Source organism: Alligator mississippiensis, chromosome 2 (genome assembly GCF_030867095.1).
Source record: "Alligator mississippiensis isolate rAllMis1 chromosome 2, rAllMis1, whole genome shotgun sequence".
Lineage (NCBI taxonomy): Eukaryota > Metazoa > Chordata > Crocodylia > Alligatoridae > Alligator > Alligator mississippiensis.
Genome location: NC_081825.1, coordinates 285,309,279 through 285,453,457, shown reverse-complemented (window position 1 = coordinate 285,453,457; position 144,179 = coordinate 285,309,279). Strand labels below are relative to the sequence as shown.

General features: G+C 45.7%; 1 protein-coding gene across 2 annotated transcripts; it reads right to left on the bottom strand.

Annotated features, from left to right (window-relative positions):
- Positions 1–31,347: 31,347 nt before the first annotated feature.
- RCOR1 (REST corepressor 1) lies at positions 31,348–141,464 on the bottom strand. Of its 2 annotated transcripts, XM_059723248.1 has the most exons (12): positions 141,147–141,463; positions 140,981–141,040; positions 85,493–85,576; positions 64,702–64,754; positions 58,499–58,660; positions 55,769–55,887; positions 52,390–52,468; positions 45,872–46,066; positions 41,655–41,732; positions 40,684–40,741; positions 39,900–40,129; positions 31,348–37,278 (listed from the first exon to the last, which is right to left on the bottom strand). In XM_059723248.1, the coding sequence occupies exons 1-12, from the start codon at positions 141,355–141,357 to the stop codon at positions 37,237–37,239; spliced, it is 1,371 nt and encodes a 456-aa protein (XP_059579231.1). In that variant the 5' UTR covers positions 141,358–141,463; the 3' UTR covers positions 31,348–37,236. The 2 variants fall into 2 exon arrangements, with proteins under 2 accessions (XP_059579231.1, XP_059579232.1); XM_059723249.1 differs by lacking the exon at positions 85,493–85,576 and having other exon boundaries at positions 141,147–141,464.
- Between the last annotated feature and the right edge of the window lie 2,715 nt (positions 141,465–144,179).

Sequence of the window (144,179 nt, the reverse complement as noted above, 5' to 3'; positions counted from 1 at the left end):
CAAGAGATTCAGGTGTTTGGCTACTTCATGGCCTAAAACTGTCTGGCATTGTTTGTTTCCAAGTTACTGGGGGCACCTGGGATTTCCCATTCCCTGATCACCATTTAAAAACAAATTTAGGTCATATGATCCCGTCATCTTCTTGTGCAAAGTGTGGCAGCCAGGAGAAAGACTAATAGCATCATGCCAAAGACTCTCTTGCTCTCCACCATCTGACTAATGCTCCAAATACCAACAAAGGATTATCTGCCCCAGCTGGAATTTGAACTTGGGATGTTTAAATTCCAAGTAATAGCTCTATTTATTGAGCTAAAGGAGCAACTCCATATTCATAGTCATCCTCATATCCTTTCAAGTGTCAAGCTATTACAGTGAGTTTCATATTTGCCCCGAGTGCTGACCCTCAGTCATTCCTTGTTATGGCAACAAATTGACTCAGAAAAAGCCCTCTTCCCAGCACCACCTGCCTGGGCTTTGATCATCTCTCATAATTCTACATTTGCTGCATTCAACAGCAGTCACCAATCAAAAGCATAGCAGGAAAGAAGTACTAAAATAATTTGAACAAAACTACTGATACAAGCCCCAAATGAATGTGAATGCAATGGTAAGAAGAATAAATTGATTTAAAAAGCCAATTTTGGACTAAGAACAGGCAGATTGCATGCAGATACTCTTCTCTCTGCTGAGTGTATGGGGTTCGGTGCTTCTCTCCCTTCAATTCTATCTCATAATTTGCCTTTTCTCCTTTCCTCACTTCATCCTCCTTTCCTCTTTGCCACTGCATTTCCTTCTCTCTCCTTCCAATTTTTCTCTTCTTTTCACCCAGATCTGTTCCTCTTCCATCTTCAGTCTCTCTCTCTTTTTCTCGCATACATGGAGATCCAGTATCAAAACGATCAAAATGAATTTTTGGTAGGGATGGTGGAGAAACCTACTGTGGGGGGAGGCTCTCCTCAGTTTGATAACAAATAGGGAGGCATCCACTTAGAATCTGAAAAGGAAGGCAACTTGGGTAACAGGATGATGATCTATCATCTCATGATCATGTAGGAAATAAAGGAAGGAGAATATTAGGTTTCAGATAAGCAAACTAAAACTTGGAGGACTGGTAGACAAAATCCCCTAAGAAGCAGGTCTGAGGGGAAAAAGAAGTGCAGAAGATTGCTCCTAAAGAGAGAATATTAAGGGTAGAAGACCATGTTATCTCTGTGTGAAAGAGGATTGGAAGCACAGGGCAGAGACCAGAAGCTCATTAATGAAACTTGAAAAGGAATCTTATAAAAATGAAAACTTGGACATTTTACTATGAATGAGCATAAGAGTATAGTGGGAGCATGTAGGGACACAAATCAAAGGCAAAGGCACAAATTGAAGTACAGCTTGAAGGAGACATAAAAGGCAACAAAAAACATTCTATAAATATATCTGAAGCAAGGAAGATCAAGGAAAGTGTAGGTCTAATACTGAATGGGGAGGGGAAGCTCATAATGAACAATGCAGAGAAGCTGAAGTGTGCAGAGCCTTCTTTTACTTCACTCTTCATGAAAAAGGTCAACTGTCAGATTACTAGCAAAAACAGCTTAATGGCTTTAAGGGCAAGGGGGATAGATACTCAGTCTACAGTAGGGAGAGAAACTAAGAAGTGGTGAAAGGTTACTTAGATAAGCTAGATATTTCCAAATCAGCAGAGCTTGATGAGATTCATCCTAGATTCAAGCACTTGCTTGAAATAACTGCAGAGCCACTGAGTCTCCTCTTTTAGAACTCAAGGAGACCAGGTGAGGTCCCAGAAGACTGGAAAGGACAGACATAGTACCCATCATTAAAAAGAGAGCCAGGAGATCTCAGTAGTCTAAGGTTGGTACCTGGGAAAGATACTAGACCATATCAAACAACCAGGTCATAAGCACCTAGAGAATAGCAGTGTGATTAGCAGCCAAAATGAGCAAATCATCTCTTTCTGACCCAAGTTACTTCCATGAGAAGGTAACATGCCTTCAGAATAGCGGGAGAAGCAGATATAGATTCATAGATTGTAAGGGGCTGGAAGGGACCTCGGAAGATCATCGGGTCCAGCCCCCTGCACCAAACAGGAAAGACAACCGGGGCCAGGTGACCCCAACAAGGTGACTGTCTAGTCTCCTCTTGAAGATTTCCAGGGTAGGTGATTGTACCACCTCTGGAGGGAGCTTATTTCACAGTCTGGACACCCATGTTGTGAAGTAGTTTTTCTTAATGTTGAGCCTGAAATGGTCTTCCAGGATTTTGTAACCATTACTCCTAGTTTTCCCCAAGGGTGCCCTGATGAACAGTTGTTCACCGGGCCCTTGATGTCCTCCCCTAGTGTAGCAGTAAGCTGCTACCAAGTCCCCTCTCAACCTTCTTTTTTTCAGGCTGAAGAGTCCCAGATCCCTCAGCTTTACCTCATCTGGCTTGCCACACAAGTCTCTGATCATACAGGTGGCCCTTCTCTGGACTCTCTCAAGCTTTACCAGGTCCTTGGCAAAGTGCAGTGCCCAGAACTGGATGCAGTACTCAGTGCATACGATATGCTTCATATGACGTATATATGATATACTTCAACTTCAGCTTTTAACATGGTCTTCCCCAAGGTTCACATAACTAAGCCAAGCAGATATCTAGATGAAACTACTATAAAGTGGATGAATAACTGGTTGGTTAATCATGCTCAAAGAGTAGTGAACAATGGCCCAATGTCTAACTGGGAGTATGTATCTGTAGGCCTTGATGGAGTATGAATTGATCAGTGCATATATGAATCATACAGATGGCTCTAGTTACAGGATGAATCAAAGTAGGTCTGCAACCAGAACTAGCATACCATAGATGGTTTAAGTGGAAAAAGTTGGAAATGTTAATTTTCATAGATGTCTTGAAGACCAACAGAGGGAAAACAATGGATTAGATTGGTACAAGACACCAATACAGGATCAGAGTGAGCCAGTAAACAGCTCTGTCTAGTAGGAATGCTACACTCTCTGGTGAGAATTGGGTGTGAATGCCACCTAAAGATATTTTAGTGACTGGAGAGAACTAGGATGCAGATGCTGTAATATGAAGTTGCTTGCATTGGAGAATATTTTGCCCTGAGCTAGGGGCTATGTTTTGAGCTAGTACTATGTATGAAAATAACCCAACTAGCACTATGTACTGAATGGATGTTAACATCTAGGCTTGTGTGTAGACATTTAAACTTGGCTGAGCTTTTCTTAGAAAGAACCAAAGTTTCTTTATTATAATGAACAAGGTTTTGAGGAACAGGAATACAGTATCACAGGTGGCATCCAAATATCACAGGTGGCATCCAAACACTGACCATCCAAACTGAGGGAGCCTGATGTGACTGTTAACACCTAATCCCTGGACAACACTAACAGCCTGCTTATGTCCTTAGACCAACACAGCTACAACCTACACCCTTGAAACAGTAAGATTACAGCACTTGATGCAGTTCAACAACTGTTGACATCTGGCCACCATAACCACAGAGCAGGAGAAGTCTGGAGGGTAAACAGTGTGGCCTGGTTGGAGAGAGGTCACAAAGCAGTGTGAGATGGTAGTTAGCAGACAAACTGGCTGACTTAAAGGAAAGGACCCATACAAATGATATTTGAAAGCTTAGTAAAAAATGCCTCAATTCATCCAGAGGTCAATCTACCTCAACTGAAGGAGTTGTGTGCTATCCAGAAGTTGTGTCAGAAATTCACAGATTTTTTTTTGATCAGTGCAGCTTTAATTCCCACTGATTAACCCAATCACACACCCATGACCTCTGTCCACTAGTGTCCAAGATTGCCTCATTCTCCTGGCTCTAGGCAGCAGGTCTTGACATCTCAGTTCTTTGTTTTCCAGCTCTTGTGAGGCTGGTTTCATGTGCTCTGCCTTCCTTGGTTGCCCAATTCATGTGCAGACACTGGTCTTCCTTTGTATGGCTGAAGTAAGTCCACGAGCAGAGAAAGGAAGTTAGGCGTGTGAGTCTGAAGTCAGTCAGAAGGCAGGGTAGACATGCAGCTCGACAGAGAGCACAAACTTTCATGAACCCAAATTCACTTTATCAGATGCTGTAAAAAGAAGTAAGTCCAGTCATATGTCAAAAGTTCTTAACAGCTCCTTAGTAGTAACTCACACATGTCTACCTGACCAATACCTCTCTCAGTCCCATCCCAGGAAAGAAGTTAACCCTTGTACTTCCCAATACAAAAGTGACTGGCTAAACTGAGCCGGATATAATTTTCTGACTCATAATAGACTTCCTCCACATTCCCTGTATCATACCAGCACAATGCTGGATCAGATGTTCTTTTATACAGATAATATGTAATCCTAGTCACTAACAATATTAATAACTGCCATTATTAATATATATGATAAACAGGCTTTGGAATTTATGAATTGATGACCTTGTCCCAGGCATAATAATGAATTACTGTTTTCCCCTTACCTGCCTTCTTTTTTATATGATCCAGGACGTGAAACAATTAATCATAGAAGATGTGAAAGGGAAAAACTAAAGCTACTTCTGCCAAGTTAAAGGGTAAGTGAAGAAATGAGTTAGAGAAAATCTTCAGTCTGAATAAAAGCTGATTGGTGGTACCAAATGATTTTAAAGGAAAATACATTTGATTTCCACTCAAACCACTAATTGGAATTAGGTGAATAATAGTTGTCAGATCATTTGTCTTCCAACTTTGCAACATTTTTCAAAGCAAGTTCTACACCTTTAAAAAAATGCTCAGCTCAGATAATGACAACACGTGGTCTATGTTAAGTTAGTCCAGAACATCTGTTAAAAAGACTCATTCAATACTCTAATGCAGCAATCTGATTTTAGAAACTGGACACCTCACTTCAAATCATCTGTGCTAGTTTTTGAGCACATAATTTATTTAATGGCTGCATTTTCCTACTTTAATTTCATGGGGGGTGGTGTATGTGTTCACTATCTTTTCAGAAACCAAGAGTAAGACCATTTTTCATTGTACAGAAGACAGGGAGGGGAAGAAAAGAAAAAGGCACACATAAAACATGTTGGGTGATCAACCAGAGGAACACTGTGTACACAGAAATGCTGTGGAATTGGACTGGAATTACATTGTGCCCATTTTTGAAAGCTTAATTTGTCATTGCAGGATTTTATAAACCACAGAGTATAGCTACAGACTTGAATCATTGTGTTCCCACCACAGCAGCATGTAGGAAAGGAAATAATATCGGAAGTAAATTGTACTCCTGTATTGCAAGTTATATTGTTTTAAGTAGGTCAGATAAGAATTGCTTTGCCAAACAGAGGAGACTTTGAGACGACAAAGTCAAAGTTTAAACAGGCAGTTTACAAAGGCGAAATACATGACGCTCTGGAAACACAAGTTTTCATATTTCAAGGTCTTGGGTTAATACTTCCAATGTGATAACATTGAAACAATACTACTATGTACTTCCAAAGTATCCAAGTATCTTAATGCACTTTGCATAGTGGCAATATTAGAAACCATCCTTATTTCTTTCTCAGCTGCAATAAATGTTTGCATCAAACACGGTAGCCTGTTCCTGGAAGTTATGGAAGCTGTGTTGTGGATAAATTATGACTATGTCTTTTGATAGCATAAGCCAGAGCCATGGGATAGAAAGTACTGGGAATACTTCCTCCTCAAAATTCTCACTCTCTCTCTCTCTCTCGCTTTCTGAAGGCGAGCGACTGGCACAAGGCTTTTGAGAATAGTGGGTGTAAGGCAGGAAAAAAGAAGGTGGAGGAGAACCAGGGTACACAGAAGTCAATTTGATTAGAGTTTCTCCATTCTCCTGCTGACTGGTTAGAATCTAACCTAGGCCAGGAATGATAAAAAACCTACCATAATTTGATAGTTTTTCAGTATTTCAGGCCAGTTTTCTCTAAGCAAATCCATGTCACATTACTAGTTACAGGTAGGGTTCACAGAAGTTCACAGAAGTTTTGGGCTGGAAGGGACCTCGTGAGATCATCGGTCCAGTCCCCCCTGCTCTAGGAAGGAAAGACTGTGGGGGTCAAATCACCCCAGCAAGATGTGCATCCAGCCTCCTTTTGAAGATCTCCAGGGTAGGTGCCTGCACCACCCCGCTGGGAGTCTATTCCAGAGTCTGGTCACACGAACTGTGAAATTTTTCCTTATATCCAGTCTGAAACCTCCTTCTAGGAGTTTATGACTGTTGCTCCTGGTTTTCGCCCAGGGTGCTTTGGTGAAATTTTTTGCCTAGCCCCTGATGCTCTCCCCTGATATCTTTGTAATCTGCCACCAAATCCCCCTGAAGTCTTCTCTTTTCTAGGCTGAACAGTCCCGTATGTGTCAGTCTTTTCTCATATGGCTTGCTCTTCAGGCCTCTAATCATACAAGTGGCTCTTCTCTGGACTCTCTCAAGCTTCTCTACATCCTTCTTAAAGTGCGGCACCCAGAACAGGATGCAGTAACTCCAGCTGCGGCCTCACCAATCCCCTGTGCTCCCTGCACTTGTGGGGTACAGGAGGGAAGCCCCAGGTGCTGGAGCTGGATGATTCCCTGCCCCAGCCCACTCCAGTACCTGGGGCTTCCCTCCTGTGCCCCATGAGTGATCAGATGTCCAGATTCATTGAGCAGTGGTCCCACATTTCCACTGGTTTTCTTCCTGTCACCTACATGCCTATAGAAGGACTTTTTATTGTCCTTGATTTCAGTTGCTAACCTCAATCCAGTCACCATCTTTTATAATCTGCCCCCTACACGTGTGGGCCAATCTTATGTAGGTCTCCTTGGAGCCTATTCCTAGCTTCCATCTTTGGTAAACCTGCCTTTTCGTTTTCAGAAGATCTGTTACTTCCCCACTGAGCCCAGATGGCCTCCTGGCCCTTGTGCCACCTTTTTTGTGCACTGGTATGGACAACTTCTGTGCACAGAGGATTGGATCCTTGAGGAACAACCACTCTTTGTCCACACTCTTTCCCTGCAGCCCATGATCCTGTAAGGCATTACTCACTAAAGCCCTTAGCTTATTGAAGTCAGCTTTTAGCTTTTTTAAAGTTAAGCATTTGTACCTTTACTGACAGATTCCCAGCCCTACAATGGACGGTGAAAGTGACAGTGTTGTGGTCACTATTGCCTAGGTTACCGTCTATCTTCAGATCACTCGCTGGGTCGGCCCCCTTGGCCAAGACTAAATCTAGGAGGGCGTTTCCTCTAGTCAGCCCGTATACTTCCTGAGACAGGTACAGCTTGTCAATACAAGTCAGGAATCTATGCAACTGGCCAGATCTGGCCAAGTGGTCTTCCAAGGAGATGTCTGGGTAGTTAAAGTCGCCCATGATGACTATACCCCGTGCTCTCACAGCCTCTTCCACTTCTCTAGAGAATTCCAGATCTAGCTCCTCATCTTGATTTGGAGATCTGTAATATATTCCTACAGTTAGGTCCCTTTCACCACATCCCCCCCATATCTTGACCCAGAGGGTCTCACGTTGCCCTTCCTTAGTACCAATCTCAGCTTCCAAGGAGGTGTACTGCTCTTTTACCTATAGAGCTACACCTCTACCCTTTTTCCCTATGTGATCCCTCCTATGCAGGGTGTAGCCCTCTATAGTTACGGTCCAATCATGGGTAGAGTCCTACCAGGTCTCTGTTATTCCTACGATATTGTAGTCCCTGCTGGGAAGCAGGAGGGCTGGGATGTCAGTGAATAATCTGAGAGAGAGGCTACCACTGAGTGAGCTTGAGAAGATTTATCTTCACAATCTGACAGGTCCAGGCAGAGGCAGATCCAGAGAGCATTCAGTGGCATAACTGTATCCTCCCTTCTGCCCACATGGCACAAGCAGCAGCCAGGGAAGGGCAAGGGAACACTGAGGGGACCAGACAGGGAAGGGAACCCACCTGTCTGCTGCTGCCACTGTTGCAATCTCGAGATGTACAGCCTGGTTGGAGTGGGACAGGATGGGAGGGAAAAAATTCTTACAGTCTTTGGGACTTAAATTTTAAGTCTGCAGCTGCTGCTTCCATGGCACAGTCTTCCACCCTGGTGGGAAGAGGGAAGGAGGCTGGGAGCAGGGGGTGAGGTCACTCCTACAACGCTGGTCACTCTCCCTCTGGCCCCGCTTGATAAAATCCTGGATCTGCCCGTGGCTCCAGGCCATAACTGAAGTCCTACAGGCCCCTGTTGTTCACTTTCTGTGACTTTCTATAAGCATTAACTTCACTTTCTGAAGCAGGGAGTAAAGCTGTGCAAAATTTCGACCGCTGTTTTGTTTCGGTGGTGTTTCAAGGGGCTATTATCTTTTCCAACAAGACACGGTGGCAGGTGAGAAGAGAAGGTGCCCGCAGGGCGGAACTGGCACAGTCACAGGGCCCTAGGGGTACCACAGCCATCTCTTGGGACCCTACTCTATGACAAAGTGCAGTTTCCCAGAAGTTCCTACACCTATCTTTTTGAAACTTGGCAGGCTTCATGGCCTCATCAGGGGCTACCATGCCTGCTGTTTTCACCCCACTCTGCCTTAACACACACACAAAGTCACGTCACAAGTTTTGCTTGTCAGCAGCTTGAGGTGTGGTTTCCCAGAAACCCCTGCACCTATCTCCTTGAAACCTGGCAGGCTTCATGGGCGCAGCAGGGGCTACCAGCCCTGCTTTTTTCACCCCACTCTGCTTTAATACACACATGTGACACAAGTTTTGCTCTCAGCATCTTGAGGTGCAGTTTCCCAGACACCCCTGTACCTATCCTCCTTGAAACATGGCAGGCTTCATGCCCCTAGAAGGGGCTACCATTCCTGCAATTTTCATCAGAATCAGGCAAGAAATGACAAAGTTATAGACATTTTAGTAATTCCAAAACACTGAAACAGCGTCGAAACTCGAAACAGTTTTGGCGGAAACAAAACAGTGATTGGAAACACCAAAACAAATCACTGTCCTGTTGAAACATTAAATCCAGAACTGACAAAACACAAGCATTTCGCACAGCCCTAGCAGGGAGCTGCTTTGGACTCCAGAGACATGCAGGAAGTGGAAAGACGTGATGTTGCTGCAGTTGAGAGAACATATGTGAGCAGGCGCATTTGCGCACACAAAAACACTCACACCACAGTTAGTTTACAATACATTTCAATAGCTAGTTTACAAGAGTAACTCTGTTACTAGATGTAATAGTTACAAGTCTTCTTATGTTGATTGTATGTGGACTCCTAAGTACATTTGCACTGGCTGGTGATAGGGTGATGGCTCCAAGTCACTGTGGTGGAAACTTAATATTATATGATTTTGTATCATTTGTCTTTCATCTAAAGCAACTAGAAGCAAATGCCCTTTTTCCTTGATATTTACTGTCACAATCCAAGGTGCAGGGAGGCTGGTGCTTTTGTCAGACTCATCCAATGCAATCAGCCTGATTTAGGATATTTGTGCGAACAGGAAATTTTAAAAAAGCAGTCCCATGGGCTCATACACATGGGAGCACTTGTGTTGAATTGAGTGAAGTTGTTTTTAGTGAGTGGATGTATGAATGGTTCAGGTCCTGGCAGAAGGATGCATGTTGGAGCATGTTGATTATCCTTTCATTTTCATCTTGGAGCTGCAATACATTTCCCTTTGGATGCCTGAAATTTCCTATTGATGCTTTGTTGCTTTTATTTTATTAGATGTTTATACACACTGCTGCCCGCTGAGTTATGGGGTTTTACAGAACAACATTTGACAGGGTTGTTTTCCTTCCATCCTTTAAACCTGGACTAGCAGAGAGTAATATTGATGGCCAGGGATTTCTAACATCACCACAAACACAGCGTTTCTCATGAAAAAACCCAAGCATACAGAAATCCTATTGTTTTCTATAACTTGCGTCTCACAGGAGAGTTGGATAAAAAAAAGGCTTCTTTAGGGAGTTCATAAGCAATAAACATCTACAGATCATAAACTTATTAGAGCAGGGACCAGGCCTTCACATAAATTAATATAGCACCTAGTAGGGTGGAACCTGATCCTGACTCAAAGGATGTTTTCAGAACCAGTAGTATTTAACAGCAATAGGTGAATCTAATAAATGCTCTATCCTACCTTTACCTCAGGTTATCACAGAGTATGTCAAGATAAAAAGGACATGATTACAGTCTTCTATGGACAAAAGCAGGAGTTTGTTTAGTTCATCTTGCAGTTCCAAGATGTAGAAAATAGGGGGAATTTTTGTCCCATTCCTACAAAAAATATGCACAACTGCTTACCTGCTCACCATTGCATTGTGAAACCCAAGGTCTGAAAGAGTTTGTTCCTCTTCTGTGAGTGGCAAAGAAAGGAAGAGTGCTGGTCACACGGGCGCACCTGGGTCAATGAACCTCAGAGGTAAAGTGGAAAACCAACGAACAAAGTATTAATATTTATATCCCACCCGATCCAGACATGCTGAGGGTAGCTTACAATAACAAACACCCAACAACATAAGAAACAATGAAAGACCTTAGGACTGTATGTGGCAAGAGCAGGCTGCTGATGGAGAGGGCTATGAATTATTCAAGACACTGGCACAGGGTTACAGCACCCTTCATCTTCAGGTCACAGACTTCAATCAAGAGATGAATGGAAGTGAGGACAAGTCCTCATTATTTGACAGCAGTTTACTACCCCATGTGCAAAGAATTAGAGGTATCCACTGATTCCATGGCAGTTCATTGTGTAAGACATTGACTGTCAATATGCCTCTCCTTTGCCCCACACATTTCCCTCCCCAGCACACAGTTCTGAGTTTGCAGTGGTATGTGTGTAAAAGCATGCACTTATCTGGGGAGGATGGAGTACTCCACTATCCAGATACTGGCAGAACACAGCAGCCTATGCAGACAGACCACAGGTCCATCTAGCCCAGCCTCTCAGTGGCAGAGTGTGGATGCTAAAGGGAAAAACACTTAAGCAAGGTATATCCATAATGATCCTTCCCCTGCCCCTTTTCCTACAGTTTCCAGTATTCAGAGTCTTATGATGTCCTCATTCTGCACTTGCCCCCTCTCGTGTTTCACATGCACTAGGAGGCCTAACCTCCATGAATCTGTTCAGTTCCCTATGGTCTGCACCCTGGCAGGCAGGGACAGCGATAGGGGCTGGGGTGGTTGTTGCTGCTGCTTGCCCAACTGCTGTGGTTGTCATTCTTGTGCTTCTTCTGAGTGGGTGCCTGGGACTTGTCGCCAACCACCTGTCATGCTGCTGCGGTGAACATCCGCTGGCCACATAGCTCACAAGATGGAACCTCTCAGAGGAGAGCTCAGGTTCTTCTGGACTCACTGTGAGGGAGATGTCTGTGGCAAGAAACAGAAGTGCTAAAGCCAGATACCTGCTCTTGGAACAGAAGTGCTCCAGGCTCCCTCTTACTGACAGTAGAGAACTTGGGGCCTAGTGTCAGGAAGGGTGGCACCACCAGAGGGGCTGTAGAAATGTCAGAGTTTCAGTGAGCCCTATGGAAGGGGCTATAAAGTCTAAGAGCTCTGATAGCCATGTGGGTGAAAAGCTCTGGGGAAATGGTTGTGAGCCACCTGAGCCAAGTAACACCACAAGTAACACATTTTGCACTCAAGTAATACAAAAAAGTTGCGGTATCAGACATTTAATGAGTTTTAATGACTACCTATACCTTGGAGAATATGAAGGGAGTCCCATAGAAGGAAGAGCATTGGAACATGTCATATGTAAATTGGAACTGTCTGATAATATTGTAGTAGCACCAAAAAGATTACATGAGCCAACAGAGTCAGCTTCTATAAATACAGGCATTTACTGGTATCTCTTATGCATGAAATGTAGGCAGCAGCATCTTATTTCAGGGCCAGCAATCTAACTAAATGCTGCACTTGTATATGCTGCTGTTCCAAGAATATGCACAGCCCATCTCAAATTGATTTACCCATATTACTCACTTTGTACCAGGGTTTGCAAATTTCTCTCCCAATGCAGAACATAATTTTTGTCTATTGCTTCTGGAGAACAGTGGCCGACTTCAATAAATCCCACTTGGTCAGAATCAAGTATCTACATCATCATCTTTTCTAATCCACCAGCTAAAATGTTGCCAGTACGTTCAGGCCTTTATCAATAAGAAGTAACTACAATAGTCCCATTTATCCTTCTTTGGGCTTGCCTCACTGATCCAGTAGCCTCCCAGTTATTACAGCACCCTTGCAATGCTTTCATTAATTTAGGTACTAAATAATCTTCTGTGTGCATGTCTGATTTGAGTGATGGGTCAACCCTGGAGAGAAATGCACCTTTAAGAAGATTCAATACAAAATCATCATCTACTTCTGAGGGATCTGAGCATTCTGCTGTGCTCTCTTCATCTTATCCGATTTTGCTCCATTAGAATCAGAGCAAAATCAATCATATTATTTAGGTTAGATTTATGAACCATTTAGCTGTACATTTGGAACATGCTTATTTTTATTCAGTCAGTTACTCTCTACTGACTAGTGTCCTTAATGTTGTATTATAGCGCAGAGTTTCCTCTGCTGTTGGTGTTCACTACCTAATAAGTCTGCACTGGACCTTATGTTAATAATTGTTTGCATTGTTTTTGCTCAGAGAATCTCTAACTGTGCCTCAGGATCTTGGTTTGCTAGGCACTGTATACACATAAACATGTGCACATGCACGTGCACACACAATCCTGCCCCTGCCTTAAACATTCCCTACCCTTATGTGCTTACAATCATTATATACGGGACCACAGCCAGTGGGAAAGAGCGATAGCAAGGGCAGAAAGAAGCAGACTAGGTAAACAGTGAGGCAACCCTGACTGGCATACCAATGAGCTGCATCAGCATACTAACTTCCTAGCCATCATCAAACGGTTTCTGCATTTCTCCCTAAAGCCGAGAAATATCCAGCACAGAAGAGCAGCACAGGATGCACAAATCTTGCAGTGTCACCTCCTACTTAGGTGGTTATACCTAAAAATCTCCTTCAGCTTCACAGGCTGAAGGGAAGCATCTTCCCTGATACAGCAAACCAAGGGGAAGACAAATAATGGTCAGTTATTCAGTGGTGACCAGTTACCAAGAGTCAATAATTGGCAAGGGAAGCAACACTGACAGGCAACCGGAACAGCAGCAAATTAAACCATAGCAGCAAATTATCCCACAGGCAAGTTTACACCATTGGTTTTATACTCTTCATATCTCGGCCCAGGAACACTGGATGATGGCCCCACCCCCTTCTTCACCTGAGGATTTTGATTCCAGTTCACTGCCCTGTTCTGTAATAGCAATCTGAGACTTTTACTCCCACAAGGCTGCCATGTCACCAGAATAATTGATTATCATACAGACTTTGCTGAACTCAATGGTTCTCAATTTTGTTAGACTCAAAGCACCCCTCGGAAATGCCAGCTCTTCACTTTCACTCCCTTTTTGACTACAGAAAAATAATGGAATAATTCTTCCGTTGCAAAGAATTAAGAAAGATCACAACAGGGTAGAATGGTTTTAACGCTGTGGATTCCCATTTACAATGCCTGGGTTTGTCTTATGAAACACGGCTGCATGCTTAGCAGCACTAACATTGTGAAGCACCCTGCAGCACCCTTGAAAGGATCTCAGAGCACCCCAGGGTGCTGCAGCCCTATGGTTGAGTGACAGGCCGAACTTCTGAAGATTCTTTCACTTTGACTTCATTTAGTAGAGCTTAGGTAATAGCAAAGCATTGCAGAATCACACTGATATTTCAGCTTGATTTGCTCAAGGATCAGAAAGGGAACAAGTTCAGCTGGAGTCCCACAAAGCAGCCTTCCCTCCATGCTTCTCTTCCAGACTGCTCTACTTGCTAGGCATACATTTAATCACTTGCTGTATTCACAGTGCTCTGGTATATCAGCTTTTATCAAATTCTGCAAAGGGTCAGAGCATCGACACATGTATGTTTCAGCCTTATTCAATCAGTTGGTGCCCAGCACGCAAAACAATAGGTGTAAAGTTAGTTAGAAGAGAGAGGTATCAAGAGTCAAATCCCATTAGGCTGGAAGTCAGAAGATAACTGTTATCTTTAAAGAGATTATTGTATGGGAAGTCCCTCAGAACAGATATTCCAGGGAATGTCTCTGGGAGATACCAGCACCAAAAAGTGATAGAATACCCCCGTGTACACCATTTGGGCTTTGGCTGAAGAGCTGCAAGAATGGCTCAAAATCTGGAAAAAATGCCTGAGAGTGAGAGGCATTAGAAGTTCAGACTCCCAAGTTTATCCAAGAAAAGTTAAAAAGTAACACGATCAGGGTCTAGAAGTCGTTGGAAGCTGAAGATGGGCAAATTGGGTAGAAAGGGTGAAACAGTTAATATAATTAGCTCCTGTAGTCACTTCCTCAGGGGTATTGTGGATTCTTTGTCCTGTAATGTCTAAAGAGACATATGATAGCTGAGACCAATGGTGCTCAACTTTCTGGCGCTATGGACTGGATGAGGGATGCATGGCTGGCCTGAGGGCCAGATCCAGCATGGGTGTCAGTCTGTGGGTGCAAGCTGACACACTGGCCCAGCCTCACATGCCAGATCTAGCCACAAACCAACTCTGAAAGCCGAGTCAATTAATGCTGCCACTCCCCCTCCACTACATTTCTGGATCTGGGAGAAACTCTGCAGCCCAGAGGTTAAGCACCACTGACTCAAACAGAAGTGCGAGTGAAGTGAGGTTATCCTTTAGAAGAATGGAGATTTCGTACACCCTCTTCCTGAGATGTGACTGAGAAGATGAGGACAGTCCTCTCTAGGGGAAAGGAGTTTGTGGTCTTAGGAGGTGATATCTTGTGGAGAGAGAACTAGTGCAAGTCCCCAGTGCTAGTAATGTGGATATCAAGTCATTTGAAGGAATAGTATGGACTGGTCTTACCTGATCCAGGAGACTTGACAAACAAAGGCCCTTTCACTCTGTAGAGACAGCTGGATTTGGCAATGGGGTCAGACTCCCGCTGGAACAATGAATGTGATACCAGCCAGGAGGGCAATTCCACGGCCCCACAAGCATGTAGGTCAGCTGTTGTTCTAGGAGACACTTTTGCCGCAAGGCTTTTACCCTAAATACAATGTCTTGGGCTTTGCACTGTGATGGCTGAGCAGTGGCTAACTCTGTCACCATGTGGAGAACTTTGGGCGCTGAACCAAAGTCACACCTGCCAGAACAATTGCAAGAACTGCAGCTCTCCAGCACTGGTCTGAGGAAAGCCATCCGGAGACAGGGGACCTATGGGAATGGCTGTGAAGAGGCTCCCAAAGGGACAAGAGATGCAAGTAGCCCCTGAACTCTGCCCACAGGCCTGCTGCAAGAGGTCACTGGGTGAAGCTCTCTGGCCTATGCTGTGCAGGAAATAAGCCGTGCTGACCACAGTGGTGCTTTTGGATCTTAAAAATCTAGGAAGTCTAGCACTTGGCTAAACAATAGCCTCTTATTCCTGGGTCCTCCACATCTATCAGCTTGGATTATACCTCCCTTGATTCAGCTAAAATCTCCCCTATAAATAAAATCAATCAAGCCCTGGTTTAGGTTCTACCTGCAGTCTTCAACCTGCCCACGGATACATAAAGTCCATGCTCCCATTAGAAATGCCCATCTTTGAGAGACCACTGAGATCCGCTATCCCCACCTCCTGCAAAATGTAGGCAGAAGAATTTCCCCCCAGCAATCCCTGCATCAAACACAAATGATACAGAACAGCTTGATACAAGAGCAGCTCTTTTAGAAGACAGCCAACCTCAATCTGAAGACTTCCAGTGATGGAGGATCAACATGCTGCTCAGCAAATAATTCCAGTGGTGAGTTCCCCTCCCTATTCAAAACACACACAATTTTTTCAGCTTCAGTTTGTCAAGCATCATCTTCCAGCCACTGGATCTTGTTATACATCAGTCTGCTAGATGGAAGAGCCCTTCCCCTTGCCTCTCAGCAGTCTCCTTGTGGGCTACTCCTAGATCATAGATCAAGTCGTCTCTTCACTTTTATTTTAATAAACTATGAAGATTGAGCTTGCTGAGAGGCTACTTTCCAGTCCACAAATCATTCTTATTGCTCTTCTCTGACCCTCTGTATTATTTCACCACCATCCTCTTTTGACATGCTGACCTGGAATGGAACAAAATATAGATTTTGCTTAGAATCAGCCATTTCAAAATCATCTCAGAAGTTGATTTGGGGAAACTTCCGAAAGCAGAAGTTTTTGATGAGACAGCTTTGGGGAGCTAACCAACTGTCACATACAAAAGACCTTTCTTCTCTGAGAAGCAGACTGATGGTTTTAAAAGGGGGAAAAATTCCATCTCTGCACTTTCCTAGCAGTTTCCACAAATGCCTCCTAAATCTTCTCCAGAATGGAAGCCCAAGACAGCTGGCGCACACAGTTTGCTGGCCTGCAGCCACAAGCATGTGCCTTCAAGAGACGGCTGCAGGCATTAATCAAACACTTAAGGGCACACAGCTTTCACATACTAATTTTCTTAAATGACACGTTACTTTGTCATCAAAACCGAGACACCTTAAAAGCTGAGCAGAAATTGCCAACTGCATCTCTTAGGAATAATTAGGATATCAAAAAACAAAACAAACCACGCCAGAGCCATGCAGGCGATGGGCCCTGGGGCATTGTGTACAAAAACAGCTCGTTTAGAATCAAAATAGTCACGCATTAAAGAAATTAGGACACTGCTCGCCAAAGCCCTGGCTATTGCAGGAAAATGACCTCCTGCTTAAGACTGTTGGGAAGAACGAAGCTCCCAAAGTGTTTTCTGTCAGTGCCTGCAGACAACAAGGCACTTCAGCACAGATTCAGAAATGGTCACCAAGATGGTTGGGTCAAAGCAGTGCTGGGTGGAGACTGATTCAGCCCCACTCCCTTCCCTGTCAACACCAGCTCGTCAGCTGTTTTCAAAGCTGATTCAGCTCCGCTGTTGCTGACAGGTGGACTCCCCTCCTCAGCTGTTACTGCAGAGAGGTCTTGGGGGACTTGGTGGAATCCTTGCCAACACAGTGAATGCTCCTGCTTTGCCTAAAGCTGTTTGCTACCTGAAGGCCACACACTTTTACATTTGTCTCTCCACAACAAAGCCAAGAGGATCATTGTTAGCCAGTACCACTAATAACACTGCACACCACGTACACAGGAGGCTTTCAGGTCTCATGTGGCAGAGTCCAGTGGACCTGATCTGTCCCTATAGGTACACTGAAGAATTTGTTTCCAGAAGTCAACCTACAACAACCACCTATAATTCAGCCTATATCAGGGCATACATCAGAGCCTCGGGGAGCTACTATTCACCAAGGCCCCCCAGGGCAAGACTAGAAATAATGGACACAAGCCGATTGAAGATCGCTTCAGACTAGACATAAGGAAAAACTTCTTTACAAGTAGAGTAGCAAGGGTTTGGAACAGGTTCCCCCCAGAGGTGGTACAGTCACCTGCCCTGGCAATCTTCAAAAAGTATCTTGATGCCCATCTTGCTGGGGTCATCTAATCGCAGGGATCTTTCCTGCCCAAGTGCAGGGGGTTAGACCCGACAATCTGTAAGGTCCCTTCCAGCCTCTAACATCTATTAGACTATGAAGCCTCCACTCCTGCCATAGTTGGAGAAAGGATGCTGGGTTACTGTTCATCTGACCCAGCATGACACTTTGTCTGTCTTTTCTCAAAAGTTTTCCCCAGTCAGCCAGTGTCCTACTCCATTGCTCTATTAACTATCAGCCTAACACCTCTAGCAAGAGTCAAGCAGGTAACCAGTCTTCACACCATTTAACACAGCAATAGCCAACTTAGTCAGCCACACCACAAAGCACTTGCAGTCTCATGGCATGGGGATCTGGCCCATAGAAGTCAATAGCAGAAATCCTATTAACTTAATAGAGCAAAACCTACGTCCCTTCCCCTGATTCCTGTGAAAGGCTACATTTTTATACATGGGAAAAGATTCCTACTAAACTAGCCAGTTAGCCTCATTTTTCCTCCAAAATTCTCTTGGGCAGGGCTTGTACTGAAACAGCATCCTGATAGTGTGGGAGCATTTGTGTGCTTCTACAATACAGAAAACATGCATTGTCACTGCTAGGAAATGCTTTTCACTCCATATGCATGCATTGTTTGCTGGCAGCAGTACATTTGCTCAACAGCTCTGCTACAAGAAAATACAACTGTTTTGTCAATCCAATTTTAGCTTTCCTTTAGCATTCCTCCACCCATATTTTCTCCCCATCCCCTCCCTTCTTTACCCAGTGTTTCCCTAATTTCCACCTATCTACATTCTCACTGACCTGTCACACTTTTAGCTTCTTTCATTCCTTGGAGATCTCAGAACAACAACAAGTCTCCCTATGCCTGAAGAAGGGTACTTGTGTCAAAAACTTGCAAAGAACTTTGTTCCAGCTACTCAGTTGGTTTAATAAAAGATATCACATCTACCCAAACAACCTTGCCAGTCTTAGCTTTGCATCCTACAAGGAACTGCTTATTCACTGAAAGGACATCTGCTAGCCCTAGAACTGTGTATGCAAATATCCACTCAGACAGACAGACAGACAGACAGACAGACATCAGAATGGATGTTTGCATACACAGTTCTAGGACTAGCAGATGTCCTTTCAGTGAATAAGCAGTTCCTTGTAGGATTCAAAGCTAAGATTCAATTGATAAAACTGTTGTACTTTCTTGTAGCAAACCACTGAGCAAATATGGCAAATGAAATTTGATTTAACTGAGAAAGTAAATGGCTTTAAATGTTTAAGTACAGCTTCATGTTTATTTATTTCAAGTACCCTTGAGAAAAAAGTTTTGCTCAAGTTTCAGAACCCATATCTTTTTTTTTTTTTTTTTTTTAAACTAAAGGCTGCAGATGTGAAGCATCATGGGGATTCATGGTGTTAACGAGCCATTAATGTACTTATACCACAGGAGGAAGCTATACCACCTGTCTGTTCAGTCCAGAACTGATATAAAAAAGTATATCTATCTATAGATCTATATAGACATATAGATAGATATACTTTTTCCCCCCCACTAATAATTTTTTGTCCCCCCCACTGAGTAATGCTAGCATTCTTGTCATTCAGTTTACATGCAAGCTAGCTTTGTCTTCAGTTCTAGACTGACCAGGCAGGTGGTATAGCTTCCTCCTGCGGTATAGGTACATTAATGACTCTTGGTAGCACCATGAATCCCCATGATGCTTCACATCTGCAGCCTTTAGTTAAAAAAAGGACAGAGGTTCTGAATCTTGAACAAAACCCTTTTTTCTCTAAAGGGCACTTGAACTAAATAAACATGAAGCTGTATTTAAACATTAAAGCCATTTACTTCCTTTCTCAGTTAAATCATATTTTCTTGCAGACAAACATACACTTTTCCCCTCAATATCAGCACCCCCCTTCCCAAAATTGGGGTACATATATTAAGCAGAGAAACTGATTTTCTGACTTGGATAGAAGCACCCTGCTTTGATTTCTGCAGAATGGCTGACCTGTTTGACAGGGCTTTAAACTAAGATTGTCCTCCCATCCCCCTAGCAATCACTAGTATAAGCCCTGGAAGTGACAACCACAAAATCAGCAGGTCAGGTAACACAAGGGAACTCACTCCTACTCCAGCCCAAGGATGGGACTCCAAGAAGACAGGGAAGCCAAGGGCTTCCGATGGCAGACTTAACTGCCTGTACACAAATGCCAGGAGCATGGGGAACAAACAGGAGGAACTGGCCCTTCTGCTAAGCAAAAATGAATACCATCTCATAGGGATAACGGAGACCCGGTGGGACTCAGCCTATGACTGGACCACCGGTATTAATTGCTATACCTTGTTCCGAAGGGATCGTGTTGCACGGAAGGGCGGGGATGTAGCTCTCTATGTGAAGGAACAGTACACTTCCCTACAAGCAGAGATTGGCACCCAAGGAGGGCAACTTGAGACCCTCTAGATTAGAATACAGGGAGAATGTGGTGGAGGGGATAACTGTAGGAGTCCATTACACACCTCCTAACCAGGAGGAAGTGCTTGACCACAAATTTGCTAGGGAATTGGCAGAGGCTCTCGGTGCATGGTCGTCATGGGCAACTTCAACCACCCTGACATCTCATGGGAAGAGCATTCAATCAAATCCAATCAGCTGTGAAGCTTCCTCACTTGCACTGACGAGCTCTATTTGACTCAAGAAGTCTACGGGCCGACAAGAGGTAAGGCGCTGTTGGATCTGGTACTGGCCAAAGGGGATGATCTAGTCAGTAACCTGAGGATCGAAGGAAAGCTTGGTGGCAGTGATCATCAGTTGATCACTTTCTCTACCCATCGCAAAGCTGGCAAGTCAGTCAGCAATGCAGAAATCCTCAACTTTAGGAAAGCTGGCTTTCACAAGCTCAGGATGTTGGTTGTTGAGGCCCTGAGAGACCATGACCTGACAGGGAGGGGAGTCCACAATGAGTGGTCGTTCCTTAGGGACATGATGCTAAAAGCGCAAGGGAAGTCCATTCCAGCCCATAGGAAAGGTAGCAAAAGGGCTAGGAGACCCCCTGGCTCAATAGGAAACTCATGGACCTCCTGAATCTGAAGAGACTATTATAAGCAGGGATCCTGGTTTTCTCCAATTTAAATGAGTCCCCATTTTTCAGTTAAAAAAAAGTAACCCCAAATCTACAATTTTTGGTGATTAAAATGAAACACCACTATACATATATCTATATATTAGTGGTTTCATTTAAATCACAGAAAACTGTGGATTTGGGGTTACTTTTTTTTTTTTTTTTTAACTGAAAATTGTTGGGGGTTTTTAAATCAGAGAAAACAAGGATCCCTGCTTATAAGGGATGGAGGTCAGGAACTACCGCTAATGAGGATTATGCAGCACTGGCCCGCACCTGTAGGGAGTGGACCGGAAAAGCCAAGGCTGAAACCAAACTCAAACTGGCTATGGGAATCAAGGACAAAAAGGCCTTCTTCAAATATGTGGGGAGTCGGAAAAACAACAAGGGCAACACTGGATCTTTGCTGAACCAAATGGGGTAGCTGACAACCGACACACAGGAAAAAGATGATCTGATCTCCTCAACGATTACTTTGCAGTGGTTTTACACCAGCCCAAGGGGATCACCCTGCCTGACAGGATGCAGGACTACCAGGGTAAGGGCGATCATTGGCCTATAATTGGCAAAGATCTTGCAAGGGAACTTGAGAGGCTGGTCATCCACAAGTCAGCTGGCCCAGACAGAACTCACCCAACAGTGCTAAAAGAGTCGGCTGACATCATGCAGCCTGGAGAAGCAAAGGCTCAGGGGTGACTTGTTGGCAACCTATATCAGGGGTGTGCATCAGGAACTGGGAGAACATCTGTTCAGGAGGGCACCCCAGGGGAAGGCGAGGTCTAACAGTCATAAACTGCTGGAAGACTGCTTTAGGCTGGACATAAAGAAAAACTTCTTTACCATCCAAGTCTCCAGAGTCTGGAATGGACTCCCCCCAGAAGTGGTGCAAGCACCTATTATGGATATCTTTAAGAAATACCTGGATGTGTATCTTGCTGGGGTGATCTGACCCCAGCTGACTTCCTGCCCCTTGGGCAGGGGGCTGGACCCAATGATCTCGCAAGGTCCTTACTAGCCATAATGTCTATGAAACCTATACTATTCAGGCAGCTGAGGGAGTCCATTGACTTAATGGATCATTGTTCTTTACTCCAGGCATTACTGATAGTCTCTCTTTTAAATGGCCTTGATATTCCACTAATCAAGCCAATCTTTTAAGGGCAATTTTGCTGTCTGCTAGCTGCTCCTGGTTTCTCTCCTATTTCACAGCCTTGGGGGCTCTTTAGCTCTTTTCAAAATCATCTATGGAAACCAGTCTTCAGAAGTTAGGGTTTGAGCTGTACTTAAGAAGGAAAGGGAACACGAGTATCTGAAGATCAGGCTCTGCCTCTGCTCTGAGAGACCATAACTCTGGAAAAATAATTTTCTCTTCATTCTGCCTTTCAAAATAAGATTCATATTATATTTCATGGGCATATCTTATGTGAGAAAATATAGTGCTTTGTTGTACAATGTCATAATTTTGTTTCCAGTGCCTATCAAGGTACAGACAACTTAATTTCTAAACGTAATTTCTAAACACAAAATGCATAAAAAGGAATGGCTTTTCAGGAGCCTTCATACACGAAAGATCAGCAATAAAAAGGACATAGAGGCTATTTAATTTTCCAGGTTACCTTTAAGGGTCCTTCAATACCACAGCAAAAGAAAAATATTGCAGAGGTGGAAACCTGTACTACATCCAGCACAGAAGGGGCTCACCTTCTGTTTAGATATGTCACTACTGAAACGCTAGAGAATAAAACAATTTGATCTAGGAAAGGCTATCACAGAAGACAAAATACAATGCAAAAGGTGCATTCTGAATGTAAGCATATTTCTCTACTCATGAGTCTTCAGCACAATTTTGCTTTTTGGAGAGCATGTACCATCAAACGAAGCCAGCTTTATACACAATATGCTAATGTGTTCCCTCTTTAGACAGTAGAGGAGCAGAGAGGAGAACAGAACATTACCAATCACAAATTCCTTTATCTTTTGCTGTCAGGTATCTGCTTGGACCTTGACACTAATGAGAGGGGCCGATTGGTAATCGTTAGAGATTGTGTTGGCTATAACATTATTTATTATCAGCCTAATCCAACTTTCACTGCAGTCAGTAGAAAGACGATTAATTCAACAAGGCTTGGATTAGAACCTGTATTGGATTAGAACCTCTAATCTCTCCATTTAATGCCTACAACATACATGTCCCTGTGTAACGCACAAAATAAAATCTGTTTTGGCTAAGGATGGCATACAACTTGATGGACAGAGATGTTTTGAGAAATTCAGGAGAGAGTTATAGTATTCCTCTCCCTTTTATTACAATCAGTTTACTACTTCTGAGCATTGTAAGAGATTTAAATGAGAAGCTATGAAAAAAGAATGAGGGCACTCCATGTTATAGGATCACAGGGTGACATACAAGTATGAACAGAGAAACTTATGTTGTTATTGTGATGTGTTGTTTTTTTTAATTGGGAATCTCAATTTCATAGTTTCATAGTAGGTAGGGTTGGAAGGGACCTGAGCAGATCATCAAGTCTGACCCCCTGCCACGGGCAGGAAAGAATTTAAACAACCACAACAGATTGTCATAGACATTAAACATTAGGGCTGGAAGGGACCTCAGAAGATCATTGAGTCCAGCCCCCAAAGACCCAAGCAGGACTCCAGGAATAACTAGCAACATATGAAATAAGAAATGGACTAGAATTCATCTTGATACTGCTGAGAATGGAAGGAATAGTTCTTAATTAATAGTTCTACTAGTTTCCCCTCCCTCATTTGTGAATGAGTTGTGAGTGGGTCACTCTCCTCTCCAAATACTTCATTATTTTTTCCTCTACTCCCTAAACAACTGAAATTCTGGCTTGCTATTCGAAAGGCAAATGGTGTTGTTTAGTTCCAACCACTTGTGGGTCACAAGTGATGTGATACTATTTATTTTCCAAATAAAGAAAACAACTGTCAGTGCAGTGCCTAGCACAAATAATTGCAGAAACTTTTTTTTTTTTTTTTAAATCAAGAAGTTCTCTCCTATGAATATTTGATAAGCTTCAAATCCAATACCTGGGAACACATGCACTCATAATAGGACTGAGAACCCCTCTGAAGGAAGAATATGCAAAGACACCCAAAAACATTAGGGCACACATTAGCCTAGGAAGGGTTTGTCAGTAAAAACACTTGCGTGTTCTCTCAGTTCCATTAGAGAGAAGGATCAGAGGGCAGAAGGGTGACATGGGTATATTTTTCTGTAGTTTCAATAGACCAGTCCAAGCAGTGCTGAACACAATGATGAGAGAATGTTTTGGCTCAGAAGACCATCTTAGCTGGTTAATGGTGGCTGAGAAAACCTAAGCATGATCTAGGATGGACTAGAATAGAAGTCTCTCTTTTAAAGGAAGAACTTACATTTACTGGCATCAGCTCTCATTCCTGGGAAACTAAAACATAGGACTAAGGAAAAAGGGAAAAAGACTGAACCTAATTTCCACATTCACCTTGTACCCCTCTCAACCCCAGAAGCTAAGTGGTATTAATGGCACAGGGGCATCCTGCAACACTGATCCTAAACATGCCACAAAATAAGATCTTGAGTGCACTGCGGGGGGGAGGGGACAGCACGACGACGGACGACATGGGACGGGGACACCCTCGCTGCCTCATTTCCGAGGTGGACAGGCATGACGAAGGCGAAGGGGGGGCCCTGCTGCTATGGGGCAGACATACCTTGAGACATATCCGCACAAATTCTGGCATGCTGACCGGTGGCTGACTTGGACAGTTAAATAGGATGGCTTTGTTCAGAAACTCAAAAAACTCCCAAATATCCACCAAATGCATACATCTGAGAGTGGAATTTGAGTCCATCTTTAGCTTCTTGTTTCTACAACAGAATTAAAGACTCTTTTTAATGAAAAGTAGAATGAACAGTGCTGCTAAGAGACTAAAAGAGAGCGCATGCACCAGAAATTAATGATATAGAAGCAAATCAAGCCCATGGGACACAATGTTTTGTGAAATTAAGAAGTCTCAGTATCGCATATTCACTGCAGTTAAAAGGTAACAGAATCCTCTTGAAACAAATCACTTGCACATTAGGCGTAAGTCTTTTTATGTGAAAAGGGTGACATTTCTCACCCATTGCTAAGGTACCTACATGAATAGCACTCTTCCAAGTTCAATAGTGGTATATAACTCGATTATTTTTATAACTGAGACTGGATTCCACTTAGATCCCCAAGAAAAATCAGGGAGTTACTGCTCAAGAATCAGTCTGGCCCTAGCAGCCTTTGGCTACTTATCAGTGTTTTTATAGGTGAAGATAAGGGGAAGGGGAAAACGTTATATATCAATGAAAGCCTCCAAGTATTAATTTTTAGACCTTGAAACCCGGGACTATAAAGGACCTCCCAAGGTACTGTATCCAGTATCCTGCTAGGTCTCATACCACATTCACCTTTTCCCCAAGAATGAATCTTTCAAAACTGTCTTAAAATGGAGAAGCTGATTTTCTGCCCAGAATAGAAGCATGGAGATGCTGTAGAATTTTTTTGCGTTTTTTCCTCCTTCTCTGTCTTCCAGCAGCCACAGGGAGAGAGGGGTAGAGTTCAGCAGGGACATATTCAGTATGGGTGCAATGGCAGAGATTCCTGCTCCACCCAAAGTTTAAAACAAATTACCCCAGCAGCAGCAATAGCATTTCTATTCATGCAGCCTTGAGGGAGTCAACTGACATCCTGGCTCATTATCGTCTACCCAATTCCTGCTAATTGCTCTTCACTCCACAGGTGTTAATGAACCTCACACCTTTTAACTATCTTGATATTATACTATCCAAGCCATCCTTTATTTGGTAATTTTGCTGTCTATTAGCTACTCCTAGTCTTTTTCTTCCTATTTTACAGGCCTGCAGACTGTTTTTAGCTCTTTTCAAAATCCTAGCTCCTCTCATGGAATCCAGTTTTCAGTAGCAGCTACAGTTTCAGCTTCTGGCTTAGTCAAGAGCTGCTGACATTTCAGCTCTGAAAACGTTAAATCAGGAGAGGATGTATAAGTGAGTTGAAGATTAGGCTCCATCCCTGCTCTGTTGGCCATACTTCTGGAAAAATCTTTTTTTTTTCCCTTTCACTCTGCCTTCTCAAAAACAAGGTGCATTTCTTAATTTGTGGGTGTGTGGTATGCAAGAATATATGGTAATTCTTTTCATAAACTAATCAAGCTGCATCTGAAAATTCAGTAGTAGTCAGGTTAAATAACTTATTAGACAGCTGTTCTAGTTCTCCATTCCTCCGATGACTAGAAATCTTCCAATTTCCTGCCAAGTTATACCCATATGCTCCAATGTCAACTGTCCTTCAGCTTTTTTAACCTAACACTTACCTCAGTCTATACAGAGCAGTCACAAACCCTTCTCCACAACTCAGCCTTTGACTTGCCGTAATTTTTTTTTGCAATTTGTTAGTTGGTCTAATAAAAGGCATCATCTCTGAACCAAGAGTTTGAGTTTTGCATTCCTTACTTGAGTCCAGATATAGAAGAACTCTTTTCTGTCTTTGAAAAAAATGTCAGAGTGAACTGGTTATTCCAACACGATCTTCCTTTGGTAAAACCAGTGATGCATTTTATCCTTTTTTTTGTTCACTTCTATATCTATTTAACCCTTCCTTCAAAATTTCTTTGGAGGCTTGAATACTAACAAAGTCTGCTAAAAGCTTTGTAGTTGTCTGGGTCACTTTTCCCCTTTTCTTAAATTTTGGTATCAGACAGTATCAGCTTGATTTGATTTAAAAAAAAAACAAAAACAAACAAAACAACTCATTAACACTCCATATCAGATTTGCAGTTTTCGGTTTCTGTTCTGTCATCATTTTGGGAGGGAGGTTATCTGCTTCCTTTGACTTCTGCTCATTAAATCATGTCTTACTTCCACAGCAGATTCAACTTGTATTTTTATATGTATACCCTTTCACCAGCCAACGTCTACCCTGTCCCCAATCTAAATTGTTTCTATTGAAGATGCAGTATTTGGAACATGCCCAGATTATCTTTAATCTCTACCCCACTGTAACTTCCCATCAGGCCCACTTTTTTCCTTATTCCATCATCTCTCTAGTCTAACAAACCATTTGCAATCAACACATTTCAAACCCCCCCACTCTTTGATATCAGTGCATTTGACCCTGTGACTGCAGCTTGAATATGCCAGCCTTGCAGAAATTCTTGCTCCAAATGTCCAGAAATTCCTCAAATTTTAGCATCGTCTCATTTATTGCCACTGCAACCTGTGAGATATGTGAATGTTTGAATCTGTGCATGTGAATCTAAAGTTATTTTCTGTTGAACCTGCTAATACCAATGCAACTACAGGTCTACTTTGTTTCCAAAATGTTCTATACCTACTACTCTGGGGGACAGGGAAAGTATTTGAAAAAATTATCAAGGCTCACATTTGTGAGAGCCCAGCAGGACAAATTATGCTGAGGGGAAACCAGCATGGGTTTGTGGCGGGCAGATCGTGCCTGACCAACCTAGTCTCTTTCTATGACCAGGTTACGAAACGCCTGGACACAGGAGGAGGGGTGGATGTCGTATACTTGGACTTCAGGAAGGCCTTCGATACGGTATCCCACCCCATACTGGTGAACAAATTAAGAGGCTGTGATGTGGATGACTGCACAGTCCGGTGGGTGGCGAATTGGCTAGAGGGTCGCACCCAAAGAGTCGTGGTAGATGGGTCGGTCTCGACCTGGAAGGGTGTGGGCAGTGGGGTCCCGCAGGGTTCGGTCCTTGGACCGATACTCTTTAATGTCTTCATCAGCGACTTGGACGTGGGAGTGAAATGTACTCTGTCCAAGTTTGCAGATGACACAAAGCTCTGGGGAGAAGTGGACATGCCGGAGGGCAGGGAACAGCTGCAGGCAGACCTGGATAGGCTGGACAAGTGGGCAGAAAACAACAGGATACAGTTCAACAAGGAGAAATGCAAAGTGCTGCACCTAGGGAGGAAAAACGTCCAGCACACCTACAGCCTAGGGAATGACCTGCTGGGTGGCACGGAGGTGGAAAGGGATCTTGGAGTCCTAGTCGACTCCAAGATGAACATGAGCCGGCAGTGTGACGAAGCCATCAGAAAAGCCAATGGCACTTTATCGTGCATCAGCAGATGCATGACAAATAGGTCCAGGGAGGTGATACTTCCCCTCTATAGGGAGTTGGTCAGACCGCAGTTGGAGTACTGCGTGCAATTCTGGGCGCCACACTTCAAGAAGGATGCGGATAACCTGGAGAGGGTACAGCGAAGGGCAACTCGTATGGTCAAGGGCCTGCAGACCAAGCCCTACGAGGAGAGACTAGAGAAACTGGACCTTTTCAGCCTCCGCAAGAGAAGGTTGAGAGGCGACCTTGTGGCTGCCTATAAGTTCATCACGGGGGCACAGAAGGGAATTGGTGAGGATTTATTCACCAAGGCGCCCCCGAGGGTTACAAGAAACAATGGCCAGAAGCTAGTAGAGAGCAGATTTAGACTGGACATAAGGAAGAACTTCTTCACAGTTCGAGTGGCCAAGGTCTGGAACGGGCTCCCAAGGGAGGTGGTGCTCTCCCCTACCCTGGGGGTCTTCAAGAGAAGGTTAGACGAGTATCTAGCTGGGGTCATCTAGACCCAGCACTCTTTCCTGCTTATGCAGGGGGTCGGACTTGATGATCTATTGAGGTCCCTTCCGACCCTATCATCTACGAATCTATGAATCTATGAAAGGGGCATGTACTGATGCCCAGTCTCTCAGTTGTGTTCCCAACTGTTGATCTTCCACATAATTCCACATTTTGCCCATGTCCTCATGGATATTTTCTTTTATTTTTGGAGGGAAGAAGAAGGGAAGTGGAAAGGGGAGGACAAGCCCTTCTTACTGAATTACACTTTCACTGCTCCAATACCACTCATTTCCATTTTCCAAATGTTGACTGATATATGAGAACCTATCAAAGTAAATTCCGCAGATTTTACCTGCCCTCTATCCAGTTCCTGACCTTTACACTTACTCTGTCAATCAGTCACCGTTTCCACTCCTTGTAGATTCTCTGTCCGCATTTACCCTCTTTGATGTTTGGCCTGGAACCCTCCCCTACAATTTACTCCCCACCTCCTTACTTGGGATATAAGGTTCTTCTAGTTTTTGCACCTTAGGCAAACTCCCATCCAGAAGCCTTCCATCCTGTTGGCTTTACACACCATTTGCCTTAAATTGCTCAACATTTATCCTTTGAAATGAAAAACACTTCAGATGCTATTTTAATTATTTTTTTAATTTCATTTAGACTGAATCAACTTATGATAATTTTTAACCAAGGATCATAATTTCCATGATCATCTCTTCTGTAGCATTTGTTCTCTAGTCTGTACCTGGAAAGTTAAGTTTCCATAATTACAGATCTTGGGAGTATCTGACTCTAAGATTTCTACCCATATCTAAGTCTGGCCATGGGAGTCTATGGTAGATGTTTCTTCAGTAGTACCTCTGTGGCAATACTTTCCCAAAGTATTTTGACTTAAGTGACTGAAATTGTGACCTTAAACTTATGAGGACATGGTTTAGAGGAAAATTAAATTGGTTCTATAAATTCTCCATCCACCTTCAAAGAGCTCTGTAGAAGTCCAGCAATAATGCATTAATGTTCTTTACTACCCTGACAAAAATTTTTGTTTTTTTTTTCCACCAAGTGGTTATTGAAGCAACAAGACAAACATTATTTTAGACCTTTTGTTTTGTTAAGTGGTAAGGATATTTTATTACCGAGAGTTAAAAAAAAGTCTGTAGGCCGACTATTGATACAACAGCAGTACTGCTGAATTCTGCAATTTCAGTCTTACAAATCCAGTTCATATGTGAAACCAGGCAGAGTTATTCCAACACTGAACAATGATCATAAAAAACTCACTCTCCATGCTCCAATGTTATCTACTTCTGTTTCATACCTCCAGTGCTTTCCACTTGTGAAAGAGGCTTTGCATACCTACTAATTTATACCAGCTGCACTTATTTTGTTGAGCCAGCACTAGCTGCATGTCTGAAGTCTTAAAATACAACCCCCCAACCTTTTTCTATTAACACGTTAAATATTCCAATCCACCTGCCTCCTGCGTAAAAACTGTGTTTTCCAAACTCATTTGACAAGAGGAAAGGCCAGTGCATCTCTGTACAAGACATCAGGCATACCTTTGATTATTAATGCAGAATCACCCAACACCCATCCAGCACTTATCTATCAATCTCAATTCTTTTAATTACCTGCTGAGTTACCATCACTATTTTGCCTATACTGAAACCAAAAAGCAACTCTTCTGTGGAGACTCATCTAGTCAGTGGCAGAACAACAAAGCAAACGTCCGCCTTCCTTATCCCTATTTTGGCACCCTGCCCCTGGACAATACTACTTCTTTCATTACATGTGAAGTGCTGTGCTAACTGACATTATTCACCAAGTTGCGAATGCCCCATTTCCGTTACCTGAAGTCACCGGCATTTCTTCAGCAAGCATGCAAACCAAATAGGCTGTTTGAGAGAAAATATTAAGCACTTATTTAAATGTTTTGTCCAACTCCAGACCTGAAAGCCATCAGCCTGTTTGTAGTTTGTAAAGTAGAGGGAAGAGGGAAAAAAAAAGTTCTTCCCCTGCAGATGCTCCAGCACTGGTAGATATGGCCGTGGTTCCCTATTAGTTCTGCTGGATTTAACACATGCAACTGAAACTAGTTCCCTACTGTTTATCCAACACTGATACCTAGCACAGTACAGACTGCCTGTAACCTACTTGTTAAATGTAACACAGCTGATAGAGAAAATAGGTTATCTTAATTGCCCTGTAATGCATGCTTATGCTTTTTGCACTCAGCATTTTGCTGTTTCTATTGTGAATCCTTCTTGCACTATCCCCCTTTGAGGTTATATCATTTCTTAGCTTCGCAATTTTCAAGATACAAATTAAAATCTTATTGAAGTGCCATTCATAGCACCTCAGATAGAAGTAACTCCCTAGTAATTGCTATATTGTTGGCTTTCAGTGGCAGGCAGAAAAATTATATGCATTTTTACACTGAAAGGTTCACTTTATTCACAGAGTAAGAAAATTTGATCTCGCTAAAATGCATGGCCAAACTACCAGCCTTTGTTTAAAAGGCACAAGTCTGAAACGGTTTTTATCCTCCAAGGATTCAGTGTGAAAGAACATACAGCCACATGCCAACAGCCAGATCTTGCCCGCGCCACACAAGTACTTGAGATTCCCCAAAGAACAGCTTGAATCCTGACTTGTCATTCATTGCATTCAGGAAGTTGGAAGTAATCGCACTGCCAGGTCACCAATGGAAATGCACATAGAGAGAACTGTGTAGGCCGAGTCGTAGGGGCACAGCGAAGGGGTAACAGAGAAGAAATATGCTATACCTATCTTCAGAAAGTGGGTGAAAGTCTCCTTAGTTTCTCCTCGCCCTTGTATGAAACCTGATAGGCTTCTACAAGCCAAAAACCTCTGGCCACTGGCACAAAGCATCTTATTTCTCATCTTTTTAGGGATGATTCAGTTCCCATTACAGTCCACAGAAAGGCTCCCATCAACTCTAATGGGCACTTGATTATACTCTGATGTCCCAAAATGCATGTGCGCTCACAAGATTTCACAGCACAATACCAGATGCATAACCACCGCACCAGGTGGTTAGCAATCACCTAGGTCTCCAACACTTCAGAAGAATGTTTACAGCAACAACATTTTTACTATATCTTTTATTACATCAATGGCTTGAAAAAATTTTATTTGATGTCAGCAAACATTGGAAATCATAGAAAAATGAATTATGTAGAATTTCACAAATGAATTTAACCCTCACTATAATTCTTCTTACAGTAAAATGATAATTCAAAAACAAAATGTTACTTTTCAGTGGCTAAGCAATTTCATAATGCTATGAACATTCATCACAGTAAGTGTGCTGAATAATAGAAAACAGGCAAAAAAGACATTAAAATATTACTTACAACAGCATTATTACAACATACTTTCTTTAAAATCCCAACGAGTATTTTATCACTTCAAAAGCTATACAGCATTTCCATTATATTTGCAAACTTAACCTTATACATCTTTTAAAATCTTGAAAAACCTCTTTTAAGCAATCTATAAGCAGTTAACAAAATTGATAAAATCTACATAATGGAATACTATACACTCCAGTATAAATTTAATTTTAGGAGAATATGAATGTAAACACTCATTATTATACAACATGCATAGACTATACTGACCTTCCATCTTCTGAACTGTAACTTTCACTGCAATTGTGCTTTACTATCAACAGAAAAAGCTGCATTAATCCAGGGAGTGGCAGAAAAAAGTTATTTGCTTTAGAGCATTGCACAAGATCACTAGATGTCGACTTGCTAAAGACAAGCTGGAGCTAAGAAAATGCAATTTTTCTTTAAAAAAAGTGTGATAAACTGCTCATTTTTAACTTGGACTGTTTTATCCCATACTGGTGTGTTTTTTTTAAACATGTATCACAAAAGCAACCTCTCTCAAAACAGTTCTGCAGTACACTGATTTTAAAGATTTTTCAAAGTCCTTACATTGAACAAATCCAGTGATCAAGTTAGTGTAATGCACTGTTTGGCTCATATTTGGTGTGCAAGAATACCAGAGATTTAGGAAAATAAGACGAAACAAAAAAGGGCACAGTTTAAATTTAAAGTGACAATGAGCATATTTTAATAAGAAATGTTTCAGAATGGTTTGTACAAGAATAATATTTGTCAGGAAATCACTTTAAGAGAAAGAGTTTCACTCTTTTTAGCTATAAAAAATGCTTTTTAGCCAACAATTAAGGGGTCTTCCTGGTTGCAAACTTGTAAAAATACATTAAGAATCAGTTATCTCCATTGGTATTATATTAAATATAACAAGACACAGCCACTTTGGCTGCATAACAGCTATGGCTACTGTGGTCTTAAGCATCTGATTGTACGTTGTTGCTATAATATTAAGCACAACTGAGGCATGTATTTTTCCCTTGGTTATAAGATTATATTACAAAAATCACTGTGTTTCAGACCAGTTAAAACACGAATATTCAAGTAACAAGGTGTTTTAATGGATAAGCAAAAGACTTACCTAGCACTTTACACAACTACATAAAAATTAAATAGAACAAAGGTAATTTGTTTATGCATATGCAATACACTTTTATATCTTTAAGATTTCTACAACTAAAAGTTAAACTATCATTTGTTTTACTGATACCATATTTTGCACAATAACTTATACTTAGGAGAAATAATTTCCCATTTTCCACAAAATATATATAATTATGACATTCACATTGATAGTTTAAGAAAACAAAATTTAAGTGACTCGTATGTTATGCATTAAATCTTTGTGGACCCGTCCAATCAGAATGCAACCAGTAGATGTATCTAAAGCTTGATCCATTAAGAGAGAAAAAGGGTCTTCACATAAACAAGACCCAACTATTTACTTTCCAAAGCCAAAAGGATTTCTTGCATTTAAAAACATAATCATTAAGAGAATGTAAAGGAACCAACAAAGTTAAAATACAGTGCTATTATATTGTACGGATAAGACTACAATAAGACAGCAGTCAACTTAAAAGGAATTAAGACAACTTTTTTCTTCCCAGCATCATACAAATTGTACAGACTGTTTTCCCTTGGGGATGAAGCCAAAACAGAACTTTTCTGACCATAGGATTACCACACTTGAGTAAAGGGACATGGGAGGTTGAAAGGGTCAGACCACTCAAACAGAAGATATTAAGGCAGGTCTGCAATACATACTCTGGTTAGGGTTGTGATTTTTTAAATGGCATTTCTATGCTGGCAAAAGTCCTAGTGTCAGTGCAGTCCTGCCAGCATGAAGGTGCTGTTGCTGGCTGAGCTGCTCTTGTTAGAGGAACTGATTTAAGCCACCTCTGCAGAGAGGATGTTTCTACTGAAACAAGCCACATCTCCACTGAGGCAATGCCTGTAAAGGCCCTGCTGATACATCTGTGTTGGTCAGGCCTAATCTAGACTCTCCACACCCCCTCACGGCAAGGCTGCTAGCTGCATTTATGCAGTGGCAGATCTGATTGAGCTTTTTTTCCCCAACCTGGGCAGGACAGGGACCTCCCCCCACTTGCAGCCTATGCATTCAGAGCAAAGCCTGCAGCTCCTCCAAAAGCATAGAGGGTTTGCATAGGCCCCAGAGGTTGTGCTGCCACAAAGATGATGTTGCTCAATGGATTCAGAGGAAGGGGAGCAAAGCAAGGAAGGGGAGATACTCTTCCCTACTGACCTCAGCCTTCAAGAGCTGCCTCTTGTAGCATTCCTCAGAGAAGACTGCAGAGATACTCCAACATGCATGCTTTCTGGGCTCACCTTCACACTGCTTGACTAGGCTCACATGCTTCTTCAGCTCTGCCTCCCTCCCTCTGCCAAGAGCATAAGCAGTCTTGTTCTTCCAAGCAGCCTCCATGGGAGGCACTGACACAAAATGCTGGTGACAGCAAGTGTTGCAAGCTTCTCTCCCATTTCCAGAGTTACGACTGCAGCTCATGCAGACACCCTCTGGCCAGCTTGAAATTAGCTGCCTGGGTACTGCCACACACAGGTGCTGCTGTCAGCACAATGCACAGCATGGACAAGTTGCTGGTGCATTTATACAGGATCCCGGAGCAGATCTGTAGCCTGGGCCAAGCTCTGTACTGCCCTGCCAACACTTATTGGTATGGAGACGAGGCAAATTAGCTAGCCCCTGGGTGTTTTCCATGAGCTGCAGTCACCCCTTTGCCCTGTAGTCCAGATATGTCCTTAGGCCTTTATTACATGAGAAATGTGCCTTGGTTTAAATTAAACGGGTTTCTAAGATCAAATTAAGTCAGTACTAAAAGGCTGTGGAGCTGCTGTTGTGGTGGTTTACTTCAAGCTTGCTCCTGACTGACAGAAGCAAAAACAAAATACTTCTCTCTCAAGGCAAATATAGTGCCCATGCAGCTCTTTGCACCAGTTTGACTATGGGTATGGGCACGTGAGCAGGTTCTCAGCAGGTTGGCAAGGATGTGAGCTTAAAAGTGCACTAGCTGGTCTGCATTAGCAGCCCATGTACATGCTCCCCCACATCCCCTAGTGAATACAAGGTAGTTTGCTCCTCAGTTCCTGGGACAGGAACAAACCCACATGGCAAGTCCACAAACCTACCCTGTGGAAACTTGGTCATGTGCCCATATCCTGGATCACCTTAAAAATCAATCTTGTGAACTGGTGCCACTTTCTTGTTCAGACAAAGTCTCACATAAGAGGGAGGAATAGACCGTGACACCCTCTGGACCAAGACAGATCAAACTTCTCCAGTTCATTGATCCAGCTTCTCTATAGTCACCCATGACATCTTGCTAAGCTGGAGGGAGGAGGATGAGCAGGTGATCTAGTCAGAATCAACACCCATCAAAACAAGGATTTCCCTGAAGCACAGGTTGTGGGACAACTCAAGAAGCAGCTGAACACGCCTGTGAAAAAGCTGAGGCCCAGGAGGCAGTGGGCATGCCCATCAGAGCTGTGCAACAGGACAAGCACAGCTTAAAGCCCAGTGATGAAGGTTCAGCTATATGTCCTGAGTGTCTGTACTGAGAAAAGCCATTTTTGTACACAGGAAGAGTGGTATGAGTCAAGCCTAAGATGGGCAGCAAGAAGGCACAAGCACAGCCCTACCAGGTGCTGCTATTAAAAAGGAACTGATGACACATATACTGGGTGAGTGAGTCCCAACCATGAAATCTTGGGGGACAACTACTTAAAAAACCAAAAAGCTGGGATTTTATTTATTTATTTATTTTTAAGATAAACCAGGAAAGCAGCCTCAAAGATTCTGGCCTAGCGCACCACTATGTCCTGGCTCAATGCAAATCATAGCTAACAGAAGACTCATGTCCGCTTTTGAAGCTGTGAAGGAAGAGGTTACATGCCATCTCCTTCCACTTCTCCCATCAGTATTAAACTAACCATTCTACAATGCTTTGTGACTAGTGTTATTGTCCCACCTTGCCCTGGGCAAAAAGGTATTGCTACATCTTCTTTTGTTGCCCCCGTGCAAGGGGCTGAGCAGTAAAACACTTTGCTCAGGGCATGAGGCTGTTTCTTTCTCTTCTCCCCAGTACTGGTTTATTCCCTGAGACAGAGCTTCAGAGAACAGCTCCCATTCAACCCATGTGCAGGCTCCCCAGCAGGCCCACAAGCATGGCTCTTAGGAGCAGATTACTGGCAGATTCTGAATCTGTGTGCCCTGAAGATTTGCATATTTTGGTTCAGAAAGTGAAAGTGAGGTGTGCTTTAGAAGGACTGAAATTAGCTTCCAATGAGAGTCATTGCAAAGGTACAGAAAAGTCAACTGTATTTTCTGCACTGGTTTTTCTTGTTTTGGATTAACCGCATTGTCACTTTAGTTGGAAAGGAGGCAAGACTGAAAGAAAGGAGAACAGAAGCTAGTAAGATGGTCCTGCTTCTCCCCTTCATTGCAGCACTCCACAACTGAAATCTAGAGCTCAGGACTCCATATTGTACTCCAATCCCCGTACACCCTCCTGCCAAGACAAGTGACTTGGTGTCTTTGCCTAGTACAGTGCCTCAAAGAAGAACAAGACATTGGAACAGAAAGTGATCTTATGGTAGCCAGATGTAAAAAGGCACATATTCCTGAGAGGAGCAGCACCAGAGAAAGTTGTTTTGACTTAATCCCATGGAAAAAAAATCAGGAAAAATAAAAGTTGTATAGCAGTCTTGTAAATTTACAATGCAAATGCTGAATGCCATGGGTTATACATTGTATCAAACTGTTTCAGGTTATGTATTCCCTTTTACACTAAATAAAAGCCATTAAAATATACAGGAATAAATGCTTAACCCCTTAGTGAGCCTTCTATGAAGGAAGAGCACACTTACACAGCAGAAAGTACTGTACAAACCAGCAGCATGAGTTACTATTTCCAACCTCAGACAGGCCCAACCTCTGAAATAACCTTCCCCGACCACTTTGCACTGCTCAAATCACTTGCTAACATGCCCTGTAATTTCAGGGTGAATAGGATGCCACTGGCAGGTGCACATGACTCTTCTCTATAGAAGGCTCACTAATAATAGTGTCATCATAAGAATAATGATTACATTACACAGAAAGCGGAGATCACAAGGCCATGCAGCAATATGTACTTATACCCTATGGAGAAGACCAAGTATTATAAAGAACTCCTGCAGCGTAGAGCTACTGTGGGGTACTAAGAGAGGAGCTTCTTGCTCTGTGGGCTGGTCAAAATTTACAGACAGGTGGTACTGATTCTAGGAGTCCCCGTGCATAAGCAGGACGTCGATGAAATGGAAGGGCTACCTGGGAGCTTTGAAAGAAAGTGGAGGCAGTATGGAAAAATGCAGGAAAAATTAAGGCAAATGTAGCACAGGACTGGAAGCGTTTGCCTTTTTTTTTCTTTTTTCTTTTTTTGGTAATAGCTGCTTGTCCACAGATATGATGCAGATGGCTGTCTGAGGTTTGCTAATACCTGATATCCTGGATAACACAGTAGTCAACACAAATTGTTCTAGGCCACCACAGCTTCTCATGAAGCAGATGCATATCTGACATCAAGCACCGAAGTAGCCTGGAGAAAGAGAGAAAGGAATTTCAACTTAAAGGTCCATGCGCACACATGCACACGGTGCATATCTAGAACACTGACAGCAAAACAAAGCAAGTGGCCAGGCAACCCTGGCACACAGTAAGGAGTCAGCAGCTTCCCAGTTCTGAGACTTAATGGGATTTGTCAGCAGACTGTAAACAAATAAAGCACTAAGCTCGACATCACGATGGCCTCAGCATCAGTGACTAACCCAAAAACACAAGGGCAGCTGTTCTCCATGAAAACATGATCCCAGGGAAAGCCCTGGAAGTCAGAGCACCGACAGACCTATAAGGAAGGGAGAACAGGTGGGAAACAGGAATCTACTAGGCAGGTACACAGAACAGGCAGACAGGCAGGAGTGTGGACAAAGGTAGATGGGGTCTGAACAAGGCCAACTGAACCTTCTTTTGGGCACTACAGCCTGGGCCTAGAGGCCAGGGCCATGGGGCATAACTATGAACTACTGTACAGGAGGGACAAAGCCCATGCGTGAAAGCGTGATAATTGACTCCTCTGAGGCTAGCCCACAAAGCTGTACAAGAAAGACAGTAAAATGCTCCAGGTCTTTTTCAGACTGAACTCGGGCACTGGATTCAATTGCCTCCGAAGGCAGGAAACACCACTGACTAGATGTTCTGTGAAGCAACATTTCTGGTTAATGTTTGGGGACTTTATGGGCCATAAGTTTCATTGTGAGACACCCTTGGGTCCCTTCCCCTTCTACTGAGGCATGTTGTAAAAAGCAGTTTTCTAAACCCTCTCCAGAAGGTCAGCACTTCCTCCCCTCCAGTCTGACACAGGAAGGCTAGCTTGGCAAGCAAGTAGCAAGGTCAGGCACCAAAGAGCAAGAAGAAAATGGAGTCCGAAGCCAGTGTGTGGTTTCCTGCTGCCCCTATCACTTCCCTTTTACTTCAGAAAATACAATAAGTATCCCAAACTAATTTGCATTGGGTTTGCGGCCAGTTATGAGTGCCCACACAGGAGTGTGCTTTCCATGTTGAACCAAGCAGAGGGGTCTCATTTTTTTAAATAAGCCCTTTGGGGCCTGATGTGCCACTTGAGCAGTATGTCAACACCTGTTCCCCAGAAACGGCTTCATTAAGCACTACAACCCACCAGCCCTTATGAAAGCAGCCAGCAAGACATGTATCTACTGTTCGGTTGTTTCGGTTTTCCCCCTCCTCTCATGGACTTGTCCCACCATGTCATCCCCACTGCTGAGAGGGTTGGCTACATGGCAAGTCCTTTTGGTCAACGAGCTACACAGAACCTAGCACAAGCTGAGCTGCTCCTGGTCTTACTGTACCTCATAATCAGAAACCAATCCTTTCTTGGGAGTCATTCTCCTCAGTGGCTGCCTCCCACCTTCCTCTCCTGGCTTCAAGTGGGCTCTGTGACAACTCCCTTAGTCCCCCCTTCCTGCCTGTCACACCTCCCATCTCCCATGACACGTTCAATCCTTCCTCTCTCAGTTCCAACCTCTCTCCACAAATCCCCTTCCAATTCCTCCTCACTAGCTGGGGAGTGGAAAGTGGCAGGTAACACCATCCTGATCCACTCAACCCTCTTAAAAGTAAGCAGGAAGCCACCGCTTAACACAGCCATTCTCCCTGCCCCCTCACACCACCCCGCTTTTGGGTTTCAAACGGTCATCACCATAACTAGCTCTGGGCTACCATTTCATGCTCCCCACCCCTTAGCAAGCGACAGCCAAGGAGCGCCAGGTCAGCTTGTGTTCCATTTCCTGCTGCATCTAACTCATTTCCAGTCTCCAGTGAGACAATGGGATTCTGTCTTTTAAAGTTAGCTAAGAAAGGGTGAGAGGAGGAAAGGTGCTTGAAGCCAGGATGATTCCCTGAGGGCTCAGGAAAAAAAGGGGCTCAAGTCAGCACCTCAGCCTCTATCCAGTACAGAAATGCCACCGCCATTGAAAAGGTAAATTGTAGACACACCGCATCTGACGCATTAGAGCTGGAGCAAAGGAACAACAGCTGTACATGGGAAGTGAGTTAAGTTACCCAGAAGAACGGTCTTCAAACTCTGGACATTTGCATTTTTGGACACCAATTAATTCATTCAAAAGGCATCTCTAACAATGTCTTGAAGAGTAACTAAGATTGAAATAACAGTGAAGCAGTATTTGCTAGAAGGCTGAAGTGAGCATTTGGTACTGCAAAGAAAAGTCATTCAAGCACAGTAAGAGCAGCAGCAACAAATAGGATATGCAAAGACAACAGGCAGAGAGATCTGCATACAGGGAGGGCTTGAGTTCACCAGGAACCATCATGGCCATTAGTTACATGCACATCCTAGGACAGGATTCAATTATTTATGCCAAGTTCTCTGGTAAGACCTAGCCAAGGGACACCCTAGAGTCCAGAAAGTTGTGTGGCAACTCTAGCTTTGATTTTCCTAGTTCAGAACTGAGTGTATATATAATCATCCAAATGACTTGTTTTATTGTATTCATGTATAACATAATAGAACAGGTTGGTTGAATGCTGTGAAAAATAGCCACCGCAATTTAGGAATTAGTTTATACATCTGAATTTTGCCTTCAAGCTGGAAAATGCGAGCTGCGCTTAAAGTCAGAGATTTACCTCATCTTCCTCTTCTGACATTTTAGTGGAGTTGTCAGGGGATTTTACAGGCTTCTGGTTATTGGTTCCATTTGTCTCGTCTTTGCCATGCTCTGCTTCCCACTCCTGTAGAACTTCATCTATGTTGAAACGACGCCGGTAATTTACAAAAAAGTTTTTCACTTGCACCACAGATTTGTTTCCAATCACATCAGAGATTGCCTGAAAGTCTCGGCCATATTTTCTAATTGCTGAAAACAATAAGAGGAGGATTGCATAAGGCACACAATGACAACAATATGGACCCGAGCCCAAGGCAAGAACCCAAACGTGAACTTCCAAGCAAGCTAAGGGTCTATTCTCTGATAATACCACCAGGAACAAAGGCACAAAGTCGGGAGTGGGAAGGACTGTTGAGAGCAGGTTAACAGAAAGAGCAGGGAGTGAAGGCAGAAACAGGACAGAGTTGTACACAGATGAGTTGTATAGGCTCAGAAGCTAGGAAGCATCAAACCCCTGCAATGCTCTGTAAGTTACATATACAAGGAGTTTGGCAGCGACAGCTGCAGAGCATCATCATGTAAACGCTGGTGAATGACTTCTGTTTGCCCAAATGTACATTGCAAGCTTTATGTCACAGGAATAGATTTTTTCAGTCATTCTGCCTTTGGCAACAAGATAAAATCAACACCACCAGTCTTCAATAGCCACTGAAGGAAAATCCCCTCCCACTTCCCCCCCCAAAATACCGTAAGGGGTTTAACTGTTCACCCGCTGATGTACAAACGGACATCTAGTTTCATACCTTGCACAGCAAGAAGCTGCTCGTCGGTGGTCCAACGTGCATTAAATTTCTGAACGACCTAGATGTCATAAAAAATTAAGTGATTCATTTACCTAAGCAATGGACTTTCACTCGCATCTGAGCTGGCAGTCTTGTACAAATGCAATAAGGAACTAATTGCGAGGCCCAAACAATACCTTCCTTTCAGTCAAAAACACTGTACTACAGTGAGCAATATGTCAGTGCATTGGTGCTATGTTGCTCCTAGGTAACTGTTGTGCTATGGAGTGCCATGTTGACTACATGGTACAGAAAGCATTCCTGCAGGAAGTGCTGTGGATAAGCAGCTGTTGCTGCAAACAAGTATCAGCTGTACTCCTTTTAGCAGTATGGGAAATCCATTCGGTTAACTGTAAAAAGGAACCAATGCTACTGTTAAACAAGAATGAGGCTTGGTCCAGTGGCCTGTACACACAATGGACAGCCAGAAACTCTTCTGTCCTACTCAGTGGTTCTGACCATCAGCTCTCTTCACTGGCCCTGTCAAGTTACTTATGACTGAAATACCACAGGTGACAAGAACCAAAAATTCTATGGTCCTATGAATTTGAGGGAGACCAACAGAAGCTCTGAGCTCCCAGACAGTCAGGCCATTAACATCTCTGCTCAGTCTCCCACAGTGGGCTATCTGCCCTTTCAGAAGAGCGTTATGACAGCACCACCAAAGGAATACATGACAGGTGCAAAGCACCAGCAGCAGTTTAACTACTGACATTGGGAACAAATTCACTACCCACCCAATAAAATAAAGGGTACAATCATCTCTTATATCCACCCTTCTTTCAAAAGCCAAGCCAATATCTTATGGGTTCCTAGGTTAACTAACAGCAGGGAGAGCTCTGACATTCAAACGTGGAGTAAAACTGGTTATTAGGAAATAGACACACAAATGTACACACGCGGCCGTATGTGGAACCGACATCCAAGCCTACCTCTGGAAGCCTGTATTGGTCTATTCCGCCTTCAAGTTTCTCTTTGAGGGCACTATTTGTCTGCTTGATATTCTGAATCTGGGGGAGAAAAATAAATTACTCTCCTTAATGAAGATAAAAATGGTTTCAACCCACCCTGTTCCAGCAGCTGCTGCAAATACCGTATAGGCTCAGAACTGCATCTCTCCCTGCATTCTCTATCTTCCTGAAGATTTATCACTTGTATCATTAACAAAGACAAATGTTGGGGGAAGTTCCTATATCTAAAGAGACTATTTTATTTTGACCCTATGCATTCTGGAAAAGCAACAAAACAAATCCCAGGTCTCTCCAATGCCAAACAAAACACGCCCCTGTTCTCAGTAAGTGATGACTCAAACCTGAAAACTACAGTTCTCATGAAAGTCCGTGAGAAGCTGACAGAGGTTCAGCCCAAAGCAGAACTTCTATCTAGTTTAGAGAAGAGGACCACACACTCAGATTGCCAATGCAGGCAAAAAAGGACTCAACCTGGGAAGTGACTCACTTGGTTCTGACAGGGAAAGAAGAACGTCAAGAGACATTTGCAGTTGGGTAGTTTAAGGCCAATCCTAGGCATGCAAGGGAAGCTTAAACAATATATGCCTGTCATAGCACAGCAGAATATCAACTTAAAAAAAAAAAGAGCTTAAAACAAAACAAAAGATTGAGAGAATTATCCTGGTGCATGTCCGCGAGGGACAGCAGGGGAGATTATGCTCAGGGGCAACCAACATGGGTTCATTAGAGGCAGGTCCTGTCAGACCAACCTGGTGGCCTTCTATGACCAGGTCACAAAATCCTCAGATGCAGGTGTCATGGTGGACATAGTCTTTCTGGACTTTAGGAAGGCCTTTGACACTGTCTCTCACCCCATTCTCATTAAAAAAATTAGGCGACCGTGGTGTTGATGCCTACACAGTCAGATGGATCACTAACTGGCTGGAGGGCCGCACCCAGAGAGTGGTGGTGGACGGGTCATTTTCGACCTGGAGGGATGTGGGCAGTGGGGTCCCGCAGGGCTCGGTCCTCAGGCCCGCGCTGTTCAACATCTTCATCAACGACTTGGACAAGGGGGTAAAAAGCACCCTGGTCAAATTTGCAGATGATACTAAGATGTGGGGAGAAGTGGACATGCTAGAAGGGAGGAATAGGCTGCAATCAGACCTGGACAGGTTACAGGGGTGGGCGGATGAGAACAGGATGGGTTTTAACAATGACAAGTGCAGGGTACTGCACATGGGGAGGAAGAACCAGCAGCATACCTACAGGCCAGGGAACTCCCCTCTTGTCAGTGCAGAGGCAGAAAAGGATCTTGGAGTCAATAGCGATGCCAAAATGAACATGGGCCGGCAGTGTGGGGACACGGTTAGGAAGGCCAACCATACCTTGTCATGCATCCACAGATGCATCTCAGGCAGGTCCAAGGAGGTGATCCTCCCCCTCTATGCGACACGGGTCAGGCCGCAGTTGGAGTACTGCGTCCAGTTCTGGGGCTGCACTTCAGGAGGGATGTGGACAACATGGAGAGGGTCCAAAGGAGGGCCACCCGCATGATCAGGGGGCAGCAGGGCAGGCCCTACGAGGAGAGGCTAAGGGACCTGAACCTGTCCAGCCTCCACAAGAGAAGGCTGAGAGGGGATCTAGTGGTCATTTATAAGCTAGTCAGAGAGGACCAGCAGGCACTGGGAGTCTCCTGTTCCCCAGAGCACTACCAGGAGTGACAAGAAATAATGGTCACAAGCTGGCAGACACTAGATTCAGGCTAGATATCAGGAGGCACTACCTCACGGCTAGAATCTGGAACCAACTTCCAAGCGAAGTGGTGCTGGCTCCTACCCTGGGGGTCTTTAAGAGGAGATTAGATGAACACCTCACCGGGGTCATTTGACCCGAGTACTCTTTCCTGCCATGGCAGGGGGTCAGACTTGATCTGCTCAGGTCCCTTCCAAACCTACCTACTATGAAACTATGAAAAAAAAACCCCACCCAATCTCCCTGTCCCAAGAAGCTAAGCCAGGAAGTGGGCAAAATACAGCCCATGGGGCTGAGCCCTACCTGTGCCCACCTGGGGCAACCTGTGCTGCATTCCCACCTGCACCTGCCAGCCCCAGCCAGTGTGCACAGCTTCCTAGCCACGTTACTCCTGCTGCAGCTGCCTTGATACTGCTCAGCTCCTCCTCCTCCTGCAATACTGTCCCAGGGTGCAGGGCTCCAGGTCCAGGCCATCTTCCACCCACTCTGCCCACCCAACCCAATGAGCAGTCACCTGTGGGTGGCCAAGTGGGTGGAAGAAGACCAAGAGCTGGAGCTCTGTCCTTTGGGGCAGGAGCCACTGGGCTGCAGTTTTCCCTGGGCCTGAAGCAATGCAGCAGGAAGAGGAGGAGGAGCCACTGGAGGTGGCAGGAGCTGAGCAGTTCCCAGGTGGCTGCACTGGGAGCAGCCCTGCCAGAAAAGCTGTGCGTGCTGGCTAGGGCTGGGGCCGGGGCCGGGGCCAGGGCCAGTGGGCACAGGCTGCCCCAGGCAGACCTTACCCCCATCTAGTGTGCTGTGGGGTACAGCTGTAGGCTGGATGGGGGAAGGGCAGAATGCATCTACAACTGCACTGCCAGGGCTAGTTCTGGTGCATTTGTCCCCTGCCCCCACCCCTTCCCTCACCCTGGGCCAGCTCCCAGGACCTGGCCCCCCCTACATGCACTCCCCCTGCCCCCAACACATACAATATAAAAAAGTAAGACTTTGTTGATCCATTATGCAATTGCCTTTATATACACTATTTAAAAAACAAAATCGGGACAAAAAAAATAGTTGTTGAAATAAAATTAAAATGTTACAGTAGATGCCTGATTTTTAGTATATGATTTGTTTTTTACCCATAATTTGTTAAAATTATATCTTCTAAAAGATTGTGTCCCCGGCCCTTGACAGCTCACCAAAACTCATTAAGTGGCCCTCCAGCCAAAATAATTGCCAACCTCTAAGCTAAGCTCTGTACTGACAGGACAGAGCTTTAGGAAGAGACACAAAAGCCGATTAATGGCTACAGCGTGTCAGTGGTGGTGATGGTGGGAGAAGGGAAGCATGCTGCTATTCTTTTGTGGTCTGACTGGCTAGCGCAAAGGTAGCATGGGAAAATAAGAAGAAAGTCTGTAAACCAGGAACTGTAGGGGAAAGGGGTGGGAAGGAGAAGAATGCTATTCAAAGCAAAAGAGGAGTTTTCTGTTCTGTTTTGCTTTAAAAAAAAAAGATCACAAGACAGAGTAGGAGCTAATGAATGTTGTCATGAGAGTCAGCAGCTACTTGCTATAACCTCTCTTGCTGCTCTGTAACCATAAGAGCAGACAATGCTGTGTAGTTATTCACACACCAAGGGTGGCAGCAGATTACTGCATTTACCTGAATCAAAGACGACTTCAAATTTAAGATGACCCCTTAATAACAAGACTCCCTAATTATACATTTGTTGTAATTTTCCATGCGTTGAATCCAATTATTAGAGGGTTATCTTAAATTTGCCCCAATTGCAGATGTGGGGAGAGGGGAGAAGCACTCTGACCCCCACTGCTTAATCCCCCTGCCTTCCACAGTCTGCTCCCCCATCCTATGCTGCCACTTACTGTAATATGGCAGTTCTGGCTTTGGCTCCGGCACCAACTCCAGCCCTTGGGCATGAAGCACACAGTGATTCTGATCCTAGCCCTGGGCTTGGCCAGACAGCAGCAGCAGCTCTGGCCCTGAAGCAGTTCCCCTGCCACTGTAGTCTCCCCCATGCTCAGCACAGCCCAAAGGATCTTCCTCATGCTCCTACCCCTCTTCCACAACACAATCTCCTTCATGACCCCCATCCATGCTGCCCATCCCCTCACCTACCACATTAAAGCCACTGAGCCCCAGCCATACAGTGATACCAGTAGTGACAGCTTCAGCCCCAACTGGTGCCAAAGCATGACCCAGACCAATACTGAAATCCAAAACAAGACTTCCTTCCCCACCACACCTCCTTAGGAGGGGGGCAAGACTGCACAAAATTATGTTATCTTGGATTTGAGTAAATGTGGTAATGAAAGTCACACCATGATGTAGACTATCACTGCCAAGCATCAAATCCCCAAGAACAAATGCAGGTAGTGACTGACAGCAGCCCCTTTTAGGTTATAATTTTAAACACAGCCCTGAATTGTAACCAGATTAACCTGTACCTGTCGCTTTATAGAGACTAATTCCATATCCAGTTGTCTAAGTACAGTAGTAGCCGCAGTTGCATTGGCAGAGACTGCCTCCACGTCCTCTTGAGAAAGAAACATTCCTTTCGGAGGTTTCCTCTTGGCTCTGTTTTTAGCCTGTGTACTGTGCTTCTCCTTCTTCACCTGAGGGAGGGTCTCAGCTGGTGGCACCTGGGAGGTAGGAGACATTTTGTGCATAAATGGTATACAGACAGGAGACACAACAGGCTTTTGGTGAAGTTGCCAAAAGGTGCCTTAGTCAAAGATTCTAAGTCAGTAGGATTTAAGACCCTGTTTCAAAAGAGACTTAAGCCCAGTCATTTAGGTGCTTTCAAATTTTTCCTCTGCTCTTAATTTTTCTGGGGTGAGCGCAGAGAGAGCTGCAGAACAATAGATATTGAGTTCATGCATTCTGATGAGGGCAGCAAGTACACAGGGTGACACTGCATACATATCCTTCTTTCCAGGCACACAGGAATACAGGTTTCTTTCATAATCTCCTCCCACTTCTGGCACAGATGCCTCACTTACAATCAGTTAAATGTTTTTGGCCATTTGTAGAAAAATAGAACAAAACACTCCCCCCCACCTCTCCCCTTCAGAACCAAGGCCCAGTATGTCAATTTAACTCAGTACCAGAAAAAGAAGGAAATTCAACTTATTGGGGGTGGACAAGCACAACAGAAGGGCTTATGGAGGCTTTGATTCTCTCTGTAACTGGGGATGGAGAGAAGAGAGCCAGCCAGCCAGCTTTAAGGCTAAAAGATGACTGAAGTAGCTGCAAAATAATTCTTAAGTCGTTTTAAGGCCTTTTGAACTAGTTTCATTTTCATGTAGAAAGCTGATGAATAGATGTTCCATTAGAACAACACGGTTTTGCCCATGTAGGCAATTCAGACTAGAAAGAATCTGTGGGGAAGGAGTAAACTACACACCACCTCATTTTTCTACAAAGAATTACCTATGCTGTTTATTACATGCAAAGCTACTGTACACTTCCCCCCCCACCCAACAGAGTGCAACCAAATCCCTTTAAACTTGCCACCACTGTGGCCAAAAAGAGGTTAAATCTTGACTTTCAACAAGAACCCTGTATGCAGGATCAATTTATTGTATAGCGATATGTAAACTGCTAAGAACATAAACCAAAAGAATGAGAAGACAGATAAGAGAGGCTCCAACACTGGAAATTCCTGAATTTCCTCATTTCCAAGTTAAAAGTGAAAGTTGCAAGTCTAGTTAGTGCCACATCTTTTTCCCGCCTTGCAATGACTTGTACTTTCCCTGTCATTTTCAGTGTCTTGCTAGCAAACAATTATCTTTAAACCTAAGATTCACATGTGCACTCAGCTATGCCTTAAACCAACAAGGGGCTGAGAACCAGCCCAAACAATTGCCCCCTTGGTAGGGGGAGTGCAAGACCAGCAAAAACATACTGTGAGCAAAGTTTTACCAATGGAAGGAGGAGTGAAAATTTCAGATTCTGTTCCCACAGCTGGAGCTTTAATGACCGAATCAGGTAAATTATTCAGAGTGGATTAGAGGTTTCAGGTTTGTGAGCATTTCATCTACATACAGAAATTCATAGGCCTAGGACATAATCCAGTGAAACCGAGTCAAGCTGCAGGATGACAACACCAAGCACCTGCAGCATGAATATCCCAGCCACCTAAATAGTAAGTGTGTATTGCTTTGTAAATGAAAACAACTTCAAATGGTTATTTTACCAAGTTCAAAGAGCATCTGTTCTATGGTACAGATGGGGAGTCAGGTTTCTAGCAGAATAGCTTTTGACTGGGCCTTGAGGCACTTGGAGTTAAGATATTATGCAGGCTTCGAGAACTTAAAAAAAAACATCTAACCTGTCTGGAAAGCTGCTGCCTTGTGGCTGCAGGTATCTCTTAGTGGAATTAAAATCAACTCAAGAAAACCAGAGAGAATTTGAATATAGATAAATAGAGGAGTGTTGCCAATCTCTGTGTTTACATGTTGCCATTGGTGTACATGGCACTTCAGGCACATAACAAGGTCCCTACCCTAGATCTGAGGATTTAAATACAACTATTTCACCTTTTTGCTGCACCTCAGACAGCAAAAAGCAAAGAAAAACAATAAAAGGGGCATTTCCAAGAACAAGTGACTCAGGGGGGAGGGAAGCTGCCCTGTACTGTACTATGAAGTCATGATTGGAGGAAATCGTGTGCACTACACATTTGCACTAAAACTGAAAATATAAAAAAGGAAGATACCCCTCAAGTGATCCCCAAAAGAGGAAACTCCAAGATCAAGAGCTGACTGAGGATGGAGAAATCCCAGTATTATCTAACAGGTCACAGTGATCCCTTGAGTCTCAGAGATCACAAAGATCATCAGGGAAGGGGTGGGGGCAGGAGAGAGGGTTTGAGGTTTAATTAAAGGGACAAACTTAGGGTAGCCAAGCACCACTGCAATTAGAAAAACCAGACCAATTCATTAAAGAGGATTGTAATGCTGCAGCGAGAATGTGCCCCCCTGCTGCATTCTTCTCCTCTCGTGAGAAATTTGGGATTCAATCAGCCTCAGGCTCAAGTACTGCAATATCAAACCTAATTAACTCTGCACAGGCTATGCAGATTGCCAGCTTCATTTTATTCTCCTGTATGATCACTGTCCAGTAGAGCCCTCAGAAAGCATCCTGCCATTACAAACATTGAGTGACTGAAGGTGGTCAGTGACTTGGGGTGGCTTTTAAGTTTGGAGGGGGAAGGCAGAGGGAAAGAACAATGGCATAGATCAGCAAATTTAAGGGAGCAGAAAATAGTTGATATATGTAATCCTATATACAGAACTTTAGTACTAAGGGCCTTGAAGTAAAAAATTGCAACCATCTGTTCCCTCTTATAGTGCCTGCAGATACAAATTAACTCCGACTTTCACCAGGCACTCCTAAATCTACAGATCACTACCATTCTCTCTTGTACCGCACAGCCATAACGAGTCGGCACTTTGGGGTGGGAGAGTGGAAACAGAGTGACTGGATACATGGTCGCAAATGCATAGCATCTCAATGCAATGTCAGTTTGAAATCTTAAGTCACTGTATTGTCTTGAACAAAGCTTGAATTTCTTGTTATTTATTATTTATGACACAGACAATATAGAAGAGACTCAGAGACCAATACAACTGCAAATGGTATGAAATAAAATGAAATGTCATTGGGTGTCTATTTATCTCGAAGTACCATAACAAACTACCAGTCTTCTGCATTGCGCTAACTGTACTTAAAAGGTTTCAAGAGGTTTATTACAGGGATGAGGGGATTTCTGTCCACTTAAGCAATTTATTTCTTTTTTAAAAATGTAATGCTGTGCCCAGCATTCATAGGAACCATTAGAAGAGTAAGAGTGTTTCATTACTAGTGTTCACCCTTTATGGGAGATGGCATTTAAAAGGAGGAATTGCATTCAACACCAAGGTAGCTTTTAATTGTTCTCAGCCCCAATTAGTTGGCTCTGCCATGTCACAAGTCCTAAAACCAAAACTGCAAGGACTCTGTCAAGGCATTCACAAATGCTTTTCAATGTTATGCTGGCAGGTCTCTTTTGCTAAGGAAAGATATCCCTTCTACCATTCAAATCTCTCTCTTTGTTCACACTAATCTCTAGCATTATGCTTGCCCTGGAGTGCCAGGCCTGTGACAGTTTACTGGGGTACAGCACTGGCACATTTGTTTGCGAGGCATGGGTGGAAACAAGCCACCAAAGGATCAGACTTTGCAGGTATGATACCATTCAAATGTTGGGCCTACTGACTAGCACCTCATTAACAGCTAAAGGACTAAACCCTTGACTAGTGTTTCACTGTAGTCAATATGGTATTTCTTAGATCTCAGCCATGCCTTTTCATCTGAAAGTTCAGATCATGCAAATGCAGCTGCACAGGCTTCAGAGTTCTAGGTAGGGGCTAGGGGTTTGCCCACCTCGGCACACTTGCAACTGAAAGTCCAAAACAATTAGGTTGTTTCATATACTGCAGTGCCTGCTTTACTGACAACTGGCTTAACACATCTCACTGACTTGTCTCCTCTGGTAACGGCAATGTAGAATGCAAAATTTAGCAGGTACTCTTCTACTAATCCTAACGGAGTTAAGCCCATCACATACCAAGAGTAAACTGGGCCTTAGTTTCTGCTCAAGTAAGAACCCTCCACTGTGGGAGTTCGGAAGCTTATTGGAACGTGGTTTTCTATGAAGGTAAATGCTGACTTGCTGTTTCAGACCCAGCCTGTGCCTACTGAAGTCAGCATGAACCACATTTGTTTCTTCAGTGGGAAGAGCAGGAGGGCTCCTTCTGCAAAGACCATCCAAAAACCCACCTAAGTAGTCTGACAAGGTTCTTTGAGTAAATCTATCTTTTATTACACCAACTCAAATAGTTGGAAAAATTATTTGCAAGCCTTTGGGTACAAATACCCTGTTAGGCTGAGGAAGCATGCAGTGTGAGAACTCTTCCAATTTCAACCCGATTAGTCTTAACTGTAAAAAGGTGCAACAGCAGAAGAACAGGAATTCAAGATTAAAAAAAAAAGAAAAACATCTTGGAGGAATTAAACTATTTAGCAATGAACAGTGAATTTAACAGATAACTTCAAAAAGATGGGCTTGCAGCCGCTAGTGTATGTTCCAACATCAATTACAGGCTCATAGTTTAAATCATCCTAACTGTTCCCTCCTTGCAATTGTCTGTTAAACACCACAGGGTAAGTTTTCAAAAGTGACACCTACATTTGCGCACAGCCACTCTCGAATGCTCCTCCCCTGCCCATTTTCAAGCATAAACTGAGGGAGAAGGGACTGAAGAACTCTATTTCACATACACACCAAATACTCTATGCGCAAAACTTTGAAAGGCCAGTAAGGCCCTGTGATACAGAAGCAGGGGGAAGGACCCCGAAACAGGTTCTCTCATTTGTAGTTCACGGCTTTGCGTGAAATCCAAGCTTCTTGGGGCCCTATCCAGATGACTAGTCAAAACACTCATATTTAGACTTTAAGCACTCCTAAAGCAAGGTGCTTCCTGGCAGCAACCCAAAACCACAAAGCTAAGCACCTAGAATCCCAACATGGTCAGTGAGGAAGAGCGTCAGGAGCTTTGAAATAGAAATCCAAAGGCCAGCCCAGGAACTGAGGAGGAAGGCACATAAGCCGGCAGGAAATGGCTGGCTGAATCCAACTTCTTCTCAGAGCCCAATTCATAGCTGCACTTGAGGCGCCCGAAGCCCAATGCACACTAGTACCACCAAATCCAGTGCAAAGCACTGCACCCAAGCCACCCTCACTCAAAAATACATGCACAGAGGTCGTATCCCATTCTGCCTAATAGCTTACCAGCTAGTCACCCAGGAAGTGAAAGACTGGGATTATTCTAGGCCAGGGGTGGGCAAAATGCAGCCTGCAAGCCAGATGCAGCCCACCAGGCCATTTTATCCAGCCCACGGTGTCCCTAAAAAATTTAGAAAATTAATATACATCTGCCCCTGGCTGCCTGTCATGCGGCCCTCAATGGCTTGCTGAAACTCAGTAAGCAGCCCTCCTTCTGAAATAATTGCCCGCCCCTGTTCTAGGCCCTCATCAACCCAAAGGGATTGAAAACCATACCTCCCACCTTCCAGAAAGGTGCCTTAAACTACTAGGCTATCAAACTGGCTGGATGGGACACACTCCATCCCTTTTTTTGAAGCTTAGTTATTGTGCAGAGAAGGTGGCAGACTCATGTGACCAAGAAGAGTGAACAAGAAACCCAGTGATGCAAGCATTACTGTGGTGAGCAGGGTGTGTACACACGAGGTTTGGGTTCCAGTCCCTCTACTCAGACTATTTATACCTTTATTAGGCATTTATTAGATAAAAGACAGAAGTAACCCTGGCAGCAGGTAGCACCACACATGGTCACCACTATTCCTCCCCTTCTAGCTTTGGAGCAAGAATGATCACAGGTACAGCACTCTGTAGTGAACTGAATGCTCTCTAAGCAAGTGAATGAGCTCTGTAGGCAAGTAACAGATTGGGGACATCAGTAGGTTTGAGCATCTCCCCACCTCTGTTCTGAAGCAGAACGTGGAGGAGGAACAGGAGGAAATTAATTAGACTGGGTTATCCAGAAGCCAAATCAGGGTGTGGAAAAACTCCACACAAGCAGAGGTACCTAATGAACCTACATGCATGCATGATTTTGCAGCTAAGGCAAGGCTAACCTAGGCTGCTTTTTGTGACTTGTATGCCTAGATTCCAGCCAAATGCCATTTAGGTGCCTAGCAGAAAGATTTGGATCTGGCTCTTGGCTTTTCTAATCAGAATTGTGTGTCAGCATTGCTCCTGTGCAATGACAACTACACGAAGCACAAATAAAAAACTGGACATGGACGGCTTATGAGAAACAGTAAAATTGTTCCCAGTAAACGGTGAACACTTTCATTCGCCTTCTATATAGCATTAGGAAAAAAGAAATATATATACCTCCTTTTTGCTCTCCTTGTTTTGTTCAACTTCAATATCAATAGGGTTATTTCCATTCGTTTCCTCCATTTCATCCTCACTGGAAGACAAAAAATAAGACAATACCATATTACCTGGCAAATTTTTGTTTCTCTATAACAATATGCTGGCAATCATGCATGGATACAACAATCAGGCTCTTTTTCGGATGAATTTTAAAGTCAATTACCCCTTAAATCTAAGCATAATAAACCCACTACACTCATAAGCTTTTACAAAAATGGCTGGTATATTTGAGTAGTATTTAAAAAAAAAAGGCAAAAAAGGCCACAAGCATTTTCTGTCTGGGAAAGAAAACTAGTCCTTGAATGTTTAACTTCAAGCAACCCACACCAACACAGATACAGAATTAAAACAAATAGCTTGAACACAAATTTCACATATTTTATTTAAAAAATAACCTAAGTTTTACCACCAGCTGGGCACAGCTTAGTTCTCAGAGCAACCAGCTCATGTATGTTTGGCACATGCATTAAAATCACCATTAGGATTTTTTCAGGGAGGAAAAAAGTGCAGAATGGTAATGGGGATGAAAACTGACACCATACTGGATGTGACCTTGGAACATCTGGCCAGTTTGATTTAAGATTCCAGTAAAAGTAACACATTTGGCAACAATTCCCATTAAGGTACATTTCCATGCATTGTTCCATGTTTTTTCTATGCTGCTGCAAGTAGCTGCTTTGTTCAGTGTGGTACCCAGAAAGTACAGAAGTAAACCAATCTGTAGTAATCAACTAATCTTAATATTATTTTTTAAGGGGACCCAGGAAAAAATCATCATCTTAATATTATTTTTTTCCCCTCAGAGGACCCAGGAAATTCTGCAACCCAGGAAGTTAATTATTTTGTAGCAGTTATGATTAGGTCACTGCTATTTTCTACAGATCCTCTTAAAATCTCTAGAGTGCACAGTCTGTATGAACCAGAGCCAGTCACTCATCTTTTTCATTTAGTTTATATTTTATTACTGACCATGGTGAGAAATCTGAATCCCTCCCCCTCAACCCCCTTGCCTGCTCTTTGTCAGAAAAAGACACATTTCAAGATAGTCTTAACTAAGTTCCATTTTGAATATGTATGTACAAGTCTCTCTAAAACCCGCAAACAAAGCCAAATGACAGTCTCTTCTGTGGCTGCAGTTATGGTTTAACCACACAAACCATATCACTTAGGTGGGCACACACAAAAAATCTAGGGTTAGAGCCTGATGGATACCAACTGGAGAATAAATTTTGAAAACCAAATGGCAAAGGATATTGGAGGTTTCATATAAAGTCATCTCATTGTTGATCAAGAACTTGGGAATTCCTGTTTTGTCACAGAACAGCTTATCAGCACCCAAGGGTCCCCCCATAGCACTAAAGGACAAGGAGTGTGGTTGTACCTCTACATGGATTGAGTCCTCAGCTTTGCTGCCGAGACAACTGCCAAGAGGGGCCAGTAGTGCTAATAATTTGTGCCTGGGGAGTCACAGAGCAGACAAATGGTGGTCTCTCAGCAGTATATTACAGTCATGACTTAAGTAAGTGCAGTTCAGATCATAAAGGAACAATAAAGAAATACAAACTAGCTTTAGCTTTCAGGCATCCCAGCCTCATGCTCAAGCCACTCATGCAGCACTACCCCTCTTCACGGAGCATATTGAGACAAATCCCTTAATTACACTACCTTATTAAAAGCTGAATGGCCAAGTTAAAAATCTGCCAACCTTACATGCTCTTTAACTTTCTAAATATGGAAAGCCAACATCTGTGATCCAACTGCTTCTCTCAAAGGCTGTGAAATTATCATGTGTAGGAGCCCAAGTAAGACCTTTCTCTGGGTGTGTCTAAGATGCTGTAAATTCCCACTGCAGAGGCACAGACTAGAAAAGGTCCATTTTCTGGACTTCCAGGTCCAGTTATTTGGTTTGCATAAACAGGCTGTTTCAGAGGCCAAGTGAAACCTAAACTCCACTGCATTCTCAAACAATGCTTCTTCTAGATAATTTTTTCCCAGCCTCCACTGATTAAAAAAAAATCTCTATTCATTCCACCACATTTCTAGGGATAAAAGAGAACACTAAAATGAAAGAAAGGTTCAAGCCTAAGAAAAGCAAATCAAGTAAGGGAAGAGCTGTTTGGAAACCATATTTTTCCCTGCCTGTTCAACAGCTGTCATAGATGCACCTGCAAGATGAAATGTCCTGCTGACTGATGTGTAGCATGACTGAACTCCACCAGGAAAATGGGCCCCTCCCAGAGGGATCTCCAAGGCACACAAGACAAGGCTGGGGCTCAGCAGTCCTGAAGCAGCAGCCCTTTGAGGGAAGGCTTGTGCAAAACATTATTTAAATTGGGACTGGTATCTCCAAAAGTCATATACCAAAAAGAAAGGGAAGGAAAGGAGGCAAGGTGATCCTTCAGGGTATGTGGACAGTATTTTGGAGTAGACTAGGAAAGGCACCAGCTCACAAGGACAAGAAATATCTTGAACACAGCAGAATAGCCACTGCTGTGGTGAGACCCATGGACAAAGCTGCAAAACAGAAATTCCCAAGTTCTTGATCAACACTGAGATGACTTTATATGTAACCTCCAATGTCCTTCACTATTTGGTTTTCAAGTCCACATGCTGAGAAGCCATGCTCCATAGATCTCCCAAACCTGGGCAAGGCTCTCCCAGGGACACCACACCTCAAACTGCACTGTTGGTAATAATAACCAAGATTTGGGGCCAAACCAGGCAGGAGGGTGTGGGGGAGATTACCTGTCAGGTTTCAGCCACAAGGGAGGGAGGCAACCATAATGAGTACCAAGCCAAATCTGCTGAAGTTCACCGGCCTGAGGAATCAATAGAGTGCCAAGCATATCCACATAATGAAAGAATTTTATCAGTGACCACACAATCCTCATCCTCCACCCTCCTTGTCACAAAGCTGACCTACTTGACATTTACAAGTAACAGAAAATTTAGCCCTAAAACCCATCATGCCAGTAGCAGCCTTCTGCCAGGGCAAACGTGCAAAAGAAGGGACTGCAGGACTTTACCGTCATTCTATCACATTACATTCAGAGCTCAAATCTGCCCTGGTTGCCTCTGTGACCTCCCACGGGAGAGGAATCAAGATACAAGGATATTGAAGGAAAAAATATAGCTGTTACACTTTGTGACCACAAATTCCTGTTGGTTATATTGGTTAAAAATAAATAAATAAATAAATAAATAAATAAGAAGGCTTAGCACCAGGAAGCATCTGGGGGAAATCCTAGCTTTCTTTGGGCTATCAAGCATCTGAACAGTATCATAAAGATGCCATAGGCGTGGGAGACCTGGTCTTTCCTGCTGAAAAACATACCTTTCTTCACGTTCCCTTTTTTGTTTACGAGCATGGCGGTCCATTACACTGGTTTTAGTCCTTGTCTTTTTCCAGGAGTAGTAAAATTTCACCAAGCTGGCTATTGATTTGTCAGGAAGCTGGAAAACAAAGGTGTGTATTTTTTGAAGGTCAACATCACTTGGGTTTCACCTACCTTAGATTTATTTTTGGCGGATGCTTTAATAGGTAGCTGGGAAGTCAGTCAGCATCAAAAGGCAGGAAATGGCCATCCCTACTCTGGATTCTCTCAAGAGGGACCACATGCTGAACATCCTCCAGAAAGAAGCCTCAGAGAGAAGCAGGAGAGGATGTAGCATTTGATCACCAACAACAGTATGTTTGTGCCTGATCTAACAAGGCCCACACCTAGGACTCCAGGCAGATACCCCCTATGCAGAAGGGTATTAAGTACAGCTCCAGCAACAGGCTCTTGGAACAATGTCAAACTGCAAACAGAGGCACAGATAGCAAATGCAGCATCCCTGAAATGCAAGCTACTTTTTACATACATCTTTGATGTCTGGTTAAACAGGCTTATCCAAGGAATTCACAGGATGATGTCTATTCAAATCTCATAACAAAAGAGGTTAAGATATATATCACTTCCTTCAACAATCTAAGATAAGTATGTAGCAAGTTGTAATATATTCAGTTCTCTTATCCTAATTTCATTGTCCCATGTCTACAAAATGACAACCACACCTTAGAGAGAAGTAAAATTGTATTAATGGTGATTCTGTTTTGTTTGATGTGGTTACTTGCATCCTGTGACATATCAGTTCTGTAGGCTCCTCCAAAAGCTGCATCATGCCTATCACTTCACACCAGGTAAGGCTATATGCAACAGTAATGGTAAATAAAGGGCCTAATCCAATTCTCAGTGGTGGGAGAGGGCAGGAGAACAGCAGGTGAACACTGAGCCTATTTTATTCAGGCATCACAATTTCAAAGTTTGGCTTTTATTAGCTGTGTTCATCAGCGGCAGATTTTGTGCAAATTTTAAGTAGTTAACAGCTCCAGTATTGTAGGCCTGGCCCACACACTGTCAATGTAATCTCTCCATCTCTGTGGAACAAGTTTCAAACCTTTAAGGAGTGCAAACACTGTCAGCTTCCAGACGGGTATCTCCTAGTACCTACAGGCAGCCCAGCACAACTACAGGGATGAGGCTATTAATGATGCAGCTAATGTAACTACAAGACAGGACTGAGGCATCGAGAACACTTGCACTTGCTCTCTGTTAGCACCACAATTTGAATGTTATATTTCAATACAAGTGACTGTCAGAGACAGTTTGCCCATCTTAAGTCCTACAGGGCACCACATGCAAAGTAACATAGATCTGGGCAGGACTTCCTGGCTCACCAAGTCATGTCCCCTGCTGATGCAAACAGCAGAATAATCCCTTTTGTATATAGGGATTCTCAAAAAATATTAGCATTAATGTTAATGTCTTGTAATGTGCTTTCACAAAGGGACAGATGGATGGTATTGCATGTTGCCAGAAAAGCTAATTGCTTTATCATATTCAATCAACACAAAGAGCCTTTTCCTATAACTGCGTATATTAAATACCTAGGGACTTGGGGGGAGGGGAAGGAACTTCACACACTTGCACTTCAGTACTCTGATGATAGTCAATAAAAATTGCCAACTGCACATCCAAATCCTATAATCTGGAACAGTGTGGCTGGATGTCATGTTACAGGCCTGCATAAGGAGTTCCTGAGACAGATGAAAACAAGGTTTATGAAAGTAAACCCTAGAAAGATGATAAGCAGCCCACCTTACAGCACAGAAGCCATGGTTTGCACTGCTGAGCAAAGTCAGCAATGCACAAGCACTGCACTATGGTTCTTCGCTGCACGTTTTACAAGCCAAGCAGAGACCCAGTGCCAAGCACACTGCATAGGTATGAGCTAATTCTCTCAGGGTTAGGCGTGTCTAACCAAACCCAGGAAGTTTTACCTACTGACTTTTGATCAAGGAAGACAAGTTTCCAAACCAAGTTTCAGCTTTGTGTGCCCAACTCAAGGGCTGTTCAGAGAAAGGTACAAGTAGTTTTGGTAATGGAATTTCAACTTGCTCTCTTCCCACAGTAAATAAAAAGATTTTTATTCCCCTCTCCCCCCCACCCCAAAGGAAACACACATACTTTCAGATTGAGACCTGGCCTACAAAGTTGTCAGCCCAAAAGATTATGAACAACTAATATTAACAAACCTCCTCCACTGTGTCACTCACCAATGTTCACGTTATATGACTTTGAATATCAAGACTTACGAAATAATAATAATAATACTCTAAGAAATGTGATTCTAAAAAGGAAAAAAAATGGAAATAAAATCCCAGAAGAAAAATTCCTGGGGCCACAGACTGTCTTCATTATGCATGTTTGAGCACGTGTATGTTGAGCACAGGGTCTGAACCTGTGTTAAAGCCTCTAATGCTACTACAGTACAATAAGCAGCATGAGTGGCAAGTCAAAGGCACTTGCATTTTCATAAACAGAACCATTTCTTGAACCTATAAGAGTCAGGCTCTATAAACAGACTCAACATCAAATTAAGTGTTTTCTAGGACTACTTTCAGAGAAACAGAGTAATGAAAGGAAGCAGAAATAATGGTTCCTTTCTACCTCAAAATACCAGATAGCATTTCAAAGACCTAACAGTCGTTTCCAGCTTTAATTGTTATGATCATACTTACCATCTGTTGAATTCTGTGAAAAGTTTTCCCATGGAAACTAAAAGCCTGTTCAAACAAGACCTTATCTTCCACTGTCCACTCATCAGGGAATGGAGTGAAGTTGGGCAGGTCAGCCAAGGATTTCTCGATGTTGTGCTTATGCCAAAAAAGCATTCCAAGGGCCTGAAAGGAAAAGAAACAGGGGGACCCAAAAAAACGGAGTCACAAAGTGTTTGGGGAGAAAAAAAACCCGAGATATACATCAGACCTTACACGAATGCAAGTAATCTGTGGTTTGGGCAGTATGCAACAAGTAAAACAGCTACAATTCTGATTTCAAATATTAATCGCTATGAAGCTGGAGCAACTCAACCAATTACAAGAAACTGATCTGACCACATCCTTCTGGATTCTACAGATTAAGTGAAACCTGGAACATATCATGTAGGCAGCAAAAGAGAATAGAGAATAGAAGAGCTATGCCATTACCAAAGGCTGCAGCTAAGGAAGTGAATCAAAAGACACTGGAAAAAGCTTTGTAATGAATAGGCTGGAAACGTGAATTTACAGCCTGTTCCTACATCTCTGTGAAGCCTATAAAGAAACAGCGGAGTCAAGGGATGGCAACTACAGAGTCAGTTCCATCAACCACAGTTGTGGGAAACTGTAGCAGGAGAAAGGGGAATGTAGATTTTTGGTTGAGCTAAATCTCCCCACTAACGAGTCACACCCAGAAAACTAAGCAAATAATAAAAGGAAAGGTCTAGAAAGCATAGGTAAGACCAAAACTACACTAAAGGAAGCACAGGCCAGGCAGAGCATGACTTCCTGCTCATGCTGGTGTCCCGTTATCTTCTATTCAGCTGGGAGGTTCTTTCTGGGGGCGGGCAAGTTCTTTATTTGCTGGTGGGACAGCCCCTGGCAAAACTGGGCCCCATCTTGCTCATTTTGGCGACTGCTTTTGGGGGCTGCTTCCACTCGAGTGCATCTCCTTTTCAATATTGCAACCCCCAGTTTTCGGTTCAGACATGAACTGCACACACCGCACTCCTACCACCTGCAAACGTTTCTCCTCATGAATTTTTAACACAGTCACACTCAGAAGGTGCATGGCTACCATGGGTTCTGACACATCGCTCCATCCCCTTCAAGTTTCTTTTGTGCCAATGACCAATCCAGAGTCATTTCAGGAGGGCCTGACTCCAAGGTGTTAAAAACGTGTCAAATGCAATTTGCAGCTTGTTTTGTAATAGCTGTTGAGTGAAAACGATCCCAGATCCGCTGACTAAAATGGAACAGAGTAACCTGCTTGTCATATGCAAAGTTAGCTCTTGTTCTGCGGGCAGAACTCCCCTACTGTGCAGTTTCCTCCCGTCCATTGAGGCTGGCAGCGTACCTTTAAGGCAGAGGGGATTCCCCACCCAACTATGCTATGCAAAAATACAGTTCCTTTCTGGGCACCAACTTTACACACCAAGACATTCTTCAACGGTATGACTGTAAAACACTTGCCATGCCCATCCCTCTTCTTCATGCAACTAGACTCTCCACATTAAATATCTAGGTAACTCCCCCCAAACCCTCCCCTTCAGGCATTTCCTTTTGCTGCAATAGAGACGACGACAAAATCTCAACATGGGATAGCTTGTTAGATCTCAGGAGTTGACAAACCCAAGTAGCCAGCTGGGTGAGAAGAACTTAACAGGCTAGCATGGCAGCACAGAAGAAATCTTATAAGTATTAAGGGGTTTTTATTTTTTTTAAATAAGATCCAAGTCTGCCTGTGCAACTCCCTACATGACCCCTGCTCTTGTTCAGTGAAACACGCTGTATCATGAGGGAACGGTCTGGGAGGAAGTAAAGCAGTAAATATGATTGTAAAGTGGAGGCTGGTATATATGCCAATCCTAACAAGGGGCAGGGAGTAGAATAATGGTTTTTCTCACCAGCACTTAAAGCTTGCAGTATTTCAAAATGTAGACATGACTATCAGCCAAAACACGTTAAAATGTGCACGTGTGATCTACCCACCAGCATGATCAGCAACAGTGCTGCCAAGCTCAAAGCCTCTTTATCCATTTCTCTTTCTGTAGAAGGAGTTTGCACTCCTACACATGTGTGAGCACTTGTACTCATTTGCCCCACCTTGTTCATTCCCATGGCTTAGAGACTAAGCATTGCTAAGAAACTGTCTGGGCTTGGGCTGGAAGGTAAACCTAGCTAAATGCTGACCTGGCTTCAGAGATCTCACAGGCAGCTTGCTAGCCTGCTTGCAGCCAAAGACAAAACTGTTTCATCTTGTTGGAGCTTGTATGTATGCTGTGGCCCTATCACCCCCACCCCACCACCATTAACAAGTCAGTGTAGGATCCAGCCATAGGGAAGAGGGAGGAGACGACAAAACGGGAGCAGCAAATAGGACATGAAGCCCAATAGACTGCCAGACTCTAAGGTAGTCGTTTGCCCTGCCAGAGAAACATCTGGCTGTTCCCTGCTCTTGCCTCAGCAAGCTGTTTCTGAAATTGGTAGCAGGGGAGGAAAAATTCCTCAAAGTCACGCCACCTCTGCTACCTTCACACAGTGAAGGCAGTAAAGTCTGCCAGGCCACTGCATCCTTTGCCAAGATCTTCTAGGCCTTATTTATGAACCAGGCCTTGTAAGTTCTCCCCCTTTTTAGACTCAAGGGACCCCAACAAGCTCAAGGCACCCCCCCTCCATAAATTCTGTCAATTGAGCAGCATCCCATTTCCAAAACTAAATCCTATTTAATGAGAGGGCTTCTTGTAATAATTCCAGAGAGGCCAGGTAGCGGGAGTAGGGCAATGGGCAGGCACAGACTGATGCCGCAGCACTGTGGGTGACCATCACTCTTCTAGGCTGCCACCTCTGCTGGGCCCCATGGGACTAGTTCCCAAGAGGCTACACGTTTGGGCAAGTGCTGGGGCAACAACCACGGGCCAACACGCAGTCAGCAGTGAAAAATCCTCAAGCTGGTGCTTAGCTTTGAGCGGTTCCCCCCAGGTGTCCCAAAGATTCCCACGCTGAACGTGAACCTGATGATTTACTGAGAAAGGGGAAGTGCATGAGGAAGTCTCCTCAGGAAAGGCCTTTCCCAAGACACAAGTTGTACAATGTGGGTGAGGAAGTACATTTGCTTGTTAATATTCACAGTTATTTCCTCGTGGGGTTGGGCTAATCCAAGGCCACGAAGGAGCTGTGGAAAGTTCCCTCCTATTTTCACCTGTCTGAGGTGAGTCACCGAGGAGAAATAGAAACATGGAAATTGCCACAGCAGAGCAGACCAGCTGTCCATCCACTCAGACAGGATACTGGACAACAGCCAGTGCCAGGTGTTAGACTGCTCCGCGAGAGTGGCATCAAGAAGAGGCCCGTCACAGATGCAACTTCAGCCTTAAATAAAGGCATAATCGTACTTCTGAAACACGTTCAGATTCCTGGTCAGGGCTTTGTGAAGAATCCTTTGCAGCCCTTGCACTGCACAGTGGGCTGTTAGGAAAGAAAGATGCTACAAAAAAAAAAAAAAAAAGTGGCTGAGGGGTGGACAAATTTCTTTAGCACAAAAATGAGAAGACAACTGGACAGAAAGCAGCCGTTCAATTCACAGGTCTCTGTAACCCTCACAGTAAACAGAGAGCTATTACCAGCCTGGCTGATTGCAGGCTCAAATCATGACAAGTGAATAGGGTGAGAGCAGTTGAAGAGCTTAGCAAGTGCCATGACAAGCTAGTAATTGAAGCTCCTAGTTATCAAGCTTAATGAGTCAATGTCCCTTAAATTTCTACAATGGCTACCTACCTCTCCCTCCCCACTGTCCCACCTGAACTCTCATCCCACCCACCGCAGGCACAAGCTGAGCAGGGGTCAGGAACTAGGCGATGTTTTAAGGATGATCTTTTTTATTTATTTATTTATTTTAATTAGAACTCATAGCCTTTTTCTTCTTTGTTTCTAAAAATATTAATAGCAACTGCTCAATCTGCCTTAGCTTTGCTACAAATGTCTAGCAGATCTTCATCTGCTTATGGCGTGAGCTCTCACCTTAGCCAGAGAACACCTCTTCCTTCACTATGTCCTTTTGTGTAGCTAAAGGAAAAATGTGGCTTTGGTCATCTGAGCACAATCCCTTCTCCTCTCAATCACTTATATTTTACTCTCATGGTTTTTTGCACAGTCATTTCACTAACGCCCAAATCACTGTAGACTTGATAAAGCCCAAGACCACTGGTTTTCAAACAAGGATATACATATTCCTGGGAGTACACAGCACTTTGCCAAGGGGTATGCACCTAAAGTTTAACAACAGCAGTGGAGCTTCCGACTGGTCAGAGCACAGTGAGTAACAGCATTGCTGTGTGCCAATATCGGTGTCAACATTTGCTAAAGAGCGAACATGCAGAGTTGTGTCAGGTGTAGGTCCCGAACCCTGCGGGACCCCACTGCCCACACCCTTCCAGGTCGAGACCGACCCATCTACCACGACTCTTTGGCTAGAGGGTCGCACCCAAAGAGTCATGGTAGATGGGTCGGTCTCGACCTGGAAGGGTGTGGGCAGTGGGGTCCCGCAGGGTTCGGTCCTTGGACCGATACTCTTTAATGTCTTCATCAGCGACTTGGACGTGGGAGTGAAATGTACTCTGTCCAAGTTTGCAGATGACACAAAGCTCTGGGGAGAAGTGGACACGCCGGAGGGCAGGGAACAGCTGCAGGCAGACCTGGATAAGTTGACAAGTGGGCAGAAAACAACAGGATGCAGTTCAACAAGGAGAAATGCAAAGTGCTGCACCTAGGGAGGAAAAATGTCCAGCACACCTACAGCCTAGGGAATGACCTGCTGGGTGGCACAGAGGTGGAAAGGGATCTTGGAGTCCTAGTGGACTCCAAGATGAACATGAGCCGGCAGTGTGACGAAGCCATCAGAAAAGTCAATGGCACTTTATCGTGCATCAGCAGATGCATGACAAATAGGTCCAGGGAGGTGATACTTCCCCTCTATAGGGCGTTGGTCAGACCGCAGTTGGAGTACTGCGTGCAATTCTGGGCGCCACACTTCAAGAAGGATGCGGATAACCTGGAGAGGGTACAGCGAAGGGCAACTCGTATGGTCAAGGGCCTGCAGACCAAGCCCTACGAGGAGAGACTAGAGAAACTGGACCTTTTCAGCCTCCGCAAGAGAAGGTTGAGAGGCGACCTTGTGGCTGCCTATAAGTTCATCACGGGGGCACAGAAGGGAATTGGTGAGGATTTATTCACCAAGGCGCCCCCGGGGGTTACAAGAAACAATGGCCACAAGCTAGTAGAGAGCAGATTTAGACTGGACATAAGGAAGAACTTCTTCACAGTTCGAGTGGCCAAGGTCTGGAACGGGCTCCCAAGGGAGGTGGTGCTCTCCCCTACCCTGGGGGTCTTCAAGAGAAGGTTAGACGAGTATCTAGCTGGGGTCATCTAGACCCAGCACTCTTTCCTGCTTATGCAGGGGGTCGGACTTGATGATCTATTGAGGTCCCTTCCGACCCTAACATCTATGAATCTATGAATCTAGGGGGTATGAGCAGTAATATTTCACAGGTAAAGGTCAGACTGTAGAGACACCACCTCAATTCTTGATATAAAATAGCAGAATCCAGCCTTCCACTCTCCTCCCCTGTTCCTATGCAACTATACACAAGGCACACTACTGAATCCAAAATGGTTTTCCGTGCATGAAGCCCCCTGCCCCAGCTTTTTTGTGGATGGGCCACAGGTATATGAGAAGAGAGAACACACACACACACACACACACAAAATCTTGGCTTCAGTGAAGGAACTAGTGTGTTGTCATGGACAATAGTTTCACCCCTAGACTTTAAGCAGCCTCCAATAAAGAAAAAAAAGTGTTCAATAGGAAAAAGTATTTCACCAAACAAGATCAGCCAGATTGCAATGCTGAAGCCCAAAATCCCACTGGAAATAAGAAAAGAGCTTTGCAAGACATCACCAAAAGTGCCCTTTTGTCCTTTTAACGATTATCACTGGCAATATGGATGAACTGCGTGACCTGAGAAAGAAGCATATCATTACGCTGATGAGTGATAGCAAAAAAAGCTGAGGGAGAGGATAGGAGGAGAAGAAAGAGAGCCGTACTCTGACTGTTCACTCTAAATCGTATTCTAATACCTATTAAAAATCCACTCTAAAAACAAAAATTCAACAGATTGCTATGTTACCTGTTCCATGTTGTATCCGTGCTTCTCTTTAGCAATGGCAATGTATTCATCCACTGAAAAAAAAAATCAAGAGACACTTGTTTTGGAGACATTTTGTATGCAGGTCTCACTCCTCCCACATCCTCCACCAATATTTCTATCCTACAATCAAGATTTCATGTAACCTCATAGCTCAGCATATAAATAACAAGGAAGAAACCAAATTACCTATTACTCAAATTACTCACCATAATGGTTTTTCAAGAACTTGTAGGAAGACTTTATCATCATTTATAATCGCATACAAGCAGCACCAAGGACAACCAACTATGAGGGGCTTTTCTTTCTTTCTTTCTTTTTTCTTTTTTTTTTTTTTTTGGGGGGGGGGGAAAGAGTAATTGTTTGTTTGTTTAATATCTCCAGGACACTAAACTGCAAGCATTACTAATCATTCCAGGGACAGAAAATACATGAGGGGTTTTACTAGACAAAGGAATTGCTTTAGGTAAAAGACCTCAATTTTTGCCTTTCTGGAACAGGACAGTCCTCTTCCAAGCTGCAAATACATTTAACTAAAATCCATACTCTTACAATCTTGTCACATTTGGTCATTAGCTAAATGCTTTTTTAGCTTTTAAGCACCAGTCTCATTCACTGAACCCATGAAGACACTAGTTATCACAACATTTTAGTTTATAACCAGGGTTATATATAAAGTATTTTCAGTTCTCTCCTTCCAACACACACAGATTTAAAAAAAGAATATGTATTCAATGCTAATACTGCTTATATCCTATAACATTTCACAGTCATTGCAAACACTGTTGCAATTTTTCCAATACCTTATATCTCAGTAATCTGTCCTGACCAAAAACCCCACACATGTTCAGACCTGAAATAGCTTTTAACCTCCACACTTGAAAAAAGCTGGTCAGGTCTGTATTTTCACAAGTCTATAAAAAGTTGATTGCTTTAAAACTGGAAGCCAGGCTTTCCGTTAGACAACTTGTTTGAAGTGACTGGGCTAAATTCACTACCCATGTCAGTCACACAGCCTTAATTCTGTGCTTACGTGTTTAAGTATCACCTGTGCACAGGATGGATGATAAAAGAGATAGTTGTCTGTGGGACCACTGACCTGCAGGTAGCGCTGAAGAGTGCATTTCAAAAGACGCAAGGAGACTACAGAAAGCAAAAGAACCATCTTGTAGTGAAAGCCTGTTACTTAGGACCTGCACAAACTGGGTTCACTCAATCCCTGACAAAGGCTTTGGTGTGTGGGACAAGCCACTTAACTCAAAAATCAGTTGCCAAGAATCACCTGTTAGTCCCCCCCACCACAAACCAGCCCAGAATTTCCTTTTGCTATACACAGAGGGAGTGCAGTTTTCAGAAGTTCTGAGCACTCAGATTTAAGTGAAGTGGATGGGAGCAGAGAGAAACTGGCATCTGTAGAAGGAAGGGGCTTGTGAGGGGCACCCAAGCAAATTAAGTTGGGCATCACATTTTAAGAGACAAAACATAGCCTTGACATCAGTGCCTCAGCTCCCTCCATTTGTAAAATGGTGGTGATTTGTCCCTATTCCACAGGATCTGTGAAGAAAGCCTCATGAACACTTGTGACAGAATGAGTGCCATGAAAGAGTTATGAGGAAATGAGTACTTCCACAGGCAGTGATGAACTGAACAGCATGCATTAAAAAAAGGCATGGGACCATAGAGATAGAGAGAAAAACAGAAGAAATATTAAACTGCTGCATCATTTGCCAGGTTTACTTATATCCTGTACACTGAAGGGAGAGAGAAGGCTGGACAGAGTAGATCCTACAGAAATTATATGATCACATGTCACTTCAGATAGTACCTCAGTACATATGCATGAGCAAGCAAAAGAGAAGTTCACAGCAACCATGTGACATTTCCCAGCCTAAGCACTTGACTTTGCACCTTTGATAGATATCTATTTTAATACTGAAGGTATCACACACAATTCATGACATGCTTTATGCAAAAGGCCCCAACCAAAAGAGCTGGGTTAAATACCTGACCTGAAAATCTTAAGGCAGGCAAGGTTCTTTGAGTAATATCTTTTATTAGACCAACTAAGTAGCTGGGGAAAAAAGTTTTAGGCAAGCTTTTGGCTGCAGTCATCCTTTTTCAGGCATAGGGAATCTCTGCCGGTCTGAGACTCCAAGGAAAATCCTAAAGATTGTACTAAGTTCCTGAATGCAGACTTCACTGCATTAACTTGCTTTTACTGGGGAAAAAGGGTCTACAGTTCCAGATAATATTTAAGCATTTTTACCCCTGAAGATCTATAAAGAGCAGAAATTAAGCACTCTCCCTTCTAACGTATTACTGTTTAACATCCCAACTGCTACAGAAATTTAAACTGCCATTTTTTCTGGCCATTAAAGCCTATTATGCAGGGGTAGGCAATTATTTGGCCCCAAGGACCAGATAGGGAGTTTTAGGGAGCTGTTGCAGGCTGTGCCAGTGCCAGCCCCTCTCCCTCCCTCCCCAACAGCTCACCAAACATCCCTATGTGGGATGGGGGCCGTCGGGGGGAGCTGGTGTGGGTGCGTGTGGTAGCTTCAACTTCCAGTCTGCCCTTCTACCCCAAAAAGGGGCTTGGGCAGATGCCCTGATCCCCAAGGGAAGCTGCTGCCTGCATCTGCAGCTGATGCCAGCACCTAACCAGCGCTGACTCTGGCACACAAGCCAGGAGATGGTGTAAGCTGCAGAGCTGGGCTGTAGGTGCAGGATGGTTGGAGGAGGGGTGGGAAAGGGCCCCCCCCTCCAGGCCATCTCAGGCCTCCATGGAGTGGCCACAGTGGGGAGAAGCCACAGGGCAGCCCCAGCGTGGGCTCCAGCTGCTGCCACACATCATGGGCAGAACTGCCTGTCTCCCTCTCCAGCCCCCCCTCCAAAAGCCATCCTGCACTTACAGCATAACTCCACAGCTTACACCAGCTCCCAGCCTGTGCACTGGAAGCAGTGCCAGGTGGGTACTGGCATCAGCTGTGGATGCAGGCAACTGGTTCCCACTGGGGATCAGGGCATCCTCCTGGGTCTACAAGTGATGCTGTTGCATCTGCTGTGGTCCCTGGCAGTCACCCCGATCCCTAGAGAGAGCCTGCAGGCAGAGTCCATAGCTACTGCCAGCATGCACCCAATACTGCTCTCAGCGTGTGGGGCAGGAGATAGTGTAAGCTGTGGACACGGCCAGGATGGGGCCAGGACATGCCTGCCCACCTGGCACAGCACAGCAGCCAAAACCACCAGCTCCCTACAGACCGGATCCTGTGACTTTGTGGCTGCCGACCCACAAGTCAGATGCAAATCAGTTGCCAGCCCAGATCCAGCCATGAGCCATATTTTTCCCATCCACCCCTGCTTTATGGAACTACCAACCTAGCTAGTGAAAGGAAGAGGGAGTCCCCAGAGCAACACCAATATCAATACACTGAAATTCCTCCATTAAGTTTATGATGAAGCCTAGAGGCAGACTATAAGGGAACTCTATGTCACCAGTTGACAAGAGGCAGACTGCTTTTGTTTCTGATGGGAGAAAATGGTGTGTGCATGGTGAAAGGGTGTGGGGAGGGAAGCCAGCTGCAGAACTTTTCTGCACCAATAGAGGACACTGGGGGACAATAATCTATTGTGTCAATGAGCTCAGGAGTTGAAGGCAGTGAATGAGACAAACTGAGCCCACTTCTGCCTGCCATTCATACACAATTATGCATTCACGCATAATTATGCAGCATGCTTGGGCTTAGTGGCAGCTGTAGCATTTAGAGACCCTACGCAAAGGCCTTGCCTGCATGTCAAGCATTTGCCAGCCTAGCTATGCTGACAAACCTCACCAGTAGAGTTGTAAGGGTTTCTTTGCCAGCATAGTTTCCTGAACAGAATACGCTACAGTAGCAAAGAAACTCCTCCCCTCCTCTCAGTATAACTCACAATCTGCAGTAGAGCATCTGCCAGCAGAGCTATGCCAGTTGGGGTGGGGATATTCCACCCCCACCCCCTTGACAGCTATGGGAGAAAGATTTTATAGTGTACACTAGGTCAAAGACTGGTGACAGTCATGCAGCAGGTGAAATACACAGCTCCTCTGAAGGTCCTAGTTGCTATTAGATACCAGCTGTTCATGAAGGATTCCTTGCTAACAAGGTGGAGGTTTCCTTTTTGAAACCCAAGCAGCATGTTCAACCCCCACCCAACACTTCCTACCCACCTGTGTATTGGACAGGGAATCTGCATGCTTACCCAGGGGTGCCCCTTCCTTTCCACAGCTCTTCATGCCCAAGAGGCCTTTTCTCTCAGCCTTTTGGGAGGATAAATAAGGCATGAATGACTTTAAAAGGCACAGAGCTGAAAGCTCCCTACATGCTTCCTTGGGGAGTGTTAACAAACAAACAAATTACCTCTCCCAAGCCTTAGAAGTAGTCAGGGTAGGCAGAGGAAAATAGGTTGCACCCAACCCAGCATCACTGCGAAGAGCAAGGAAGAAAGATGCTCCCCCTCTTCCATCCCAAGGGAAGGAATACCTGCCAAGGGTCTCATCAGTGCATTTCCTCCTGGAAAAACTGGGCCCCACTCCAGGCCCTATATGCTGAGATCCATGTTTAGGGTAGGTGTTCAGTAAAACTTTCCTCCCTCTCTCCTTCTCTCCACACACCCAAGCCATGTAGGGAGTTAATCAGAAATGTAGGAGCACTAGTGGCAAGAGTAAAAGGACCCCTCTGGGCTGCCGAAAGAAAAAAACAGAGAGAATAAGTCACTGCATTGCTGATGTACCTGACTGCACATATAAGAAGTATTTTAGCAAACTCAAAAGGGTGAAAAGGAAAGAAACAAAGAGAAGGAGGGTGGGGGGAAACTTTCAAGAGTATTATCTGAAACCTAAAGGACAATCTTTTCCTAGCTACATCCCATCAAATTAAAACAATGCTGCATGGGAGTACCTACTTCAGTGAAAATTTTCCTCTAAATAAACCCTGGCTTGCTCAGAATAAACCCTGGCTTGCTAACATCTACCCTAGGCACTGTATCATGGGTAGGGGACCCACAGACCCTGGAGCGGGTTTCCAGGAGACAGAAAAAGCCAAAACCCGAAGAAAACACGAAAGAAAGCATAGGCAGAACAGCCTCTGCAACCTGAATTCACCCCAAGAGCGAGGTACTGCGGGAGGCTCTGAATGCCTGGCACATTACGTGATGCAACACACTAACAGAACAGGGTGAACCGAGGACACAGCAGCAGCCGGTACAGCCTTCCGTAACGTGCTTCGCAGTATTTGAACAACATTAAAACCCATCAGAGATTCTGGTGATAGCTGTAGATTTCTTTCCCTCCCACAGGCACACACAAAAAAGACCCAGAACAAAAATCAATTCTAAAACAGACAACATATTTTCAAGATTTTCAATTCTAGAATATGATAGCAGAGACACCCCCCCCTTCCCCCCACATATATCCACCCACAGCTTTTATCTCCAGTATAAAAATGAGCAACTGCATTGCTGTGTCTTAGTACAAGCTGAGCTGCAGCACAGACTATTCGTAAAACAATTCCTCCACCTTGTGGCCACAAAGCATTTTTTCAAAGGAAGCTGCAGAAAAACAAGAGTATTAAAGGAAATGCTAGCAAAGATGATCTGAAAAGGCAGGCAGGAGGGGAGATAAGATTGACCTGTATGGTCTAAACATTTCCCCCGCCATATGATTTCTCTCTTTGCTCTTCAAGAAGCAAACAGAAACGTAAAAAGTTTATGCTACATTAGAGAACCACTGGTTCCATGCATCTGCAAGCTGTGGTCAGTCATACTGTTTTTAAACAACTTCTTACAATACTGCGATTTTAGAAACCACTGTAGCTGAGAGCACAAAGGGAGTGTTAGCTACACTGCAAAAACAAAAAATGCCCAGAACTGGGGGGGGGGGGGGGGGGGGGGGGGCGCTTCTTCTACCCTCTAACAAAAAGATGACCAGGAACATGTTTCCAAGTGACATGCACCAAGTTGACAAATCGAGATAAATTTAGTACAATTTACCTAGCTACTACTGTCTTCCTTCCAAAATAGCTAGAATAAATACAAAAAAGAACTAAGATCAGGTCCACATGAGGAACTTGCCAGGAGGAAAAGCTAGTTAGGGATGTGACTTTCTAACTGTTACAATGAACAAAGCCCCTGTGGAGACCCAGGTAAACCAGCAACAAACTGGTCTGATAAGAGCTTGAGCAGAAAACATGCTTTTTAGCCAAGGTGCCTACAATTATATTATGGCCTTTCAGAAGGAAAACAAAGAAAAGTGAGGTGTCTGCCCAAGCCTAGTAGCTTCTAGGTTGGTGTGGCCAAGGCACACCAGTTTTATAGACAACAGTATACAAGAGATCAAGGTGTTTAGCACCGTATCTGGCCACTTTTAACTCTCAAGCCTTGAATAACCAGGTATCCATTTACAGCTGCCTTAACTTTGGCATAAACCTGGAGAAGGGCCTCTGGAACCTAAGCAAGACACCTCGGCAGCACAGACACCATACCCTACGCTACGGCGCTAGCCAACTTACTGTCAATCAGTTGGTCATGCCCCAAGCTGACATTACTATACCAGTAAGTTATTCAGTTGACTGTGCCCCAGAAGCATTTACAGAACAGCAAATGAATTCAAAAGAATACTGCAGATACTGCGCTAGGTCTCTCTCTCCCCTCTTCAGCAAAAGCAGCAAGTTTTTACAGAATCATGCCTACAGCACTGCTGCAATATTTCACTCCAGAGGCAGGTGTGTGCAGGAAATTGATGCACATGTTGGAGTGGATAGTAGCTCAGGTCTCTCTGGATGAAGAGTGCCACATAATTTAACGTACATAATTTATTACCACCACCAAGAGTTTACTCTTATTGTAAAGTCAACTGTGAATGCTCAGAGAAGTGCTCTCATTCATGCTACAAAAGACAAAGTGCCCCTTAAAATAGGGGCTAGCCCTGCAGTGAGGACCTATTTCCCATCCATCCACTTGCCAGTACTTTCTCCCTTGAGCTTAGCTGTGTTCTCAGCTGAGGCCAGATTACAATTCAAGTTCCACTTTTACTCAAATGCCAGTAGTCCTCCAATACCTACCCACAATTTGCCCCATTGTTCCAAAGTTGATTGAGTAGAAATCAGAGTAACTGCTTATTTTACCATGAAGAATCATAAATTTTACTCCGGCAGCAATGCACATGGGGGAAGCACAACACCAGTGAGGACACACTAACTGTGGTTCTGCTGTATGGCCCCTCACACCCAGGTTAGAGCAATGTTTCCCAAGCTTTTGATGGCTGGGGCACTTTTTTCTAGATTAAAATTGACAGCACACTTCACCCCAGAAAGAGGGGATGGGTGTATGCACACAAATTTCAGGATTTAGTGGTACCCAACCTTTTGGCCCCAGCTGATTAGTGCTAGGTCAGTCCACGGGCTGGATCTGGTCCACAGGCCTGATCCCACCACAGCACTCGTGGACCAGGGCTCAATCCAGCCACATGGGACCAGGGCACCTGGAGCCTGAGCCTTCCATGCAAGGCAGGCACGCCTAACGCCTAATCCTTCTGCATAGGGAGGCCCAACTGGGGCCTGATCCTGCCACACAGAGCTTGGAAATTCGGCAGAGTGGGAGCAGTGATAGTGTTAATTACCACCATTAAGTTTCCAGACCTGTGGAGAGCACCATGAGCCAGATGACATGGCTCCCTCCATAGGCCAGACCTGATACTGATCAAGTATCATTTTCTGTGGCAAATCCTTTGAGAATCACCGGGCTACACTAACTTAGGTGTCAATCACTTAAGTGAACTCTGCTGTGAACACCTACCCTTAGATTACTTGACATTCCTTGGGTGTAGTTCCCACCTGGAAATGAAGTGTATAATGGCAACTTACACACTTTTATCATCTCTAATGCAACTATAACTGATCTGAAAGAAAGTCTGCTGGCTCAGGACGTGAGCTGATCACTATCACGTGGAGTTAGGAAGATTCTCCCTGGAGCTTTGGGCATGTGATTGCAGAGCACTTACTATAGGATTGCTTCCCCTCCTTTCTCCTCAAAATTGTCTACTATCACATCCTGTTGGGAAGGATACTTGGCTCAACAGACCATTAGTCTGAACCAGAATGCAGTTCCCAAAAAACTGAACCTAGCCAACATGCAGCAACACTTCAGAGAGCTACTGATTCAAAGTGCCACACTCATACATGTGCCCGGATACCTAGCCTACATGTAGGAATAATTTGCCCTCAACTTATCTCACATCAGCAAGTTCAGTGTTGCATACTGCTTAAAAGATTCCCAGTCAAGAGTCACGGTTTTTGAAAACTGTTTTTTGGTGCGATAGTATAACTGGCTGAATCTTTTAGCAAGTGGCAGCATTGGACAGTAAAACACTCAGTGGTAATGAGCTTCAGAGAGGGGAAAAAAAAAAAAAAAAATTGTTGTATTCTCACTGTCTGAGACTAACCATGCTAAGAGATGCAACCAATGCCAATATAAAATTTACCCCAGCTCAGTTCACAAACACTTAGAGCAGAGCTTTTCAAAACAAAAGTATTTCCAGTCCTGCCATAACAGGAGTGCCAGCTAATAAAGGCAACATAAAAGTCAGGCCCGTAAATAGTTCAGGGAGCAATTCCATTGTTCCAGAACACAGAGGGAGAGTGGTGTGTGGTCACACATATGGAAGGAAGGGATGTGTGGGAGTGGACTAGCCATCAGGTTAAATTACAGCTCATTATTATTGTTATCAATAATAAAGCCTGTCACAAGGGAGTGGAACCATGCTGACCTTTTATAACTGGTACAAAAGCAGGAGAAGTGAACAATTTGTCTCCTAGCTACCTCCTTGAAGAATGTCATTAAGGAAAAAAGGAAGTATCACTATCCACTGGTTTGGCTGCAAAAGGAAAGACAAGTCAGAATCATTCAGAAGAGCTGCCTGTGGCTAGGCCTGCTGGAAGGCAGAGTGTGTAGCAACAGCAACACACAGCAGGCTTTGTGGGGACAGAGACTGCGCCTCCAGAGGTAATTGGCTGGTTCCAGCTTGACAGAAGCTGGTACAGGAGAACTTAGTATTTCAGAGTGGCAAGTGGTCTATTCACAAATGCACGTTAACTTTTGCAGCCTGCCCCCTCACTCCTAAACTCAACTCTGGGGTAGGAGGGCAGGGAAATGGCTTATGTGCCCATAATGGCTCTCACCAGCTGGAGATCCTTCATGCTTGTGATGGGGATGTTTGTTTTGTTTTTGGGGGGGGTTGGAACACGCACAAAAAAAGAGTTGAACAAAAATGAAGGTTTCAGCACCATAGGGGCTTGGTTAAATCAAGTTGGTGTGGGAGGGGAACCAAGCCTCATTCACACAGCTTCTCTTTAGGGACTTGGCTCAGGAAAGGCCCTTCCAAGCTCCTCGGCACCTTCACAAAAGGCTGCTCCTGGGGCAGTCCACGCTGCAAAGCCCAAGCACCAGGGAGAAGAAACTGTTCTGTTCTGCAAAGTGGTGGAGGGGTAGTGTTCAGAATGATGGGGATTAAGTAATTCATCTTGTGTAAATAGGGAGTAAATTAAGGGGAAGAGAAGTGGAGTGACTGAAGGAGGATGGGATTTCTGAGAGAGGCAAGATTATGATGGTACATTGATATGAGCTAGAAAGATCCCAGTTTCCCCAGGAGAGTCTAATCATCAACATGAGACTGCAGCATGCCATACCATGCAGTGGAGGAGCAGGACCAGCAAAGACGACATTCATCTCTACTTGCCCAGGCGAGAACTGTCCCAACAGCATCAAGAGGTTGCTGAAGCCATAGCTTTGCTGACAGAGCCCCCTTGTGGAGATGCGGCATACAGCACCAGAATAGGTTTTTGTGCAGCCTTGGCAACATTGCCTCTGTGAGCAACAAACTAAGCCAGCAAAAGCTCTTTTCTATTAAGCACAGTTGCACCTAGATGGACAGTTTTGCTGGCAGAAGTACATCAGCTACAGGATGTGATCCCTTCAAGCCTCTAGCCAGCACTGCTAAGCCAGCAGGATTTATTTGCAGAACTTGCCTCAGAAGAACTACTTCCTGACATGCCAGAGTCGATTCCCCAGTTATAGGTGGGCCAGAGAGATACCAGTACTTCCTATATCAACTCCTGCATCTGACTCCAGCTCTGAGGAGTGAGGTTCTCCATGTGTAGGTGGCCAGTTTAAGCCCACAGAAGGAAAGTCTAGTATGAGTGGCAAGCATGCTGTTCACAAATGACCAATTTCTCTTGCAGTCTGTCTTCTCTCCGCTAAGCACAGCTTTTATAAGGGAAAAGACTGTTGCTGACAATGGCTCTGAAGAGCATGCAGCAAGCAACATTATTCTAACGACCCACGTGCAGCCATGATATGCATATCTGTTGGCCAGACAAACAACATGGTTCCGGGAAGAACCGCAGACCAGGAAAGACCCGTGCCAGGATTACAGACTGGACCCTATTAAGTGCCCAATATGAAGGGCAGGGAGAAATTGTGATAGCAGGACAAAGATCCAACCACAACCTAATATATTTACAAGGTACCCAAGAACATCTTACTGAAAGGCTGGGAAGCTAGGGAGACTAAGATGGTAACTTGTCTAGCCAAAGCTTTTTGCTATTTGGCAAACCCAAAGGATTAGTACTATTTTATCTTCAGATACTTCATTTTGTTTTAATTAAAAGTTTTAAAAGACAATTTTAAGAAGATAAGTGACAGTTCCATGTGGAACCAACACTTTGGTTGGTATGATAACGTCACTCCTTCTTACCCCTTCACCCCTTTTTAGTGGCAAACACATGTAACAATCACCTCCCACCTACCTCCAGGTACAACACAAAATAAAAACTTTTAATAAACAAGCATGTATTATGGAAGAATTTGAATGACTATTGATTGCCTTTTCCTTAGCGTGTCAGTGGATGTGGCTTCTTACTATCTGTAAGGTGCACCTCTACCCTGCCTTCTCCATAAAAGATAAATCCTAAAGTAAGATCTGATCTATCAGCATGAGACCAGTACCTGCACAACTGAACTCTCAGAAACGTGGGTTGCCTCACATGCATGCATCCCTTCAAAAGACTAGTTTTAAGTAGCAACATAAACTCTTAACGGATAATGATGATGGCTATATCCTTGCACATTCCCAAGTGAATAACAGTCTAGAACAGATTGCTCCCATCTGAACCTCAACACCTCCCACATAAAAGCTTAACTGTCATTGCACCTAGTGACCAACTTGCTCTTGAGCTTAAAAAAAACCAAAGAAAACCCACCCCACTGTTGCTCTCAACCTTCGCGTTCCCTCCCCTTCAGTTACAGCAAAGGGCTGGAGGTTTTTGGCAAAAGGCCTAGTCCCCTGATATGTTCAGGACCTAATTCCCACTGAAGTTAGTAAGAATTCAGCATGTTTGAGCTGTCACAGGGCTGGGCCCGAACTGCCTGATGCAGCTGCAGCCTAGGCTGGTTCTTGTCATACAGGTCCTGCAACTTACAGTGCCTATCAGACTTGCTGGGACTGTTCATAAATGCATTTAGGAGAAAAGCTCATGGTCAAGATATCCCTAACATTATTACCATGCTGTCATGTTAGTGTATCCAAGCACACATTATACCACCCTCAGATTTTTTCTTGGAAAAGCTTCCTCCTATTGCCAACACTTTCAGTTCCTCTGGTGGCAGCAGCAACAGAAGCACAAGCATGTGAAGGCTTCTAGATGGCAGCTGGTGCTCTAACTAGGTCATTGAAACCTGCTCAGAGCAAGTCAGCTCAACATGGCAGCAAAGGGTGCTAGTGCCGTTCTGACAGCTCCTGTGAAAGGGGGAGGGGGGCAGGCGCAGAGGGAGGGTACACAACTCAAAGGCAAACCTGTAAAAACCCATTTGTTCAGTGGGACAACGCTGTCAAAATGAGGGAACAGCATGCCTGTAGCTGGGGTCGACCGTGCCTCATGTGGGCACTCATTCCATCTCCTGTAAACCTGCAGTTTGGTAGAACCAGCAGGGGATGGACACAAGTAGTGACTTACAGGCCAGTATCTAAAGCCACCCTACAGCTAGGGCCCTACTTAAACCAGTTTCACAATTTTCACAGAAACTGCGAAAAATGGTGCATTTCATGATTTTGCGTGGACTCACCAGAAAGAAAAGCTTACTAAAAATAAAATACTAGGTCCCCAGTGGCAGTCCTCATGGCTGCTGTGGCCTGGACTTGCAGCCCATGGGAGGTGCGGGGGGGGGAGGGGGGTTGCTGGCATGAAGAGTAATGGCCTAGATGGTAGCCACCCCCCGCCCCTCAGCGGTAAGGGGCAGGCTTGCTACAAAAAGGCAAACAAGCCACAAGTTGTCCACAAAAATCCCCTTCTCTCACCACTGTTTAGGTAGGTCCCTACCTATAGCAACACTGGCACTACAGGGGAGGCGGCAGAGGGGGCTGGAGAGGACAGACAACTGCCTACTGCCCCTTCCCTGCGGCTACAGGAGCAAAAGTTCCTTTGGGGCAGAATGATCACCTGAAGATTAACATCCCCTTCCCAAAATAGCCTATGAAGCCTTCAAGTCCAAGCCCCAAGACACTTGCTCTATAAGAGCCCATGCAATTCTGTCCTTTTTTTGCTTCCCTGGCTCAGGTTTGAGTGACTTGTGTTAGCTTTGAATGGTTTAAAAAAATCCCAATAATAACTGCACACCTGTGTTTTTAAGTCCCGGAGATACCAACCTACCGCAATAATGATGAAAGAGCTGGTTTGAGATTCCCACATGATGCTGCAGTAGTCAGCCAGCACCACACAGTGGCTAATGAACACCAGGAAAAAACAGTCTACATTTGGAATAACTAACCCAGACACTCACCCGGAACACCTGAGCCTTTGAAACGGAGAGAGAACACTTTTGCTGCTTATGCTACAACCTCCCCTCCCTCCCAAAAGGAGCATTTGGGCTCAGTAGCTGTACCCCAGAGGAGAAACAGAAACTTCACTAGCAGAACCTCTTCACTTCTGTCTTTTGGGCACTGACGTAAGTGCTACAATTGGGGCTACCAGTAAGTGGCAACAACTGTGATAATATTTCTACAAACTCCTACAGAATCTTAAATTAAACCTCGTTTATCTTGTTTTTGGATTTGCAGAGCTGAATCTTCTAGTTGCAGCTACTGTATTTGTTTTTAAGCTCCACAGCTCCAGGTTCACTGCATACTATGAAATTTGAATTAAAAATAAACATAAGCCCAAGTCTGCATTTCCATTAATCCTTTTTGCTGTCACGAGCAGAGCCAGACTATTATTTGTAAGGGAGGGAGCAAACAGCATGACCTAAGTATTTTAAGCTACCTTCAGATGACTGACCAAAAAAAAACAAAATAAAACACAAAAACATCTGGCTGTGGGCAAGAAATATTGGCCCAAAAATCCAGCAACTGAGAATCCTGGAAGTCTTGGCTCCATCTAGTTGATTTCTAAGGTTAGAACATGGAGGAAAAAGGAAAAAAGATTACTTGAAAAGGAAAAGCCCCCATGTTTCAGGTTTTATGCATTACATACCAGCCATTAAAAGGTGCAAAGCCAACATTTTTAGGAATGTCTTAGGTCATCTGTGAATCATTCATTCCAACGTAAAGGACCACAGTCAAACTAAAGCCCAGTCCATTAAAAAGCAGACAATGAAAGCACCATGTGCCCTAAGCTTGTTCGTGGTTAATAACACTCAGCTATTTTTTCTATGCAGTGTTAGATTTCCACATGGCATTGCAATAGTCAGCCAGAAAAAAAAAATATTCCCTCGCCTTCCTCCTCCTCCCTCTCCCACACTGCTGCTTTCTATCTTGCGCGCGCACACACACACACACATTTAGGAACCAACTACAGGAGACCCTCGCCATTCATGGGGGATCCGTTCTGGAGATTCCCGCAAATGGCAAAATCCACAAATACTGATGGAGCTCCCCACCAGACCCCACAGCCGCCCCCTGCTCTCCCCACCCACACAAGCTGAAAGCACAGGGCTCCCCCGCAGCGCGTGGGGACCAACCACGGCTGCCTCTGGGAGAGAAGATGCCGCAGCCCCCCTGGCCCTACCCCTGGCACTCGCTCTCTTCCCACCCGGTTCTGCTCTGCTCTCCCCTCCCCCATCACATGCAGTGCTCCATGCCTGCTTATGCAGAGGCAGGAGCTGGGTGCAGCGCCAGAGGGAGCCACAGCGGCGCTCACCCCGACCCACTCCGTTGGCGTGGCTCATCGCAAATATTCGAATCCACAAGTAGCGGATTTGCAAATAGTGAGGGTTTCCTGTACAGCCAGAGCTTGGAAAGGGCTCATACACCCATGAAAAACCCTGCTGACGTGTGAGGCCTTGCAAGGACAGGCATACAGCAAAATGAATACCTGTGCAAACTCGTGGCCTGACTCTGCAGAGGAAGCAGCAAAGCCAGCTCTACAGAGTGCTGTCAAGTGCATTCAGCAGCCTTAGCAGACGAGCATTTTTTTTTTTTTTTTGTCTAATTTGCTTCAGTCAGTCATTGTGAGTTGTGGGGTGGGAGAGGCAAAGATGTTTTTAAGCGGAGGGTCCATCAGGATCTAGAACTACAGAACCATGGGTAGGGAAGCACAATCAGACCTCAGTGCCATGCAAGGTTTAATTCCGAAACAATAGTTAAATCAATGTAGACACTGGGCATTTGAAGGTGGCTTGTACCTGGAAGGTTTTGGGCTTGCTTTTTCTTTTGATAAGAGGCCAACAGCTGCCCCTGAGATTTTCTTTGAGTAAGTCCTGGCTGTTTGCAGTGCAAATGCCAGGTTCTCGCTGCACTTTGTTGGGAGGAACTGAGTAAACCTGGGAGAGCCTCAAGAGGAATATCCCAAGAGGCTGCACATGGTACTGCAGGGGCCCTCTTCCCCCACCCAACTGCAAGAAGGGCTAGCTCCCAGCACCACTCTCCTTGCTAACAGCCTGTGGGCAGGGGTAAACTCAAAACATGGCACACGCACACCAAGTGGTTCAAGTTCTTAGTAACCATGGCAACCAACACATCCTTCGCCACCAGAGGCCTAGGCTGGCACAGAGTCTGTGAAGAACAAGTTACCAGGCTTTTTACAGCAAAATGAGCGCCCCTCAACTGTTCTGTATGTAGGCTGGCCAATTCTCACTCCGCACAGCCCTCTGTGTGTTAGGGCAACCATATACTGGTGAATGTGGTTGTGCATGCAGGACTTTCATAGTAGCTAGGGTCAGGAGGGACCTGAACAGATCATCTAGCCTAACCTCCTGCCACAGGCAGGAATGAATGCTGGGTTCACAAGACCCCAGACACGTGATCATCCAACCTCCTCTTGAATATGCCCAAGGTAGGGGCAAGGACCACTTCCCTGGGAAGTTGGTTCCAGATTTTGTCCACCCTAACTGTAAAATATTGCCTTCTGATCTCCAACCTAAACCTATTCTCCATCAGCTTATGGCCATTGTTCCTCGTCACCCCAGGTGGTGCTGGGGAGAAAAGAGCTCTGCCTATTTGCTGTTGATCCCCCTTGATGAGCTTGTTGGCAGCCACCAGGTCCCCCCTCAGCCTCCTCTTGCTGAGGCTGAACAGGTTCAGGTCCTTCAGTCTCTCCTTCTAGGGCCTGTCCTGCTGCCCTCTCACCAAGCGGGTGGCCCTCCTCTGAACCCTCTCCAGGCTGGCCACATCCCTTTTGAAGCGTGTCACCCAGTACTGGATGCAGTACTCCAACTGTGGCCTGACCAAAGTCACATAGAGGGGAAGGATCACCTCTCTGGACCAGCTTGAGATGCACCTTTGGATGCATGACAAGGTATGGCTGGCCTTGCTGGCTGCGGTCTGGGACTGACGGCTCATGTTCATCTTGGAGTCAATGATGACTCCAAGATCCCTTTCCGCCTCTGTGCTTTCAAGAAGGGAACTCCCCAGCCTATACGTATGCTGTGGATTCCTTCTCCCAAGGTGCAGCACCCTGCATTTGTCTACGTTGAACCCCATCCTATTCTCATCTGCCCACTTTTGTAGTCTGTCTAAATCTAGTTTCAGCCTCTCTCTCCCTTCAAGCATGTCCACCTCACCCCACATCTTAGTGTCATCAGCAAACTTGGACAGCGTGCTTTCCACTCCCTCGTCCAAGTCACTGATGAAGATGTTACACAGCGCGGACCCGAGGACCAAGCCCTGGGGTACCCCACTGCTCACATCTCGCCAGGTTGAGTGTATGCGTGCACTCCACCTACTGGCACTCCCTCATTCCCCGTCCCCACCCTGCCCCGCAGCACAACTGGATAGGTGCCCAGGCCTTCCCAGAGCACCACTGCAGACAACATTTGGGCAAGGAATAGCGGCAGTCACATAGACGGCTCTGCGAGGCGTGAAGTCACAGTGTGGATGCAGCCCATTTGTGTAAACAAGCCAAGCAACTTCCCCACGGCCCAGCTGTAAGAAGCTAGTGGCAGCACACAAGCAGCCCTCTCCAGTGCGCTGTCCCCTTTCCTACCAAGGTGTTACACCTCCCAGATGAGGGCTCCCTCAGATGTCAAAAAAAGAGTCATCCAAAGTTCCTCACAGAGGCAAGCAGACAGTTATTTAAAATTGTATTTCTTCCTTCAATACTAAGCACAGATTCTGGGTGGGAAAGGAGGAGATAGAGGGTTACAATCACCATTTAGCACCCCCCCTCTGCTTTGTATCCTAGCTGACTCCTGAGCTACTGGATCAAGCCAGCATTTGCTCATCTTCAAAACTAGCCTGGTCTCATTTTTAAAGTTCAGCCTGGTAAAGTACTGGGACTAGGAAAGGCACTACTGGCTTACATAGCCCTTCTTACTGGCCTGGCTTCATTTGCTGTAAGATTTCTTTAGGCTACACCAAGGGTGCTCAACCGCAAGGCTGTGGACCAGATCCAGCCCCAGGCACTGTTGTCATCTGGCTTCCTATGGGTCCAAAAATTTGGCAGCAGGGAATCAGTAGCACCCGCTCTGGACTTGCCACAGCAGAGCTGACCAGCTGTGGACCAGCCAGAACCCATGCTTACAGCCCTGACCCAGGCCTACCCCCGTGCCTGCTCTGGACTTACCCACCTACATTGAGCAATGCAGCAGCGGGGCAGAAGCTGCTGCTCGGGGTGGGAGAAAGCAGCCCCTCCCCCTCACCACTGCCAGGCAATTCTTGCTGCAGCTGCCTGGAGCCTGTGCCTGGGCTGCCCTGTAGCTCCTCTGCATTGCCACCACTGCCTCGCTGGCTGGCCCGGAGGCAGCAGTGGCAGCAGCGAAGAGGAGCCGCAGGACAGCCCAGGCATGGGCTCCAGGCGGCAGCAGCAAAAAGGGCCCACACCAGCAAGAAAGAGCCGCTTTTCCCCTGCACCAAGCATCAGCTTCTGCATAGCCATTGTTCAGTGTGGGTGGGCAACCAGAGCAGGTGCAGGGCAGGGGCGGAGCTGGGTGTGTGGGTTCCAGCTGGTCTCCGGCCCGGGCAAGTCCAAAGTGGGTGCAGGGCAGGCTGGCTTTGGGACTGGGGCTGTGCACCGTTGGCGGGGCAGAGCCACAGGGTGCACAGGCTCCAGGCTGTTGCGTTAGTATGGACATGTTGCATTTAAGGCCAGAAAAAAACTAATCCAAACCCCTCAGATGTCATAGATCCTAAGATTTCACTCCTGTACTCCTGGGCTGAGCCAGTAACCTGTGCTTTAGCCCAACTCCCCAGAAGGTGTTCATTCCTAAATGTAAATATTTCAAGAAATGGAGAATTTGCTACTTTCCCCTTGGTAGTTTGTTCCACTGTTCAATGTATGTGCCTTCTTTCTAAACTGAATCCATTTGGCTTCAGTTTCTAGATATTGCTCCTTGTTATACATTTCTTCTCTAGATTAAGATAGCCCTCTAGTACCCAGTGTTTCCTCCTCCTGAAGGTACTCCTCTACTAATCAAATCACTTCTCAGGCCTTTTTGATAACTCTCACTGCAAGGCAATTTCTTCAGTCCTTGAACCTGTGGCTCTTTCCTGCCCTATTTCCAATTTTTCATATCTCCTGTAAAAGAGCAGACAGATTGAGTGTATGCAGCACAGCCAGAACCGTGTTTTGGGAACTCAGGTGAGGCTGCTTCTCCACTTTGACCCCCAAATCCTTCTCAGATTCATTTCTCTCATGATACAGTCCCCAATTTGTAGGTTGGTCTGCACCTCTTATTCCTTGATACAGATTTACATTTAGCTGCCCTAAAAAAAAAAAAAAAAAAAATCTTTTAAGTGTTACAAGGTTATCAAGAATTTCAGACTGCTCTCTCATTATTTGCTGTTCTGTCAACCGTCAATGGCAGGTACATTTTATTAGCCATGATTTAATATTAATCCCTCCCCATAATTAATGAAAAGATCAAACTTATTCAGGCCTTGCAGAAGCCCAATGGTAACACCTGCTTTAACTAAGGATGCTCATTGGTAATTACTGTAAGAACAGACAGCTAGCCAGCTCTTAATACATTCTGCATGTGCTCTATACAGTACCAACTTTTTAATCCTGTTTAATCAATGCCAGGCAGTAATAAAGCACATGCAAGACATTCTCCTTATGTCTATGGAGTTACCTTTATCAACCAAATTTGCGAATCTCAAAGAACAAAATCAATTTTGTTTGACAAGACATATTTTCCATAAAACCAGTGACTGGTCTTAATTATATTCCTATCCTTTCATTGTTCATTAATTGAAGCCTGTATGCTTTCCTACTGTTTTGCCTATGGTGGGTGCCAGGATGACAACCTTATAATTACACTTGCTCTTACTTGTACATTGGCACAATGTTAACATTCCATCAGCCTTCTGCAATTTCTCTGGCATTCCAAGATGTGTAGGAAGGAACAATAGTGGGCCAAAGATCTCCTGGCCAGCTCTTTCAGGACTCCTGAGTCCTAAGGTATCTGGGCCTACTGTTTTAAACGTGTTTATTGCTATTAGATGTTGTTTTAGCATCTTCTTGGGTGATCAACTGGCTGAAGAGTTCTTTGCCATGCTCTCGTGAAACAGGAAAAGCACACTGGCCTGCTTCCCAAGTTCAGAACAGAAATATACAATTCACCTTTCCTGAATTAAGAACAGTTTTGTCATCTCCATCTAATAGTGTTATTTAATTGCTAAGACTTTAAAATACAGAAGAAACTACTGTTCACTCTGGTAGGAGCCACCCATGAATTCCAACTCTCTCCCCCCCCAGTTTCCCCTCCCAGGTTCCTACTCGTAACTTCTAATTTGTATTGATTGCTGCCACCTTTTATTCCTCTTCCTGCCCATATACAAAAACGTGAAGAGAGAAAATTCCTAGATTTATGCTTCTCCAAAGACGCAGGGGTTAAAAACAGTCAGTCATTCCTTTGGGAGCAATGAATATGCGTATATCCTTTGCCTTGGCTACTGGCACAACTTTTTATGGTTGCTAAAATACACCTGCACCTACCTAGAATTCCTCATCCAAAATGAAATGCAAAATTGCCAAATTACAAACTCAGATGCCTGTAAACATTTATCAGTTTACACAGTATCAAATAAAAGTCAATGTTTTCCAGGTGTAAACTTTTCCAAAGGTACATGTAAGGAGATGCAGCACTCTTCTCTCTGAGAAAGCTTGTATAACCCACAAATAGAAATAACACGTCCAATATCCAGCAAGCTGCAGTTGGTCACCACCAGCAGGGGAGGAAAAAGGAGTAACAGTTGCACAGCAATTTTCATCTGGAAATCTCAAGACATCAACTTTTTACAAATGGACGAACTGAAAGACAGCGGTTAAGCGACTTCTGCAGTCACAGGACAGAACTCAGGCCTTGCAGAATGCAGCCAGTCCTCTAAACTGTCTAGAGAAGCTCCTTTACCCAGCTCCATCCTCAGCAAACGGCAGCCAGTCCTCAACTGCCTTGAGGTGTCAGCCCTGCACATCCAAGGAAAACAGAGGTCAAGCAATGTAGTCAAGACCTCTACTGAGGGCACCAGTGTCAGGGACTGAAGCAGCATCTTTCAAATTTCTTACTCCTGGTCCTATGCTCAGAGCACAGCAGAGGACACCCCCCCCCCCCACTACATCCCTCCCTCCCCCTCAGAGCCACCTTATAAGAGTTGTTGTTTCAAAACTATAGTAACATTTAACAGATTGTATTTTATTATGAAGCAAACTGGAACTAGGCTATTCTACCACTAGTTCAGCCCCAATTTAAGGGAGTTTGAAAGCTCATTCCCAGCAAGTTCATTTTAGTTGCCCTCCCATGGGATTCTAAGGCACAGTTACTGTTCATGGCCAGGGTTTCAAGTTAAACCTTGGCCATGATTTTTTTTTTTTTTTTGGTAGCTAGGGAGACAGGAGGGGGTCACTATTGAACTACCCCAGTTTCTACCCTCCCTTCCATTTCAGTCTCAGCTTTCTGCCAACTTCCAGAGCACTTACAACAAACAAAGAGAAGATCATGGCAGCCTGCAGATAAAGATACAGTTCTTCAAACATGCAAGGGGCGGGAGGGGGGGGTGGGGGGAAGAAGGGGGGAGAATCCTTCAGCCTCTTTCCCACTCCCTTCCATTTCCACCTCTCATGGATTCAGGGATCTGAGCAGCTGCCCAGCAAGGAACAGAACACTGGACAAGGTGCTTTTCCCTAAACTCCCAAATTTGTTTCCAAGTATGATGAAAAGGTCATAGATAACCCCTTTCTGCTGAAAGAGGCATTTTCACATTGTCAAAATTCACTTAAGAATGGGGGGGGAAAGAGGTCAGAATTTAAAGACTTACATTTTGCCTCAGACAAGTTCTGATTAGGTGACCAGACCAGCATGCCAAGATTCTCCCTCTCTTGACAACGTCTTGCAAGTTTGGCTTAAGAGAAAACAGAGATACAGCAAGTTAAAAATCAAAATCAAGTTGTCTTTCCAGTAAGCACTGAAGCAAAATCAAGCCACATGGAGCAGCTGCAAAGTTAAACCCTCCTTTTAGACCCAAGGCCTTCAGTTGTTTCTTCTATACACCACCCTTAATACAATGTGACAGATGCAGTATATTTGCCCTCTTTCATGCAAGAAGTGCTCTGTAAAAAGGCATATGTTAGGCCTAAATTAAAAGTTAATTAACATTTCTACTCCAGCATACTCAATTATTTCTCTTTGACCTTGTGGTTAAATGAAGGGAAGGAGCAAGCACTGGGCAGCAAGGTTAAGAGACCCTCAATGCCCTGGGAGCTTCCCTGTGGGACTGGGTCAGGACATCACTGCAGGCCATGTGCCTGCTGAACCCTCTGGGATTTGCTGCAAGAATCACTGTCTCACACCTGCCTTCCTTTGCAGCAGAGGATTTCTGCACCTTGCAGCACAGAATCTAACCTCAGTAACACCAGCTTGCCAACATCAGAATCTGGCCCCTCTATTTGACCCATTATCCTACACCAAGTAAGCATTCTGCATCACCCCCTCCTTGTGAAACAAGTCTGTGTGCAACCATTTTAAGGAACTGCTCTTGCCTACTATAAACATTTTTAACTGAAAAATCACAGCTTCACATGGCTTTGAAGCGTTTTCCATCAAGTTATGCTCGCCAATACTAAGGTAAGTTTGTGTACAACGAATTCCTGAGAGCCTGCTGTTTTTTTAGCCAAGTGAAGTTCAGATATTGCTAAAGCATTTCCAGAACTAAACATACTAAGAAGGGGAGGGCAAGATGAGGCAGAGAAACCTGGGTTTGTTGAGTCAGCAGAGAGAGTTATCTCCAATACCAGGACCGGCAGCACTACGCTATGAGAAACTTGCATATCTTGTTACCGACGGGCTCTAGCAGTTCTAATTCTACTATGCAACCTTTACAGAGAATTGAAAGTTCAACACATTTATGAATCATGCCAGTGCAATATGCCCTAACCCAAACCATTTACAAATAAGACACAGCCTGCAACAACACAGAAGAATGAGTCAGGAGAAGTCGGGGATGAGAAGCTGCAGCGAAGAAAGCACCCCTCCAAGAGTACTAAGCACATGAAATCAAGAGTGCATCTAGTTTTGTGCATCATTTGGTGCACAAACAACAATTTAACTGGTACCAAAAAACTTTCTTGGTTGCAGGCCAGGAAGGGTCCTCCAGTTGTCAGGCTGGATCAAAACCTTTGGCAAAGCACACTGTGAACTTTGGTATTTTGACCCGTTGCCAACTGCATTCATTTATTCATTCATTACACTGCTTCTGTTTAACTTGATAGGAGATGATGAACCCAACGTATACTCTCAGTAACGTTAATTTAAAACCCATTAGCACTATTTTAAAAACAGCAGGTTATGAGCCATTCATTTTATGTGACAGACACCGATTGTTTCCACTTCCGAGCATCTGGAAGCATTAGTGTGGCATCTCTAAACCTCACCACACTAACATGAGGAAGTTTTTCTTTCACTAGGTTTTGCCATTAAAATGTTGAGGAATTAAGCCAAATCTCCTTTATCTAGCTCTTTAGGAAATGGGTAACAGCATAATTCCAGCAACATTCAATACTGTGTGTGCTTGAAATCTATGTCTGTGTGTGAGCAATGTGCTTTTTCAATACTTTCTAGGCTAGGCAGAAAATAGAGGGGTAAGAAGAAAAGACAGCATCCTCTGCAGGAGAATGATGTGGGGAGGAGAATGGTAATTGTATCTAGATGTAAAAACATCTGAATTTAGAATTCCAAGAGCTAAGCTTTAAACAAAAAACAAAACAAAAAAATAATCTTGCCATCATCTTGAAATATTTGAGATTAAGACCTTGTGTGAAAACTGCAAATCAAAATTAGGGGACTAAAACGAGTACAAGACTACCCAAAATCATTGGTTCATAGAAGTGCTCCATTCTACTATGCATTTCCTTACCCAGGCCCTCCCCTCCCCAAATCACCACCTCCCTTCCATGATAGTTTCACAATATTTATGTATACACAAACAGGCACCCTAATCTTGTAGAACAGCATCACCCTTTCAGACAACTGCTATGCAAGTCACCAAGCTGTTGATCATCCCTATAAAATGGTGGCCCCACAACGCACCTCAGACACACTACCAAAGCCAGCACAGAAAGGAGGCACAATCTCCTCATACCAGTTACAGCCCTGCCAATCTGCTTCCACTAATCCCTAAATCTTGCAATACAGGTGTACCCAACATTGTTTTACGCAGCTGCAAGGCAGCCAGCTAAGGGCTGAAATTCAAGCCTGCAGAACACAGGCAGTGGCCTATTCTCCTAGGCCTTCCTGGTGTCCACTTAAAGCACTCACAGACATTGATAGCAAGAGGCATTAACTTGGTCCCCCATGTATGTACAGAAGTTGCTTTTTTTTTTTTTTTTTTTGCTATTTAGAGCATTTTATTGCTATGACTTAACAGAAGCGTATGGCTTTACAGCACTTTAAAAATGGATACAGCACTTTAAAATTAACCCTTCTTAAATAAGGCGTTAAAATTCAAAGCACTATATTTTACAACACTTCAGCAACCTACAGTGCTTTAAATAACTTCTGTACACTGGTCATATTTATGACCAGTAGAGAAATGTTACAGAATGCCTCTTGCTTCCTAGCCTGGAAAGTGCAGGGAGGCTCAAAGGCCTTCCCCAGCCCCCCGCCCCACCTAACAAACACTGCACTTCTGTCATATTTAAGAGCGCTGCAACTTTATAGTACTATAAAAAGTGCTCTAAATTACAGCACTGTAAACAGTGCATGTACTCCTGTACAGACCCCTAATCTGACAACCAGGCCAGGGAATTGCAGCCAGTTACTCTTGGATTGAGCCTAGTCACCATCAACTAACTACAGCATCTTCCAGAAAGGTGTCTGCGGACATTATGAGACAGAAAAGCCAACACTCCCTGGGGAGTTTAACCTTCCTTTCCCTTACTTAATCATTCATGCCGCTTCCTACCAGCTCCAGCGGGAACCATATTCCAACAGTGTCATGGAGGTGACACCCGTCTTAATTTTACAGTTCCTAACCTTGCAAAGGTTAGGAATTTAGCCACTCTCCATAACCTGGAAAGGCATGAGCCATCCCTAGGCAATTTTAACCCCTCATTAAATGCTTTTGGACAGCTCAATGCTCCTACACTGGCTCCTTGATAAGGATTATCCCAGCTACAAAACGTACAAACTGTATGTTACCAATTTCAATGACCTGCATCATTAGCTTGCCTATCTCTGCTGGTTAAACAGCCTGGCTTTTGTCTCATGGCTTTTCTTTCCATGAAAATGAGAGCTGCAGCACAAGGTCAGGGAACTGGAGACTGGATAGAAGACAAGGCCTAGTATGGAGCCAGTAGGGACAGAGATGAACCCTCTTTTAAATGGAATCATAGAAAATGAAGGTTGGAAGGGACCTCAGAAGGTCATCTAGTCCAACCGCCTGCTCAAAGGAAGACCATCCCCAACTAAATTATCCCAGCCAAGGCTTTGCCTAGTTGGGTCTTAAAAGCCTCCAAGGATTGAGATTCCACAACCCCTAGGGGTAGCCTGTTCCAGTGCTTTGCTACCCTCCTCATGAGAAAGTTTTTCCTAATATCCAACTTAAACTCCCCTTGCTGTGATTTGAGACCATTGCTCCTTGTTTTGTCATCTGCCACCACTATGAACAATCTAGCTCCATCCTCTCTGGACCACCCTTTAGGTAGCTGAAGGCTGCTATCACATCTCCCCTCAGTCTTCTTCTGTCTAAATAAGCCCAGTTCCCTCAGCCTCTCCTCACCAGCCCCCTAACCATTTTCACTGCCCTCCTCTGGGCTCTCTCCAATACACCTACATCCCTTCTGCAGTGAGGAGGCCCAAACATCCCTCACTACACACCTCTGCCCATGAACAGCTGGTGCCTCCCAAGACTGGGGGGAGGGGGAGGCACCATTTGTAGTTGGTGGCAAGCGGGGACCGCTCACAGATGCCAGCAGCAGTGTGTGTTGGGGGGAGGCAGGAGGCAACCTCCCACAAGTCAGTGGTGGCCAATCTCATGCCCTCCTGTGCCTCCCCTATGCGTCGCCTATGCCTCTGCCATTCCACTCCCCCTCCCCTGCTCCCTGGCATCAACCACCACTATTCCCTCAATCAAGTCCACTATCCAGCCATCCCATGCCAGTCTCCTCCTCACCACTCCCTGCCCTGTTAAGCGGGCAGGCGGAAGGGGGGGGGGGGGTAGAAGTTGGTGAACTACAAAGAGCATGTGCATCAGCTAAAGGCTGGAGAATAGCAGTGCAGAATCCTTAATCCAAATCCATGGCCAACCTAGAAGAAGGTGCTCCATACAATCCCTTTGCAGCATAAGAGGCTCAGTCAGAGGTGTGCAGCAGCCCATACCCTCCTTCCAGCACCTGCTCCTGGCCAGTACATAGCAGAATCAAGCAGGTGCTGGAAGAGGAAACCCAAGAACTGCCACCACTGTCCCAACAGAACCCAGCAGCCTGTGGCTGGAACAGGGTAGGAGCACTCTCAGACTTCACAGACATTAGGGCTGGAAGGGACCTCGGAAGATCAGAGTCCAGCCCCGTGCCCCAGGGGCAGGAAGTCAACTGGGGTCACAGGATCCCAGCAAGATAAACATCCAATTTTTTCTTGAAGGCATTCAGAGTAGGTGCTTGAACCACCTCCAATGGCAGGCTATTCCAGACCTTGGGGGCTCGGACAGTAAAGAAATTCTTCCTTATGTCCATCCTGAAACAGGTCTTGCAGGAGTTTATAACCATTCAACCTTGTCATCCCTTGGGGCGCTCTGGTGAATAATCGTTCCCCCAGATCCTGGTGAACATCCCTGATAAACTTATAGGTGGCCATCAGATCACCCCTGAGCCTGCGCTTTTCCAAGCTGAAGAGCCCCATAGCTCAGCCTGTCATCATACGGTCTGTTTTTCTGACCTCTGATCATGCACATGGCTCTTCTCTAGACTCTCTCACGCTTCTCCACATCCTTTTTGAATTGTGGGGCCCAAAACTGGATGCAGTACTCCAGCTGTAGCCTCACCAAGGCCGAGTACAACGGGAGAATGACTCTGGGGCTCGTCTGCACCCAGGGGCAAAGGAATCCAGTTTGGGACTGCATCACTACACAAACCCCCACCCTCTGCCCATCCTCAGTCCGCCCCTGCCAGACAGTACGCTGCCATCTGCCCCCAAGGTGAGATACATCACAGCAGCACATCAGCCTCACCCCTCCGTGCTGTCGCTTGCACAAAGCAGTTGGAAAGTGAATGATGCTCATTTGCATTTTGCTGTTGCTTCTCCTTCTGTTCTCTCCCCGTCTGTTCCTACTTCAAGTGCTGTGCACCTCCTCTTCCTCTCCCCGCAACCTCACCATTAACGCCATGCATGTTCAGCATACAAAGCAGCAGCACAAGCTGAAGGCACAAACTAGAAGCCCACACAACAGCTTCAGCCTCTTTGGCTGGGTAAACCACAGTTCCCCAAAGCAGGCTTGTGCAAGATCACTTTAAGGGAAGTGCAAGATGAAGGTTCCCAGCAGAAGCTTCAGGGGTGCAAAGCTGACCTTAAATCCCAAATGGGCCAAGTCAGTCCTTGAATGCCTGTCCCTCCCCTGCCGCAAAGGTTACAATGAAGCAAACTCATCCCCACAGGAATACAAACATCCATTGGTGCAATTTTTGCTTTTATGTCAACAAGCTACAGAAAGATGCTACCCCCTTTCTTCTTATCATTTTAATTCTTTGGGGCCAATCCTCCCCAGCCCCAGACTGGAGTAGCTGAGGTCAGTGCAGAAGGTCCTGAGACAGGGAAGATCAGTAATTTCTCCACCCCAAAGCCTTATCAGATCCTATCCAAGGGTGGGCAAAGTGCAGCCCATGGGCCAGATGTGGCATGCCATCAGATTCTTTTCTGATTCAAAGTCAGTAAGAATTATGCCACTTCAGTGACAGCCGGATCAAGGCCCTACCTAAAATCAAAATCTACAGTTCTCACAGGCCCCTGGCAGACATACAAGTAAAGATCCAATGGGATCTGCTGCAGGATACCCCACAGTCATGCTTCCTGCCATGCCACATGTGAACTTCTTCCTCATCAGATCCCATGACACCTTATTGCCAGTGCAGGGAGAGCCTGGGTTCATAATCTTGGGCTCCCCCTGCACCATAGCAAGTTCCTGCAGCTGGGAGCCCTGTCAGCCGATGGGGCTCCAACCACAGGGACTCACCCTGCCGCTGGAAGCAGTCTGACCACATGTTCAATTAATGGTGTGATAGGATTAATGGCATGCATTTTTTGTGGAATATTTTGGTGGCTTATTCCTTGTTTTATCATACCATTAATTGTATGGATGTATGATAAGGTAACTTAAGGTGCAATTAACCAGTTAATCACATCTTAAGTGCAACAGGTGCCAGGGACCACAGTTTCCGCAGAGCAAAACTCCCCAGCACCTAAAACAGCCTCACCATGATGTGTCTATTAATAGACCTTTTACATACATCCGAAGAAAATATTAGTTGTTTTGGTACTAGAATCAGGTCTCTGCAACAAGAGAGATCAAGTTTTAAAGCAAATTCTAAACCCTGCAACTACATTGGAGTTGGACTGCTCTCAGCGGTGGCAGATGACAGAACAAGGAGCAGTCGTCTCAAGATGAAGCAAGGGGAGTTTAGGTCAGATATCAGGAAGAATTCTTTCACTAGGATGGTAGTAAAACACTGGAACAGGTTGCCCAGAGAGGTGGTAGAAGTTTGGAGGTTTCCAAAACCCAGTTAAGACAAAGCTTTGGCTGGAATGATCTAGTCGGGGATGGTCCTGCTTTGAGCAGGGGGTTGGACTAGATGACCTCCTGAGGTCCCTTCCAACCCTAACTTACCATTATGATTCTACATCTAGGTTGACATCACCCGGCTCAAAAAGTCGATGGATAAATCTATGGTACAGTTTTCTCCAGGACTGAGAAAGATGCAATGTTTGCGAGTGCTCAACAAGCAGCATAATGCACCAGCTGAGGGTCACTGTGGGTGACGCTCCCACAGTCCGTGGGTAGAATGTCCATCCATGTCACTGCTCTTCCCTTCTAAAACAAAGTAATGGAGAAACTCCACCAACTCCTCTAATCTTTTACTTGAATCTCTCAAGTGTTCAAACCACCCAAAGGTGATCCCAGCCTGTGTAAGCACCACAGAAGGGAAAAACCTGCTGTGAGGATACCTGTCCAGTTTACTTAGTGGCATTACGGGTTTCCCTCACTTTATGCCAGGGGTGGGCAATTATTTTGGGTGGAGGGCCGCTTATTGAGTTTTGGCAAGCCATCAAGGGCCGCATGACAGGTAGCCAGGGGCAGATAAATATTAATTTTCTAAAATTTTTAGGGGCCCTGTGGGCTGGATAAAATGCCCTGGCAGGCCACATCCAGCCCACAGGCCGCATTTTGCCCACCCCTGCTTTATGCTGTACATGCATTCCTGGAAAATGGTGCATAACTCAAATCTGCACAAAGGGAACCCACTTTACAATGTAACAAATACACGTTCCAAGACCTCAACTGTACTGATCCCCAGACCCATTTCTATCACTTTTACAAGACAATTTTGGTACAGTACTCACCAACAGCAGACAGTACACACAAGCACAGGGCACTATCATAATGGGCATGGCAACTTCAGAAACATACATCGCAGACAATGAGCAAGGAGCACAGATCCACATAGGACACTATATTTTAGTGTGCGTCACTCCCACAAAGCAGCAGACTGCGGGCTTCCACCACACTGATCACATAAGAGAGTGAATTTACCTCACATATAATGATTTTTTTGTATAAAAAGGGTCATTGCATAAGAGTGAATTTGCACATACAGAACCCACACAAAGCGAGGGAAACCTGTACTCAAAATCACCATGCCATCTGCCTAAATAATGAAGTCTGCAGGTAGCAAACTTCACAGATCCCTAAAGCACAAGGAACTCCACAGCTACCCTTGTAACAGCTTCTAGTAAGATACAGGAACCAGAAAAGGTTTCCAGTGCCACCACTCTGAAATGTAAGTTATTTTTAATGATGCTCAGCCTTTTTTTTATTATTATTTAAAAAAAATGAAATCTTTTAGGTATGGATAGTAAGAGTCCAACCACAGAAAGTAGCAGCACCATTTTCTGACCCTCTTTCATATCTGGTATTATTGCACATTTCACGATTTTATTATAGACATGGGACTGCAAAAATTTACAGGAGCAGAAATCAATGAATAATAGAACAGGCGTCAAATGGCACTTTAGTCATTTTACCAAAGTACCCAAAGTTTAACCACTTTCATAAAGCAAGGCAAATAGGGCTCAGTTCCCAAATCTGCATTTTCTGTGTTTATGAATTCCCTACATTTCTGAGTGGGCTACCACTCCTCAGGTGCCTATGGTCATGATACAGGATAAAAAGACTTTTGGCTCCCATAATTTTTTTTTTTTTGGGGGGGGGGGGGGGGGGAGGGAATTAAAAAGATTTAAAGGTTCATTGACATAGTGCTTACTGCATTTCAGTCAACTATCCCTGATGCGATGCAAGAGAATTCAAATCAACCAAAAGGATTTAAGGTAGAAGTGTCCTGTGCCTCCCAACCCCATTCTCTTTTCCAGGTGCTAGAAGGCAACTGTGGGCCAATAACCTAAAGACACCAGAAGAAGTGCTTAGCTACACATCTCTGCTTCCTTTAACACAACTATCTTTGGTCAGCAGATTATGCTTCTTGAACCCCTTTCACTTGTATTACAGCAGACTGCCTGAACAGAACAACTACTGTTGTGGCAAAATACATTCTGTACATAGTGTACAGTGCAAAATGTAGCAAAACATTTCAACTGAACACCTGTAAATCAGGTGAATTTTTAATTAAAAGTTATAAATTAAGCAGCAGGTAGCTCTTCCTATACATAACTGTACCTGATTGACACTATAATCTATATGCAAATAAAGTTCTGAGGGTACTTCTGTATTCACCCATGGGGAAAAAAAAAAGACTGTTTATGCTTCTATACATACATGCAGCACTAAAAATGCAAAACAAAAGTATCTTAAACCATAAAATAACTGAAGAAGAGGTGGTGCTGCAAAACAGAGGCTGATGTGAAAAATCATTATGGTGGTATGAAGAATATTGCTTTAAAATTACTGAGTTAAAGATTAATCATCCTGCACTGATTACAAAGGTCATTTTGCATTGCTAAAGTGATCAACATTAAAGAGACAAAAAAAGCACTGCAATACATTTTCCTATTTTTAAGACTGAAATAATTCAACCCACACGTAGTCTGAATCTCATGTTTTGGATGCCTGAATTATTTGATACAAGATGCTTTTCAGCTAGAAAGCTGGTCATAAAGCAAGAACTGTGGCCTAGATTAGCTCATAGTCAAATTCCGATTAAACACACTGTACATTTGCTGAAGGAGGAACAAGTATTTCAGGCCTTGCCTTGTTTTTTTTTTTTCTTTTATTGTGCAAGTCCACTCATTCTTTCCTGCAAGCAGGTGGCACCAATGTGCAGCCAGTGCTGAGGTCTAATCAGCTATAAATGAATGGCCGTCATGTGTGTTTAAGCTGGCCCCTCTTTTAAAAAAAAAAAAAATACACACAAAGCTCTGGCTGTACTTCTGCCATAAAGTCTCTGCAAGGCATCCTTTTGCTCAGTTCAGGACCAGGCAATATGCTATCCCAACACCACAGTAGTGAATGTTAGCACCCACAGGAAGATTCATGCTTTATTTATAACAGGAGTGCTAAAATCATTTGCCAGGCTCTGGTTTTTCCTTGGGGATTTTTTGTTTTTGTGCATGATTTTAAGATTAAGATGACAGTATGCATTTCCATTCCAAAGAGGCGTTAGTAGCTGTCCCTGTTCATTTGTTACACATCCCATCACACTTGTGTACAAGGCTCCAACACACCGCTTTGAGCACTGGGATACACACAGCCCATCCTAACAGACTTTATCCCTCTGTGTATAACACAGGGCTCCTGTATGCAGAGGGGATCCTCCACCAAGCACCGCACCCCAGAGCTTGGAGGCCTCAGGTCTGCATTCACTTCAGACCACCACAGTCTAGAGGAGCAACCTCAAGTCTCACTTACAAAAAGGAAACAAAATGCAGTCCTACAGGAATCCTGCACATATCATGTCCACTTAATACTACTGCAAGATGCATGGCAGGCAAGTCCCTTCTGCTCCAGCCACTGCTGCACCATAATCACTGCAATTTTGCCAAGCTGTTCAGTGAGCCCATTTAGGATACATTAGCAGTTTCAGGGAATATTGAAGCCAAGCAACAAACTGAAAAATGTCAGGAGACTGACGAATTGTTGGATCAATTCTCTTCACCCCTTCTCCGCACAACCAGAGGCACGTCTTCCTGCTCCTTTAAAAAGGTTTGCATGTGTAAGTGGCCTAGAAACTACAGATTTAGGGATCAACCCTGTAGGCAGCTTAGTCATGTGAGCAAGCTCCAACCAGCAGATTTGAGCACATACAGGAGGCAATAAACGCAGATCCTGAAGTTTATTTTCATCATTTTCCACTCAGCCAAGGTAAAACCTAATGGTGCAGACAGAAGTGCATGCACCAGCCCATCCAACTGCAGTTTATATGACTTCCTTTATGAAGGAGTAAAGGTAAAAAAATGCTCCTTCCACTGCTCCCTGGTACACCCAAATCAATCCTGCCTCCATACCCTCTCCTCAAGGGAACTTCCAATCCCAGCACACAAAATTCCTGAGTCCATAACTCCTGGCATCTTTTAGTTGATAAATCCTTAACTCATCAATAATGAAGATGGCCCCTTCTTCTATCCTTGTCAATTAATGAATTGCTTCCTCTCCCCATTACCTGAACATGGTCCTCCCAGTCTATGATGACAATCAGAATAGACTTTTTTTTTTTTTTTTTTTTTTAGGTCAGGTCTATAAATTTACAATGCTCTAGTGTATTTAGGGAACCCTCAGCTTCTCAGCATCTTTTCCTGTCCTGAGGAAGGAACCAGGGAGTTGGAGTGAAGTACGCATCTCTGGCTTTTGGCCTTCCCCTCTAGAGGATAGAGCAACAATGCCTGGGCCTCTCGCCCCCTTCCCTCCCAGCCAGCCACTGTCAACTCCAAGAAGAAAATAAGTGAGTTTGTCTCATTTCATGCACCAAGGAAAATTTCTACCCACCCTGGGAAAATCAGGAAGAGACTCACCACCCTCAGCCCTACCTAGGAAGCACAAAACCTGATCCTTAAAAGAAAAAGTCCACAAATGTCTCTGTTAAAGTTTCAAGTCAAACCATTTGGCTTTTGCAGTCCCATGCAAGTGCTCATAACCAGCCTCACAGCATTATTTTGCACGTCACAGTCACTACACCTTAAAATGAAGCCAGCTACCCAGTTTGTTGCCAGTACAGGAAGGATCATAAGAAGATTTGAAAAGTTTTGGTAAGTGAACATATTAGCAAAACAGCCAGATTACTTTTTTTTTTTTTTTTTGGGGGGGGGGGGGGGGGGGAGGAGGAAAGGAGCTGGGTTTGGGAAAAAGTGGTGCTAAAAAATACCAGGTCACATGGCAGCATCCCTTTGAAATAGCTAATGCCGATTCATGGACTTTCACAAGTGCGTGGAAAAAACCAGAGCTATAAAATGCAGATACTTGTTTGGCAACTGTAAACTGCAGAGCCTTATTCTTCACAGTTTCCAAATACTTGCTGATGGATGGTCAGGAACACATCTGACTAGCACAGAACCGAGTCCAACAACAGTGGAGGGGCAATTTCCTGATATCTTAAAACTTCAGAGAGTCCAGTGAGCTATTCCTTGACAGCCTTCCAGAAGCAGCAGCCTCCCTGCTTTACAAAATGGGTTCTTCCTGTTACTGTTTGCAGAGGGCAGCATTATGAGGCATGCTCACACAGGACTGGGTGAGGCACCTCAGTTCAAACAAGGGCATCCCCAAAAGTCCAATGTTAAATTATGATGGGGGTTTGCTTTTACTGCACTGGTAAAATAGTGCGTGCATCATTCTGTGCAGAAGAATGAAACTACAAGGGCTGAACAATAGCTGGCTGGGGAAAGGATTTTGAGTGGGGTTGTGATATCCACTCTTTTGAAGATTGTAAAGAACCACATTTGCAATACCTGGGCCTACCATATTCAGTTACAATGGAGGTAGCCAAACTGCAGCACACATGCCACAAGTGGCACAGGCAGCTTTTTTGTGGTATGTGACAGATCACAGAGGGTATAGGCTGTACAGCAGCAGACAGGGCAAGAAGCAGAAAGAGCAGATCAGGGAGAGGATCAGAGAGAGTGGCACTCAGGGAAGATGTGGGGCTAATTTGTGGCAGGTGCCAAAAAGACTGGCATTCACTGAATTAGAAGAGGAGCTTAAAAATGCAGTATACATTCACCAGTTTAAGTCATGCACCTACCCAGAGCCACAGGCAATAACAAGGTTTAATCTACACAAAAGGAAGCAAAGAAATGTCTCTAATCATATATGGTAGTTCTAGGGTGGCTCCAACACCACACTGATGGACAGTCTTTGCTTATCCTCCCCACACCTCTGGGAAGTAGAGAAGTGCTACTGTCCTCTGCAGGGAATCAAGACAGAGAGGCAAAGCGACTTTCCCAGGGAATGGAACCAGGTCTCTTTGGTCCTAGTCTACCGCCCTAACTGCTGGAACAGCCTTCCCCTCCAAACTGCCAGGTCACCACTCAGCTGAGGGATCAAATACAATTCTGCAAAAGTTTTAAACCTGTGTTTATTCTTTAACACGAAGGACAAAAAATAAGAAAAGCAGGGGGTGGAGGGGAGGGAGGGGGAGAGGGAAGGTGGTCTGTTTCCCCCTTCCCTCCATAGTTCTTTAGAAGACCCTGTGCTGTTTGATTCAATTAACGATTTTTTTGTCCTGCATTTAAACAGCTTTTTACATGACAGGGTCCCGACACACAACAAGGATTGCTGGGGCTGCTGCTACTAAGTGAAACATGAGGACCTACTGGCCAGGTCTCATTTACCCTTGAAATGCACCAATCCCCTGGGAGCTTTGGATCCCATGGGCTTTCCAGCAGACTTCGCTGTATTTTCTTAAACTTTTTTCCAAACTGGAACACATCTTAGAGGCTTTAAACAAAACCACATGCATGCACATGCATACTATGTCACACAGGCTCTAATATTTGAGTTGTGCTACAAATTCCTTCTAAACCCCCAGAAGTAGGAATTGGCTGGGGGGAGGGGGGCAGCCTGCACCCTGTGTGCTACTACAAGTGGCAGAGGCAGCCTGTGCGTGTCAAGTGGCAGATCAGGGAGGAGATCAGCAATATGGCAGATAGGGGACGAAGCAGAAGACCATATTGGGAAGGGGATCAGAATGGCACTCGGGGAGAGCGCAGAGGTAATTTCTGGCATGCCTGAAAAAGAGGTTGGCCCCCACTGACCTAGACAGAAAAGGAGTTGAGAGAAACTAAATGTGGAAAGTTCTGCATCTACAGCTTCAAGCCAAGGAGGAAACCAAAGAAACAACAAGCTTTAAGAGAGACTGAAGGTTCATTTGATCACTGCTGGTACTCACACCGCCATTTTACACCAGAAGTGTCTTTCAACGTGCACTAGTCTGGTTCATACCCATTTTGCCTGAGTGTAAGAACAATACAAGATGCCAGGCAACAGCAGACTGAGTCCAAGTCACCTCAAAAGTAGCAACACACATACTCCTTCCTCAAACCAGACCAGAACAAGAGCACCTATAAACACACCAGATTTTCCCGAGCTGCCTTCACTTTAGGATTACAGATGTTCCCCCTCTGTGGTGCCAGCCACATGCATCCCACAGTGTATTATTAGGGGTCAAGTAGGGCAAAAACAAGGAGGCTAAGGTAGGGCAAAGGTCTATGACACGTGGTATAGTTCTCTGAACAGGACAGAGGCTCCCTGTTCTGCCTAGATGCTTCCAAGAAAAGCTGACCCATTAAGGCTCATCATGGAGATGCACCTGTTCAGTTAGACATGCAAATCTAAACTAATTTGAGTTCCACTGGAGAGAGGGATTGCCCTGGCTTAACTAAATTTGCACATTGACAAGACCTTAAAAAAGCTGAAGGATGATCAGCCACAGTCCAGAGCAGTGCCCCAAAAGTGCCCTCTCTGTGGAAGAAGAAAAAGGTCAGTGAACTAGAAGAGTGAAAAAATCAGGGAATGAAATGAGCTGGCTATGTTAAGGCAGAAGAAAAGGGGTGAGAGAGATCAGCCAGGTAAGGAAACACCAGCCAGCCAGAAGAACACATCCTTAAGGCTGGTCTACATTCGTTGCTGCCACCACAGCTTTATCAGCAAAGCTATGGCAGTAATCCCCCTAATGGAAACAGGGTTTATGCAGAAGTGGGTTTTCTGTAGGTCACCCTGAACAAGAATGAACCTTAATTCCAGTGCTGCAGCTATCTTAGCTATGGACCATGATCTTTTCACACCCCTAGCAAACTGAAATATGATGGCAAAACCATACTGCAGACCAAGCCTTACCTTACCAAGGATTTATTGGGAGGGGGGAAAAAAAAAAAAAAGGGGGGGGGGGGGGAAGAGAAACAGCTTACATGAATGGATCTGGCTGGGTAAGAGAGGCCTGAGTGGCAACTGAGAAATGAATTGTACAGCACGTGTGCACACTGTAGCACCCAATCACAGATGCACTGCACTGTAGTCCTCATACAGTTATACAGCCACAAAACTAACTCTCCATTTCCATGTTCAGGGCCATTAGTCTTTCCAGTCTGGGTATCAGGATCCTGTTCGGCAATCAAGTGGCTCTTTCCTGAGGCTGCAATTCATCAGTTTAATGCAATTAAACAAAACCCAAAGGAGTTAAAATTTCATGCTTAGGGCAAAAGCCTTGTCTTAGTTAAGTTCCTCACAGACCCTCCTGCTTGAAGGAGTATTCCCCACCTTGCTTCCTTTTCCACTGACACAACAGAATGGGAAAAATCTAGTGGCTAAGTGCCCAAACCCAGGCCATCTCTTCTCCAGTGCAGCAACATCCCTCTACCCAGTGATTTTGCACTGGGAAAAATTCAAGATGGTGCTGCCAATTTCCCCATCCAATAGGCCAACACCAGAAGGACAGCACTCTTCCACCAACACCCTCGATGGGCACCAGGCCAGCCTCAAGTCTCTTGTGCCCCAAGGCAAATGTTGCACAACTCCAACTTAACCAGTAGCTTGGATCTTGTGGATGGGGAGAAAACACCTCAGGAGATAAGTACCAGCAGCCTCACCACCCCCATAAGAGTCTTATATGCTATTCTGAAGCCAATGCCCTCCCAATCGCAGCTTGCCAAATCCCTTATTGCTGGTTCTGCCACCGACTTCCTGCACAACTGTGAGAAAGTCGCATAACTCCTCTGTGCCTGTTTCCCCATATGTAAATAAAGAGCAGGGATAAATGACACAGACACCCTATGTAAAAGTACTGAGACACACTGATGACAAGCATCAAATAAGAGCTGGTTGTCATCATCCTTTCCAACTGCACTACCTGTCAGATATTCCAGACACAGGTAACTGTGTTCGTTAAAAGAGGCTAGAGTTCTCCTTATCTCTAGATTTCCCAGATGCTCCTGTACTCCAATACCCTCTGTTAAACTACAAGCTCTTCAGGGTAGGAACTTCCTTTGTATTTGAGCCTTCTACCCAGCACCGAATACCACCACAGGAAGGGACTGATATTACAGCACTAAGAGTCCTGCCCATAATGGGGACTCCTGGGCACATCCCATGCACCAAAGCTCACCTGCAGCCCTCCCCACATGACCCTCAAGGCAGAGTACTGCTATGAACACAAGTCTGCAAGCTTAACAGTAGTTTCAGGCACATTCAGTTCCACCTTCACACAAAACTCTTCAGCCCATCAACTCCCATAACGAATCCACCTGTTCCACATTCTGCAAGCCATCTCTGCAAGGATATCCTGAATGCTTCTCCCAAGACCTACTGGCACCAGAAATGAACCAGAAACCAGGTGTGATCCTCTAGCCCCACAAAGGCTTTGTGGGGCTAGAGCAGGGGTGGGCAATTATTTTGGCTGAAGGGCTGCTTAACCACTTTCAGTGAGCTATCCAGGGCTGCAAGGGTAGCCCCGCCGTTCCTTGACAGGTGCCCCACCCCTGGTCACTACCTTGGGACCAGACATCCCATCCCCTAACCCCTGACCTTTGCCACTAGAAGTCCCTCCCCTTGCTCCTAGAAATACTCTTTTTGGGAGGGGAGGGTTGCCATCTTGGAACCAGAAAAAAAACCAAAAAAATCCCAAATCACATACTAGAAGTCAAACACTTACTATATTTTATTTCCAGAAATATTTGTCAGGATTTGTGCTTGCGTACTGTATATTTTCTTAGTTATTATGCAATTTATCCTATAAAGTGTTACACTTAGGGAGGGAGACTTTTGTAAGGGGGTATGCATAGGGTGGGTAGGTAGGTAGGTATGTTTGTGGGGTTTGTGGAGGCAGGGTGTGAGGGAGGGTAGGGGGTGAGAAGACCCCCTCCCCCCATGGCATAGCTCCTGCCACTGGCAGCAACTGGCAGCAGACACTCATAGCTTGCACAGGCACTGCTGCCTGGCAGTGCGCAGCTCCAGCCAGTGCGGCATGTGGTGGCAAGTAGTGCAGCCACGCTAGCCCACCTCTATCATGCAGGGCTCCCCGTGACGCACATACAGCTCCTGGCATTCACAAGCCACCGAGGGAAGCCCCGCGCAATGGAGCTAGCTGCCTTCCCCATGTCCTGCTGCGCAAGTCCCAGGACTCTGCTGAAAAGTAGGTGGCGGGGGTGAGGACCCCTCCACTTCCAGCAGAGTCCCAGAACCTGCATATGGTGGCAGGTGGTAGGGAAGGCACCGGCTCCATTACGTAGAGTGTAATGGAGACAATAGAGTGTCTTGGTCCAGAGATGCTTGTCCTTGCCAAGTGTGTCCAACTGCTTAGTGTCTAGATGGGAGACAAGGGCTGGATGGTGAAGCACATGGGACACAAGCGTGTAGAGCTGGTAGCAGTGGGCTCTGTGGAAGCAGACTAGATTGACATCCCCCAGCCTGCTGTGGTGGTATGGTGAGGAGTGCCATGGGGTCTGCTGAAGCAGGAGCTTCGCAACAAGCTCTGGCGGGCTGGGGGATATGGGTGGACAGGGACTGCCCTTATGCATGACCTCTTGCATGTAGGCAAGGGCAGCAGGTTGGCCTTGACCTCCTGCAGGAAGCAGCAAGGCATATGCAGTGTGGCCAGCTCCATGCACCAGGCCAGCACAGAGGATCTGCCCACCTCTATCTGGCAAAATCCAAGAGGACCCCAATATGAGTGATGTTGCATCAGGAGGGGAGAGAAGATGCCTTTTCCCTGCAGCCCCTTTCTCCCTCAGAGGAGAGGATTGCAGGCAGTGTAGAGAATATAAACATGCAATTGATCTGTACTCCTTCAAAATAACTAGGAGTGCAGATTTAGCAAGCACATATGCATATTTCTGCAATCTTTACAGCTCTCACCAGCAGGCCAATACAGTTATCCTCTGACTAAATTCACACAGCATCCCCAGCCATCTGGATTAGAAGTCCAAGTGGAAAAGTGCCTATGGGTTGTCAGTGCTTGGCTTCCTCCTCCTGTCTGATCTGGGATAGGCAGATCAATTCTGCTGCTAGCAAGCCTCTCCATCCTAATTCAGCATCCTGCTAGTGTTTGCTTGAATCTCATACACACTCTCTCACTCCTAGCAGATAAAGCTTGAGAACTTTTCAGCTGAGAGAAGCAAGCCAGTCCATGAGATTCCAGAGCAGAGGAATCTTCCCTGCAGCTGCCTCTATAGATTAGCATATCCTTGTCCAGTCACCAGGCAGTGACTGTGCTTCCTTGCCCAGGCATAAACATACACCTCCAGCCTGGAAAGGCCTGCCTTTCTCCCACTATGATTTCCAGAAAAAATACCCTCTGCAGCTTCCCCGTCTAGAAATAACGCTAAAACCAGCACACTTAAACTGGCCCCTGCTCTGGCTGGTCTCCAGCCCAACCAGAGTGCAAGGAACCAGGACAAAACACACATCTCCTGTTGCTATAAGCACCACTCACCCTCACAGCAATCAGCTGCAGGCCCCAGCTACTACACCATATCAGAGACTTCATTTTGCTGCTACTCTGACTGAAATGGATGCCATCACTGGGGAAATGACAGTTAGGTTACAACCAGCTACACGAGCTGGCGTAGGCAGTATGGAAATGTGCACGCTCACCCCCACCTCTTGGAACAGTGCACAAACCAGACAACCCATTCACATACAGAATGAAAGAGAAGGATCCACATCTGACATTAGTTTGGGAACAGGCAGTAGTACAATACATGGCAGGCAAGTAAGGGGGTGCCTGAGGCACGTATCCAAGTCTAAGAGGATGGAGTGCTACAAGTACCTCACCCTGCTGTCCCACACTCTGGCTGTTCTGTGTGCATGTCAGTGCAGGGTATTGTGGGAATCAGCTTTGTCAAGCAGCAGTGAAGTTTGCTGCTACTAATGGAAGGAGAACTGACCCCATTTTTTGCTGCTGAGAAATCAGCATTTTTTTTTGCCCTCTGGACATGGACTGCAGCAGGAAAAACAAGGGGTGAAAGTTTTCCCCCCACAGCAGCTGCAGCAAAAATCTACTGCCACTCTAGAGAACTACAATTCCCAAAACACCTTGCACTCTATGACATCCCAAACCTGCTGTGTGCTGCTCTTCCTGCATCAGGTAAGTCAAGAGGCGAGGGAAGAAGGGTGAGAATTGCCCTCAGGCACATTTTTCCCCCATACTATACCACTGAGGCAGGTAGAGTCATCAGTGGCTTTTAACACAGCTTGATAATAAAACACGTCAATTTTTAGGTGCTTGGAACAGCAGGAAGAGTTCAGAAACTGCATCTAAAGCTTCTGAAAAGTAAACACCTGATGGGGGTAGAATAAAGCCGAAAAAACCCCATGAGCTAGTAGAAAATAATTTCATATATAAAACCTACAGGACCCTTTCCCTTCCCCTGCCCAGCAGTGGGCCATGTTTTTTCATGTCAGCCTGCAATGCAAGAATGTGAACAAATAAAGCACCCCTCACCTTCCTTACAATGGAGGCAACCACAGTAGAGGGTAAATAGGGCCCCAAGTCACCAGGCACAGACACCCCCCTTCCCGCATTGGCAACTGCATCCTTTGGAGGAAAGAAGATCTAGCAGGTGGGCCAGTACCACAGCATGCTGGCATCCTGCATTGTTTTCATGCACCCCACACTGGCATTCAGACTTGCTTTTGAGGTCGACTAAGACGTGCAGGACAACTGAGCAGCATGCCTTGCAGCACATGCATGTGTGCGCACCTTGTATGAACTACAGACATGTGAGTAACCTTGAAGGCCCTCATGCAGTGTGGGAAGCCAGGTCTCAAGAGTGATCTGTTATCCTAGGTACAGTGGTTATGTCTACTATTTTTGGTTAAGCTACAGTGTTAACTCACCTCACAAATCTCCACAACAGCACTGCCAACTCCACTGGTTAGTCTCAGACTGACAGCAGTTGAGGTGACTACCTTCCAGACAGCAATAGCCAGTTGCTAGCCTCATTCAGCTGCATGAGGGTCAGAGCAAGCTGCTCATAGAGCTCTATGAAAATCCGCTTGCGCATGCAAGAATCCAGACACTTCCACTGCCGATCCCAAGTCCCTATAACTATGGGACCCCACAGTTCTGTACTAGTTACCTTAAACCCACATACATCACAGGGATCTGTAGTAACTGCTGCAGGCAACAGGTTGCCTCCACTCAGCCACAAATGAGATCTCCCAGAGCCACCTTCTGAAAGAGTAACTGCAGATTAAATGACATGCCCCCTCTCCTCTTCAAAGACCCCCTCCCAGTATCCTGCAGCAATAAAAACAGGAAGAGCCCTAGCCATAGCTACATCCAGGTAGCTCAGCACTGGCTACAACAGGACTAAAACTACTATGGAGTCTCAGCTACATACGCTTAAGAGTCCCACAAGTGCATAAACTACTTCCCCCACTTCGCATCCAGTGCCAATCTCATAAACTAGCTGCAGTTACTGAGAGGCTGGGGATGGTATAAGCCTCGTATATACCTCCTCCCCTGCCCCCTCAAACATCAGAGCAATCCTAGTACCAAAACCTTCTGAGGCTGCAGCTACATAGGTAGGAGCCACAGGAAGCTCTGCAGCATAGGTATTTGAACAATAGGCTGGACAAGCACAGTTTCATATAGAAATAATCCTGGACATATGTATACCCACACTCCATTCTACACAAGCAAACCCTAAGCAGTAAGGTACCAGCACTATATGCATATATGTGTCCTTGCTTTCCTGGTGATGGTGCTATACCCCATTACACACAATCCATCTGCAGAGCAGCAGCTTGGCATCCTTGCTGCACCCACTGAAGGAGTCACAGGGTCTGTCCGCAAAGGCTGGTACCAGAGAACCAGAAGATTTCACTGCACCTTCCTGAGCCACTGGCCCCGCACTCCCTCCCACTGCACCTCCTCACCTCAGACATGAAGAGCAAGACACCCTGCCCAGAACATGATGGGCAACAAGCTACACTGGAGAGTGAAGTCCTGAAAAATTCCCCCACACCAGTGGATTCCTGTACTTCTCCCCAAAAGCAGAAAATTTATGGCCACCATTTTCTGTGGAACTCACATTCCCTAGGATCTTATTGCTAGAAAGCCTGTGTGTTGCACATAGGATGAAGAGGCATCCTAGCTGCTAAGTGGAAGGTCAGCTGCCAGCAGGCTGAGCTAGTGCACTGCGGTAACACTTCACACAAGACAAGGACATCCTGTCATTGCTGATGTAGCACCACCTGCAAGCAAGAACTTCCCCTCCAAGAGCAGGGGATAATGACTGGGTGCAAGGACAGCACCATGCCCTGGTATTCAGAAGTGCCTCCATTTTGTTACTCTACCCACTGAAGACCGTAGGAGACAGAATAATGCAGGCATGGCTTTTTTCCTCCCTCTTATTTGCATAAATTAAAATCTCAGGCAAACCCATTTCAACATTGTGCCAAGGACAGATAACGGTGCCAGTCTGTACTTTCTGTAATTCCACCCAGTTACTCATGGCTATTGCCACATACAGGCTTCCCTTGCCAATCAGGGTTTTAAGTAGCCACACTCCGGGGGGGGGGGGGGGGGGGGGGGGGCGGGGGGTACAGTTAGAAAATACCCCCACAGTCCCCTTGGCCCTGCTCATGCCTCTCACTCCCCCAGTCTTGCTGGTGCCCCTCACCCCCCACCCGCAGCCCCAGCTCCCCAGGCCCTGCCAGTTTTGCCAACCATGGGAACTTTTAGGAACCTAACCCCCGTGGCTGGCAAGGGAAACTTGTAGTGCATTCCTGTTGGGAGCGGGGTCTCCAGTTGAGGGAGAGGACACACAGGGCCAGGTCTGTACTATATCATTTTGCTGTTACACAGTGATGTTGACTTGGGGCAGCATGTTTTTGCAATACCAGCAAAAGCCCCACTTTTCATGCATTTCGTCTGGAATCTCTTATTTTGTTCAAGTAACCAGTATTTGCTTTACAGCCGAAATAATTTTTGCCAATACAATATTAGCTGCATCTACCCCAAGGTCTGCCAGTATAGTTGTACTAAGAAACCTTCTCTAGTGTCAGCTAAACTTTTCTGTCTGCATTTATTTCAGAGATATCAGCAGGGGATCCGCGCTATTACTGCTGAGACAACATTTGGAGTTCATGTCCATTCATGGAACCCTATGGCCTTCACCCAGACAAACCATATGGAGGTGGAGTGTTAAAACTGATACAGGGACCCAGCACTGCTTTGCCTGGGAGAAATACTGGTAAGGCCGAAAAAAAAAAAGGGAACTTGTTTTTCTGATGTGGATACCTGCCCTCTTGGAACTAGAGGAAGGAACATAACATGTTTCATGAAGACCATGAAACACCCCTAAGCTTTTACTTCCAAACACAAAGATCCTTATTTATATTAAACTTGTAAATCCACAGCTAGGGAGTTAGCCAGTTCCCCCTGAAATATCCTTATCCATCCAATTTAACCTTCAACCAAAAAAAGCAAGGCAAAATTCATTCTTCTGAAAACTGACAATCAGGTATACAGGTTCTTTGGAGGTCGGACTTGATGATCCAACCCTAGAAATCTATGAATCTTGCAAATGATTTATGAAGATCTATGCTGAGCACTTCACTGATGCAGCCACAGGCTTGAGTTTTTAAACAGTGTTATGATACAAGGGGAGGTTCTGTGTTATATGTGTGTTTTAATTCTTGAAGACTGCATAAAGGCATATTAGGTTTTGGGTGCTGCGGAAGATAGAAATACAAGAAAGATCTTGGAAATTCTGAGGTGCCTCACCTCTTGGAGAGCTTCTAACTATATTATTTCAAAAAGGGCACTGGAAACAGGTACTGTTTTCTCATGCCTGACACCGATTTGCTAGGTAACCTCTGCCCCTTGGTTTTCCCAGTCCTGACTGCTTTGCTGACCCAGATGAAGAGTGCTATACAGCTAGGTCTTACTAGTGCAGGTTTATGCATTTCAAAAGGCAAAAAAGTTGATTATTTAAGTAAACCAGGGATAAAGGACCAAGCATCACAATTTCTAGAGTTTCAGATATGAAGTGAAAAATACAGACAAGCAAGATTATTATGTTTGCCTCTAGGACAGTGGTGCTCAAGCTTCAGGCCCTGTGGACCAGGTGAGTGATGTGAGGCCAGTTCATGGACCAGGTAAGGCCCTGTATCACCCCCACTTCATCCCTACACACCAGAATTGTGCCATAGGGCTCAACACCACCCCCACCCCACCCTGTAGGCTCTGGGTCTCCCTACGTGTCTCAAAATTTGGCAATAGGGGATCAGGAATCATGTACCACTCCCTGCTCCCAAGCATTTGGCCCTGTGGGGAGGCCCACAGGTGGGCTGCAAGTGCCAGGAGCAGATTTGGTCCACGGATCCAGAGTTCAGCACCCCTGCTCTAGAATATCAGGAGCATAACAGGAGACTTCAACTACTGCAACACTGAGAAACTACTTCTCTTGAGGAGGGGCCATCTAAACAGCTACAGCACAACAGCTTCCAAAGTGGATTAAACTAAACCACACTCCAAAGGAAGTGTCCCCAGGGGAAGTTATTTCTGAAAAGCTGCTGCTCTTCACAGTATGAGTTACTTCTCCATACAAGCAAGTCTCATACCACTGCTTCTTGGGACCCCAATTTCCGCAGCCTGCAAAGAGAAACTGTTCTAGAGTGGTTTCTACAGTAGCACGCGAAACTGTTTAAAGCAACAGCTACAAACCTTGCCTACACAAGACAGTCTTACCAGCATCAGCTAGCCCTCTGTCAGACCAGAACAAATACAATCCCAAGCAACTGGGAGCACAAAACAACAAACTTCACATATTACACCCATGCCACTTGTTTGAAGAGCAGAGAAGAAAATATGGATGTAAACTAAATCGGCTTATAAAATTCACATCTTTGCTTAAACTGAAAAAGCTTTTCCATGTGGACAAGGTGAAGTCAAAACCTCTGTCTCAACCAAAGCAGCCAGAGACATGCTACCATATTTAATGTATGCCTCACTACACATGTACACACGCTTCTAATCCCCTGGCAGTGACTGAAAGCTTGGATTAGCAAATTTACAGATGGGTGGAAGCAACTTATCCATCATGAGATCTGACCCTTCAATTTAGTCTGGGTGACGAGGTGGGCAATTGAAAATATCTTGGAGCCAGGCAGCAGAGACTTAAAAGAGAAGGCATTTTACGCTGACAGGAAAACAGAAGGGCTCTTGCATCACCTGAGATTATCTTTAAACTGGGAGTTAAGGAGTTCCAGGAGGCACTATAAAACCCCAGGACCTTGATGATTCGAAAGTCTTTGCCACAACAGGCAAAGTAGCAGTGATTACTGAATAACCAGAAAGCTTGTGTCAGGGTGACACAAGCTTTTTAATTAGAGCTAATTTTTTTTATTTTTTGGCTAAATAGTTGTATTGGTAAGAAGCACTAGCAAGGATGCAGTTATACCCAGATCTCTGTGCCCTAGCTCACAGGGATCCTGCACTGTTCTCACACTGATATGGTTAAGTGGTCTAACAGAAAAGTTGTATAAGGCCCAAGTTTAGCATTCTGAACAGCAGCACTGCTGTCATGAGACATCAGTTTATATCTGGGTTATGTTCTTAAACTTCCCCTTTTCTAAAGCAAGAGAGAAAGCAACGAGCCTGCAGACTAAATGAAGGTACTTTAACATTGTATGGTAGGAACTAGAAAGGTATCCTACCCTTTTTCCCACGGCTACCAACTCATGAAATGAGGCACAGAGTGGGAGGGAATACCACAACCAACACTGCCCAGTGGTGAAATATGAGTGCCTAAAGTCAAGGACAGTACAATAAAAAAAGAGCTTTAAGTATGATTAGTAAGGTGTTTGGAATCCAAAAACACAAGTTACTGACTGCATCACAGGCTTCTTACTTTGATACAAGTCAAGAAGTCTCTTGGACTAGCAAAGAATTAAAAAAAAAGAAAAAGAAGCCATTAAGGGGGACAGAGAATGTGGCAAAAAGTTATTGATTTATCTACATAAGACTATAAGACAGGAAGCTAAGAATGTGTCAGTTCTTTCAGGCAAGAAGCCTCAACAGGTTTTTCCATTGAGCCCAGCTGGCTTTGGCTCAGGTCTCTAAAATCTCCATACTTTAAGAAATGAGCCAATAAGGCCAGGTCTACATCAGCAGCATAAAAAAGGAGCAATGATCTCCTACAACCACCTCACGCTCAAGGCAAGCACTGTTAAGACAGCAAAGCTGTGCTCTGTAACCACGTATGGAGTACAAACCACTCTGCAGTGATCAAAACCAGGTTTCTGAAGCACAGCTCATGTTGGCAGGGTAGCTGTATCTGAACGACTGAGCCAGTCTAAGATTCCAGAGCTACAACTGTCCACAATGGGGTTTCCTTTACCTCACTCAGAAGCATTTGACAATGGGCTTCCCAAAGGAACAAGTCACTTTGGGACTTGTCCACAAGTCCAATCCAGTGCTTGGTACAGATGCTTTTGACATCCAGGAGACAGGGACCAAGATCTCCACTAACAGGCAATGGTCATCCCCCATCCCTTACAAGAGGGTGGTGAGCTATGCACATTGGCTCATTCCTAGCCAAAGTGTTTCTTAGAAGTGCCAGGCCATAATATTACATTGAAATGCTACTTCTGTCTCATCTTCTCAGATGCACTGCTTTAGTGTAAACAGATTTACACCTCAAATGCATTTGAACCCCCAGTTTAATTGCCTTGATAGGTTCAAATCATACTTCTAACATTCCTGAGGGTTTTTAGAAGAGATGAGTTACAACACAAACTCCTGCACCTAGACACCCAGACCTGCCAGCATACCCCACCCATCCATCCAAACTACTCTCCTTGTCAGTACATCAAGTAGAGGTTTGAAGCCTGCACACCTGGCTAATTTAGGAGCAATTCGTTTCTAAAGCACGCACAGGAAGTAGTGCCAGGTCCTCGTGTGCCACAGATAGCCAAGCATATATGCTGGTAGAGAAACAGGTGAACGAACCCATGTTGTTTGGTCCCATGCTGATGTGGTCAACATTGAGGAGGCACAGCTGGCACCTGAATCCACTGCAAGGCCTAGCTCCCTGTAAGAATAGGTGTTTGACAGTATGTTGCTGGAGCTTTGCTGTTTGTAAGAATAGCATTAATCTTCGCCAGACTTTGCGAGTTCCAGGGGTGGGGTAGTCTCTATCAGCAAGCTGTGGCTCCATGACTGACTTCTGAATGCAACGTGCTAGGTGCTGCTCTAGACTGATCATCTGAACCACTTGATCTTAAATTTACACTATGGATTAGATTATTTATTTTCTACAACTACCAAAGTTTATCAATTACAAAGAGTCAAAATACTTTAATCGTATTACCCAAATCAAATGAGTTATTCCCAATGTTTTGTTAAATCCTGCCATCTACCACAATATGCCCACACTTCAGTCCTACGAAGCACTAGTTGAGATGGTAACCATTTTGATCATGAAGCTGGGATTCTTACACTTGCAATACAATTTCAAAACTGTAGATGCTTAACTCAGATTCAGATCCCACTCTGACTTGTTACAATGCCAACCCCATGAAAAGGGCAACAGAATCTCTTATTTCCACTTACAGCCCCCAGCTTTGGTACATCATTAATGACCTCCAAAATCTCCTAGAAAATGACGAGCACCAAGGCACGCCTGGGAGGCAAGCCTGTCCTTGCCTAAGGACAGCTCCCCAACCTTAAACAATGTCTGTCTTCAACAAATCTACCTAATTCTGATCCTCAACAAAATACCAGACCTTGCTTTGGACCCAGATGCCAGCTCTGCCCCCCATCAACACAGACAACATCATTACCAAACCAAACAGGGCAGGAAACCTCCAGCCCTGGTGGGAGGGAGAGGGGGGAGGGGGGGCCTGAGCCTCTGAGGCAGCCAAGGCCGGGCTTAGGCTCACACTCACCCTTCGCCCATGGAGCATGGAGGTAAGTGGGGCTTGGGGCAGGCTGGGAAAAATGGTTAGGGGCTGAGGGAGCGGGGGGGGGGGGGGGGGGGGGGGGGGGGGGGAAGAGATCTGCCAGCCCTAGGCAGCTGGGAGCAGGGCCAGGGGGTGAGGGTAGGGGTGCCCCTCTGCGGGGGGGCTCTGCGGGCAAGCAATGTGGGGTGCAGCGTGGTGGTGCCTGCCGTGTGCAGGCTGCACACATGCCGCCTGGCTGGCTGCCCAGGGGAAGGGGAGGCTGGCATATGGCCGAAGCACAGCTCTGTGGCCCGCTCTGCAGCCAGAGTGAGGGATTGGGGGGGGGGGGGGGGGCAGGGGGGTAAAGAGGGGGGCAGCGGCGAAGGCTAGCACACAGTGGCCGCTGCCACTTACTTGGAGGGCCATGATGGCGGTGACAGCCACTGCCTCCAAAGCCTCCCACTGCCGCCGCGGAGCCATGCGGCTGGCTGCCGGGCAGCAGCAACAGCATGGTGGTGGCCGGATGGCACACTACACCACCACCACCCCACGCCGTGCCGCTGCTTCTGGCCACGCAGCTCCGAGCATGGCTCCATGGCAGCAGCGGGAGGTTGTGGAAGGAGCAGCCATTATCGCTGGCACAGGTGGCAGCTGCTGCTTGCCTGTGGGACTGCCCATGCCAATGGTGAGGGCCACTACATACAAAACCTCCCACTGCCACCGTGAAGCCGTGCTCGGAGCTGTGCGGCCAGCAGCAGCAGCACACCGTAGCAGTGGGGCTGGGAATGGCTGCGTGCCGCCCAGCCACTTCCACCCCGTGCTGCGCCACTGCCGCCGGCCACACAGCTCCAAGCACAGCTCCACGGCAGCAGTGGGAGGTTTCGTACGCAGCGGACATCACCGCTGGCACGGGCAGCCCCACAAGCAAGCAGGAGCAGCAGTGGCTTCCTGTGCCAGTGGTGACAGCCGCTGCCTCCACAACCTCCCGCTGCCTCCACGGAGCCGTGCTTGGAGCTGTGCGGCCAGCAGCAGCGGCACAGAGCGGGGTGGTGGTGGCGCATGCTGCCTAGCCACCACCATGCTGCCGCCCCACAATTGGCCACACAGCTCCAGGCATGGCTCCGCAGCAACAGCGGGAGGTTGCGGATGCAGCGGCCATCACTGCCATCACGGGCCTCCAAGTAAGCAGCAGCAGCCGCTGCGTGCTAGCCCAAGCCCCAGCCCCGGCCCCCATCCGTCACCATGACTGCAGTGTCGGTCACAGAGCTATGCTCAGGCCGCATGCCAGCCTCCCTCTCCCCCTCCCCTGGGTAGCTGACCAGGCAGCATCTGTGTGGCCCACACATGGTGGGCACCACCACACTACCCCCCATATCACTTGCCTGCAAAGCCCCCTGCAGAGGGGCACCCCTGCCCTCACCCCCTGGCTCTGCTCCCAGCTGCCATGTGCTACCTGGGGCTGGCAGCACCCCCCACTCCCTCAGCCCCCAACCATTTTCCCCAGCCCTGCCCCACAGCCCCCAATCCCCACGTACCTCTAGGATCCAGGGGCGAAGGGCATGGCTCCACGGTGGCAGCACTTGCCCACAAAGCCCCACCACACTGCATGCAGCCACCACTGCCCCACACCGCTGCAGAGCTGTAGAGCCAGTTGTGGGGCATGCCACTACATGCAAGCCCCCATTTCCCCCTCCCCAAGTCAGGCAACACATATGTGGCCCGCACGTGGTGGTTGCCACCACACTGCTCCTGCTGCGCCCTGCGCCACTTGCCCACAAACTATTCAGGTGGCCATGGGATGGTAGCGCAGGGCACAGTGGCAGAATTTCGGTGGCGGCCTCAGTGTGCAAACCTCCTGTCAGGCCAGCCAGCATGTGTGTGGCCCACAGGGTGGCACCCCGCCCTCACCCCCTGGCCCTGCTCCTGGGAGTGGGCACAGGGGCACACTCCCCCCTTCTTGACCTACTCCCCCAGCACCTTCCCTTTCCCCTGCCCTGCCCCTTCCCCCCCCCTCCACACACACTTTACCTGCTGGGGTGGGTGTCAGTGTCTGAGGGTCTGGTCTGGGTGGCTGTTGCAAGGGGCATCAGAAGGGCTGTTGAGACTGTGTGGGGGAGTGCGGGGCACCAGCAGCACTGGGAAGAGCTGTGGGGGGACCTTTAAAAACCCAAAATCCATGATAAAAATTAAACTAAAGAATTCACAATTTTTAATCAGAGGAAACCAGGATGCCTGCTGATTACTCACCCATCACCCCTGTTGTCTCTCTGCAAGTTTGTGTACATACAGTCAAGCCCTTACCTTTCTCTAAAAGTGCAAAGTTTCAAGAAGTTAAATAAAGGATATCAAGCAACAAGAAGGCACTTTTCTGTAGAAAATAATGATTAAGTTGAGGCTTACTGACCAGTGCTTTAAATCATGATTTAAATTGATTTGATGTAAAATCAAATCCACCCAGCTAGAGATTGGTTTCAGAAACCAGACCAAACTCATTAGGACCTGCTTTTACTTCTTAATTCAGATCCCTGAGTTTATGCTCTGTCCAGGTTCCAAATGACTGACTCTAAAATCCATGTGGAACCTGACATGAATCTGGTTCCAAGCCTGTTGCTCCCAGCTACTTCAACAGGTACAGCAGGTGCTCAGCACCATTTGGCTGATTTACAGCAGGCAGCCTGACAATTGCTGTAGTTTCTCCCCAACAGCAGCTGTCATTCTGGTCTCAAAGAGAGATGGGTGCCACCACTGTCATTCAAGAAAGACCTGGAATATTTCTTCTTTTTTTTTTCTATGCCATAATGGGAGGAGGTAGGGGAGGGGCAGGGAAAACAAAAAACAAAACTTAAATTTACAGGCACAGCTCACCTGAAGCTCCTACAGGGGGTGTGAATTGAAGGAAGGAGCACTGGAGCTTAGAGAAAAATACAAGGTCAGGAGTTTCTTCCATACTTCAGTGTTGATAGTGCTATATTGTCTCTGCTCCAGCCAATCTTCACGTTATGAGGAACAAGGACTTCAAGAGCCTGGAAAACCCAGGACTTCAGGCACTGGTCTGCATCCTGTGCGTCAGGCTGGCTGTGCCCACCACGGTTCTGATTACTTCCCAAGAGGAAGAGGACACTTCCTCCTTCTCCACTGAAGCTACAGGAGGAGAGGCTCACAAGAGTTGCACACATGCCCTTGTGACCCAGGAGGGCCTGCAGTCACCAGATGAGACTGTGCGTGTGCAAGAGTGGTTGAGTCACATTCTCCCCACCCCAGCACAAGCTCCAGCTGCTATAGTTTTCACTGCAGAGCAATGTAGATGAGGGGACAGAGTGCCACCCTTGTTGAGTTAGTTCCTGGTAAGGAGTACAATCAATAGTATAATGAGCTGTGAGTGACTAGGGGACCATCCCCATGTGTCTACTTAGAGGAGGCAAGAATAATGGGTCCTGCTGTACCTGGCTCATCTCTGCCCACAGCCAGTGCCACCCAGAGCACGACCCTGGTCTTGCTGTAGGCAGACTTCCAAGTCACCAAGGAAGTCCCCATCCCCAGGATTTTGCCTGGTTGTTATGTGGGAATTCCTCACAGGAAGCAAAGCTGGGGAAAGAAAGAGTTAACACAGGGCTATGCTTCAGCTAAATTGGTTGGGAGATTACCCTAGATGCAGCCACAAAAACTCATTTGGGACCGGTGAGGAAGGATGACTGTAGGTACGAATATGGCGGAAGGCAACCTCCACCTGGGCAGCTCCCCATCACACCTGGCTATCAGGTCAGAGGGAAGAAAACCACATAGAAGTCTTCACATTTCTTCCCTGGACAACCACCACAGATCAAGTGGCAGAGGCAGCAATGCAAACCACTTCGCTGACAGACTGGGCCTGTGCAGCATATGGGGCATGATGCCAAGCTTGGGAGAAAGTGACATGTCAGCTGACCACCACACCCTGGTGGGCCCTTTTTTTCTTGCAGGACTGAAAGTAAATGAAACAGCCCTGACTTGTCAAGCAGCAACTCCAATATTCAATTGGTTGCCTTCACCATGAAGAAAAGGCTGGGCTAGCCCCACCCCCTCCTGCACAGCAGCCATCCTGCTGTAAAACCCTAACTGAAATCTTCTACCTACAGCAAGACCAGGGTCATGCTCTGGGTGGCACTGGCTGTGGGCAGAGATGAGCCAGGTGCAGCAGGACCCATTATTCTTGCCTCCTCTAAGTAGACACATAGGGATGGTCCCCTAGTCGCCCACAGCTCATTATACTATTGATTGTACTCCTTACCAGGAACTAACTCAACAAGGGTGGCACTCTGTCCCCTCATCTACATTGCTCTGCAGTGAAAACTATAGCAGCTTGTCTCCGCTAGGCTTTTACAGCAGGACAGCTAATGCTGGTAGTTACCCTGCAGTAAATGTGCTTTTTTTCTAAAGCAAAGACTAGTCTTTTTTCTTCTTTTTAATCTTTTTCCTTTTTTTTTTTTTGTGGGGGGGGGGGGTGTGTCTTTCATTGTGCAATGTAACCTAAGAGGATGCAAGGACGATGTGAGGAGGGGGAGGGGAATGGGGAGCAGTTTTCCTCCACATTCATTCTCGTAGTAAAGTTTAATTTAGCCACAGTATATTCCAAGGCACCAACAGCTTCTGCAGGGCTGAATATTATCTCAGAGCCCAAAACCCCAAAATTTCTATTGTGCTCAGGTCACCTAACTGAAAACAGGGCAGCTTCCACCCTTGCTTCCTAAAGAGCAGCTGGAAGCAGCTTCCTGTTACCAATATTCCCTGCTCAGAGGACCTTTCTAAGGTCTCAAAGCACTTGACAAAACATTGATTGACCCTTGCCAACACCCTCTCAGGGAGGCTGGCAGATATGATTAGCTCTTTTGTGTCCGTAAGGGAAAAACTAAGAGGTTAAGCTATTTGCCCAAGGTCACACTACAAGTCAAGCCATGAATCTCCCTATTGTGCAACACATGTCAGAGCCTATTCAAAGGCAGAATTGTTTTTCACATGTCAAGATGTCAGGCTCAAAGAAACTCAGCCGTTTTCAGCACCCTGTGGCTAGTGGGAGACCTGGGCAATCAAGTCCTACCTACATGCAGTGAAGACGTGCCCAAAGTGCACAAAAAGACCACATCCCTGCAAGGGAGCTGGTGCAGCCCATAATTATGTGCCCTTACAGGCAGAAAAAGCTGTAGGAGTCACTGGCACAGCAACTCTAAGCCAGGAAAATACCCTGTGCCCAAATGTAGGCCCAGCTCAGGTTTTTGTTTTTTGTTTTGTTTTTTTTAAAGAAGGCCTTGAAACTTGTCTCTTCTTTGTCACTGTATTTCCATATACCAGGAAGCCTGGGCAGATCATCATGCAGGATAGCTCCTTATGACATGCCCCTGAGTGCTTGTTTTAATCTAGTTTCAAATCTCAGCATTATAACACTTCTTTCCTTCTTGCTGTTGACCAGAAGTCTAATAAGAAAGGCTGCTTTTTGGTAAATGACAGTTCCCCTGACCCAAGCCATTCAGTCACACATCCATGATCAGTGCAGTTAAGGTTCCCTTCTCACCGATTTCCTGGCTGTTATTCATTTAAAAGCGGAGATTATTTATGACTCTTTGGATGCATTATTCTCACCAGCAAAATTAGTTCTACTCCCTTACATCAGTAAATAATAGCTGCATGATAATAGTTTACTAGTGTGCAAGTTAAATAGCCATTTAAACATCTGCTTTGACAAGTGGATCTCTTTATCTCACAACTGTATTGTGACATGGATGATGCATCTGTGAAATAACAGGGTCTGACTGTATCATGACTGAGACATCACAGCTGCCTAACAATAGAGGAAGTGCAGGGCAAGTACTCTCATACCAAAGGGTCCCATAGCCTGGAATTTACAGGACAAATTCAGTATTATTGATACCCCTGGTTGCCCTGACACTGCTGCAGCCTCCAAAGAGGTACCTGCTCTTAACACACACAAATGCAGGGCCAATTTAATAAAGGTGAGGATGACACTGTATTGATGCATGAATCCACTGAAAACCCAGATCTCCAGAGCCATGTAAGGGACTACACAATGCCTGGCCCAGCATCAATGCTTTCATCAAGGTCAGAAAGTCTGGCCAAGCCAAGCTGGCCTATATCAGGCTAGAGCAGGGGTGGGCAAAATACAGCCCACAGGCTGGATCCAGGCAGCAGCACTGCACAGCAGGCCCTGGGCAAGCCACATGGGATGCTGGGTAGAAGCACCCCTGTCTGCCTGCCCACCCAACACTGCACAGCAGCCTGGGAAAGGGAGTCCAGCCCACCCAGGGCCTGTGGGATCAGACCACATCTCATAGGCACCATGAGGGACACTGGTGCAATTCACCCAGGGCCTGCAATGTGGTTCTGGGCAGGCAGGTGGGGCTGCTTCCACCCAGCATCCCCCACAGCGTCTGGGAGATGCAGTCCGACCCCACAGGCAATGGACGCCACCTGCAAGCAGAGGCCAGGGCCCAAGGTGGACGCACCCTGGGACTGAGGGGCTAGACTGCATCTCGCAGATGCTGCAGGGGCAGTGAGCAGAAACAGCCCTGTCCACCTGGCACAATGTGGCAGGTCCTAGACAAGCCGCGCTCAGGCAGTGACAGCTCTGCCTTCAGCTGCCACACAGTGCCAGTCAGGTAGAGGGGGTTGCTACCACCCAGCATCCCCCACGGCACCAGCACAGGCAAGCCTCTACCCGTGGAGGATGAAGCCTGGCTGTGGGCCCCTGCGCTGTCCCATCCTGCCCCACCATCAGGACTCCTGGGAGCCGCAGGACGGGAGGGTGCGCATGTGTGCACATGAACACCAGGTGTCTTAACAGTGAGGCTAGACCGTGGGGAGGCCTGTGGCTAGGCTCCATTTTCCCCGGCCCCCCAGAGGTGGATGCGGCCAGCAGCTGCCAGCTCCAGGTGGACAGGGGAGAGAGCCGGCTGAGCTATGCTACAGCCCCTGGCAGGCTTATGCTCCCATGGCTGCTCGACCTCGGGCCAGCTGCAGGAAGTGCACGCGCAGGTGCATACACGCCTGCATGCAGCCCACAACAGCTTACCACAACTCATCAAGGGGGCCTCTACCCCAAACAACTGCCCACCCCTGGGCCAGAGCAATTAAGACATGAAGTTTCTAAAGCACTGATTGTCAGTCAGGGTGCCATGGCACTCTTAGGTGCCTTGATATCTTTTCAAAGGCGCCACAGGTTGCCACACATTAGCACTATTAGGTGTACAAATGCATGTCATAAAACAAACCCAGAGATTTCATATAGGAATCCATAGTGCTACACACATTCTGACCTGGCATGGTCTTTCTGAGTTCTTTGCAACAGAAGAGCTCCTGTATTAGTTTACACTCATTTTTTGACTACAGAAAAATAAGAGTGGCATTTTCTAAGGGGTGCCTTGAATCTAAAAAGGTTGAGAACCATGGTTTTAAAGCCAGTGAAAAACAAGGAAGTAACACAATTAGCAGTGTATTGCCTCCTGAGCTCCACTGACCTAGTACCCACTCATAGTTGGGCTGACTCAGGAGACTTCTGGTCCAGAGAAAAGCTCAACCTCAAGTCTCTGGGACTGTAACAAGATGCCTTAAATGTTCTGCCACCATACTGTAGTCCCAGGTTGACAATGGTATGCAGCACACCCAGCCCTAGAGGGAAGAAATGTGTTCCCTAGGCAATTCAGCCTTCACCTGCTCCCTCCACTCCCTCTCCCTCCCTCCACCACAGCCGTTAGTACAGACCCAGTGGTCCACCTCGAAGGCAGAATGATAACTGCAGGAGGGAAGGCAGCTGACTGGAAAAAAAAAAAAGTGGTGGAGAGTAGAGATGAAAAACCCAGCATGTCCCAAAGCTTTGGTTTCCTTAGCCACAGGGTTCTTTGGAGGCAAGGATACAGGATAGGACACAAAAAACTTCTTGCAACAACAGACAGGAGTGACAAGACAACATCCATGTGCCATGGAGGTGCAGTCAAGGGAAAGGGAAGACAACCAGCAACAACTTCTGCACAAGTGATAGTAGCAGTTAGTGACACTCTTCAGAGTCCAACTGAGCAAAATGGTATGTAAAGCAGTGAGACTGAGCTCAGTCCCCTCAGATCCACCACAGCCAGGTATACATCTCAATGTAGTTTTATACAGAGGCATGGCAGAAATGCTTGTATGTATACACCTTGGACTGCTACAACCAAAATACGGTTGGGCCATACAGCAGGAGCAAAGGCACAGGACATTGCTATGATGGCAGAATAGTGGCCCAGGTGGACACGCACTGGTCTGTGATAGAAGTAACAAGTTAAATGACTGGAGACAAGGAGGCCCTAGTGGCAGCTGAAATGCTGTGAAGAAACAGGGTTTCAAGCTGCTGCTTGAGCAGTGCCTGCCCTCACAGCTGCCCAGGCCTCAGCTATTATAAGAAACAGAAGGGGGCTTGAAGAGAGACTTTCAAGGAAGATGCAGAGTAATGGATCCAATGCAGAAAAGCCTGCATCTCTGCCTGGTGTCCAACCACGCGTACAGCACTAGGCAAGAAAGCTGCTATTTTGCTCTGCTGAGTTTCTCAGTGCCCGAAGCCAAAGTTGTTCTCATGCAAGGGGTCAGCTCGGTGAGGTTTGCCCCATCCACGCTGGAGGCTGCATGGGTACAACTGTGCCAGTGGTTGTAACCAAGCCAAATTTTCAGAGTAGACAATGTTACACACTACAGCAAGCAGGAGGTTATAGAACAGAAGAGACAGATAGGCAGCTGTCATGGTCAAGAGGTTTCAATATGGAGTTCCTCACTTTTTCTGGATACCAGGCAGGTCCTCTGGTAAGCGAACAAATCTGAAGACAGCAGGAAGGGAGGTGAGGGGGCATCTTCCATATCACTTTCCTTTTGGCCCCCACAAAAACTGCATTTTGGGCAGCTCTCAAGAATTTTAGCATCCTTCTCCAGATATATTCCTGGATCGCACTGATGAACCACAGCCTCCTACACTTTTTTTTTTTTTTTTTTTTTTGAGGCCCTAACCCAGGGGTGTGGCAAAATATGGCCCATCAACAGGTATGAAATATACAGGCCCATAAGTGGACAGCCACAAACTCACTGGATCTCACCCATGGGTGGCCAATGGCTCCAGCCACATTGTACCAGGTGGGCAGGAAGGACTGCTTCCATCCAGCGGCATCAGCTGTAGACCTGGGCTGGGCTTCCGCTGCAGCAGGCGGGTAAGCAGCATCAGCTGTGGATGCCACAGGCAGGTTCAGGAGCCTGGACAAAGAACCTGCCCATGGTGTTCGCAGCTGGCCCACCGCCCTCCCGGTGCGGTGGAAGCTCCTGCCTGGAGCCCTGACCCTACTTGCCAGAGGCATCAGCTGCAGACCCAAACAATAGCTGCTACCGCACCAAGTGAGCGGCACTGTCTCTCTCTGTCTCTTCTCTCTCCCCACTCCAAGCTTTAGCCAAGCTCTGGAGGGAGGCAGGGAGGAGAAGGAAAGGCAGGGAGCGGCAGTGGGACAGGTAGGAGAAGAGACAGACACCATGTGCATGGCATGACATGCACAACAGCAAGAGAGAACCAGACAGATGGACATGGCCCTCGACATGTTCACAAGACACATTAAAGTGGCTTTCCAGCCAAAATAATTGCCCAGTCCTGCCCTTAACACTTTCATAATGATTCTTGTGCCCAAGCAGTTCCACCTTGGGTTTAACCATTCCAGCAACTCTTCAAGGCAAAATGGCTTCAAGATTAGTCACATGGAACAGATGGGGCAGTTGTGACAGAAAGGCTGCAACTTGTGCAAGGCAAGGGTTTTTCAGTATAAGAGTACTAACAAAGCAGTACCACACCCGCCACCCATCTGCAGCTTTGATCCAAAGCACCTGTGAAAGGAGGGTAGAGTAATTTGTTAGGAAAGAACACTCTTCTGAGGTCTCATCATCAGGCACCATTACTTTGCATTGAAGACTACAATCTAGCCCAGGGGACCCCTGGGACCAACAAACTCAATGTCTTCCAAAGCAAGGAGGACAGTATTAAAAACCAAACAAAGTAGGGGGTTTTATTTTACAGAACACTCTGAAAGGATGTTAGCTCCTACTCCTTGCAGTCCAGGTTAGTAGTGGCAAACTAGATTACCAATACAATTTCTTCCCCTCCCCTTCAGAACAGTATCAAGACAGTAGATCCATTTCTGAAACATTTGTAATGCTAAGCCAGGTAAATTCACATCAGGAATTCATTTAAAGGCCCTACTTGGATTTTTATAGCCAATCCCAGATGGATTTTTATTACCATTTCAGTGGAGTGAAAAGCATGTCACCTTTTTAAAGTAGCTAGGACAAGACAAATACAAATGGCAAAGCAAAAAGAAAGAAAGGCTGAATATGATAGGCAGGAAATATAGAAGAGATTTTAAAATTGCATTTTTCAGCTGCAGACCCTTTTTGCCCTTTGGTTTTGCTCATAAGATTCCCATTTCCTCTCTTATAAAACTCACTTAAGTGTCATTATTTCTGCACTATCACTGACTTCTTTCTCCTTGCAGTGCCTTTTCTTTCTGGCCTACAGAGCCTTACAAAAATTTTGTAAAGCAGGAAAAAAAATAGCACTCTTGGTGTTATGCCTGTTTCTCCATTTAACATGAGGTACAGAGAGGTTGGTTTCCACTTAATCTCAGAGCAGTCTGGATTCAAGTTGAGTTGGGATCTAGGGCTCATTAGAAAAAAATAATTATGCTCTTTCAGATTTGTACAGATTCTTCAATAATACAAGTAACAACAGAAGTAACAGAATAGCTAAAACTAGAACCAATCCTTCCATTAACTCCATGCTTTCTTGTAGAACAAGATGGTCTTGCAAGTTAATATTTTATTTCAAAGCCACTTTAAAAAAAAATATCAATCATTCAATGATCACATTGCTCCACTGGCTGCACAGGTTAGCTAAAAATGGGATTCTGATACTTAGCTTTAGGCAGCAGTCAATACTGAGTGGAAAGCTACCTGAACAGAAAAGCTTTAAAAGAATCTATTTTGGTGTTTGCATGTTGATAAGCATTGCACTTCCCTTCCCCCCTCCTCCCCCATAGTATACACAGGCTTCGATTAGACACTCCACACATCACTGTGCTAAGCACTGTACTAATAACTAAGACACCACCTGCCAGAAGAGTTCACAATGATTCATCTCAGAGCCTGGTCCTGTAGTACAAAAAGCACTGAGTTAATCAAATGGTGGATGGATGCTTACTAAGAAAACATTTGCTTATTTTAAGCAAGCCTGGAAATTTTTACTAAGTTCATGTTGAGCCCCCCCACAATTTTAGCAACCACAAATATCAAAATCTCACACATGCACCCTTTTGCAAGGGTGTGTTAACCTGAAAGGGACTGTCGTACAGGCCAAATGAACTACATCACACACCTTGTATGTATTAGACTCCAAGGAAAGAATTTCCCCCAAAGCATTAAAAAAAAAAACCCAACACCCCCCAATCCACCAGAATTTAAGATCTGGAAGCAAAAGCCCCTCTGATGCATTTGGGAAAATCTGGAACCTCCCTCCCTAACATGCCATAACGATTTACCAAGATACAATTTTATGAGACTCTTTAGGTAAGTTTTAGGTAGGAAAATGCATCTTCAAAATCTGGCTAAGGGAAGCTTTTATTTCAAAGACAATTACAGACAAATGAAGAGGGAAACAGAGCTTTTGGTGGAAAAAAAAAGTCATCTTTTTCCATCACAGGAAACAATATTTGGAACATTTTGTCCAGCTTTAGCTGGCAGCCCTCACACTTACAAAGATGGCGTGCCACATGGGAAAGAGAGAATTAATTCAGTGCTGTCCTCAGCCTCAAGGCAGGGCCAGGGCCTCTGTTGTAAGTTTTACAAAGATGAAACCGAGCTAAAACTGACCACTTTGGTTTTGGGGGGTTTTCCTTGTTGTTTTATAACTACTGCTGATATTCAAAACCTTGTGACAGCAGCAAAACAGACTCAAATCAAACCTGCTTCCCTTTGCAGGTAAAAGAGTTGCACAGCAGCAACCACCTCTTACAGCAGGCAGTACCAAGGCAAAAAACTAACTAGAGTAGCAAAGAGTCCCACCAGGGTGGACAATACTACCCAAGGCACTGTGCCCAGCTGTTTTCTCCCTTTAAACTACAGTGTGTTGCAGCACAGGTGTTTCCACTGTGGCTCAGAAGCAGCACAGAGAGGTTCTTTTTCAATCAAACCCTTGCAACATGCACTTCTAAAATAAAGCACAGCCATCTTTAAATGCATTAGGGAAAATTAAACAGAACTAATTGTTTTCATTCTTGTACACAAACACTTCCAGCTTCCATCCAGCAATTCCTAGGCAGGCAACTACAGCAAATGTTGTGGCTCTAAAACTTTGTCATGGTTTCTATCTATAGCCTACCAATAGACATTAGGAAGGCTTCTCCATCTTGGTTCTTGCATAGGAGTCTGGACCAAACCCTCCAACAGCCACAGGAGCAGTTTCACAAGGAATGTTACCTCAGACTGCTTTCTAGCCCTGCCACTGTGCCAGAAAATGCAGTGCTGTTCTAGAGACACTGCTCTGGAGAGTGCAGCAAGCCTTCCTACGAAAGCAGCCGAGTGCAAAATAATCAGATAGGGCAGCATTCCATGTGTTTTAGTTGGAGACATCTCGTGGCAGAAGCAGGCTGTTATCTGGTCTTGGGAACCCACACAAGGGCAGAGACAAGCCTTGGCAGGAAGCTTCAAACCCATGAGGCCTCCAGCCTGCCCCTGGTCCTGGCTGCCAGGTGTTTATTGCCTCTAAAGTTTTTCTTCCATTGGGCTGTGGAAGTTTTCACTGAACACTTAGGCCAGGAACAGGTGGCAAATGAAAACATGTTAAATTGTGCAATGTGACCACTGGCCTGCACACTAAAATGGCGTTGTAAAAATATGTATATCCATCTTCTCATGCCAGCATTAAACTATCCTTTTCTGAGTCAGGCTGCACCGTGGAACGAGTTCCACCCACTATCTATGCTCATAGATGAGAAGCCAAGTGTTGCAGCACCTCCTGACCATGGCGGCCATCAACAGTTTCTACAGCAGCACTTTCAAGTTACAGCCTCGGCTGCTTCTGTACCAGTGGGATCTGACAAGCCATTTTTCACCTGACACTGCAGCAGTAACAGGATATGCTTGCTGACTTAAAGAACATTTGATGGACCGCTGGATGGAGCTTGCTGCACCTTAAAGATGACTTGTGAACAGCTCACCAAATTTGTTAACTGTTTAGCAGGAAACAGCCACACACAGAGCTGGAACGAGAACAGACAGCGGCTTGGAAGAGTAACTAAGGAAGGAAGTTTGATTTCTGCTCATCAAAATCCAGTCAGAAGTACAACTTGATGAGGTCCCTGGCTTTGTCTCACAGAACAATTGTGTGCTGAAGGAACTGAATTAAGTTTTTTGCTGAACCACTCAAAAATCCTCAGACTTGTTCTGAACAACTGTTTACGTACCTCTGAAGCCCTCACTTGCAGGGTCTCTCCTCCATATTATTCAGGATCTACGTAAAGGCAACAGGAGAGCCCAGCAAAGCTGAAAAATCAGACATACATGTCCTAGCTGTCTCAATGTCCAGCAAAAGACATCATCTGAAAAATCCTGGACCCAACCAAGACAGTGGCGTAAAGAAAAGGAGGAAGTGCTTCAGGGAGCTTATTCGTAGATTCATAGAAGTTAGGGTCGGAAGGGACCTTGATAGATCATCGAGTCCGACACCCTGCACAGGCAGGAAAGAGGGCTGGGTTCAGATGACCCCAGCTAGATGCTTATCTAACCTCCTCTTGAAGACCCCCAAGGTAGGGGAGAGCACCACCTCCCTCAGGAGCCCATTCCAGACCTTGGCCACTCTAACTGTGAAGAAGTGTTTCCTAATGTCCAATCTAAATCTGCTCTCTGCTAGCTTGTGGCCATTATTTCTTGTAACCCCCGGGGGCACCTTGGTAAATAAAACCTCACCAATTCCCTTCTGTGCCCCCGTGATGAACTTATAAGCAGCCACAAACAAGGTCGCCTCTCAACCTTCTCTTGCAGAGGCTGAAGAGGTCCAGGTGCCCCAGTCTCTCCTCATAGGGCTTGGCCCACAAGCCCTTAACCATACAAGTAGCCCTTCTCTGGACCCTCTCCAGGTTATCCACATCCCTCTTGAAGTGTGGCACCCAAAACTGCATGCAGTATTCCAACTGCGGTCTGACCAGCGCCCGATAAAGGGGAAGTATCACCTCCTTGGATCTGTTTGTCACGTATCTGCTGATGCACGATAAAGTGCCATTAGCTTTTCTGATGGCTTCGTCACACTGACGACTCATGTTCATCTTGGAGTCCACTAGGACTCCAAGATCCCTTTCTGCTTCCGTGTCACCAAGCAGGTCATTTCCTAGGCAGTAGGTATGCTGGACATTTTTCCTCCGTAGGTGCAGCACTTTGCATTTCTCCTTGTTGAATTGCATTCTGTTGTTTTCCGCCCACATGTCCAACCTGTTCAGGTCTGCTTGTAGTTGTTCCCTCCCCTCCAGCGTGTCCAATTCTCCCCACAGTTTTGTGTCATCCACAAACTTGGACAGAGTACACTTCACTCCCTCGTCCAAGTCGCTGATGAAGATATTGAAGAGTATGAAACTCTTCAAGGACCGAGCCCTGCGGAACCCCACCGCCCACACCCTTCCAGGTGTGGATACCGATCCATCCACTACGACTCTCTGGGTGCGCCCCTCTAGCCAATTCACCACCCACTGGACTGTGTAGTCATCCAAGTCACAGCCTCTTAACTTGTTCACCAGTATGGGGTGGGATACCGTATTGAAGGCCTTCCTGAAGTCTAAGTATACGACATCCACCCCTACTCCTGCGTCCAGGTGTTTTGTAACCTGGTCATAAAAAGAGACTAGATTAGTCAGGCGTGATCTACCTGCTACAAACCCGTGCTGGTTCCCCCTCAGCATAATTTGTCCTGCCGGGCTCTTGCAAATGTGAGCCTTGATAATTTATTTGAAGACTTTGCCTAGGATGGAGGCGAGACTGACTGGCCTATAGTTGCCTGGGTCCTCCTTCCTCCCCTTCTTGAAAATGGGGACCACATTGGCCCTTTTCCAGTCTTCCGGGACCTGGCCCGTGCGCCATGAGTGTTCGAATATTACTGCCAGTGGCTGTGCAATGACATCAGCCAGTGCCTTCAGTACCCTCGGATGGAGCTCATCCACGCCTGCCGACTTAAAGGCATCCAGTTCTTCCAAGTGACTCTGCACCATCTCAGGGTCTACGCATGGTAGTCTGGCGCCTTGCTGCTGCCTCTCTACAACCCCAGTGAGAGCCTTGTCCTGCCCCTCGCTTAGGAACACTGAGCCAAAGAACTCGTTGAGGAGTTCAGCCTTGTCCCCCCTGTCTGTCACCAATTGCTTCTGCCCATTTAGTAGGGGTCCTATTTCACCCTGGGCCTGCCTGCCTGCCCTTCAACATCCTCATCTCTTACAGCCGCCTGCTCTGTGTTTGAATGGAGCCTGAGGCTACAGGTTCTCTTAAGATTTCCAAGCTGCCAGTCCCCTTCTTCCCTCTCCTCAGCTACCCAGGACAGGGCCCAACTGAGCAGATAGAGCCCTAACTACTATAGTTAATGAGTCTGTAACTATAAGATCCTGGATGGTGTCCACTCAACGTTTGCCCTGGAGCTCAGAGTACTCTGAAGGGTTCACCTCTCTCATTGTTGTGGCACCCTGACAGCTGTGGTCCACTGGGAGAGTGAAGCTACTGACCATGTGGATGGAAAATATTTTCTAGCTAGAGTGAGTTGAATAAGAGCAGGGCCTACACAGTGAATGACAGCCCCAGACCTCACCATTCTTCTTGCAGCTTTGGCTTCTCCCATACTACATGTCTTCTGTTTAAATACTTAGGAGGTACCCAGATCCCTTAAGGAACGGGGAGAGAGAGGGTGCAGACAAGTTCTTAAGGACCTCATTTCATTCACTGGGAGGTTTTACTTGCAATGGAGAGGGAGCAGACAAGGGATGTTATTTTGGCACATCAAGGGGCACAAGTCACACTTGAAGAAAGGGGTCATGGGAGGGATTTTAAAAATAACCATGTAGTAGATTAGGTACAATGATGATGTTCCCTGGAAGGAAAGAAGGCACAGGAAAGGAAGCAGCAGATGCAAGGAAAGGTCTCAGAAGCTTAGGAAATAAACTAGAGACCACAGAGAACAGGACTGGGTTAAGGAGAACAAGCTCACAGAACACCCAGAAGATTAATATGGACAATAACGAAAATGGAAAAGCATTACCCACAGCCATTGGAAGCACAGTCAGGACATGCTGAAAGCAGAGTCATGTGCTAGAAGAGCTGATTACAAGAATGCTTGGGGCAGGGCAAGCAATGGGTTTCCTGACAGCATTTGAGTTACAGGCAATGTGCAAATAAGGATAACCATAGCAGGAGGAGAGAGGTAGAAGCTAGAACACAGGTCTTCAAAGAGGCTGCTGTGGGAGGCAAAAATTAGCAGTCTAGATTTTGCTAAGAAAGGGAAGAACAGGTGGCAGTTAAGGATGGCTCTCAGAAGGAACTTATCAGAATAGAAGCAATGGCTGTTGCATTGCAAGCATTTATTTAAAAAAATAGATATATACACCGCCAGCACATGGCCAGAGCATAATTGATTACTGCTGCAGCACAGGAAAACAAACAGCTACAAAAAGGGATAAACAGAGGATCAGACCCCAATATTTCCTGACACCAGGCACTTGCCACTACCACTTAAGCTGGGGGCTGGCTGTCCCTCTCAGGATCCTCTCATTTGCCAGATATCCCTCACAATAGCTTCTGTCAGACCCCAGAGATGGAGCAGGGAACAAGTCCCTGTATTAAAGTTAACCAACTGCCATCACCTCTTATGCAAAGAATTCTGAATCCTAAACTTAGGATGTGGCAACTCAGTGATAAGAGAACCACACTTAGAAGCATCTGAGTTGGATCTGTCATGCAGAACAGACACATTTGCAGCTTTAAAGGCAACATGCTTACTTACCTTGCCTGAGTCATCATTTTAAATTTTCCACAGTAATAGAGTTTCAAAATTATTTCTTTTGATATTGAGCTGGTGATCCTTGTTTAGACTCTTGGCTGTTTTTAGTGGTATCTATTTTAATGCCGATTGCAATTTAGGCTATATGAGCAGTGCCATTTAAACTGTGTGACAGTTTCACATCTGAAAATGATGCATAATCTTAGTGTGCACCACTCAAAATTTACAACAGAAAAAGTTGAACCTGTGCTGTCACAGAGTGGAGTCAGAGCCATCCTTTCTGCTCATCCCTTCCCACTCCTTCAGCAAGAAGCCATGACACATGCTGGGGTCCAAACACACTTTTGCATTTGTCCTCCAATTTGCCATCTCACACAAAGAAAATCCAGACAATGTGGAGAACATAGTCCCCCCTTCCCACACGCAAAAGGTAGAATCAGAGCACGCTTTCTGTTGTGAGGACTACATAATACCCACACTGAGCTCAGCCTGCCTAGCAACAAGTTGAAGTTATAAACTCATATCATCCTACTTGTGTTCCCATGGCTACTGTCACGAACAGTGCAGTGGCAGCTGCACAAATCAGAGAAAGGGTCCCATGAGGGACATATTTAAGATTCTAAGACAGAAAACAATGCCAAGAAGGTCTGAATGTTGCCTGGCACACTTTCCATTACAGCCCATCTCTCCATCCTCCAAAATACTCAGAACAGCCACCTGCTACACACCCAGGGGTTTGTCTTTAAAGAAGGGATCTTGCATACAGGTTTCTCCAAAACATTCAAAGTGGTTAAAGAGAAGGGTTCATCAAATTACAGATGTGTAGCCTGTCAAAAAAACAGAGCCACACGATCCGCTCACCGCTAGCTCCCGACACAGCCGTTACCAGCCTAAACATAAGACTGAGCAAAAGGCCACTTGCCAAAAGTTAGTTGGCAACAGCAGGCTCTAACAGATTGAATGTTCCACTCATTTTCAGTTAAAAATTGTAATGAACGGTCTGATCCTGAGTGCCCTCAATTCCTTTTAAGAAGCAAAGAAAACAGAGGGATTGGATTGGGCCCAAAGGGATAAGGAGGCCAGGGGAGGAGGTAAGGAGGATTTCAATACAAATCTTGAGCAAAGTGTGGAAGGACGGACGGACGGACGGACAGACGGACTTTTGACTACTTTATTCCAGGGTTTGGGGGTACAAAAAGTTGCCCCCTCTGGGCTCCAGGTCCAATATACAAAGCAAAGACAAACAAATTACCATCAAACCAAGAGCACCATGTCATTACATTCATAACATCACACCGTGACAGACACCTTCGCTGTATTATACGTCATGCCTAACATGCCGTTATGCAGTCAGGACACCGGCCACACAGCTGTGTAGACCAAAGGCCTCTATAAACAAACGATTCCTACCCTGCTCTATCCAATCATACACGTGACAAACCCTTCAACTTCCCACACAAAGAAAAAGCAAAAAGCTGCCTGATGAGGGCACCAGGCACAGCACAAGCTGGGAGTCGCAGTCTGACACCAAGCCTGCCCAGTCGCCCAGACCGGTCATGACATCAGAGCACGTATTGAAGATAGCTGTCAGAAGGAAAACCACCACACAATCCAAATATTTCCAACCCAGTTCCCCAAGATGAAAGACTATTTCCCTTCTAGCAGCATCTACCTTAGCCTTAACAGTCTGTAGTGCCTCCGTAAAGCGGAAAGTCTAGAACACATGTTTTATGGTTTGTCATTACTAATTACTTCTAACAAGAGGAAGCCAAACAGTCACTTTTATATAAACACTGTATATAGTTTGGCTCCTATAAGCAGCATTTTTCCAGTTACATGTTCATTAGCTTGTATTTTCAGACCAAAAGGGTGTAAAATTAAGGACAACAATGGCATACGGTCAAACACAAAACAACAACTACTTTTAATACCCAGCACTTGAATCCACATTTTAAAGGCCAAGCCTGACCAGACAAACATGCCCAGATCTATTCGCACATACTGTTGTGCCATGATGGACACATTAGTTAACAGGCAGCATAACTGCAAAGCTGCCACAGATGTGCACGTGGTCCGACTCCTCTATTTGAAAGGTACCCTGTGAAAGTCAACAAGCAGCTCTCTCCCAAGGAGTGTCACTGTTGAACAGTGCAAGGTCACAACTTGCAGCCCCTAGGAATAGAGCTTACCAATTCTCCTCTCCAACCCACTCCAATTTCCTCCATCTGGAAAGGGCACTTACTCATACCCTGGGGTTTGTTCACATCCCATGCTGTTAATGCCCCATGCCCCCCTCCCCATTGAAAATACAGCATATACAGGACCCTTCTGCTGTTCTTCCCATGGAAGATGATCACTGCCCATCAGGAGTTTCGTGATGGAGTAATATGGATAAACACAGGACTACAAACTTCCTCCAAAGGGGAGTTTCGTGAACAGATGTTATCATACACGTTCATCCCCGCTTCCTCTTCACGCTGTCCAAGACGTTTAATACTTCCTTTCATGAAGTTCAGAGAGTTCAGCCGCTATGCAGCGCTGAATTATGTAGAGATATCTGGCAGAGAGGGTTAAAGAGTACTCACTTTGTCTGAGGTCCTAATACAAGAACTGAAGCAAGTTTGGTGGTTTCAACCTCCTGCAAAATTAGTCACATCAAGATTTATCGTGTTTCAACACAACTGGAATTATGTGCTCAAGAGGCCCCACAGTACAGCACCAGAGGATACACTGGAAAATTTTTGCTGCCTTTACTGGGCTTTGCTATAGCACATTCTGGAAAGAGCAAGAGCTCAAAAGAGTAGAAGTTTACCCCGTTTAAAAAAATCTAACATAAGAAACTAAGCTTTCAAAAAGGCACCCCAAACTGCAAGACAGATTAAGAAAAATCTTAGTTTAAAAATAAACTTTGTATTGTACACATTCCAAATTTGCATTTGAAGTAAAGTTATAAGTGTATTTAAGGGAATGGAATTCTTGTCTGTAACACAAAAGCTCAAATCCTCAAGTTACAAGAGAGTTCAGTATGGAAACTGGTACCTGTTTTGCTAAGAAATAGTCACATTTTTTTCTGCTTTCAGAGAGAGTTAACTTTCTAACTTGTGTCTCCAGATCTACTAAAAGCTTCACTAACTGTTTGAACTACAGGCCAACTATGCTTAGAATTGCTCTTATTTTATGCCTGTGGCTCACTGTGCAAAACTTAGGCCACTCTATCACTAGTAACACTACTATCCAATACAAAAATTAAATAAATATAAAAGTTATACCACAACTTTCTGGGAATCCAGCTGCCCCAGGTGTACCTGCCTAGCATATATTCACAAAACAATAGGAATATTAAAGCCACACTGCACAGTTGAAAAAAATTAAGCATTTTAAAAAGTATGTTTAGTTATAACGCACCAGAGGTATGTGACAGGGCAAGAACCCACCATAAGCTGCATTATACAGTGCACCTTGATCACAGAAGTAAGATTCCTGAGCTAATTATAATGACTAATCTCTAGAAGCTCTAAGTCTTTACTTGGCCAACGCACAAAACTAACTAGGGCTGAAAACTGTAGTTTTAAGAGCAACTCATGAAGCAACAGAAGCCAGCTAAGAAGAGTGAATACTTTATTCTACCTAGCATTAATTCCAGGCCAGTCATTAATACACTTATCTGTACAAGAGGCAGTGACAGCTTTTACCTCTGTAAACAAACATTACAGGTGCCAGGCATGAGAAGTAGCCATAGGGCTCTGGATGTACTGAGACACATTTACCACAGCATTCAGGTTTGAGCAGGGCCATCCGGAGGTAGGACAGAAATCAGGGTGACCACCCTGGGAACCATGATTGGGGGGACAGAGCCAGGCAGAACAGCCATGGCCCACCTAACACTGGTGATTCTGTACCGCCACCAGCAGCTTCTCATCTGGCTGCTCACCCCCCCCCCCCCCCAATCGCTGGCATCTTTGCATGCAGGCCCCGCACAGGCTGATTTGCCCCAGGCCCCGCATGGCTAGGGCTGTCTCTGGGTTTGAGCATGAGTTTCTTGGAGCAAAGAACCTCCAAATCCATCACTTGGAATAAGCTAGCACAGCTTCTCCACCCCAGACCCAGCAAGCATCCACTACTCTTTAAGAGATAAGTGCACAAATTAGATCAAGCCAAGGTACAGAATCAAGCACCGTTAAAAATAGTATATCCTCTAGGCTATGGCATAAGTGCCGTAAGGCACATGGGCACCCTCTGTGGCATGCACCAGATCAGAGAAGGGGCAAGGCAGCATACCAGCAGATAAAGCAGGAAGCAGAAGGCAGTCAGATCAGGTTCAGAGCAGAAAGCAGAGCAGCAGATCAAGCAGAGGAATGGTACTTGGAAAAGGTGATGGGCTAATGGTGTGACATGCCTGCCAAAAATGTTGGCCACCAGTGATCTAGGCCAGCAGCTCAGGGCTAGGAGGGCTGGGTCTCCAGAATAACAGCTGCACTGTAGTTGGGGTACCTGCCAGAAACAGTTTATGATACTAGCCATCTGAACACGGGGTTAACCCCCAACAGTCTGATTTTCCCATTCTCCTTTACAGTCCCAATATTTTTTTTTTAACTAAATGTCTTTAGTCAAAATATTAATATACCCAACTCACTTCTACATAGAGCTAGACACCTGCCCACCCCTTCTACTACTATAGCCTGACAGCTGGTACAGGGGCAGAACAAACAAGCAGCAAAGGTTCATTTGTATGTTGGTACAGAGCCCAGCACAGGAACTTAGGGGAGACAGCTTGTGGTCTACCCCCCTCCCCCCTGTTCAGAGCTGTTGGAGACTAGTTCAACCTCAAGAACTATTTTAAGAGTTGCAGGCAGCTGGGTACAAACTAACAGGCTGAGGCAACAAGGAAACATGGAAGGAAAACCTCAGCCACAGCCTCTCCCACCCACAACATTTTCCTGCTCCAACAGGGTAGGGCTTGCAGCAAGGGACCTTATAGCTGTTTTGGCAGCACAGGTGGCACTAAGGGGTCGTAGGACACCAATGAATCATATCAGAGGTCATTTACACTACGGCTGGAGGGAACAATTCAGGAAGAGCAGACAAAGGGCTGAACTGCATTGAAGAGCGACTTTTCTCCCCTCCTAGAGAAAATTTAACCACTATAAAAAAAAAAGAAGGAAAAAAAAAAGCCGATTTGGGGCACAAGCTTGATATTGAAATATTTCAGCCAAAACCCAAATTATTTCCATCTGGAAATGCTGCCATGATGCCCCCAGGAGTTGCAGTTCTGATGCTTCTCTAGAGCAGCATTGAGACCCAAAAGTGGGTTGCAAGAATATGAAAGGGTCACAGACAAATTCTGAAAATGGATTCTCTTTTAAAGGAGGAAAACATGGGAAACCATGATTTTTCCCTTGCAGACTGGCAGAGTTCGAGCCACGCACTGAGTCAGGACTGGCCATTGATGTTTACAAATGGGTCCTGGTGCAAAAAGGTTGAGAACTACTGCTCTAGAGGTTGGGCTCTCTGGTCAAGTTTTATTTTCAACACTATGATACAGCAGTCTCCCCTCTTGAAGGAAGGGTGCTTACCTCATGCACAGCCATGTACCTTGGTTGTAGTGCATGAGGTAATCAAACTACAACCCCCATGAGGCAATGCAACATTTCCAAATTGAAACAGTGCAAGAGTTAAGAGGGGGTGCAGAGGGAAGAGAAGGTAACTGGGGTTTTCAGTGTGTGGTTTCACTTCTTTAAAGTTAATTAAAAAAAAACACCAAGTTTTTCCTGTCAAAATAGATGCTGGTGACCAATCTTCATCCATACCAACACAAAGAAACAGGACAGCAGGACAAACTAGCTGGGGAGCTGCCAGCTGGCTTTCATGAGGGGACCTGGAACTTGACATTGTGTCAAGACACAACTGTGACCCAAGCCATCTAAGCAAAAAGATCTGGAGTACCGTATGTACATGAATGCAAGACAACTCTGAATTTAAAATAAACCCTCAATAATTAAATTCTCCATATGGAAAATTTTTATCAATTTATAAAAACTTTTCATGTACTAATCAGAGGAATGTCTCCCTTGCTGCTCCAGAGAGGAAAGCAGCAGCAGGGAGGCATGCTGTGGGGAGAAGAGCAGGTGGCCCCTTTGCCTCCTGCCTCCCCACCACCTGTCCCCTCCTTCAGCCTCCTCCCTGCTCCCCCCCACAGCACCTGTATTGCTGCTGCCGAAACGGCCAGTGGCTGGCTTTGGCATCTCTCTCCTGGAGCTGCTGACACTGACTGCTGTGTCACTGTCAGGGGCCAGAGCTTCCATGTGCTCCGTGCCACAGGTGGGAATGGCGTGGAAGCTGTGGCTTACAGCAAGCAGCAAGGTGGGGGGGATGGGGAAGAGGCCATGGCCCCAACCTAGTACTGGAGCGACAACAGCCACCTGCCCCCCTCTCTGACTTGTACTTGAATCCAGTGAGAGTCCTCCCCTGCCCTTCAATGGGGCAGCAGGGGGGAGGGAGGGGGAAAATAACACCATGTGTTGCACTGGAGCAAATACAGTATGTAAGCAGAGAAACAGGTCCCATTTCAAGGGCTGCTGGGTCAGCCTGAAGATGCACTGCACAATGAAACTAACAGTATCCAAGAGGCCCTTGCCGCCTTCAGCAAGTTAAACTCCACTGAAAGAAACACAGTAAATGGTCTCTGAAAATTTTGAAAGGAGGTGCAGACCCTTTTGAATGTGAGGATTCACACTTTTGACTGATCATAGTCATCTTTCACAGATCCCGCCCCACAGGGATCCACGGACTACAGGTTGAAAACCACTGGTCTAGCATCTGTTCCCATCACGCCTTTACCTCTTCTCCCAGGTAGAGGGGCAATATCTGCCTGGTAACCACTGTAGAAACACTGCTATGGATGTATGCTCAAGCATCTCTGCTTCCTCCCTGCCCAGGCCTGGCTCCATAGTATCTGGAAAAGTGACTTGCATAACTATTATCTTGTTATCAGGCATTCCAGATCGGAGGCAGCGCAGGCCAAGCCTCCTTACACAGCACCACACTGACTCCACTGGCTTGAAAGTTTTGAAACTGGCAAAGACTTGGCCATGGAAGGCAGGATGCTGACAATAACTGGAAAACCATTCCAGTCACAGGCATTCCCAGGTACACAGGTTTTGGCCGTGAGCAGTTTTTGCCAACTTCTCGTGTCCCTGAATCCACAGGCATGAGTACAGCAGTAGCATTCCTTCCCCAGGGAGGAATACCTCTCTAGCTTCATTTCACTTATTTTTGCAGGCTATTATGTGAGACACTAATAAAGGCCAGCTCTACCATAAGCAACCCACAGATGGTACCTCCCTCTTGAACAGCAATAAATCTTATCAAATTAGGGCACTATTCTAGATTAACCAGATGTTTGCTAGCTTATTTCTGTTGGAACAGAAGATGAAGGATTTCTTCTAAAGAATATCAACAGTCATAAGTACAACTAAACATGGATCACACTGTCCTAAATGGACAGAAGGGTATCCAGGGAAAAAAGTTGCACAGGAGACCAAGATACAATAAATACAAAAAACGAAAAAAAATGTATTTCTAACGTCTGTAAGTATAGGCTCAGGCTAGGTTGTTCTCCAAGTTACATAATACTTTTCAAAACTAATGTAGCCTAAATTTTACTTCTAAAACTCATTAGCTGTGTTGAGTTCAAGACCAGTAATTTTTCCTCTCCTCCATTAAAAGTGTACCAGAAGCAAAGAGTAGATCAACAAGCAGAAAGTTATCAGAATCAGGGAACATATGTTCTTTTGTTAGTTCCTCTCCACACAAAGATTCAGTTCCATGTAACACACCCTTTCATTAAGTTTGTCCACTACAAATGAAACAAACACACCACTTGACTCATCATGCATTACAAGCATAATTTAGGTCTTTTTAAAACTGTCTGCAAAACATTCTAACCTACTGATACCAAGCATCATTTGCTTTTTGCAGAACTTTCAGGTAGCAGTCCAATGTTTGAACTCTTTACATTTGTTATAGGAGACAAAGGCAGGGCACCAACGTCTTTTTACCTTCTATTTGTTAGTTCAAGGCCGAAGAACAAGACATTGACAAGAGATAGACAATTCACAATATGCTAACAAAAGTATTTTTTTATTGTTCAAGACAATAAAAGTATGTACTACATATCCAAGGACCAAGCTCTGGTTTACCAAAGCAAGTTACAGTACCTGACACTTAACCAACCAAAGGACGGGGACATCAGTGTGGAGGTACCAGCAGTAACAGAGGGAAAGTGCCTACTAGAGTTGTCGTGCAGACTTTTTACTGTCATTTACAACCTCCATATCTGCAAGTCCAGACTGGCTTGTATGCATAAATATTTTCGGTCCCACGTCCTAGGCTACCTCTTATGTTGGATGCTACAGAGTTTCAAAGATGTGTGCAGAAAGTAATTTACATGCAGAATAAAAATTTAGTTAGTTTTTGGCCCAACGAGAAAGTTTAGAAAAATAAGGCTAATCCTCTTCCTTAACACTGTACCGTGGGCAGGAGAGAATACTGGGCTTATATGACCCCAGCTAGGCAATTATCTAGCCTCCTCTTAAAGACCTGCAAGGCAGGAGCCAGCACCACTTCCCTTGGAAGTTGGTTCCAGATCCTAGCAGCCCTGACTGTGAAGTAGCGCCTGAAAAACAACATAAGGGATCCTCTAGATACATTTAGTACTGTCATCAATCCAAACAGTAATTACAGATAGCTTCTCCTTGATGTTATGTTGTATGATACACACTGTGTCTTTACTCTGGTCTAGGTAATTTAATTATGAAATCCAAAACAGCATCTTCATTTCCAGTCTGGTAAAAGGTAGTTCTGGAAAGCCTTCCTAGTTGCTTATTATCAGCTACAGCTAGCTTTTAGTTCCCCACCCCTGATCTCCGTAGACATATACATGACAAGTACCAAACTAACAGAACAACCTTTTCTGCTTCACACACCAAATAGACCCAAGTGAAAGTTAGCTGCAACTCAGCATTAAAGTTATGGCATGGCCTGCCATAATGCAAGACATGATCTATACTGGTTTTCAGCCACAGGTATAGATGTGCTGGTGCAGACCCCTAGCATGGACAATTTACACTAGTGCAATACAATCTGCACTAATGTACTTTACCCAGGGAAAGCAGATACTGAACACTGATGGTACATATATACGTGCTCCAGTGAGCTGGGGCAGGGAGTTAGAGTGGCTCTTGGGAAACGCTCTAATTAAAATGCCTGCAGCATCTTGTGTATTCAGTGTCCACATTTCAAAATGCCAGCAGGGATGCTATAACTAAAGCTCATTTGATGAGCTTTAGTTATAGTGCCCCTGCCGCCATTTTGAAATGGGAGAAGCTGAATACATGAGATGTTACAGCACTGTTGGACAGCTGCAATTAGAATGCTCCAGCAGACTCAATTAACCGAGTTTAGGACTAGGATATCGATTGTTCATGGTCAAGTTAACGTTTAATTTTTGGGGAAGGTCAAGTTTGAATGGCCTCATACACTAGGATTTAACTGTACTTACTTAGGAATGTTAACTATTACTTACACAAAACAAGCCCAAACCAAAAACCATACGCTAAACAGCAACATTCTGAATTGCAAGGATACAATTCTGTGTACCATGTCTAACTGTAAAACTAGTACAAGTAGGCAGTTTGATAAATCTAGCAATTTATTTTCAGATCTTTCACATTATAGGAAGCAGGCAGATAACAGTTCACACCCAAGCTTTTAATTAAATCTAGAAAATTAAACAATGAAGCCCTATTCAAAGCCTATAAAATTCAGCGGATGGTCCCCCTATTGACTTTGGATCCAGTGCTAAGGGCTTAGTAAGATTTTGTTTACTCATCAGAGCTTCCCCTTAAGTTGTAGGAAGTTCACAGGATCTGGCTTTTTTAAGTTAAATGTATTTTTTCAGTCCTGTCCCACCTTCCTGCCATCACCCTACTAAGCACAGTGAAGAATGCAATAACTTTTGTGTATCAACAGCTTATGTAAAAACTGGAACAAAGATGCATACAATCAAAGAATTACACAATCAAAGAATTACCAATTCAGTCATGACTATGGCAAAAAAAGCAAAAAAAGGGGGGAAAAAAAGAAAAATTGTGTACGAAAAATGAGTCAAGCAAATAAACCGATTAGTAAACGTGCAACAAAAAAATGTGGAAGTAATTGCGCAGTATCTGGCTCAAAGCCAAAATGATAAATAGGGTCAGTTGCCACCTAAAAAGGGGCCCTACTGGTCACCTCCAAAGTGCCCTGTGCAGAGAGATCTTGCCCCCTATCTGTATTGAGAAGAATGAATGAGAAATAACTTCCTAGGACGAGAAGAGACAACAGAAAAAGAGAGAGACAGGCAAAAAATAAAGTCTTCAAATAAATATATGAAATGCCAATGTGAAAGAGGAGTTTGGCCAGTAGATTGACACAGCAATTCGTATGCTGATTTGCCAGAGTGGTAAGAATAAGATATTCCCCCACAAGAGAACAGCACCCAGAATGCTGTATGGTCTCAAGTACCTCTATGTGCATTTCCTGAATTTAGACAGCAGGAGATCTAATAAGTCAATTAACAGCAGTCTCTCTCTCAAAAGAAACCCAAGGAGATACTGTAAATTGTCCAAATCCTGCATTTTCAAGCCAAGAGCTGAAAAGGATTCAATTAAGTTTGGGATACACGAGAACCAACTCCAAGTGCTGCGACCTCCAGACAGCAGAGGGTTTCTACTAGCTTCACCCTACAGTTACAAAGGGAACAATAACAAAAACTGCTTCCATTTCAAACTGAGGAAGTCTGTGGCCAACCTTCTGGCTGCACGCTGCCAGGGACCCAGAGGAACCAGGCTGAGGCAAGCACATGCCTTTTGGTGGAGCATGAATCCCTTTGTCTGCTCAGGATGTGCTCCCGGACCACTTTAAATAGGCTTACAAAGAACTGCAGGCACCAGAGCCCGAACATGCAGCCTCACTTAGAAGTGGAGGGGCTCGGTGAAAAAGAAATGATAAAAAATCCTCCTCCGCGTCACACAGAAGCACACGATACAGGCTCTCATCCCTGCCCCTATAACCCACCCCACAAAAGGAAAGGGAGGGGGCTAACCGCTACCGGTGGCATCTCCTTGCCCAAGCAGCCTCCCTGCTCCTGCCAGGCACCCTTCAGAAAACCGCTACCCCTCTTCTGGGGAAGGAGGGTCCTTGTCCCTACCCTGAGACCTGCTCTGCTGCAGGGACTGGGGGGAGCAGGGGCCAAGCTCAGGCTGGATTCCCAGCAGCAGAGGGAGCGGGGAAGCCCTGTGAGGACCCAGAGCTGGTCCTCCCCCCCAGGAGGAAAAGGTAACCACATCTAGTGCAGGGATCCCGGCTGGGGGCCCGGCTGCTCTACTCAGGGGGTTGAAGGGAAAGGAGAAAGAGACCTTCCCACACCTTGGAGACGGCCCCCAAACCTCCCCCCCCCCTCAACACACACATACATCTGGAGGCACACCACCCCCACACCTGGAGGCACACCGCCACCCACGCCGCCGAGGCCGATGCACAAAGTTGCCGCCTGCCCCCCCCTCCACCCCCCGGGCATCGCAGCCCCCCACCCGCCCGGGGCCCACGGCACTCACCGGGGTCGAAGTCCGGCACGGCGGCTTGGTACTGCGGCCCGACCCGCATGCCTCCGCCCGCTGCGGGACACAAGGGAGCGCGTCAGCCCCGCGCCGCTGCCCCGCACCTCCGGCCCGGCCCGCACCCCCCCCAGCCCGGCCCGGCCCGGCCCGGCCCGCCGCGCACCGTGCTCCTCGTCGCTGGACGAGCCGGAGCTGCCGCTGCCGCTGGCGCTGCCCTCCTCCCACGAGTTGCTGCCGCTGCCGTTGCCATTGGGCGCCGCCGCCGCCGCCAAACTTTTGCCGCCGCCGCCCCCGCCGCCCGCGGCCCCGGCCGGGGTGCTCCTGCCGCGCCGCTTGCCCGAGCCCTCAGCGCCCTTCTCGATCATGGCCGGCATCGGGGCGCGGCGGGGGCGCGGGGCGCGGCGGCCGCGGTGAAGCCCGGCGAGGCGAGCACCGAACTTTGTGGCTCGCGCCCCCCCCTCACCTCTGCGCCGGGACTCGGGGCAACCGGCACTGCCGCCGCGGCCGCCCGCCTCGGCCCCGCCCCCGCCGCCGCGCCATTGGCCGCCGCCGCCCGCGGGGGGGCCGCGGGAGCCGCCCATTGGCCCGCCCGCCCCGTCCGTCACGCCGGCCCCGGCGCTTCCGCCCGTCAGTTAGGTGGAAGCGCAGCGGCCGGCTCTAGGGGGAGCCGCGTGCTGGCTCCGCCCACAGCCGGGCGCTAGGGCAGTCGGGCTCTGCGGGGGAGGCCGAGGCCCCCGCGCCGGCGCGGCGGCGGGGCTAGAGGGGGCGGAGGAGTGGTGGCGCGGCGGACCGCGGGCCTCAGCGGGACCCCGCGTGGGGGGGACTACTTCGCGTGGCGGAGGGTTATGCGGCCGCGCGCCCAGCAGTTTGAATGGAATCTCCATACAAAGAATGGAACTCCGCGGGGCGGGGCCTGAGTGGCCGGCGCTGGTCACGTGGGGGCTCGGCCCAGGACTGGCACCGCGTGCCCGTCGGCTGGGGGCGGCAGCGGCCCCAGTGCAGGGCAACCTGGCACGGGGCGAGGGCTACGCGGGAGCGTGTCCAGGGTTTGAATGACACTGTGATTCCTAGGGGAAGCTGCATAAAAAATAAAACAGTTCCTTGATTAACAAATCCACCTCAGTGAAGGAGCAGTCAGGTTAGAGACCCCCAGGTCATGATTTTCAAATTTTATGGGAGCTCCCGTGTCTTGGGGGGAGCTCAGCTGGCCCTTACTTCACACCCTGAGAGTGACTTGACTGATGCCTGGGATGCACCGCGTTCAGCTTTGCCCAGGCAAAGCCCCATGGCTGCATGGGATTTCATAGCTCTCATAGATGTTAGGGCTGGTAGGGACCTTGCAAAATCATGGGGTCCAGCCCCTGCTCATGGGGCAGGAAATCAGCTGGGGTCAGATCACCCCAGCACAATAAGCATCCAGGCATTTCTTAAAGGTGTCCAGAGTAGGTGCTTGTACCACTTTTGAGCGGGGGAGTCTCAGATGGTAAATAAGTTTCTCCTGTCCAGCCTAAAACAGTCTTCCAGCAGTTTGTGACGGTTAGATGTTGTCTTCCCTTGGAGTACCCAGGTGAACAGGTGTTCTTCCAATTCCTGGTGCATGCCCCTTATATACTTATAGGCAGCTACCAAGTCCCCCCTGAGCCTTTGCTTCTCTGGGCTGAAGAGTCCCATGGCTCTCAGCCTCTCCTCATAAGGTCTGTTCTCTTGACCTCTGACCTTCGCCTGCACAAAAGTGCTCTGGACTGTGCAAATGCCCCTGCTGGGACCAAGGCCGGGGTTCCTGGCCAGAGGGTCATGGCCCTGTGCTCAGGGTCAGCCCCATCACCACGTTTGGGGTCAGAAAGGAATTTTGACCCATGGTCAGATTGGCTGGGACCTTGGGGGTTTCTGCCTTCCTCTGTAGCAGGGCCCTCTGTCCAGGAACTCTTGAGGGTACGTTAACAACCTTTTATACAAGCAGGACACCAGCTGCAGTTCCCCTGCTTTTCCTGTGGCAGGTTAGGATGTTAGCTCTGCCTTGTTCCAGTTTTGACAGTTGTCTTGGGTAGTTAGACGACGGATTGTATGGGACACTGGGACAAGGATGATCCTGCAGTGGGCAGAGGGTTGGACTAGATCAGTCTTTCCCAACCTTTTCCAGCCCAAGGGACACATTAATAACAACTTTCCACAGCACACCTGTTAAGGCATCCCCCATCCCCGTCTTATGAGCTCATTGTAGCTCATTGCCAAGGCAAAGTCCTGCGGCACAGCTCTTCAGAGACTCGCGAACTGCGCATCTCCCACAGCCAACGCTTTGAGTCTTCTGTGAATATCTTATCGACACGGCTTATTTATTAGCACTAGGTGGATGGAGAACTTTCTTCTCATTATTCCAAAATTCTCATGGCACACCAGGGAGCTCAGTGTGCTGCAACACATCAATTGAAAAGCACTGGACTAGATGACCTCTGGAGGTCCTTCCAACCTGACTTCTCTATGACACTGAACTTGGCTTACAAAACCAGTTCCAGGGGATCACTCACTGAGTAAGCTTTCAGTAGGAGCCTGGCTTTGCAATGCAAAGGCCCCTGCCCTGGGGTGTATGCTGTCACGGGGAAGGTTTCTTCGCACAACTCCCCTAGGCAAGCTACTACGAGCTCTTGTAAATTGGGCCCTGAATTAAAATGCTGCCCACCCCTGGTTTCTTGGGCTTCTCTCTGACAAGCAGAGGCACAAAAACAGACTTGGGCCCAAGCAGATTAAACAGCATAACCGACATTTGAAGCTCTGCTCATGCAAGGCAAACTGGCAAGCTCCACATGGGAAAACTGAGCCCTTCTGGATTCCCCTTGATTTCAATGGGGATTCCCTTAGGTGCAAGAAACTGCAGACCCAGGGGATTAGACTCAACACTTAGGGGCAAGGGCTACGTTAGAAGGTGCTTGTTCAGTGCCCACCATGCTCTGATCTTAATCTGAGCCTATGAGGCTACTGAAATGCCAATATTAAACAACAATAATAGCAACAACAAGTAGGTGGGAGGGCAACCATGAAAGGACAAAACAGAGAGGAAGGGAAGCAGCACTTTCTGTCTTCTCTCTATCACTGGAGCTGCTATCATGCAATCGCACATGTTGGGGGGGGAAGAGGGGGAGAACGTTAACATTGTTTGCAAAAAAAATTCCAGACCCACCCTGCCAAAAAGGCACAGAGC

Excerpts from the sequence above, each read along its gene's own strand:
- RCOR1 (XM_059723248.1), bottom strand. The coding sequence starts at position 141,357 with ATGCCGGCCATGATCGAGAAGGGCGCTGAGGGCTCGGGCAAGCGGCGC. Across the intron at positions 64,755-85,492 it reads GAACTTGTCTGAGGCAAAAT|TGGATGAATACATTGCCATT; the intron begins GTAAGTCTTTAA and ends TTTTTTTTTCAG. Across the intron at positions 41,733-45,871 it reads TAGTCTCTATAAAGCGACAG|ATTCAGAATATCAAGCAGAC; the intron begins GTACAGGTTAAT and ends TTTCTCCCCCAG.